The sequence below is a fragment of the Martes martes genome (assembly GCF_963455335.1).
Source record: "Martes martes genome assembly, chromosome: 8".
Taxonomy (NCBI): Eukaryota; Metazoa; Chordata; class Mammalia; order Carnivora; family Mustelidae; genus Martes; species Martes martes.
The window spans coordinates 113,385,324-113,529,502 of NC_137895.1; the positions used below are offsets into that span (position 1 = coordinate 113,385,324).

Consider the following 144,179-nt stretch of genomic DNA (forward strand, 5'->3'; position numbering starts at 1 on the left):
CTTCTATCTTTGTCAGTGCTTCCCAACCCAAAACCAACAGGACAAGGAAGACTGGGTTTGGATACAATTCCAAGGGACTGGCCTCCAGGGCATAACGCAGGACAGAGAAGGGCACAGAATGAATCTGGGTAAGTTTTGTGCACCAATTCTGTTCCATTTACCAGCGCCCTTGCTGTTAAAAAATTTCTTGGTTCTCAGCTATTTGGACATGCTATATGGCCAGGTATCTGATATATAGTTGATCTGACTTCGAGTTTTGTAGTCATAGCATCACACTTGGATCAATTCCGGAAAATGATAGGGTTCTAATTTACTTAACAGTAAAGAGGACAATATGCATTTTATTATGTATATTTTTAAAGATTTTACTTAATTTGACAGAGAGAGATACAGCAAGAGAGGGAACACAAGCAGGTGGAGTGGGAGAGGGAGAAGCAGGCTTCCACCTGAGCAGGGGGCCCATGCGGGGCTTGATCCCAGGACCCTGGGATCATGACCTGAGCTGAAGGCAGACACTTAACGAATGAGACACCCAGCTGCCCCGACAATATGCATTTTAACATTCTAGTATTTTTAACATAATTCTGGCAACACACACAAAAAGTTTCTTCCTAACTGTGGAACAGAGAAAATTCTCCAGGACTGACTCTTCAAACCAGTACTATACACAATTATGAGAGTGAATTGGCAGCACTGCAAGCAATGCAAATTTCACACACTCACCTAAAAGGATCCAAGGCCCCTGCTATCATGGAGGAGGAGGCTTCAGCCAGCATCTTTAGGAAAATGGGATTATGGTGGCTGGTTCCATCTTGTATACATCTTAAAGAAAACTCATAAACTAAAGTTTGTATTTGAGCTCAGGACTGCTAACAGCTTTATTTGAAAATAGAAGAGAGGTTATTCTCACTCTGCTCCCAGAGTTTCCCTGGTGGGGTTAACCTCCAACTGCCCACCACACACATTCTTTACCAATTCCTCTCTTCCCTATTTCCTTTCCTTACAACCAAATCAACGTCCTGCACTTTAATCCTTGCCTCAAGATCAGCTTCTGGAGGAGCCCAGACTAAGAAAGAGGTATCTTTTCTTTTTTTTTAAGATTTTATTTATTCATTCATTTATTTGAGAGAAAAAGAGAGAGAGTGCAGGTGGGGGGGAGTAGAGTGGGAGGGAGAGGGAAAGAATCCCAAGTGGACTGGTGCTGAGTGTGGAGCCTGATGCGGGGCTTGATCTAATAACGTGTGAGATCAAGACCCATGGGATTATGACCTGAGCTGAAACCAAGAGTCAGGCGCTTAACCGACTGAGCCACCAGGCACCCCAGAAAGAAGTCTATTTTCATCCCTTGCCTGTGTAAACCTGTGTAGGCCTGTCTTCCACTACTTTAGAACAAATGACTCTTTCGCAAAGAGTTGAAAAACTCCACAGAACTTCAAGTTTAGGGCACTTGGGTGGCTCAGTCGGTTAAAGCCTCTGCTTTCGGCTCAGGTCATGATCCCAGGGTTCTGGGATCAAGCCCTGCATCCGGCTCTCTGCTCAGCGGGGAGCCTGCTTCCTCCCGCCTCTCTCTCTGCCTACTTGTGATCTCTGTCTGTCAAATAAATAAATAAAATCTTAAAAAAAAAAAAAAAGAACTTCAAGTTTATCATTGCTGACCACCTACCAAATGCCAGGTTTGGGGTAGGTACTTTTATCTTATTTATTTATTTATTTTTTCTTTTATCTTATTTAATCCCCCTTGCCCAATCATATGGATTTTAGTAACTTGATTTGTGTTTTATCTACTGTACGAAATTATATAAATGTACATAAAGTTTTATCTACAAATTTACTTATTGCCAGATACTTGGTCGAACCACCAGTACAATGTTGACTAGAAGTGGTGAAAGCAGACATTTTTGCCTTATTCCCGAAGTTAGGGAAGTATCTTCGTTTTTAAATCAAGAAATATTTCTATCTTAGCCATGTTTCATGTTGAAACATTGTACTACTGCTTACTTGTGACAAATACCAAAGGTTTTTCATGAGTTATAGATGATGAGTTATTCATCATTGATTTTTATTAATTTTAGGGTCATTTCTTATATCTGAGTTGTATATAAAGCTTAAAAGAGTTCATATTTAATTTAAAGGATATAAGCAGAAGAAGTTAAAATAGGTCTGTAATTTTTGGTTGGCTGGTTACATAGTTTAAATTGTAAAGCCCATTATGAACTTTCTGGTATCAGGCAGCCTATGCAATTTTGGAAAAATTTCCAGGTGGCAATTCGCCCTTTAGTCCTAATTATTTATGTTTGCATTTGTCTTTCACAAGAGTGTAAAACACTGGTCATATAAGTTTATATGGTGAAAACTGAGATTTCATAAGAAAATATTTACAAAGCCCTTGAAATCCTTATGGAGATGGTGTTATGTAAATTTGAATGCTACTGTAGTCTGTAATTATAATTCGTTTTAAATTTCTGGGAATTAAGCCTAGAAATAAATAAAATGCTAAAACATAGGCAAAATAATTTCCAGGGCATCTGGGTGAACTGTGGAAGACAGGAGGCAGTAGATATTCCAAAGTGGGCGAGTTAACAGATACACACAGAGAGGTATGCCTTCAGGGTTTTATCGCAAATATATTTTTCTTGACCTTAATTAGGAGATGAACAGAGGGTCCACAAAATTCTAGTTTTATTACTTAAATCAGAGGATCCAAGTCATTATGATTTGTTCAAGTCAGGCTCTACTTCAAGGAAAATAAAGTACTTTTGAGACTGTACATACATTTGATATGGTGTATACCAAGTTTCAAAATAAGGGTAGAACCTGGATCTTAAATTATTTCAGAAGGAGTATTTATTGTTCAATTGGAAGCTAACGAAAATAATGGAATCTTTAAAAAGTTTATCTGATATATGTACCAGTTTACTTGATATACTTATTCTGATAAATAGGTGAAGCCTGGATATTTTTTTTTAAATTTTACTTATTTATTTTTATATTTATTTACTTATTTTATTTTTATTTTATTTATTATTATATTTATTTATTTATTTATTAGGCAGAGAGGCACGCAGAGAGAGAGAGGAGGAAGCAGGCTCCCCGCAGAGCAGAGAGCCCGATGTGGGGCTCGATCCCAGGACACTGGGATCATGACCTGAGCCGAAGGCAGAGGCTTTAACCCACTGAGCCACCCAGGCGCCCCAAAGCCTGGAAATTTTAATAACAAAATAAAGATATCAGAAAAAATTTAAATAAAATATTTTATTTAACTTTTTTTTTTGGATTTTATTTATTTACTTGACAGAGATCACAAGTAGGCAGAGGCAGGCAGAGAGAGAGGGGGAAGCAGACTCCCCGTGGAGGAGAGAGCCCGATGCGGGGCTTGATCCCAGGACCCCGAGACCATGACCTGAGCCAAAGGCAGAGGCTTTAACCTACTGAGCCACCCAGGCGCCCCTTTATTTAACTTTTTGACTAGATAAAGCACTATCATGATTTGAGCATCAAAAACGTAAGATACGAACACAATAAAGGCTCTTTCCCATGACTTCCATCCACAGATTTCTTATACCTCAACAGTTAGTTTGTCCTAGTTTAATGCATATACAAGTCAATACATTACTCTGCACCATTTTCTCATTTAACAAAAATATTTGGAGATTGCAATATTAAAACATAAAGATCTTTGCTTCTTTTGTTAGCCACATTTGAATGTATGGATTTATCCTAATTTAACTAGGGGTCCCGAGGATGGATATTGAGGTTATTCCCAATCATTTGCTATTCTCAACAATACTATAAGATATACCTTATCATTTCTCATGTGTGGAAATACATCTGTGGGATAAATCCCTAGAAGTAAATTCAGAATATGTATGCATTTGTAATTCTGATAGATACTGCAAAATTCCCTTCCTCTAGAGCCTAGCCAAAGCAGGGATGCCAGATATAATTTCATGCCTTTTCATTTAGAAATACACAATGAAAAGTGGGTTACCTATTAAAGAATTAGAAAGCAGGGCATATCTAGCAATTTACAGAGTACGTTTTCACTCAAAAACACATCCAACAGAAATGTATTGTGTTTCAGGCACTTTGGAGACACATACAGGCATACATACACACAAATCAAACGCAAACCTCTGCCTTTGTGGAGCTCACATTTGAATTCTACATTTGGGAACTCTATGCTACCTAGTTAGTAGCCAGTTAAATGTCAATATCCTGAAAATGATCTGTTGCGATCCTGAGCACAGGCGCCAGACATATGCTACTGGTGTTATTTAAAAACTAACTAGAGGCAGTGTTGCAAATGATTGCATAGCTCTCCATCAGGTCCTTTTCAAACAACACACATGGGTGAGAGCTCTTTTTATCTGACTCCATCTGCTGTTGGTAGTGATCAGTGTACTGTGGGCATTGTGGTATCATCTGAGATTATGTTGTGAAATAGGAAGTAGAGTCACAGGCAGATCAGCAAGTATATGCAAACTGTTCAGTTCTATCTCTTCCTGAAACCAAGGGTGCCCAGTTCAGGGTTGAGGAGTAGGGAAGATAAAGTTATCAGCACATTCCCATCAGGGCACAGTTTACTTTTCACAGTCATTCCTTGTTTTGGTTCTAGAAAGAGATAACGAGGGATTCTATGGCAAATAGTTTCAGAAGCATACAGGAGCAATACTCCATACGCTAAACAAAGGCATAGAAAAGAGAACATGTAGAAACTGAGGAACACAGAAAAAAAAAAAAATCAGTGCCAAGGAAAGGGTAGTAAGCGAGTGCAATGATAGAGACAGTATGGTCTTGGCTTTTTTTTTTTTTTGAATCTTTCCTTTCTAAAAGGGAAATATTTTAAACTTAAACACCATCCCCCCTTAGATTTAATTTAATAAGAAAATGGAAAACTACAGCTCTTAAAATCTTGCCAGTATCCCAGTGGGTTCTTTGCAGTCATTAAAAAATAACAAGAAGTTCAGCTTACGAGGACACCAGACACAAATGGCATCTTTAAGTATGAGATAAGAACAAAAAAAGGCCAATTCCAGAGTGCCTCCCCAACCATACCCTGCTTTTTTTTTTTTTTTTAAATCTGGTATCATTAAAATTTCATCCAGCACCCTAAGAGACACACTCAACAATTGATTACTGAATGACTGGTTTCTTAGGACCTAATACTTATGAGTTAGTTTTCCTCACAGTCATTAAATTTAGGGCTAGAAGAAGGAGGAGACTTTTTGCTCAGTCAACACACTCCGTTGACAGCTGAGGTCGAGAGAGACAAAGGCAGAAGCTAGGTGTCTTTTCCAAATTCCCAGTCCAGTACTACTGCTGCCATAGGCTCACCCCCACATGAAAAACCTTTAATGCCTCTGACTTCTGGATTCTGTGCTGCCAAACTGCAAACGCTGCGATCTGTGATGACTTTGGCCAACGACACGGTGGCCCTGGGGCTTACACACAGCAGGCCCCGTGGGCAGCTTAATGAGTGGTTATGCTGCTTTGGAGTAGCCTGATCATGGAGCGTCCGGCTCCTGGATCCCCAGAGCCTCCGTCATCCTTGAGTGTGCACAGCTGGTGAAGTAATCTGCCCTGGTAGCCCCAGCGCAGGACCGCTCCGCATGGCCCCACTACATGGACTCAGTGCCTCCAGAGTTCCATTGGTCTCCTTGAAGTGGCGTGTGGCACTTTTTCCGAGTCTCCCCGCGGGATTTCCGGGGCAGTGAACAACTGACTGACCTCGTCTGGCTGCAGCTCCCAGCAGGCCAGTGGGCCAAGAAAGGGTGCGGGCAAGGCCCACCGCCCCTCTTTCCCTGGGCTCCATTCCTGCCATCCTACCGTTGGGTCCGTTTCCCCTATGCCTTCACTTGTTTTCTCCCGAGCGTTTTCTCTCAACGTTTCCCACTTCATGTTTACAAAGTGCTTACGCCCACTTGGCGGGCAGCAACCTCTCCAGCCCGAGTCCCTAATCCAGTCCCTCCGCCCCGCCCCCCCGCCTCCCCTCCTCCCGGATCCACCCCCGCCGATTCACCCGGCGCCCGCCCGGGTCGTCACGTGACCACAGCCGAGCCCCGCCCCCTACCGTCACGTGAGCCGCCAGCCCCTCCTCGCCCCCGCGCCGGCGCGCTCCGACGTGCCCTGGAACTTACCCTCCCTCGGAGACCAGCCTGCGGGGACGGGCTGGCCGCAGCCGCCGCGGTGTGAGCGCCCTTCAGGCTCGCCTCGGCGTCCCGCAGACCCCGTGCTAATACAAAAGGGAGCTGCCTCCTGCGAGGCCGCCGTGCTCTCGGTAAGGTGGCGGGACGCGGGTCCCCGTGGACAGAGGGCAGGTTGGTGAGGTGCTGCACAAAGGCGTCCGCGGTCGGGGCTGTGCCCGCCGAGGGCGGCGGAGTTAGGGGGAGGTGTGTGCGGGAGGCGCGTCGCCGCCGAGGTGCGCGCGAGGTGCGGCCGGGAGCGTCTCGGGAGGGGTGGGGCGCAGGGCGCAGGGTGGGCGCGGGGGGAAGGGGAGCCGTTGCCAGCCCATTGACTGACGTGGGCGAGAGGGTTTAAATGGCTCGAAGTTGTGGCTCCTCTGCCCCCCGGGTTTCCTGACTTCCTGTGTGAGGGCAGCGCCCGCCCGCCCCGCCCCTAGGAAGAAGTGTGTGTGTGTGTGTGTGTGTGTGTGTGTGTGTGTGTAAAAGGCAGGCTGGTGCCGCCCTCTTTCCTCGCCTTCTGCAGCTGCGTGTGCCCGCTCTCTAACTGCTGTTGGGTGTGTAAACCTCCGCCCCCCCAGGGAGCCTACCTGAGGCCTCCCCTCGAGGACTGCTGACCTTAAACGGGTACTTTCGTCTCTGCAGTCTTTAGAAGTGCCCTGCCCCATTGAATGGACACTTGCTACTCTAGCTCTTCTGGGAGCAATCTCCTCAAAGTCCTTGAATTAAAAAACAAAACAAAACAAAACTCTTTACAAGCGTGCTGCCCTCTTCCCATTTCAGCGTAGTTGATTGTCTTCCAAGAATGGCTGTCCTTTACGTATTGTATCTTTAGTTACTGTAGACCCTCCGAGAAGAAATGCCTGCAGGGTCATTATTACAGAAAAATGCAGGGCCTTCAGTTTCGGAGGCTTGTGATGTTTTCCTTCTGACTGCAGCAGCAGTTTTCAATGCATTTGCAAAGGTTAAAGCAAAATGTTTAAAAGCATACCTTTAGGAAAGTTCGGATGTCATTCCAAGTGAAGTGTTTATGATGGGTAAAGTCAGTTAACACTCGAATTGCTCTATGGTTAGTTACGACACACAAGAGCAGCTTTTATCGAATATTTATGCACATATTCCAAAAGGGAAGGAAATGTGGAGGAAAGCTCGGCTTCTGGCTGAGATTCTGCCACACTTCCGAAGCTGAGACCTCGGAAGACTCAGTGTTACTGAAAGGTTGTTAAAAAGTATCTAGCCTCTAGCCACGACTGTTTCATCCGAAAACTTGGGAAATAGTGGCCTAGAGCGGTTATTTGTCCATATCCAGTGTTCCTTTCCTGATCTATAGGGAGGTGTGTTACAGAATGGTCACCTTTCTGAATTTTTTCTTGTCTGAGTAGACATTCGGCTGCTGGTGCTAGTAGTTTTCTCTTTTGCTCTGTTTTGAAATGCCTTGGAAACGTTTCAGAATAGGGATTGGGAAGCCCAGCACAGTGCCTTAAAGCAGGATCTGAAGAGTTAACCTTGAGCCGTGCACCCTGAAGAACCAGACAACCTGGATGCGTATATGTGACCCGTGGTTTGCATGTAGCTTTCTGCTTTGGAGGTGTTTGTTCTTGGGGAAAAACAATTAAGTGTCATGAAACAGATTGTATGTGTGTATGTGTATGCCGGGTATCTGTTGATAGGTTTCTGTTCGTACTTTATCAGCCATAAAAGTTGGAAAAGGTCTGGGACGCCTGGGTGGCTCAGTTGGTTAAGCAGCTGCCTTCGGCTCAGGTCATGATCCCAGCGTCCTGGGATCAAGTCCCACATCTGGCTCCTTGCTTGGTGGGGAGCCTGCTTCTCCCTCTGCCTCTGCCTGTGCTCGCGCTCTCTCTCCCTCTCTCTCTCTGACAAATAAATAAATAAAATCTTAAAAAAAAAAAAAAAAAAAAAAAGTTGGAAAAGGTCGATAACTCACTGATTCTTAATGTGCCATTGGTAAAGATTAATTATCGGTATATAGTCAATATGTATCTTTAGGTGTTTATTTTTTACGTACTATACCAGTTGTGAGGCACAAGTGAAAATATGTAGTATAAATGCTGTAGAAAAACAGCTTATTATTTGTAGTTAGTCATTTGGTTTTCATTTCATTTAGAAAGTTTCTGTTTGGTGCTTTTTAAAAATAGGTGGATAGACCGTGGGCTTTGCAAATTTACGTACTTGTAGTTGTGCAGTTGACATTCCTGAGAATAATAAGGTAATAAAAATTTGAAGTTGACTGAGATAAAACTGAATACAGTGATGTGTAAAATCCTTATGTGGCACTACCAGTATTTTGCTTACCTGAGAAAATTGGTACTAAGAAAATGTAACTTAAGGTGAATCTGCCCAAAATGGACATTACAGTTCTTTAGTAGTGGAAGAGAAAAGTGAAATTAAACTTTTATTTTCTCTTGTATTTACATTTTTAGTTTTAACTGCAAATATGCACTGTTTTGTGGAATGAGTCAGACATGAAAAAGTATGATGGTATCACATATCATCATTGTGTTTCAAATCGTGCTTTTCATATCATCCTCTTTTGAGGAGCCCATTGGGTCACTATCTTTGTGGTTTTTCTTTTCTTCAGTTGTTAACTGGTCTAATTATGCCACATCCTTAGTTGTGGATGGCTTTGCTGTGATTCAGCCATTTCCCTATTACTTTTATTGACTTAACAAATATCATGCAGTTTCAGTTTGCAGTTGATTAGCTTTTTATTTGAACCAGACTGCCAAATGCTGACGTGTCTAAGTATCCCTCCCCTGTTGATAATTAGTGCTTCTCAAACTTTAATGTGCATGGGAATCACCTGAACTTCTAACAAGCCCCCAGGTGATACCCTTGTTGCTCTACTGCCCAGACCACAAACTACTGCAGTCCGATAGAAATATAATGCCAGTGACCTGTGTAACCTTATTTTATTTTTATTTTTATTTAAGTAATCTCTACACCGAACATGGGTCTTGAACTCAACCCAGAGATCAAGAATTGTGTGTTCCTCCAACTGAGCCAGCCAGGTGCCCCTCACTTGGGTAATTTTCAAGCTTTTTAGTACTCACATGGTAAAAAAGTAAAAATGGGGGGGAAAAACCCAAGTGAAATAAGTTTTCTTTATCATCTCATCATGTAATCAACATGATTCTTTTATTCAGACTAAGTCTTCAAATCCTTGGTGTATTTTACATATACAGGACATTTCAGTTTAGATTAGACATACTTAATATGCTCAGTAGCCACATTTGGCTAGTGGCTACTGTATTGAGCATCACTTCTGGAGTCTAGAATGTAGAACAGAGCTATTCTCCATGTATTTTTAGATTGGCCACATCAACATCCTTTGGGAACTTGTTAGAAATGCAAATTTTTGGGCCCCACCTAATAGTGCTCTTATTAGGAATGTCTGGGTTTCAGTAACTTGTGTTTTAAAAACTATAGATTATGACTACAGAATGTGTATGTGCTATTCTGGATGGGATCCTAGAACAGAAGAAGTCCATTAGGGGAAAACTAAGGAAGACTGAATAGAGCATGGATGCTACTGTATATGATAATGTTCATATATATCACTGAATATGATAAATGTACCATACTAACATAAGATGTTAATGGTAGGAGAAATTGTGTATAGGATATATGGGAACTCTCTGTACTATTTTTGCATAATTCTCTAAGTCTAGAACTCATCTAAAAAAATTTTTTTTAAAGAGAAGCTCTCCAGATGGTTCTGCTCACTAGAAGTTTCAGAAGCCCTGATCTAGATCACTGATACTACCTACACTATTGTACTTTGGATGGGTAGGATGGCTGCTAAGTTTGGTTTGGTAGCGTAGAAATAATAGTATTTTGTAAGAAGATCTAAAATCTGTAAAGCATTATACCAGGTGCTTTACACATATTTACTCATTTGATTCTCTCAGTATGTGGTATCTGCTGTTAATAAGCTCCATTTCACAAATGGAAGAAAACAAGGCTCAGAGAGGTTTAACTTGTTTTAGATCACATAGCTAGGAAGAGGCAGAGGCATGTGCATTTGAGGAGGAACTATTTTTTTTAAGCCATTAGTTAATTTGTCACTATTTTTCTACTCACAACTTTTTTTTTTTAAAGATTTATTTATTTTAGAGGGGGCAAGAACAAGCACGCATGCAGTGGGGAGGGGCAGAGGGAGAGAGTCTGAAGCAGACTCTGCACTGAGTGTGAAGCCCATCGTGGGGCTCGATCTCACAACCCTGAAATCATGACCCGAGCTGAAACCAAGAGTTGGACGCTAAATGACTTTGCCACTGAGGTGCCCCTGAAACTTTTCCTTTTTTGAGTTAAGCAGTGATTAGTGTGGATACTCTGTGTCATGCTTTATAGTTTACAGAATACTTTTTCTCTTTTCCATTTTCATGAGAATCTTTGGAGATTTATATTGTTTGTTTTACAGGTAAGTTAAGGGGCTCAGCATCTGAGCGCCAAGAAATGGCAAATCCTAGATTTAAATTTCAGGTCCCTAACCCTGAGTTTTGTACTCTTTTGCTACAGAAGAATTTAGATTACATTTTGCAGTTCGAGTGGTATCTTTAAAATACCAATATTTTGCTACATATTACTGATTTGTTAAAAAAATCAGTTTTATTGAGTTATAATATGTGTATACTAACATAGAGTAATACTCAATAATAGAAAGGAGTGAACTACAGCTACATACAGCAACATGGATGACTCTCAAAAGTGTTGTTCTAAGTGAAACAAGCCAGATGTAGAAGGCTCATATGGTATGGTATTTGTGGGTACCTTCCTATCACCACATTACTTCCTTTAGTAAGCAGTGATTAATGTGATGCTCTGTGTCATGCTTTATAGTTTACTAAGTACTTTTTCACATTTTCTCTATCTGTTCTCACAAGGGTCTCTCTTAAAATTTTTTTTTAGTATAATTGACATGCAATGTTCTGTTAGTTTCAGGTGTACAACATAGCATTTCAGCATTCTCTCTCTCTCTTTTTTTTTTTTTTTTAAAGATTTTATTTATTTATTTGACAGAGAGCACACAAGCAGGGGGAATGGGAGAGGGAGAAGCAGGCTCCCCACTGAGCAGGGAGCCCAGTATGAGACTCGATCCCAGGACACCGGGATCATGACCTGTGCTGAAGGCAGACACTCAACCAACTGAGCCACCCAGGCGCCCATCAACATTCTCTATTCCTTATGCTTTGCTCACCACAAGTGTAGCTACCATCTGTCACCATACACACTATTGCGATATCATTGGTTATATTCCTTATACTGTGCCTTTTATTCCCATGACCTATTCATTCCATAACTGGAAGCTTTTATCTTCCAGTCCCCTTGACCTTACATTTTGCCCATCCCCCTCTGCCCCCCCTCCAACACTTTCCCAGGATCTCTTAAGGCTTGTATTCTTTCCTGTTTTACAGATGGATGTACGATTAGTTTAGGCATTCATTAGCTGTTAAGCCTTTGAGTTGATTCCAGTTTCTAGCACTTATGAATAAAACTGTTGTGAATGTTCATATAAGGCCTTTGCGTGGACTTACGCTTTTATTTTTCTTGAGTAAATACCTAGAGGTATTGAAAAGCAGTGGCTAGATCGTAAGGTAAATGCATGCTTAATAACTTTATAAGAAACTGCCAAAATGTTTTCCAAAGTGGCTTTAACATTCTGCATTCCCACAAGCAGTGAATGAGAATTCCAGTTGCTGGTATCCTTACCACATGAAATATCCTTTATATGTATTTAAAGCCATTCTAGTGTGTGTGTGGGAGTGATAGTTGGTGCTTTGAATTTATATCATTAGGGTTTTTTAAAAACAGTATTATTGAGGTATAATTGCTGTGTAATAAGCTGCATATATTTTAAATGTGTAATTTGAACATATCAAACTCCCACCTTGCCCTCCAAATATCCTTGAGCTTAAGGGTAATTCATCACCTTGTTTTCTGGTCAATATTGATTTGCTTTCCAGCACTATAGATTTGCTTGCATTTTGTAGAATTGTGTATAGATGGAACCATATAGTATACACTTTCTTGTCTGGATTTTTTTTTTTTTTCTACTCAGGAAAATTATTGTGAGATTTTTCCAGTTTGTTGTGTGTATTAGTAGTTAATTCCTCTTTGTTCCTGAGTGATATCCCATTGTGTGGATATACTACAATTAGTTTATCCATTCACCTCTTGATGGTCATTTGGATTGTTTCCAATTTGGGGTTATTAGAAATAAAGCTGCTGTGAACATTCACCTACATGTCTTTGCGTGGATACATGCTTTCGTTTCTCTTGGATAAATACCTAGGGGTAGATTCCCTGGGTCCTATGGTAGATATATATTTAAAATTTTAAGAACCTGCCAAACTTTTTCCAAAGTGGTTTTACCATTTTATATGTCCACTAGCAGTGTGTGAGAGTTTTGATTGCTCCACATTCTAGAAAACACTGGTGTATTGTCAGTCTTAAATATTAGTTATTCTAGTGGATGTGTAGTGTTATTTCTTTGTGACTTCAGTTTGCATTGCTCTAATAACTAAAGATATTGGGCATCCTCTAATGGTCTTACTTACCATCTGTAGATCTTTGGATGTTTTTATCTTTTGCCCATTTTTTATTGAGTTGTGTTACTGACTTGTACAGTTCTCTGTATATTTAAATATGAGTCCTTTGTTGAAGATAAATTTGTGTCTATATTTTTGAGGGATGTGGGTCTTTAGTTTTTCTTAGAATGTCTGTAGTTTTAGTATGAGGATAATGGTGACCAGATAGAATGAATTGGGATGTTTTTCTTTTGTTCCAATTTTCTTCAAAAGCTTTGTGTAACATAGGTATTATCTTCCTTAGATTTTTGGTAAAACTCTAGTGAAGCCATCTGGGCCAGGACTTTGTGGGAAAATTATTTATTATTTATTTTTAAAGATTTTGTTTATTAGAGAACATGAGAGTGCATGCTTGAGAGCACACAGCAGGGGAAGCAACAGAGGGAGAGGGAGCAGGGAGCTTGACTCCAAGTCGGGCTTGATCCCAGGACCTAGGAACCATGACCTGAGCCGAAGGCTGATGCCTAGCCAGGTGACCCACCCAGGTGCCCTGTGGGAAGATATTAAAGATTTTTAAAGACAGATCAATTTTTTTATTAGATTCAGGGCTACTTAGGTTATCAATTTCTTCTGAAGTTCTGGTAATTTGTCTTTCAGGAAATTTGTTTGGTCATCTAAGTTGTTATATTTACTGGCTTAAAGTTGTTCATAATGTTCTCTTATCTTCCTTTTGATGTCTTTAGATCTATAGTTATATCCCCTGTCTCATTCCTGATATTGGTAATTTGTGTCTTTTTCCCTTCTATTCTGGATCAGTTTGACTAGAGGGTTATCAGTATTATTGATCTTTAAGAACCAGCTTCTGATTTCATCTAACATTTTTCTCTCTTTTTTTTATTGATTTCTTCTCTGCTCTTTATCATGTCTTTTCTTCTGCTTATTTGGGGTTTAATTTGCTCTTCATCTAGTTTCTTAGAGTGAAAGTGTACATCAATGATTTGAGACCTTTCTTCTTTTCTAATATGGGTATTTAGTGCTATGAATTTTCTATGAGCACTACTTTAGCTGCATCCCGTAAGTTTTGAGATGTCATGTTTCCATTTACATTTCAGTTCCGTTTTCCTGTTTGATTTCTTCCTTTCCTTGTGAGATATTTAGAAGTATGTTGTTTAGATTCCAACAAATTTGTGGGTTTTAAGCTATGTTTTGTTAATTTATAACTTAATTCAGTTGTTAGAGAATAAACCTTGGTATGATTTCAGTCCTTTTAAATTTATCGAGATTTGTCTCATGGCCCAGAATACAGTATGCAGAAAATGTATGTTTGTAGGAGACTACTGAACTGGCTGTCCCATTTTTAGCACTTCCATTAGCTCTGTATGAGTGTTCCAGTTGTTGGTATCAGCACTTTGTATTGTCTTGTTTTATAAAAATAACTTTATTGTGGTAGGTATGTGATATCTTGTTTTGATTTAACTTGCATTATTGGATTTTCAGTGTTTTGTAAAATAATTTAAATTTTAGTACAAATTAAGGATCATGGTGTGTTTTCTTTTCCAGGAGAGGACAGAAAACTCTGAGGCGTTGATAGTAGCAGTAGTATGTCATCGTTTGTGTGCTACATAAGTGCTACTTTTCGGTTTTCTAAAAGTTTGAATGTTTGCCTTTTAAAATTTACTTTGAAAGAGGGTCTGTAAAACCTATGTGAGGATTTAGTGACTTTTGTGGTTTTTGGGTAGACAGGTATAAAGTGATTTAAATTGTAGTCTGTAGTGACTATTTTGGTAATATATAGACAATAGTATTGTATGTATATACCACATATTGATTAGGCATTTACCTACGGCCATTTGGTTTGCTTCCACCTTTTGGCTGTTGTGATTAGTGCGGCTGTTAACATGGATGTACATACATCTTTTCAAGTTCCTGCTTTCTGTTCTTTTGGATGTGTGCCCAAAGTGGAATTGCTGGGTGTTTTGAAAAACCACTGTACTGTTTACCCCTGTGACTGTACCATTTTCCATTCCTACCAGTAATGTACAAGAATGGCAATTTCTGGGGCACCTAGGTGGCTCAGTCAGTTAAGCATCTGCCTTTGGCTCAGGTCATGATCCCGGGGTCCTGGGATTGAGCCCCGCATTGGACTCCTTGCTCACCAGGGAGTCTGCTTCTTCCTCTCCTTCTGTGCTCTCTCTCTCTCTCTCTCTCACTAATAAATAAAATAATTTTTTTTTAAAAGGGCAATTTCTCCACATCCTCATCAACACTTATTTCGGGTTTTTTTTTAGTTGTTGTTTTGTTTTGTTTGTTCTTTACAGTAGCCATCCTGATTGGTATGAAGTGGTGTCATTGAAGTTTTGATTTGCATTTCTCTAATGATAGTGACATTGAGCATCTCTCCTTGTGTTTATTGGCCATTTGTGTATCATCTTTGGGAAAATATCTATTCAAGTCCTTTGCCTATAGTGGCTCTTATCACATTGTTAATTTGGAATAGGTTGGCATCATTTAAGCATTAAAAAGAATAGATTTTTTTCCTTTTTTTAAATTTTAAGTTACTGATGTCTGACTAGAACTTTGCAATGGCCAGATGTTAAGTCACTGCAATTGTATTTGCCTCTGTTTTGTAGATTATATCTTTTTTTAAAGCAAAGGATTTGGTAAACATTTGAAAGTAATTGAATATAAATAGTCATTTCAAAGATTTTCTTTAAGAGGGTAATGTGTATAGTTTTGGAGGAATATCTGAATGGGTTGTGAAAAAAATGAACTTTTTCTTCTAGAGTAAGTTATTAGAGGGCTAGAAATCCTATTAAGCTTTATCAAGACCAAGGTTATGATTTTCTGATTAATGTATGACAGCTTTCGTAATGGTATGGTCTGAGATCATGAGTGTGGGTGCTTCCCCAAAGGACAATCAAGGTGTTCTTACTAAAAAGGTGGGCAGGTGAGATGCCACAGAGGCAAGATCAAATTTATGTGAACTGTAAAAAAAGTTAATTTCTTTCTCCCACCCCCCAAAGATTTTATTTATTTGGTAGGGAAAGAGAGAGCACAATCGGGGGGGAGCAGCAAGCAGAGAGAGAGGCAGGGTCCCCCTGAGCAGAGAGCCCCACATGGGGCTTGATCCCAGTTATGATCTGAGCTGAACGCAGATGCTTAACTGACTGAGCCACACACGTGCCCCTCTTTGTTTTTTATTTTCAATTAAAAATGATTATTTTTGAAAGTACTTAGAAAGAAATTTAAAAAATGGGACTCAGCTGTTGAGGGTATAGAAGAATCCATTGGTTGGAGTGCATTTAGAAGAGAGTAAAAAAAAAAAAAAACCAACTGAAAAATATGGAAGCAGAATTGATCATCAAAGAAGGGTGGTTTTAAAGGTTAGCATGGAGCCATTACCAATATAGATGCTTATGAAGTAGAAGAATCTGAAGGGAGAGGAAGTTAACTTACCGGCTCAAGAAAACCTTTTTGTTCCTTAGACTTTTTACTAGTTCTGTTTGTTTTTACCTTATAGGCTATCTTCCTGGTATCCTGCACCACCACATTAAAACTCTTAGTATGTGCAAATGGATCTGAACGGAATAAATTCCATTTTAATCTTTAGTCCTTTTTGGTCTGAAAGGGCTTGATCAGGGTGCTATACTCAAGTACTGTGTATGTGAAATTTTTAATACAGTAGGCCCCTAACTTTCTGCTGTCATATATCAGCTAGATCAGTATTTACTCTCCACATAGAGATTATTTTAGAATGATTTTGAAAATATAACAACCATTGATAATAGAGAATCCTACTACCTGTTAAATAATTGTAATTCATGTTTTGATGAGAAAACCAGGCATGGATTCTCCATAAATGCAATGTGATAAAGTAACTAAAGAAGCATGAGTTTATTTAAATTATTCAAACTTATGTCAGCGTAATGTAAGGTATTTTAATATGAATATAAAATATGCATGGTATCACTTTTAATTTGGGTTTAAATCGAGTCCTTAAAATCCAGAGGGGAAGGGTCAGTGTGGCACTATAAGATGCTGTGGGCTCATCTTGTGTATTTTCTGCCACAGTACTTGGATCAGCCATTTCTCCAAGAGCCTTGGTTCCTTGGAGAATGATATTAGAAACTGTATCTGGGTGCTAGGTATATTATTGCTGCTAGGCTGTCGTTTTTGCTGACAGAAAGGATATATGCATGTGTATACTAAGCAATATATAGAGGTTTATCTGTAATATTCCTGTTTTTTTGTTGTTTATTATGTTCAGTTATACATCATCAGTTTTTGGTGTAGTGTTCAGTGATTCATTAGTTATTTATAACACCCAGTGCTCATCACAACACGTGACCTCCTTAATACCCATCATCCTGTTACCCTTTCCCCCCACCCCTCTGTAATATTTCTTTATGAAATAACCTTTATGTAACTATCTGTAGTAAGCTAAAAATGAGTTCATATTGATGTCTCCAAATCTAATCCATGGATCATTCTAATCTTTTCTGCAGGATTATAAATTCCCACTCAGTCATCGAGAAACCTGGCTCCCATCATCCGAGTTCCATTTAATTAATTATTTGATTTTAGTGTACATATATGGCAGTATCAGAGTTTTTGACTTATACCCCATGGGAAATGTTTTTATCAGCTTAGAATAGAGTACTTGTATAGTTCTTTTGCCTATATTCTTATAGACCTCACTTATTTCCAAGCATCCTTCTCCAGAGGTTGTTCCATGTATTTGTCATATTGTTAGACTGTCTCGTCTCACCTGCTTTCTTGGGAAATCCTGTGATTCCCCCAACCTCCTGAATGAATGATTTTTTAAAATTTGCATACATGGAAGTTCATGCTTTGTGTTATAAAGATTAATGGGTTTTCAAAGTGTGCAGTGTCATATATCCACCATTGCAGGATCATACAAGATAGTTTTATTGATCTAAAAAATCTCCTGTGCTTCACTTACGGAATGCTCTTTCCCACACTCCCATTCTGGCAATCACTCTTTCTATGGTTTTGACTTCCCCAGAATGTGATACACTTGAAGTCATTCAGTGCATAGCATTTTCAGACTGGCCTCTTTCACTTTGCAAAATATATCTAAGATTAATTTGTATCTTTTCTTAGTTTGATACCTTATTTTTTATCACTGAATAATATTCCATTGTATGGATGTCTCACAGTTTATTTTTTCTCCTATTGAAGGACATCTTGGTTGCTTCCAGTTTTTGGCAGTTATAAATAAAACAACTGTCAACATTTGCATGCAGGGCCTTTTGTGAACATAAGTTTTCAACTTATTTGGGTAAATACCTTGGAGGGTGATCGCTAGGTCAGATGGGAAGACCATGTTTACCTTTGTAAGAAGTTGCCCAACTGTCTTCAAAGTGGCTGAACCATTTTGCATTCCTATGGGCTATGAATGGAAATTCTGTTGTTCTACATCCTCACTTGCACTTGGTGTTGTCAGTTTTTTGGATGTAGCCATAATAATAGGTGTATGCTGTGTGTCTTGTTTTAATTTGTAATTCCCTAATGACATAATGTTGAGCACTTTTTCATGTGCTTATTTGCCATCTATGTTTTCTTTCATGGTATCTTTTCATATCCTTTTTCCATTCCATTCAGAACCTATTCCATATTGAGTTCTTTTTGTTGACTTTTAAGAGTTCTTTGTTTATTTGGTATACAAATCCTTAGCCAGATAAGTGCTTTGGAAGTATTTTCTCCTTGCATGTGGTTGATATTTTCATTCTCTTAGCAGTGTCTTCCACAAAGCAGAAGTTTTAAATTTTAATAAAGTTCTAATTTTTTAAAAAGATTTTTTATTTATTCATTTGAGACAGAGACAGAGAGAGAGAGAGCTTCAGCAGGGAGAGAGGGAGAAGCAGACTCCCTGCTGAGCCAGGAGCCTTATTCAGGATTCCGTCCCAGGACCCTGGGATCATGACCTGAGCTGAAGGCAGATGCTTAACCATTTGAGCAACCCAGGCTTCCCTATTTTTTTTTTTTTTAATGGATTGTGTATTTGGTGGTTTATCTTGAAACTCATTGTCAAACCCAAGGTCATATTTCTTCTCCTTTGAATAAGAATATTTTCTCCATTCTTGTAACAACTCAAAAAAAAGTTATGTCCACCCTCATTTCTGACTAAGACTTCATGGCACAAATTGCCTTAAAATACCCCATGCAAAAATCACTTTTAGTAGAATATACTTGCTTCCCCAAATGCTTCTTTTGTTGTTTCCTCATTTTTGTTTCAGATTTAAATCTTGGTTTTGAATTTCCTTCACTAGTTTATGTTTGTGTTCTGTCCTGCTTTCTAGTTACCCAATTATTTCCTGTATCCCTCTGCTGTCCCCATTTTTGCTATTTCCTTATGTCTAGAATAGTTGATAATATCAGTCACTGTATTTTTCTTCTGTTCTTTAGACCTAAATAAATGTCTTATATTCTGTACAATTTTATTCTTAGAAAAAAGGGATCATGCATTATGAAAAACTAAGTGCTCACTAGTGGCCTATGATTTCTTGTTGTACAAGTATACGGTTTACAAAATTATTTAGTATAATTTCTTATTCTGAAACTTAATACTGGATTTGTCCTTAACTATTTGTTGTGCTCATTAAGTTTAATTGATTTCTTTAGTAGAGGCCTGTTTAGGGATTCTTCATTTTAAACAAGTGCTTTTTTTTTTTTTTTTAAAGATTTCATTATTTATTTATTTATTTGACAGACAGAGATCACAAGTAGGCAGAGAGGCAGGCAGAGAGAAAGGGGGGAGCCGGCTCCCTGCCAAGCAGAGAGCCCGATGCGGGGCTCGATTCCAGGACCCTAGGATCATAACCTGAGCTGAAGGCAGAGGCTTTAACCCACTGAGCCACTCAGGCGCCCCTTAAACAAGTACTTTTAAAACTTCTTGGAGACCTTCATGTCAAGAATAATGGCTTAAATTGTATTTTTAAGTTGGTTAATATTTATATGTGAGGCTATATTAATATTTTGTTGCTTATAGCACTAGAATTGTTAAATTGGTTGTACATCTGTGTATTAGGCTTAATGTATAGACTCATTCCCCAAAAATCGTAAACTTATTAATTACAGATGCATTTACTATATGTCTCTTAAGATTGTGTTTACTTTTTTACTTTTTGGATATACCTAGTAAAGATATCATGCTGAGAGATGTACTTGATTAAAACAGATGTCCTGGGGGAGGAAGATAACATGTGCTGAGCTATGTAATTTGTGGTAGGAAAGAAAAGAAGAAAAAATGGCAGAAAAAGGAGGAGGCCATTAGATTTTAAAATAGCCTGGTAGGAAGTTCTGAATCAGATGTGGGGGAAGAGAAGTAAAAGATGTAAGCAGTTGTGTGTGTGTTTATCTCTGTATATATCTGTTCTTGTTGAAACATGAGGAAGAAGACGACTGGTAGGAGGCATCGAAAGCCTTCATGGCTATTTATGAAACTGCCAAGTAAACCAGTGGTTGGTACTGGGCAGTAGGTATGAGGAAACTTTATATGTATTGGTGGTCGGGTAATTAGTTGTAAGTGACCTCGTTATGAATGTGGATAAAGGAGTGTGGTGATGAGTATAGAACATATTTCAACTGGAGGAGAGTTGCCTTCAGAGCATTATAGTTGGATCAGTAAGGAATCTAACCAAAATACTTGAGAGGGTAAGATATCAGGATAAACAGTGTTAACTTAGTCTAAAGCGAAGACTAGTTTCCACAAGTTTGGAAAATAGAGAAAGAAACAAACAAATGAAAAGTTAAAAAGGTAAATTTTTTTTAAATATAGCTTATATTTTTAAATAAAATTAGGCAACATAACTTAGACATTTGCAGATGATTTTCACTTAGATCTGAGTTTCTAGAGCTACCCCACAATTTTAATTTTCTTTGAACCCATAGCTTATAATAAGGATTTTTTCTTGTTTTATGTAACTTTTCCCAGATCTTGGGTTGTGATACATAATTCTTGCTGTGTGACTTTTTAGAAGTTTATAATTTTAATAGTGTCTCCTAGGGGCTTTCCAGTTTCATTCCCCATCTCACCACCCCAGTATTATAACTAGAAAACGATCTCGGCTCCAGTTCTCCTATTCTTATCCCGTTGTGTCCACTCTTGCTCATATTGCTTGCCTTGATAACCAGCTGCCTTTTCTGTACAGGAGTTTTTGTCTACGTCTCCATTTTCCTTGTCCTTCCAGTCTCATTTTCTTTAAAGCTGTAGATTACCTGTCTCCTGTTGAACATAGTGAATTGACTTATCTTTCTCCCTAACTCCTCCTTCATACTTAGCTTTTTAGTCACTGGGCAAGGTGTAGTCATAAAGCCTGGCAGTGAAAGGGGCTGAACCCGGACTGGCTTTTAACCTGTCATTGCTCCCCACTGCCTAGCTTCTCTGCTCCTAGTGTGACTTACGGTCTTCTTGTTATTCTTCATACTTTCCTTTTCTCCATTCATGTGGGTAAATATCTGACTAATTATAGTACATCTGAGCTCAGAGATGTTGCTTAAGTTATTTTATTACTTCCTGGAAAGAAAAAGAAAAAAAAAATCACCTGAGGATAAGTACTTCAGTGTGGAATTTTGAAAAGTTGTAGCGAAAAACTTTTATTTAGGTAAAAGCACATAGTGCACATAAGCACATCATGACTGACGTCCTGGAAACGAAAGTAAAGGCTGAACATTTGGAAGGTTAGAATCTGTATTTACTGCTATGGGAGAGACCATGCAGACTTGGCGGGCCCCGGGTGGGACAGAGGACAGAGATAGAAAGTAGCTTTTGGATATGGTACGATTTAGGTACCTTGTAGAACTCTAGGTGGATTTGGTTTCTGTGGTTCATTGATCTCTTTTATTTTTTATTTTATTTATTTATTTAAGGATTTTATTTATTTATTTGACAGAGATCACAAGTAGACAAAGAGGCAGGCAGAGAGAGAAAGGGAAGCAGGCTCCCCACTGGGCAGAGAGCCCAATGTGGGGCTCGATCCCAGGACCCTGAGATCATGACCTGAGCCGAATGCAGAGGCTTTAACCCACTGAGCCACCCAGACGCCCCCACTGGTCTCTTTTAATGTAGAAGAATCTTCCTCCCTTTTTCATTTTTTATGAAATTGAATTTTTTGGAGAGTTCAGGTCTATTATCTAATAGGATGTCTTACACTTTGGAATTGTTTTCTAATAATTAGCTTAGCTTTAAAATGTTTTTGACAAGAGTACAACTTAGGTGACACTGTGTACATCACATAAGGAAGCATATATCATCCAGGTTGTCCCACTGTTGGTATAATTAAGTTTGTCACTTGGTTAAGCTCATGACTGCTGCATTTCTCTTATTTGGGGCATATTTCTCTATTTATAATTAGTAAGTAGTCTGTGGGGAAATATGTTAGGACTCCCAGTAGCTTTTAGTATTTGTTTTCAGTCTATCTGCTCAGTACCATAAACTTGAAAACGTGTTCTGTCACTTTAACAATTTTACAAAAGCTGTTTCTCATATTACTAGAAAATTTAAAAGATATTTGTTAGAATAAAAAATAAAGGGCAGAAATGAAGTTGAAATTACGTGGAAGTGAAGTAGAAGGGGGTAGTGTTGAAGCATACCTTTTTTTGGGGTACGGTTTGGAGGATGGCACGCAACACAATTGTGATCTATGACATTGGAGCTATTATAAAAGTGTGAGCAATCCATTATAGCTATTCTAAAGCAAGAGCAACATTACATTATTAGCCTTTTTAAAGCAATCCTGCTTGAAATTAATGAACTTTATTTTTTTTTATAGGTTTAAGTGTAATACTGGATATTTATTTCTTTTAAGGTAAGTTTTTTCTTTTTCTTTCCTTCTTTCTTTCTTTCTTTCTTTTTTTTTTTTTGAAACATTACTATATTATTTGTTATCCAGGTAGTTTGTCTAGAAAGTAAATTTCTGTTACTGAAATTGGATCGGTAATTTATTTGTCATCTGGGCTTATGGGCTTTGTCTATTACAGAGAAGAAAATTGTCTTGAGGGGAATGATTGTTAACTGCACATATAGCACTCCGTAATATGATGCCCAACAGTTGGCTGCTGAAGATTGGTAGGTTGTCACGGCACCTTAGGTGTACACAGTTCTGGTATATCTCAGTATTCAGAATTGCTTAGGTTTCCCTTGGGAGCCTTGAGCTCTGGGTTGAATATTAGTTTCTAACAAAGTGCCACACACTGGGTGGCTTAAAACAATAGAAACTTATCCTCTCCCAGTTCTGGAGGCTGGATGTCCAAAATAAAGACATTGGCAGGGCTCTGCTCCCTTTATGAAGGTTTTAGGAAGCAGTCTTTCTTTGCCTCTTCCTAGCTTTGCCAACCTAGCGGTTGGCAGTCCTTAAAGCTGCTTCACTCTAGTTTCTGCCTCTGCCCGTCATGTAGCCTTCTTTCCTCTGTGTGTCTTCTCTCCTTGCTTCCAATCCCCCTCTCTTTATAAAAACACCAGTCATTGGATTTTGGTCCCACCCTAATCATGTATGACCTCACTTAAATTGATTACATCTGCAAAGATCCTATTTCCAAATAAGGTCACATTCACAGGTCCTGAGGTTAGGACTTGAACATACTTTTTTGGGAAACACAATTCAGCACAACACATTCATGGTTGGGACTTGACTTGAGTTGTAGCAATATCGAGATGCTGTGATCACTTGGAGGCTTGAGTACTCTCTCTGAGGTACTGAACTATTTTGGAATTGATACAGAAATAAAAATGAATCCCTGGATTTCTCAAGCCAGTTTAGGGCTGTATCTATTTCAGACTTTGGCAGAGGGGGTGAGAATTTTTAACATACCCAGATATAAAGACTCGTTATTTCTTTGCATTTGTGGGATTCAGTCTGACAAGAATTGTGGCCCTCCTGAGGTAGACATAAGAGGGAAACAAAGTAAGCTAGGAGTTTCTTTTCTTTGTGTGCATACTTTGCCCAACTATAACAATACTGTCCTTTTTATCTGTTTATGTCAGGAAAGGAAACTTGTATAATTGGCTAACTTCTTTTAAGCTCTTTAGTACTCTTGATCATTTTAGAAAATAAGGGGTACAGGGTTATTGAAATTCAGCTCCACTTTCAAAAAAGTTCTTAGGTAAGTGAACCTAGCCCAGCGCCTGGCCCTTGGTAAGTGCCTGAGACCTATTTAGTGAGCCTTTCTAAGAAAGTGAAGGAGGTTTGAAGTAGTCATGAAAAGAAGGAAAGTTTTCACTTCTCATTTTTGAATTTTTTTCTCTCTGGCTGGTTAGGGTATTTACTATTCCAGTAATTGATTTGGTTTTGTTCATAAATGACTAGAGAATGTAGATTACAGTTAGAATTAGTGTTTTTAATATAGGACAATACATATGATACTAGACACATGTTTAGTTTCTGGGGTTTGAGATTTGAAGGTAATATTCTTTAAGGGCCTATATTATATTATGCTTATGAATAAATCTTAAAAAATCTAGGCTATGTTAACGTTTTCTTCATTCTTTTCCTCCACTTAAATAAAAATAGCTCTATTAATACAACAAGCTGTAAAGCCATAATGTGGCATACCATCCTGTTTGAGAGGTGAACATTGTTGAATAAAAATGGCTGACAGAAGTGGGAAGATTATTCCAGGACAAGTGTATATTGAAGTGGAATATGATTATGAATATGAAGCTAAGGACAGAAAGATTGTGATAAAACAAGGGGAACGATACATCTTGGTGAAGAAGACCAATGATGACTGGTGGCAAGTCAAACCCGATGAGAATTCCAAGGCGTTTTATGTGCCAGCCCAGTATGTTAAGGAGGTCACCCGCAAAGCTCTCATGCCGCCTGTTAAACAGGCAGTTGGACTGCCAAATAATTCTATGAAAATGATACAGAGTCTCCATCTTCAGAGGTCAACAGAAAATGTGAACAAATTGCCTGAGCTTTCAAGTTTTGGAAAGCCATCATCGTCTGTTCAAGGAACAGGTCTTATTCGTGATGCAAATCAGAATTTTGGACCGAACTATAATCCAGGTCAGACTGTGACCCTAAGCTTGGACCTGACCCATAATAACGGAAAGTTTAACAGTGACTCACATTCTCCTAAAGTTTCTGGCCAGAATAGGACGCGCTTATTTGGTCACTTTCCCGGTCCAGAGTTCTTGGATGTAGAGAAAACTAGCTTCTCCCAGGAGCAGTCTTGTGATTCAGCAGGAGAAGGCTCTGAAAGAGTACATCAGGATTCTGAGTCTGGCGATGAACTTAGCAGCAGCTCCACTGAACAGATAAGGGTAAGATGAAAAGTAGAATGATGCAACACTTATACCATCATAACAAAAAAAACTACAGATTTTAATCAAAATCTTTGTAGGAGTTAGGAATTGTTTGTTTTGCTTTGTTTTTAGACTACACGGGTTCTGTCCTGATTTAACGAGATGGAGAATAGTATAACAAATTGTCAAGTTCATAAAGGTTGACTTTATGGTTTCCATACTTTTTATGCCTTTATGGGGCTTTATGTGTGGAAAAGGTTTTTTCTTTTTTCTATTGAATTTGCTTAACTTACCCAGTGATGATATTTCTTTTACTAGACAAAATTTGTTTTCTAACTGTACTCATTTTGACTTGTTTCCGTTAAGTTTTCAGGTAATAATGGGCATTCGAGGAAAGATACCCCGGGAATGTTAGCTACTTGTTTTTTGAATCTGGTTTATTGACCTTGAATATTTAAATAAATATAGAGCTCACAAATCTCTACCTTCATTCTTGCACTTTGTGTCCTAAGTGGCTAAGTGTTCTTTCCTGGAACAGTAGCCTGAAAAAAATTTTGTATCCACGATTTGATTTTTTTTTTTTTTTTTTTTTGCTTACCTAACTTTATTTTGAGATTAGTTTTTACCAGTTTGTCAAGTCAAGTGAAATAATTTTAAAAGTAAATGCAGGAAATTGAACTTGAATGTATTTGGGTAAGTCTAATTTTAAGTGAAATTGAAAATTGATAAATTTCTGGCCTAAAGCTCTGTTGTGAGATTTCATCACCCAGTTGAGTCAGTATTTGTGAGGCTGCTCTTAGATGTGGTCTAATTGTGATAGAACCAGTTTGTTTTTCCTGTAGCTTTTAAATTTTCTTGTGACATTTTGAATGAAAGTAAGGAAAAGGAAAGATTCTTAAGAGAAACTTCTGATGTTTAAGATCAAGGAGCACCTAGGTGGCTCAGTGGGTTAAAGCCTCTGCATTCGGCTCAGGTCATGATCCCAGAGTCCTGGGATCGAGCCCCACATCGGGCTCTCTGCTCCGCGGGGAGCCTGCTTACCTCTTTCTCCGCCTGCCTCTCTGCCTACTTGTGATCTCTGTCTGTCAAATAAATAAATAAAATCTTTAAAAAAAAAAAAAAGATCAAGGCAATTACATGAGGTAGCACTACCAGTTCACCATCATGTGTCTTGCAGGCTTCTATTTCTGTATAGTCTTTCTGTGATACTTTGACATCGGATATGTAATGTTTCTTGGATTTTTTTCTGTTCATGCTCCTTATTGAACTAGCGGGACCTGGGAAGGACATGTTTTCCATTGCCGATAACCATCACTGTTACTGTGCACTTCAGGTTATGTTTAATTTTTAGGTATGCTAGCAGTCCTGGATTCTCTTCATTGTAAATTCACTGCGTGGAAGTTCGTAGCTCCTAACCTCTCCTGAGCCCCTAACACTGGAAATCCTTTTAGATCTCTCTAGCCGGTCCTTTTCCTAACTCTTCACTGCAAGTGTTTTAAAACTTTTTCATTTTTTTCAGTTCTCTCTCAGTCACCTGTTTTTCCCTACTCTCTTATCTCAGATAACCTTACCTTCTACTCACAGCCTAAATAAAAGCTTTGGGACAGAAAATCTTTGGTTTGGGGGAGGAAGTATTGCACAGCAGTTGATAGTGCTGGCTTTAGATTTGGATGTGGTTCCATACCACTTAACCAGCTGCGCCGTAACCGCGGCAAAGTACTTAACCTCCGTGTGGCTCAGTTTCCTCCTCTTAAGATGGGGATCCCAAGGTTGTTGAGGATTATGTGGGCCACTGTAGCTAATATACTTCGAGCTATGCCTTGTGCATAAGTACATTATATATCTGTTGCTCCTTGATACATTACTGTTAAGTCTGGTGGCTTAAAACAGTAAACACATTCTCAGTTTCTGTGCTCAGTAACTCAGAAGCAGGTTAATTGAGTGGTTTTAAAGGCTTCGGGCTCATGAGGGTATGGTCTTACGAAGGCTTGGCTGGGGCTGGAGAAGCTGCTTCTGGTTCCATCTGGTTCACAGGGAGCTAGCTGTGCCTCCTCACAGGTGCTGGAATGATGTAGACCAGCTTTCCCTCAGAGGGAGCAGTCCAAGATGGGACAAGGCATTGTCTTTTAAAAGCCAGAGTCTTGAAAGTCGCACACTATCGTTTCCTTTTGGTTATAGTTTTAGCCGTATTCCGTATGGGAGGAGACAACATAGGGATACGAATGTCAGGAGAGGAGGATCACTGGGGGCCATCTTGGGGCTGGCTAGCATAGTAAGTATTCAGTACTGACTTACAAAGAGAGCTGTCGTCTTCGTTTCTAATGTTATTTCCCCCATCAAATCTGTAAGTACACCTGTATCAGCAGTCCCCTTCCCCACTCGTACAGTGTAAGCATTGCCTCTCATCCAAGGGCAGTGTCTTCAGATATGCATTCTCCCGCTTTTTCACAAACCATTTGCTAAAGATTATGCAACATTGTGCTCATATGGCTTTAGACTGATTCTTTTTGTTGGTGATTTTTTTTTCTTTCAACACTTTTTTAAGTATTTTACCCACTCTTTTTGTTTGCGTGGTTTCTCATGAAAAATATGCTGTACTTCTTTCTTACTCTTTACTTCAATAGTTCAGGTGTCTTTTCCTGTGGCTTCTTTAAGCTTTTCTCTGCATCTTTGTTGTTTTGCAGTTTGTGTATGATATGCTTTTCTGTAGGTTTTGAAAATGTTTATTTTGTTTTCATTTTGGGACCTTTTTTTGACATATCTTTGTGCTGTTGATTCTTTCCCAGCATATTTAGTGATCATCCTATCAAAGACATTTTCTATTTTTGTTATAGTGTTTTAATTTCTAGAATTTCTTTTTGATTCTGTCTTAGCTTTTCCATCTGCCTGCCTACATTGTTTTTGAATGTTGTCTTTCTTTCATAGTTCTTAACACGTAATTATTTAAATTCCCTGATAATTCTAACATCAGTGCTTTCTTTATCTCTTTCTTTATGTCTTACTTTACTTTCTTTATGTCTTCAAATGTTTTCTTGCCTTTTGCCATATCTTCGGATTTTTTTGTCGAAGTCGGACATGTGTTATTGGGTAAAGGGAACTAAAGTGAATAGACTACTAGTGTGAGGTGTTAGACTAATCTGGCAGAAAATTGAATTGTGTTTGTTTGCTGTGATTTTAGGTACCAGAGGCTTTAAATTCCTCAAGTATCCATGTTTGGGGGCTTTTCTAAGAGTTTCTCATTAATGTGTGGTTCCCCACTAGGTCTCCTTGTTCTGTCCCTATCTGGGTTGAAGTACCTCATTACTTGGTCCACATAGCTTCCACTAACACCATTTAGAGGATGGCTTCCTTGCCACTTGGCAGTAGTGAAAGTTCTGACTTTCCCAGTGTGTGTGTGTTGGGGGTGGAAGGTGTCTTGTTACTGTCTGGCAATGACTGTCCTTTTCTCTTTGCCTTTTATGACACCACTCTCATGGGGGTTTTGGGGTGCCTTGTAACAGCCTGGCAAGTGTGTAAATCTAGGTTACCTGTTTGCCATTGCTGGAGATATGTGGTAGGACTGTTGGTTTTTTTTTTTCTATAGCATTTGGCTGTTGTAGAGAGGTTATGTAAAAAAGTTTTCAGTCTTGCTCAGTCTTCCCCTTTTCTGGTCCTTTTGCTAGACAGAGCAGGAATTTGTTGGGACTTTTTGGTCTGTGTCTGTTAGTGTTTCTGGTTTTTGCTGACTTCCCCCTTTAAATCTGGGATATATGAAGCCAAAATTAAATATGGGAAACTCAACCACCATGTTGTTGTTCATTGGGTCCTGAGGTCACTAGTTGGTCTACCTTCTCTTTACCTTTCAGAGTCTTCGTGTGTGTATGTGTGTTTGTGTGTATGTTTTAATTATTTAATAATAATAATTCTTGATCACTTTCACCTATTTCACCCATCCCCCTACCCTTTCCCCTCTGGAACAACCAGTTTGTTCTCTGTATTTATGAGTCTGTTTCTGGTTTATTTGTTCATTTGTTTGTTTTGGTTTTCAAATTCCACATATAAGTGAAGTTACATGGTATTTGTCTTTCTCTGCTTGGTTTATTTCACCTATCGTTACAACCTCTAGGTTCATCCATATTGTCATAAATGGCAAGTCTCTTTCTTATGGCTGAGTAATAGTCCAGTGTGTGTGTGTACCACATCTTTATCCTTTCATCTACTGATGGACAGATGTTTTCTGTTTGCTTTGTATTATGTCCAGTGTTTTTATTTGTAGTTAGTTTGAGGAATAGGGAATGTACGTATATTCCTTTTATCCAGAATTGGAAGTGATAAGTTTTCAGTGGTACTTTTTAAGTATTAATTTTCTTGACCTTTTAACAGTGTTTGTCTGGTCATCTATGGGATATCCTCTCATCGTAAGCTTTCATCACATCCTGTGCTCCTCCATTGTTGTGCTCACCACATTTATAATTATTTTCTTCCTTCTTGCTAGTCAGTCTGTAATCTCCAAGCCATGCTAGTTATCATGCCTTTGTCTGTCTCTGCATATCGAGTACTTACTATAGTACCTGGCATATAGTAGATAGGCTAAAGGCTTCTGGAATGATGACCAGTGTTTAGCAACAAATACTTCAAGTTAAAGGGGAAAGGGAAACCTAGGTTAATGTCCTGGTAAAGACGCATATTTCTTTTTGAAAAACAGTAACCTAGAAGTGCTGTGATCCTTGCCTACAGGCATATCAAAGAATATTAGGGAGATGGAGTTGGAGGTAAAAAGTTCTAATTCAATGCAGAGATTCGAAAATTTGAGTCAAAAATTATAAAATTGAGTTTGGCCCTTCACTCCCAGTAAAATGGATACATAATTTTATTGTCTTCCTTAGAGCAACAGATTTTTAGGTCATTTCAAAGTTCATACTAATGGTTGCAAAGAATATGAAACTTTGAAAATCAGTATGTTAGTTCAGAGCTCTAAACCTTTAAACAGCCTTAAAAAAGGGACACCTGGTGGCTCAGTTAAGCAGCTGACTTCAGCTCAGGTCATGATCTCAGGATCCTGGCATCAAGCCCTGTATCAGTCTGTGCACAGCAGGGAGTCTGCTTTTCTCTCTCCCTCTGCCCCCTCCCCGCTCATGCACTTAATCTCTCTCTCAAATAAACAGAAAATCTTAAAAAAAAAAAAAAGCCTTAAATACTACACACTTTGCTGCTGATGCTCTGTTTGCTTCTCATGATCTCACTAATGCTACTTTAATACATATTTTACCAGGCTTGAGTATCGAGTTTCTCAGTTCCATATGATTATTAGAAAGTATTATCTAAAACTGGAGAGTAGAAATGGTATGGTAGATCTTTGTCTATAAGCCTGACAAAATGCCAGACAGAGAAAGGTCAGTTAGAGGACTGACAACCTGACATAAATTTAGGAAGGCCAAACAACTTTAATGCCTAGAATCATTATTTTAAAATATGATACGAATATTTATGATGGCCATAAATCTAGAAATGTTTAAATTAAGTTCTAGATTTTTAGGTGGTAGATACATTTGTAGAAAGAATATCTTCATTGATAGTGATAAACTGATGCATTTCTGGCATTTGGAACCTAATCTTAAATTAATCTGGAAAATTTTATATATGGAATAGTTCATCAGCATTTCAAGGTATTTCTCTTCTATACTGGATTCATGAAATCAATGCCCTAATTTGTTACAGATTTACACTTTGTTCCTAATTGAAAAGCATTTAAATATTTATTTTTAGTCTTCCCTTAATCCGAAATTGTGTCGACTGCTAGTATAGATGTTTATTACATTTAAAAATACAAACTAAACTATACATACATACATACATATATATTTACAAAGTAAAAATCATACTGTATGTGCAATTTCACTGTAGGGAACATTTAAAAAATTATGCCTTATACAACCAGAATATCTATTATACTAAGAAGAATGCTTGAGGGATGTAATTTTTCAGGCTAATTGGATTTCTGGCTAATACAGGATTAGGTATAAAAGGTTTCAGTGTTTGTTAGAGATTTACCTAAATCTGTTTCCACATAGATGGTGCTGAATCTAAAAACAGATATAAATTAGCTTTGTGTAGCAACAACTAATAATGTCCCCTGTCATCCAAATCCTTGCTCAGTGTATCTTTTTGTTAAGTCCTCCCCTAGCCACACTGCTGGAACGAGTGGAGTCATTATTTAGCCACATTTAGGCAAAATGTTGAAGTTTTAAAACTATTCAGTGTCCTTAACTTTCCTTTGTACTTTCCTCCCTGAATGACATCTGGGAAGCTCCATCTTCTGTTTCCCAAGATTATCTTCTCATCACATCTTTATCCTTAATCAAAACAGGAAAGAATAATAGTTTTAAAATTTGGTTTTATTTGATTGACTACTTGATGAAAAATACCAACCCTTTTCTCAAGAAATGCACATTTGCACCAAATTTTGTTAAAATTTCAAGGTATCCAGAAATCTGGATTCTTCCGATCCCCCCCCCACCCCATTTTTAGTTTTTTAGAGCACGAACAAGAGTGGAGAGGCAGAGGGAGAGAGAGGATCTTAAGCAGGCTCCATACCCAGCCTGGAGCCCTGTGTGGGGCTCAGTCTCAAAATGTCACAATCATGACCTGAGCCAAAACCAAGAGCTGGACACTTAACTGGCTGAGTCACCCAGGTGCCCCCAGAAACCTACATTCTTGAAGTGAAAGTTTTCGGCAGAGTTATTAGGAGTAAAGATTGATAAATCTTCTTTAGGGAAATTTAGGCATGAATGTCTAGGTGGATGGAAATTTGGTAGAGGAACTAGATCAGCTTGAAATTATATTTGGGTTAATCCCAAAGGCAAAATTGAGTGAGGTCTTTTAGGATAACTGGTAAGTAAACCTAGAACCTAGTAAAGGTTCTTTCTGGAACTAAGAGCTGGCTTTATTTTAGTATTGACCTGTTTATCAGGACGCTTCCTCTTCAGTTGTTTTTGGTTGTGATCTTTTTGAGGATCTAGTGAAAGCCATGAACTGTCTAACCAAGAAGGAACCTACATTCCATCAGTGCCTACAGTTGCATTGGGCTCACTGTCCATGTAAAACTCCTTTTATGTCCACCTTCCTTTTACCTCTTACCTTCTAAACTTTACCTGTCCTTCTCCTTTATGATTCCTAATGCATTTGGCCTTATTTTATTTTACTTTCACTTACTTTTTTTTCTACTTTAATCCCGGTGATTAATCAGAACTTAGCTGTAAGTGCCAGAAACCAACTGTGTGGTGGTGAGGCAAAAGGGAATTTATTGGCTCATGTAACCAGACTACAGGAAGGGTTTATTCATTGGAGCTAGGGTCTGGTTTACTGTCAGGATTCCTTTTATTGCTTTTGTCTCTTGTCTCTGATTATGTCTCCATGATTTTGTTATACTTCCCAACAGACTTCGTCCACATGGCTATAGATGAGTTGCTAGTAATTACTAGGCGCACGTCCTTCGTTTTTGTATTAGGGTATTTTATTTTCTTTTCTTAGTTCTAATTCAGAAAATCTCAGAGAAGGAATTGGGCTTAGCTTGTGACATGCTTATACTTACGGCCAGGGGCATGATTGGGCCGTACCCAAACTGCATATTTGGAATTTATTTTAGAGAAACTGTTCCCCCAGAGAAATTGTAGGTATGCTGTTCCCAGAATAAGGGAGAGATGTCAGGGAGACAAAATAGTACTTACCAACCATATCCTCTGTTTTCGAGATTGATTCTTGAGGTCTTCCCACATTATACCTCCCTGTACCGAGTCATTCATTGACACCAGCTGCTCTGAAGGCCAGAGAGGGAGCTGGCAAGGTTGGAATTGCCAGACTGATTCTAGTTCAGCAAAGAAAGTTTTGAAGATCCAGATTTCAAGTAGAGAGGATTCTTTGTGCTATAAAATTAGAACAGCAAAGTAATATTCCCTTTTGTGCATATCTTGGCCTTTTCAGAATGTAGTCTTTAAAGCCAAAGATTGTGTTCTATTTCTGCCAGTAAACTTTTGGCAGCAAATAATTTAGTAAATAATCTGTATAGTGAAGACAGTACTGACTTAAAAGAAAACACCACCTTAATATGATATGCCTGTAGATGACGAGAGGTGAACTTGAGATGAAGAACTGAATTTTGTATGTCAGCTTGGCTGGACCATGGTGCCCAGATATTTGGTCAAATATTATTCTGAATGTTTCTGTGAAGGTGTCTTTTGGATGTGATTAACATGTAAGTGTGGATGTGATTAACATGTAAGTCGATGGACTTTCAGTGAAGCAGATTACTCTCTCCATAATGTGGATGTGTCTCATTAGAAAGACTAATAGAGTACAGAATAGACCTTCCCCTCAGCGAGAAGGAATTCTGCCTGCAGACTGCCTTTGAACCTAAACTGCTACTCTTCCCTTGGTCTCCAGCCTTCCAGCCTACTCCACAGATTTTGGATTTGCCAAGCCTCCACAATTGCATGAGCCAGTTCCTTAAAATAATTTACTTTCTCTTTCTCTCTCTATATATACACATACATCCTGTCGGATCTGTTTCTCTGGAGAACCCTGACGACTACACAGGATGTGTAACTGTCTACTCCAGTCTTTATCATCACAGATGCAAAAGGAAGACCTGAAGTTCATATGTAAAATCCTTTGCCAGGGGTTCCTGGATGGCTCAGTTGGTTAAGTGTCTGCCTTCGGCTCAGGTTATGATGCCAGGGTTCTGGGATCCAAGCCCTGCATTGAGCTCCCTGCTCAGCAGGAGCCTGCTTCTCCCTCTCCCTCTGCCTGCTGCTCCTTCTGCTTGTGCTCTCTCTCTGTCAAATAAATAAATAAAATCTTAAAAAAAAAAAATCCTTTGCAGGGACATCTCGACCTAGCTTGATTAAGTCTTGTGCTCATCTCTGGGCCAATTACTCTGTTAGGTAGGTTGAGTACTCCGATTTGTCAGAACTGCATTTTTTTCCAGTCCCTTCACAAAGAAGGTGTGAGGTGAGCAGGGTAATGTAATTGACAGTCCTGTCAGAATCACATCATTTGGGGGAGGGCAGATAACCAAAGAAAGGAGTGGGGGGGTAGTGCTAGTATGTGAAAAGGAGAATGCTAGACAGTAAGAAACAATGTTCATATAGCACAGTTATTGCTATACCTTGGATATATCTATCCTTTGGAATATGGAGTTAATATATTTATGTTTCAGAATTTTTGGATACTCAGGTCAGTTGCACACAAATTTTTTCACATCTGTAGATAAATTCTGATAGACTTTAAATGCATGAATATTCTAGTCTATGATTTAAAAAAGTCAGACATTATGTTTAAAGTCACTGTCAGTTAACTTGGGGTATTGGAAATTTCTCTGTCTCTTGACATATGTGTGTATGTGTATACATACACGCATATAATGGTAGTAGGATCGTAGTAGAGTAGTAATAGAAAATACGGTTGAAAAAAATAACATAATAGAGTCATTAAAAAATGTGTACATTATAAATATTCTATGTTTTCACCCTGTTTTCTTCCTAGGAAAGAATTTGCTAATCTAGGTGACATATCAACAAAAACAACAGATGTGGAAACATTTTTGCATTTTTCTTCAGAAAAATCTCATCTGTATGCATAGACTATCTTTAGCAATTGCTTCAGTAAATGCCAGACAGATGGTTTAGACTCAGAATGACTAACAAATAATTTTATCACCATAATTACTTTGAAGTGTGGTATAGTAACACATAAGCTCAGATTTCTGGAAAATCATGAATGTAACTTGGTACATTAAGGAAGGAGGTGCAGAATAGGCTTCAGAATCAGAGAAATTTTTGTCTTAGGGCCTTTCTACAAGATATTTGACTGCTGAAGCCCTCTTTCTGGAACCTGTCATTGAATACTGCTTTATTTGCCTGCTTTTCTGACTCATAGCAGTGTAAAATTGGATAACTTGAACGTGGTTGGAAAGTGGGTAACAACTTGATTTCCGATGAGAGATACAAAAATAAAAACTAGAGGGGACTCATGAAAATAACCACAATTGGAGAGGAAGGTGAAGGGCAACTAGCCGTTGCTGAGCATTTCAATGTGTCAGGCACCAGAAGAGATGCTCACATATGCGGTTGCTTCACCCGGGCTGTATAAGGTAGATAGAGATGATTTTCTTATTACACTGAAGAAACAATTCCATATTCTTAGTTTGCAAAGTCAGGGGAGTACTTGTATCTTTTTAAAAATACTTAAATATGACAAAATAAAAAACTTGACATTCTTGAGTTAGGAATTGAACCAGTCGCTTTCCACAGAACACCAGTTTTACCTGAGGGAGTGATTGAGAAACTAGGGCATTTGTTAGATATTTTCTCAGATATGAACAAAGTAAGCCCATCGCTTTAAGTAAAACAGTGTTTGTTGCAATGATACAATTCAAGCTTTAAAGTACAAATTAGAATTTTAAAAATTTGTAGCTACCACCTTGAGCTTATACTTCTTAGTCTTAAGACTTTTCTGATGAAATATTGGTAATATTGAGTATTTTGTTTTGTTCTTTGTCTTTGATATTGCCTAATGAAATGTTTTAATATTTGGAAGAGAAGAAACTACCACTTGTTGAGTTTTGGTAGAATGTCAGAACAATGTCCACAATTATCTGGAAGGGCTATTAAAATACTTCTCCCTTTTCTATCTGCATATCTTCATAAGACCATTTTCCCTTTATGTAGTTCAAAACAACATATTACAAAAGACTTAATGTAGAAGTAGATTTGTGAGTCTGGACAAAGATTTGTAAATGTTAAACAATGTCATCTTTCTCATTGATCTTTTTGGGGATACTATTATTAGTTTTCATTAATAGAGAATTGGTGTTTTGGTGAAAGTGTACATCTGGCTGTGTAAAAATGGCATTTGATTGAGGCATTGCAGGATTCTTCCCCTTGTAATGTACTCCTTTGTGTAGTAGGTAAATGGTATGTGTTAGGGGTTTAGTGGTTGATGATGATAGAAAATTTTTTTTTTAAAGATTTATTTATTTGAGAGAGTGAGAGAAGAGATGGAGAGAGAGCGCGCACAAGATGGGAGGAGCAGGCTGTCCGCTGAGTAGGGAGCCTGATGTAGGACTCTGGGATCATGACCTGCGCCGAAGGCGGTCGCTCAACCAGCTGAGCCACCCAGGTGCCCACAATGATAAAAGTTTTTGATAAAATATTTTAAAAGTTGGCTATATACTTTTTGGCTAAACTCTTTTTCAGTTAGACAACTGATTAGGTGAATGATTTGTTAATGTCTGTGTTGGTTAAATCAGAAAGCATATATTCAGTGGTCTTTTAACAATACATAAAATTAATTTTTTTGTTGTAAACCCATATAAACTGTAATGAATTACAGTAATACTAAAGTGTTGGGAATTTCTTGCCTTAGAAGTAGTTTATACTTGAATCAAAAATTGTGCATAAAGTCACATTCCCACAAGGAAAGCACAATAAGAAAATAGTCAGTTTCAAGATCTGAAAACCTTGAATATGCAAAAATAGGAATGACAAAAAGTGAAAGACTTATGTCTCTAGTAAGGATGGAAAAGAGGAAGGAATCAGACAGCTTTAAATATCTTTTGTGCTGAAGTTAGAAAATGGAAAACTCACCAAAAAAAAAAAAAAGTCTGCCTTCTATATTGGTTCTTTCTTAAGCATAATATGCAATTTTTTTTAGTGTGTTTTAATCCGTGCTCCAGCATTAGTTACAGTATTTGAAAGATTATTGTACCTTTCTGTAAAGAAACCAAGACTTTTGTAGTCTTCATAATTATTACTATTAGTTGTCTTTATAGTAGTATGTTAGTTTCTAGTGTCTCTCCAGGACATACTCAGTGTAATTTTTTTGGGGAAAAAAAATTGTGCTATTAGATATCATTTGCCTAATTAACCTACAATGAAAATGCTGAAAAATTCTGGGTAATAGTTTTATTTACTGTAGGCTGTGATTACTATAATTTTTTCAATGTGGATATTCAACTTTCTGTCTGATTTAAAAAAAAGAAATCTAAACAAAAACCTTGTCTCCCTTTCTCTCTAAGTTTGGAACACTTACTTCTCCTACTCCACGAATTTGTGTGTTTATTATTTCTGACATTCATTTAAAGTCCTATAGATGTAGACTGAGTCTTATTTTGGAGACTCTATCCTCACAATTCTACCTAATCATTTTTTGCCTCTTAGAGCCCAGAGTACACATCTGGCCTTCTTAGTTTTTGTATCTAGTAACTTTTCCATAGATGAAGACCATAGGTGACATTAGTTAAAATCTCGTAAGTACCTGTGAATGGTTCACAATGGGGAGTTGTTTTGCCTCCCCTTCTCTGTGAGAAATTAACGGAGTGGGAAGGTATCCAATCCCTTACTTTGGGAGAGTAGACAGAGGTACAGTGCTGCAGTCAATACAGAAATGTATTTGAGGAGCACCTGGGTGGCTCAGTCTTTAAGTGTCTGCCTTCGGCTCAAGTCATGATCCAGGGTCCTGGGATTAAGCCCCACATTGGGCTCCCTGCTCATCAGGAAGCCTGCTTCTCCCTCTTCCACTCTCCCTGCTTGTGTTCCCTCTCTCACTGTGTCCCTCTTCATCAAATACATAAATAAAATCTTAAAAAAAAAAAGAAATGTATTTGAAACTTATTCTGATAAAATGGTGGGTGTGTCATGACCATTATTTTATAATTTCCAAAGTACTGCAGAACCATGAAAATAAATCTTCAGAATTGTCTTTTCCTGCTTAAAACTACCTCATGTGCCATACTTAAAGGCACTCAATAAGTTGGATGAATCTGTATATTGAGTAAAGTAGTAATCTGTTTCCTAGTGGGATACACTTTTGCATTGTTAATTCTACTTTTATTGTACATAGGAAAATTAGTTGGACAGTTGAAAAAATTTTTGAGCTTGTATTTTTGATGGTGTCATGGATGTAGCAGCCATACTTTATGAACCAAAAATCAGAACCAGAATTTGTTCCATACTTGTTGTGACCAAGTGTGGGAAGTGGAGAATGTACTTCTAGGGACAGTGGAAGGCACTGAAATCTGAACTGAGCTGTATGGTTGCCATGCTTATAGACAGGAGAGTATTATTTAATTATTTAAAATTTTTATTGATTACTTATGTTATGCTAGGCGTGTTTTCGAAAGTATGGAACAGTATTGAAATTCAGAGCTTTCATTAAAAGATAGGCAAACTGGAATTAAAGTCGAATAACTTAGCACTTAATTTTTCATTATTTTAAAATTTTTTTTAAGCACTTAGTATTTCTTGATGATGTTTCTCTGTTTGTAGTTTCAGGGAGAGACAATGTTCCAGTTACTAAATTTTAAAATATTTTACACTGTGGTAGTGAAAGTGTTTATTAAACACAGCTCCAAGAAATGATTTGTTTTACTTCTTCTCAGTAGCAACAATACAGGTACTGAGTAACAGCCCAGACTTTGAAATCAAATAGACCTAGTTTTGATCTGAGTTCAGCAACTTCCTCATGAGGAGGAATAACTAAACTCCTGGGTGTTGAGAAGATTAACAGATAAGTCAAGTCAAGTGCTGTGAATAGAATTCATGCTTAATAAATATTAATTGCTATGTATTAGTTTTGTTCCTGCTTAAGGAAAATTTTATGGAAAAAAAAGACAGTTGGAAGCTTTGTGGATTTCTGTTTGAGAAGCTCAAATAGAAAGTTCAAAAGAGCTTTTCTGAGGCAAGCAAAAATTCTTAAATTTATAGTTTAGAATTGATTTGGAGTTTGTACTTACGTATTTTGTATACTGTATTGGGCCTCTTGGAATGTATCAGTGGGCCCGGGGCATGCATTCTTGTTTTTCCACCTATGTGGACAATGTTACTACTTTAGGCATGTTTTTATTTTATTTTTTTTTAACATAATACTGCTTACTACACTTATATTTGATAATCTTTTGTCAATTTTAATATTCTTTTAGAAAACTGATATGATACAGTTTTTTGAGGAACTTACAACGTAAAGTCTGGGAAGTACACTCAACTGCTCTGAGTCTTGCTTCCTATTCCTGGGCTGGCACACTTCTCAAGGACAGCAATTTGTCTGTTACTTTTTTCTATCCTATCAGTTAGGGATGTGTCGAACATTTCTTGAATAAGTAAGTGAATGAAAGAGAGCATAAAAGGCTACTAGTGAAATCAAAAGACCTGGACATTGTAGAATAGGACTTCCCAGTTTAATTTCCCAATTAATATATACATTGTCAAACAGAAATGTTCTTTTATTCTCTGGCACAAGTCCTTTTCTTGATTTTCCAATTTAGTCTTTAATGTACTTCAGAGAAGACTTGAATTTTGGTATGGTTTACTTTCTGTAGCTTATAACTTTCTATCGCTTAACCATTTCTAAAAATTCAGTATTACACATATAACTTTAATAAACTTTTTACATATTAATGAAGTATAGAGGCAGCGTAGTGTAAGAGAGGCAGGGAGCATGGATTCTGGAGCCCGGTTGCTTGGGTTGGGAGACCACTTTCTAGTTGTCGGACTCTAGATGAGTACCTGAACTTTTCTGGCAGTATTTCCTCATCTGTATAGTGGGAATGATAGTACCTATGTCATAGGGTTTTTATGAGGGTTAAGTGGATTAATATCAGTACTTAGACTAGTGTCTGGTCCACAAAATATACTATATAAGTGGTTTCTATTATGTGTAGATGAATCTTGGTTAGTTTGATCTCAGGCGTACAGACTGTAGTATGTATTTTTTGACATTTTAAAAGAGATTTATGTGTTTGAGAGAGAGAGGTAGTGAGAGCACAAGTGGGGAAGAGAGGGAGAAGCAGGCTTCCCTCTGAGCAGGGAGCCCGATGCGGGGCTCAATCCCAGGACCCTGGGATCATGACCTGAGCTGTAGGCAGACGCTTAACTGACTGAGCCACCCAGGCACCCCTGTTTTGTTACATTTTAATTAAAAACAGAAGAAAAGTAAAATCGCTAAAGCCTATTTTAATATTTACTTAGGAAATATAATGTACTTATCAAGCAAATGTATGTCTATAAAAGTCATAGAAATACCACTATAGGGGGCACCTGGGTGGCTCAGTGGGTTAAGCCTCTGCCTTCGGCTCAGGTCATGATCCCAGGGTCCTGGGATCGAGCCCCACATCGGGCTCTCTGCTCAGCAGGGAGCCTGCTTCTCCCTTCCTATCTGCCTGCCTCTCTGCCTACTTGTGATTTCTCTCTCTGTCAAATAAAAAATTAAATAATTTAAAAAAAAAAAAAAAAAAAAAAAGAAATACCACTATATGTCTGAGTGAAGTAGTAAAGGTGCAGCTTAATTACTAGAGATAACTTGACGTAGATGTTTATAGGTATCTCTATTTGATTATTTTACGTGAAGAGATTTGAGGCTATGTTTTTTTAGGTAGGCATTTTTCTGAGACTGTAACAAGGCAGGGTATTTGAAAACAGAACCTGTAGTATCTTCCCTGTGTTTCAGAGAAGTTTAAACTCATCAAATTAAATAGTAGTTTTTTAATACCCATTGTCAGCTATGGCCTTTAAGAGAACTGTTTTGTTTGTTTGTTTTCATAGATATTTGTTAAATATCTTAATCACTTCTTTTTTGGAAAAGAAGGGAAAACATCAGTGGGGAAGAATAAAATATAGCAAAAATCATGACTTTAGATTTACTGGAACTCACTAAAGAAATGTTTATTGAGCACCAACTGTGTACTTTGTATTGTTCAAGTTTCTGGGTATATAATGGGGATATGATGATGAGCAAAGGATCATGTCTTATAATAGAATGATACCTTATGAAAGAGAATACCAGATACTATTGTGGAATAGTAGAGTATTGCTTCCCTATGATCTCCGATAAGAAATTTAAATTTGACTGGATATTACCTGACCTTTAGGAGTTGTTCAAAGTACCAACAGAGAACAGAATAGCCAGCAACCTTGTAGAAGCATGTGGGAGCCATTACTGTAAACATAAAGGAACTATGTAGGATATTCCAGTATGAGTCTCGTACTGTAAGTGGTGATGATACTAGTTATGGTACTTATCTGATGTAAAAACTGCCAACTTACGCTTTGCAGGGATGTTCAGTTCAGGTGTTTTAGGTGTTCCCCACCTCCCTCCCCACACCTTTCTTTCAAAAGTTTAGAGGTCACCGCATCTTGAGTCCCTCTCTCTCTCCATATATATATATATATATATATATATATATATATATATATATATATATACACACACACACACACACACACACACAAAATATCATTTAATATAATTTTAGTAAATAAGCTAGGAAAAAACCCTGCTAACCTATAGTGTCAGTCTATTAATCTGTATTAACTTTTTCTTTTTTTTTTTTTTTAAACTAGAACATGTGAGCATGTTAGGTGATTTATTGAAATGCAGGTAATAAGTAGGATAAGGCAATGTATAGGATGACCTGTGAGGTCAGAGGGAAAATATGTGGGGAAGAATAAGTTAAATAAGTTAAAAAAAATTTTTTTTTTTAGATTTATTAAGGTACATAAGCAGGGGGAGTGGGAGAGGGAGAAGCAGGCTCCCCACTGAACAGGGAGCCTGATGCAGGGCTCAATCCCAGGACCCTGGGATCATGACCTGAGCCGAAGGCAGAGCTTAACATACTGAGTAACCCTGGTGGCCCAAATAAGTTAATTTTTAAAGCTAGAGATTCTGCATTTAATTTGTGTGTCTGTTTGAAGTTGGCAAGCTACTAATAAAGTTGTGTGTGTGTGTGTGTGTGTGTGTGTGTGTGTGTGTATGTATGTGTGTATGTATGTATGTATAAATATACACATAGGGGGAGGGGCAGGGGGAGAGGGAGACGCAAACTCCCGGCTGAGCAGAGAGCCAGACATGGGGCTCAGACATGGGGCTCAGTCCTGGGTCTCCATGATCATGACTGGAGCTGAAGGCAGGCACTTAACCAACTGAGCCACTCAGGTATCCCTGAAGTTTTATTTTAAAATAAAATTCTTTTAAAGGCAGTCTCTAAAGGTCTTTGTGATACCTAAGTCTGTAGGTAGGAGAACTGTTCTTGTCTTTTAAATAGGTATTAAAACTTATGTGTGAATTAAGAAAATTGTTTGAAACTCAGTGTTAATGTAAGAGCTGAAGATTGCATTTTCTGCTACTCCTTTCTGAAATTTATAGGAGAATGTCAGTGCTGAATGGATGTAAATTTTGTAATTTATTTGAGGTAATTACTTTGGAAGAACACAGTGAAATACATAATACATCTAATTCTTATGTACTTGATTTTAGTAAAATCTAGCTGAATATGGGGAGGGCATCTTCATAGGAGTTGCCGACTTCTTCTATAAAGAACCAGATAGTAAATATTTTAGGTTTTGTGAGCTTATGTGGTTTCTGTTAAGTATCCAACTCTCATTGTAGCATAAAAGCAGCCATCAACCATATGGAAACTGTATGGCTATGATTCAGTAAAACTTCATTTACAAAAATGTGTTGCAAGCTGGATTTGGACTATAGATTGCTTATCTCTATATCAAATATAGGGGAGTGCTGTACAATTTTTTTCTGTTTTTATTTTTTTGGCTCACTAATAAGTGTGAAATACAATAAAATGCTCATAAAAATTGCAGAAACATTGTCCTACAGATAATATCTGAAACAACTTTTGCTCTGATTGCTCAAGAACTTTATCAGCTGGTTTAAGACTGTCCAGATTTTTGTATTAAAGGACGCTTAGGGGTTTCATTTTGAAATTATAGAAGTGGAAGATGTTTGAAGGTTAAAAATTTTAAGTGAAGTGTTCACAACTTCATTTAAGACATCAACAGTGGTTCTACTGGAGTAGTAGATTTCTGAAGTTTTGTTTTGTGGTATTTTTTTCTTTTAAATCCTATTTTCTGTTTTCAGAAAAATTCCTTTTTTGTTAGAAGATAGTTTTCTTTTTGCCTTTTGTAACTATATTTCATAATTTAAAAAAGAGTCTAATACTTTGTTCAGCTTAGTGCATCCCTTTTCTAGCCAGCAAAGTATGGTAAAATTTCAAAGTTTTATTACTTAGTTTGGTAAGTAATATGTTAGTAACATATTAGTGAGTAATATGTGTAGTAAGTAAGATGTTTAGTAAAACATCTCTCTCAGGTATGCCAGATTTTCCTTCACTTGATTTGTCATGCTTATTATTGAAAGGCGTTGGGGCGCCTGGGTGGCTCAGTTGGTTAAGCGTCTGCCTTCAGCTCAGGTCATGATCCTAGTCATCTCCCTCTACTGCTTCCCCTGCTAGTACTGTCTCTTTCTCAAGTAAACAAATAAAATCTTAAAAAAAAGTTACTAAGCACCCGTGTCATGTCAGTGGTATTGTTAAACATTCCAGTAATGTAACATATTCCTAAAGATTAGATTATTTGTTTTTATAGAAAGACCATCTATTTCATATTTCAAGTAATTTTTTTTCTTCATTGACAGTTCTGTTACTGTAATTAAATGAGTTAAAGAAAAATTTGTTATCAGTTATAACAAGTAACTAACTTTTCTTTAGGTATAATCAAGTGGGAAGGAATGTGATCTTTTTAACTTTCAGCTACAGATTTAATGATTGAAGTGGGAATTAATAAATCTTAATGTTTCTCTAGTAACTAAATATACATAGAAAAATATGGATGCTTTTATAGTAGTCACTTCCTGTGCTGTATCACTGTTGTTACGCAGTAGTTTCATGTTAGTGCATTCACTGAAAGAAACCAGACTTGTTCCTTCCTATGGTTAGCACTTTGTTCTGTTAAAAGGAGCAAAGCATCTTTATGCCACGTTCAGTGTGTCTCATCCTGAAGAGCAACAGTATCCTAAACAGACACAGTAAACAAGAAGTTAGTAAATCTTAATTTAGATCCTATCATGGATTTTCTCATTTGTTTTTATACACAGAGACTTCTGAACCCTGAATGAAAACCTTTTTATTTCTTCTTGAATGTTCAGATACCTAATGAAAAGGTGCAAGCATGTATAAATAACCGATTTGGAATCAGAGGAGACCAACAGGATTAGGACAGGATAGGGTAATTCTGAGTCTTTAGATGAGGGTCAGTTGTTAATTTGACTTAGGGGAACGTATCATTTATATTTATTTATTTAAAAACATATTTTTAAAATATTTATTTATTTGAAAGAGAGAGCACAAGCGGGGGGCAGGGGAGCAGATGGAGAGAGAGAGGGAGAAGCAGACTCGCTGCTTAGCAGAGAGCTTGATGTGGGACTTGTTGCCAGAATCCTGAGATCGTGACCTGAGCTGAACGCACACACTAACTGACTGAGGCACCCAGGCGCCCCATATTTATTGTATTTAAGAGCCTTTTAAAAAGATTTCTAAACTGTAGTTGAACTAGTTTTGAAGAGCCCTAAGAGGAGACTGAGGATTTGGGAAATAAACCACAGTTTTCGATAGCATTAACTCTGTAGAATTCGAGTGTACTTAATAGATGAATTTTATTTCATGTACTTTGAAATATAAGTAGAATGTTTTGTATTTTTTTCTTTGGCAGTAAGGATATATGAGGAGGTCTAGAGAAACAAAATTACTTTTAAACTTAGGTGCTGATTTTTTCCCCCTCTTTTGGATTAATAGTCTTCCATGTATATGTAAGATGTCAAGATGTGGAAAATGTGTAAGATATCAGGGTTATTTTTTTTGAATGACCTTTAGAGTTAATGGTAAATTTTATTTGAGGTGTTTGAAGAGAAAAGGGCTCTTATTAGGTTTCTCAAGAGAAAAAGAACCAGTAGGGTATCTATAGATAACACTTTTTAAGAGACTTATAGGACTTGTCTCATGCAATCATGGAGGCTGAAAAGTCCCAAATCTGCTGTCCACAGTATCCGTGGGATACTATTCAGCCTTAAAAAGGAAATTCTGACAAATGCCACAGTGTAGATGAAATCTTGAGAACAATACATAAAATGAAATAAACCACTCACAAAAAGGCAAATATTGTTTGATCTCACTTACATGAAGTACCTAGCATGGTCAGGTTCATTATAGACAGAAAATGGAAGTGTTGGTTCCCGGGGGCTGAGGAGTGAGGGAATGGAGAGTTACTGTATGATGTGTACAGAGTTTTAGTTTTATGAGATGAAAAAAGTTCTGGAAATGGATGGTGCTGATGGTTGCAGAGAGAGTGATTACGCAGTGTTTAGACAGGCCTCAGTTTGTGAAACTTGAGGATGAACTCATTCGGACAGGTGTTAGACTTTTTTTTTTTTTTTTTTTAAGATTTTATTTATTTATTTGACAGAGATCACAAGTAGGCAGAGAGGCAGGCGGGGGAGGGGGAGGCAGGCTCCCTGCTGAGCAGAGAGCCAGATGCGGGGCTCGATCCCAGGACCGTGGGACCGTGACCTGAGCCGAAGGCAGAGGCTTTAACCCACTGAGCCACCCAGGCGCCCCAGGTGTTAGACTTTTGATCACTGTTGTTACAGTCTCCTTCTACCTCATGCATTTTACCTTTCTTTTCTCTACCCTGTCCTGTTTTATCCTTTCACAACTTGGTGAACTTGCTTTAATTGGGAACCATATTCTCATTGTGGCTTATGAGGCTTTTAGTTCTAAGCACCGTGACTACATTTCTGATTTAGAGTGAACCCAGAGTATTCATGACCGTGAACTAGCCCTTCCTCCTTGCCTGCTCTAGAGTTTCTAGGTAAATTCAAAGTTTTAGATATTGACCTCCATGGGTATCATCAGTGTGTTCTTGCCTTTATAGCTTAGGCTGTAGAATTTCATTTCAGAATTGTTACATAGGTTTAAAACTAATGGTCTTTTTCTCTTCTACAATTTTTTTTTTTTAAATCTCACTTCAGAATAAATAAGAGAATACAAGTAAGCAAACCAGCCATAATTTCATGAAACAAGTTATAAGAACTTATATATAGTCTTTTGATTTTTTTCATGTATATATATGGGCGAATGTACACACATATTTTTATATTAGGTTCATCTGTATATGTCTAAATACCTTTTCTGAATATCTTTTAAGGAATTCAGGGCTTAAATATTTCTTTGTTAGTATAAAGTGGCCATTAAAGTGATGGAAAATCATCTATTTTTTATTTGCTTTGTATAGGTATAAGGTTTTGAGTACCCCTTTAAGGATATCATACTTTAAACTCTATAAATTATACACTGAGTTTGGAATTTATTTGATTATTCAAGCAACTGTATTACAGTGTTGTCATGCGGGCTTTTTTACAAATTGGTACATGTGGTAAGTTAGAAACCCATTTATTTGGTTCTGTTCATTTGAGTGACAGTTTATATTTTCCTTAGATAGTTTTTCAGAATATTTTACTTCGGAATCATATTTCCCAAAAAACATAGAAGAATGGATTTTTTTCAGAAAATGACAGAAAGGATGGTATATCAGCCAATTAAATGTGTACCGTGTACTCGGTTAATTTTTTTTTTTTGAAATTTATTCTATTTTTGGCTGTAACCAGAAACCTCAATGTCTAAGCTTAGACTTCTGCGTGTACTATGTGCTTTCAGCAAGTAAACACAGATTCATTCTTTTCATTCGTGATTGTGCCATAAACTTGTTAGTCTCTAGAACTTTCAGAAGCCATAGGGTATTATTTAGTCATCCTCTGAATGCTGATCATACAGTTAGCATTCAAGTCCCTAGAGAGAGAGATTTGTGATAATGAATGGCAGTGGACCGGGCCATTGCATGTTGCTTCATCAGTATAAAATTGTAGCTAAGTCTTGCTCTTTCAGCATAATGTCCTATTGGAGAATTTTGTTTGCTTAACTGACCAAGGACAAGCATATCTTGTTGAATACTTTTAGTACATGTTTAACAATGAGGTTTCATCAGTAAATTATTAGTTCCTATCAGCTGTTGCATTTATCTTTTTTCAAAAATTTTCTATGGATTGAGAAAGTAGTTACTGGGAAAATTTTTCAGAATTTGAGTCAGGGCTTGAGAAGAGATCTTCAATTTATTCGTTTCTAGACTTTGAAAATACAGTGTGTTTAAGACATGATCTTGCTCTAAACTCTTGGGCTTTGAGTTTCTTTGGAAAGACTGAAAAATAACAACTTAACATAATGTAGTATGAGGAGAACTATGGTGAACACAAAATGCTATAGATTGATACCGTCCAGTATAGCAGCTGGTTGCCATGTGTGGTTATCGAGCACTTGAACACGTGGCTGATAGACTGAAGAACTGAATTTATTTTAGCTTCAGTTATGGTAAGTTAAATTTAAAAACTGATATAGAATAATTTGAGTATGTGAATTTGCTTTTTCAGTTGTAAATTTTATGAAATCTAAATACAGATCAAGTACTTCGATGAAAATTTTAGGATTTGAATTGAAATACACTATAAAGTATACACTGGATTTTAAAGACTTGTAATTTTATATTGATTATATAGTAAAGTGCTAATATTTTAGATGTATTGAGTTAAGTGAATATATTATTAGAATTCAATTCACCTCCTTCTTTTTACCTTTTTAATGTGGCTACCAGAAACTTCTTTTTTAAGTAGGCCCCATGCCTAGCATGAAGCCCAGTGTCGGGCTTGAACTTACAACCTTGAGATCAAGACCTGAGCTGAGATCAGGAGTCAGATGCTTAACTGACGGAGCCACCCAGGTGCCCCACTAGAAAATTTTACATGTCATACCTGGCTCACATTATATTTGTGTCAGTGCTGCTCTAGATACATGGGAATTCTACATTGAGGAATAGAGGAGTGTCTTAAAGAGAAGGTGACATTCAAAGAGAAGGTGAACCACCTGTTTATGGTTGTTCAGGCTGAGGATATAAGGAATTTGAGGAGTGTGCGAAGGATCCACATTAGTAGGTCTTTCAAAATACATGTCCATCATTTAGGGGAGAGAGGTGGATGTTGGAGGGCTCAAATTCATGGCCTAATAAAACAGGAGTAAGGAATTAATTTCAATATATGTATGCCATGATAGCGTCTTAGTTTATTTGAAAGTAATTTTCATCCAGGGATGTGTTGAGTGTTTACCATGTGCAGGTGCTATACTAGGCACTGTAGATGAAGAGATAAATGAGGCAAACATTTCTACCTTAAAGATAGTCAAGTTCTAGAAGAAAAGCCAGATAAGTAAATCTGAGATTACAGTACAGTGTAGTAAGTACCCCAGTAAGCTACAGCATCGTGAGGCTATAGAAAGAGGTGCATGTGAGGGCACAACAGAAAATTACTGGAGGACGTGGGTGTGGGCTTAATCTTTAAGGGGAAGTTTGTCTTTTGTTCTTTCTTTGGCAAGTCTTTGTACCTATGATGAACTTCCTAATTGTGCACACCCTTGTGACTATGTATGTATAGGTCCCTTTTACCTGGGTCTTTTCACTGTGGTGTCTGTCAGCTCTTACCTGTACACCCTCTAGGTACAGACTGTCTTTACCTACTAGTAACTTTAGTTTACAGCATGGCATGATTGCACTGTTGTCAGCTGGCATCTGATTTTGCAGGTTGGTAGCACAGAAATGACTTGATCAGTATGTTTGTTTATGGCTTCCTAGAAATAAGCATTTATTACCTCACAGCTTTCCTACTTGGGGCCTGCCTTCTTCTTGTCTATCAGGGGAGAGGCAGAAATGGTGGCAGATCTCTGATGGTGTAAAGGGGTTGTTCAGTTGTTGGTCAAGGTGATCAAAGAGGAGGGGAAGAGGACAGAAATAAGATGAAAGATGAGGGGCTAAAAAAGTTTTAGTATATGAATATAAGGTATCAAACCCAATAGGAGTTGAGCAACCTCAAGTGCAATAAATAGAAAAACTACAGAAAAGGGTTTTTTGTTGTTGTTGTTGTTGTTCTTTTTTTACCATGAAAATAATATTTATTAAAGCTTTTCACAGTGCTGGCTTTCCTTAGCCACCAGTTATGTTTCATTATGGGAAGGCCGCTTTTTATTTCTTTGTGTTATGTCAGCTAAAACAGATTTGAATGTACTTGAAGTGCCCTTCACCACTTCCATTGGACTTCCTTGGCTTCCTCCTGCTTCTGTTTACAGATCCAGTTAAACCTCTGCTGTGAACCTTTCCTCCACATCACATCTCACTGTCTTCTTGTTTACTGCCACTTTTTTGTGCCCCTAGAGCATCCTGTACACGCAGCTCTCTGTAGCACGTAGTTATGCCATTGGAATCGTTTTATTATCTGTCTCTCTCTTTTGGGTTGCTGGCCCTTAAGGACAGGAACTGTCTTACTTACATCTCCCACACAGCTCGAAATTAGTTTTCATATGTTAGCTAAGTAAGTAAAATCAGAGAAAATGTCCCTGTGCTCTGCAGACCCTGAAATCTCAGTGTGGTCATGCTTTATGATGCAAACATTAGAATTTATATTTTATATTATATTTATATTGTAAATTTATATTTATATTATATTTATATATAATTTATAAATTATTATAAATATAAATATAAATTATTATAAATATAAATATAAATTATGTAAATTTATATTTATATTATATTTATATTGTAAAATTACCAAACAAGGTGTTTGTTTTTTAATGTGTTTTTGTTCCTGAAATTTGGTCTTAAGCAAAAAGATTTCTTTTGAAAAGTCATATTTTCCAGTTAAAATTGATACATGATTTTCACTTGTGAAACTAAAACAAATTTTAGTGTTGTTAACTGAATATTGGCTTGTTGGTTATTATTTTGTCCTCTATTCTATTAACTGGCCCAGTGTTATAATTAGCAATTATGGTAAGGCAGAGTTTAAGAAGGTAAATTACGAAAGGCACATAAATGTCTTCTTTCCACATGAATTAAAATAGAGTTAAAAAATAATTTAAATTTTGTTTTGGAGTCTGATATTTGGTAATTGCTTTGTTTACCCATAAACTAAATCAAAGATATGATTATAGGCTGCAGGGACTTAACGTGATTATTCAGTAACATAAACATAAACATATTTATATAAATATAATTCATCATTGTTACTGTTTTTTTTAATGGTTATTATAAAGGTAGGTACCTGGGTATTAATACTGAGTAGCATATGCTATTTAAGAAACAATAGGTATAACTCCTTAGTTAATATGTATTCTGCCATTCTCTGAAGTTTATTTTAGAAGCAGTTCTTGAAATAATGTTAAAGAAAAAAGGGGACAAATCTCAGTGTTTTTGGTATTAAAGTAGGGATTCGGGGAGCGTCTAAGTTTAGAGTTATTTTCTTTCTTTTTAATTATTATTTTTTATTATGTTAGTCACCATATGGTACGTCATTAGTTTTTAATGTAGTGTTCCAAGATTCATTGTTTACATAGAACACCCAGTGCTCCATGCAATACGTGCCCTCCTTAATTCCCATCACCAGGCCAACCCAACCCATCCCCCCCATGCCCCTCCCCTCTAAGACCCTCAGTTTGTTTCTTGGAGTCCACAGTCTCGTGGTTCATCTTCCTCCTCTGATTTCCCCCCCCTTGATTTTTCCCTTCCTTCTCCTGATGTCCTCCAAAAATTAAAAAAATAAATAAAGTTACCTTCTTATATATATGGTTCCCCAATTTTTTCTTTCTGTGGATAGTGGGAGGACTATTTTAGTCTTTATATAGATAAAGTGGAACAGGCCAGGGCTTTTTTAAAATATAAAATTGGGTCATGTGGAGAGGTACTAGTCCCAATTCAGTTGTTAATTAATGACAGATATGGCCCATAAAATTAACTTTGTTTCTGTGCTCTCCTTTTAAAAATTTTTTTTGTCTGAAAAAACACTTATTCTTGTCTACAGTTCATGAACAAGGTGCTTTGTTCAGTTTAAGTGCACATTACTTAAGTCTTAAAAATTTTCCAAAACTAATTTTTATGTGATTCATATGTTGAAAGTGGCTGTTATTATTTTATTTCTTTTAGTTATCTGCAGACTGAGAAACAATTGTGGTATGAATAGAATTGTCTTTAAGTACTTTGATTTTTGTAAAAGAAGTTTATTGGACCACAGGGACTAGTTTGCCCTGAGTGCATTCAAGATGTAATGTTATCAGTGTGTTCCAAATAATAGTGTACATAAGGATCCCATAGAATACTTAAAAATACAGATTCTTGACTATCAACCTTCACCATTTTCCACCCCCCAGTGGCTCTGGGATATGACTCAAGAATTATAAGTTTAAAGAAAAACATTCCTGAGTCTGATACAGATGATCCACCTGTTAAGAAAGACTAGTCGTAACAACATTACATGTTAATACTCTTATTGTCACTTTTATGAGTCTCCTGGACTGAGCAAGTGCCCTGGATTCTTATCTTCATCAAACTCTAAAGGTAGTAATTCTCACTGTAAAATTGGAAAAAATAAAATTGGGAAATAAAGCACATAGAAAAAAAATTATGCATAACCCCATTATCCAAAGACTGATAATGTTTTAGTTGGTTTTTCTCCATACTTCTAAATTTTTAGTTGGAGTTTATTTGGAAGTTAGAAGCAGTCTTATATTAAGCTCATAATTTTTTATAATGTTATTAAAAATCATCACCATTTTTATTGTCACTCAAAAATTATATAAATTGCCTCATATATCATTGTTTACTTAGCCATTCCTCTGTTTTTGGATGTTTAGGTGGTTTCTTTTTTTACTTAATTTTAAAAAATTAACATATCATATATTATTGGTTTCAGAGGTACGGGTCTGTGATTCATCAGCTTTATACAATACCCAGTACTCATTACATCACATGCCCTTCTTAATGTCTGTCCCCTAGTTACCCTGCCCCTTCATCCCTCTCCCCTACAGCAACCTTCAGTTTGTTTCCTATGATTAAGAATGTCTTATGGTTTGTGTCCCTAGCAGGTTTCGTCTTGTTTTTTTTTTTTCTCTTCCCCGATGATCCTCTGTTTTGTTTCTCAAATTCCACATATCAGTGAGATCATATGTAACTGTCTTTCTCTGATTGACTTATTTCCCTTAGCATAATACCCTCTAGTTCCATCTACATCATTGCAAATGGCAAGATTTCATTTTTGATGGCTGCATAATATTCGTTCGTGTGTGTGTGTGTGTGTGTGTGTGTGTGTGTGTGTGTGTATCACATCTTCTTCATTCATTCATGTGTTGGTGGACATCTCGGCTCTCTCCATAGTTTGGCTATCGTGGACATTGCTGCTATAAACGTTGGGGTGCTCATGCCCCTTCAGATCACTACATTTGCATCTTTGGGGTAAATACCCAGTAGTGCAATTGCTGGGTTGTCAGGTAGCTCTATTTTCAACTTTTTGAGGAAACTCCATACTGTTTTCCAAAGTGGCTGCACCAGCTTGCATTCCGCCAACAGTGTAGAAGGGTTCCCCTTTCTCTGCATCCTTGCCAACACCTGTTGTTTCTTGACGTGTTAATTTTAGCCATTCTGTCTGGTGTGAGGCAGTATCTCATTGTGGTTTTGACTTGTATTTCCCTGATGCGGAGTGATGCTGAGCACTTTTTCATGTGTCTGTTGGCCATGGGCTCTTGGTTTTTGGGAGATTTTTGATGACTGCTTCAGTTTCCTTACTGGTTATGGGTCTCTTCAGGTTTTCTGTATTTTCCTGGTTCAGTTCTGGTAGTTTATATGTCTCTAGGAATGCATCTATTTCTTCCAGATTATCTAATTTGCTGGCATATAGTTGCTTATAATATGTTCTTATAATTGTTGGTATTTCTTTGGTGTTGGTTGTGATCTTTCCTCTTTCATTCATGATTTTATTAAATTTGGGTCCTTTCTCTTTTCTTTTTGATAATCTGGTCAGGGGTTTATCAGTCTTATTAATTTCTTTCAAAGAACCAGCTCCTAGTTTTGTTGATCTGTTCTAGTGTTCTTTTGGTTTGTATTTCATTGATTTCTGCTCTGATCTTTATTTCTCTTCCCCTGCTGGGTTTAGGCTTTATTTGCTTAGACAGACTTTCTTAATATTTCTACTTCTTTGCTGAATTACTTAATGCAGTGCTGGATTTGATTGCTAATGTTTTACTTCATATATTTTCATTTATATTTATAAGTGAGGTTGGTTTATAATTTTCTTTCATTTAATTCTTCTCCAGTTTTGTTTTAGAATTATGCTAGCCTCATAAACTGTCTTGAAACATTTCAGTTTTTTAAATTAGAAAAACTGTTTGAACTGTTTAAATAATAGGAATTGGTTGTTTCTTAAAGATTTAATATAATTTTCCATAAACAGCTTTTAGAAAATGGCTGTTTCTTGGTGTCTTTATTTCTCTAAATCTAGTAAAGTATCAGGAGCAAAGTAAGAACTTCTTTTAACACTTGTTGAATAAATATTCTCTAGATAAGGTTCTGGGAAATGATTTGCTATATAGAATTGTTTGTTACATTAAAAGACTTCATTATAGTAAGAGAAACATTGTTACCTTGGCTAATTCACCAGGATATGGAATTAGTCTGGAAGAGAAATACTACTTGGAAATCTGTCTTCCTAGATAGATTTTCTTCATAGAAAGGTGCTCTTTGGTGGTAGTCTAATTTCAAAGCTAACATTTTAAGGAAAACAGTCTCATTTGTATCATTGAATACAGTAGTTGGGTAATTACCATGTATAAAAAGACTGAATGTGATCATTTTACATATGTATTCATGTTTGGAGTTATTTTTGCTGTGTTCTCTTTTAAATCCTATTCTGTGCTTTATATCCATTATTATTTTACAGACAAAATAATATCTTAGAAGTTAAAGTACTTTAATTTTATTAAGACTGATTCAGTGTATCCATCCGCATTTCCTTTTTTAAATTCCGTATTTTTAAGCATTCATAAAACTCTTGGGTACATTATAGAAGTAATTAAATTTCTGAATATAACCCTAGGATTTATATAGTAAAGCAGCCCAGGGTCAGTTATGTCCCCAGAGGACGTTTGGCAACATCTGGATACTTTTTTTAAAATTTATTTATTTGTTAGAGAGAGCGAGCGAGCACAGGCAGACAGAGTGGTAGGCAGAGGCAGAGGGAGAAGCAGGCTCCCCGCTGAGCAAGGAGCCCGATGTGGGACTTGATCCCAGGACGCTGGGATCATGACCTGAGCCAACATTTGGATACTTTTTAATAGACACAATGGAAATGCCACTAACATCTAGTGGATAGAGATGCTAGTAAACATTCTAAAACACACAAGATAGCCCCCCGCAGTGAAGAATTTTCTGACCCAAAATGTTATTGGTGCGAAGGTTGAGAATGCAAAATGTATGAAGAATATTCTGCTCTTGACTGACATCTAGTGAGACATATAAAAATAATAAGTAAAGCTGTAGATTGAGATTAAGCATTTATAAATCAGTTACTGCTGATTCTTATTTTTCCACTGTTAGGAAATTCACAAATAAGGAACCTAGGAGGAGATTATATGATTTATTGGTATGGAGAAATTCTAGCTGAGAAAGAATGGAATGTAGTAAATTCTTAGCTGAAATGTTTTATCTCCTTTATCTTTCACTTTTACATTCCTGATTTAATATTTGATAGTTTTCTATCAAAATCTTTCTTTTGATAGTTTTCTGAATAAATGTTGAATTACGCATGTGTAAGACTTTTTGTATTTTAAAAAAATTGCCTAAAATCATAGACTTTCAGAGACAGAGAAGACCTGTGTGGTTTAATCTGACTCCCTCATTTATGGAGATGCGAAAATTCAATTTCAGGAAGGATGAGGTGATCTAATCCAATGTCATACAACTTGTTAGTGCCAGATCTTGAACTGGAACTCACAGTTCCTGACTTCTAGTGGACTATTCTTTCAGTGTGAGGGAAAATTATTAAGTATACTTTGGATTGTGTTTGAAGCTTTTATGTTTTCTTCAACCAAATCATGAGTTTTAATACTGTGAAATTGTTTTTTCTTTAGAGGGAATATATACACCTGTATATAAGTTTTAAAATAAGCTTTTGTGTATTTTCTGTGTCTCATGTTTCATTTAATTTTTATTTGTAAGTGTTATGCCAGTTTAAGCATGAATATTTCACATTTTTCACAGGCAACAACACCTCCAAATCAAGGACGTCCAGATTCTCCTGTCTATGCTAATCTACAAGAACTGAAAATATCCCAGTCTGCTCTCCCCCCGCTTCCTGGGAGCCCAGCAATTCAGATTAATGGAGAATGGGAAACTCATAAAGATAGTTCAGGGCGTTGTTATTACTATAACAGAGGAACTCAGGAAAGAACCTGGAAACCACCTCGTTGGACTCGGGATACAAGCATAAGCAAGGGAGAGTTCCAGAGTCCAGGAGACCAAGAGGTATGAATAATTAAGGAATCAACCAGTGGCTTACCAAACTTTCTCTCTTTTCATTATTCAAGGCCAAGGAAGTGAGGAGGTTTGTTTCTTGGTATTGAAATGGTAGAACACTTGAAATCTCTGAGCTATTAAATGTTCTTTCCCAGTTTCATTATATTAATGCGAATTCTGATGGCTAATTCTGATGTCTAACTAATAGACAGTAGCTAACCTTATAATATGTTTACTAGTTCCTGAATTAAGTAATTTAAAATTCCTTAGTACCAGTGGCTTCCCTCACGTTATAGAAGATACTAATACACTTACTGTTATTGCCAAATCAGGGAAGTTTTTTAGAAAAAGGAAAGAAAATATATGATGTGACTTAGTCACATAAATAAAAACAAAGTTATGAACTAGTTAAAATAGACACTTTTCTGTATTGGTTTGCTGTGACTACTGAGATGCTTTTCAGTGTTTCAGTCAGAGGTGCAAGATCACTTTTTATTTATATGTAAGGAAAATAAGTATAATGTAATTCCTTTGCAATAAATGGGCCATCTTGTAAAATGTGACTGTTCAGTCTAAAATCATTACTTTCTGTATCTAGTGTTCATACTACTACTCCCCTCCCCCACCCCTCCCCAACCTTTGTTTCACCTTCACCTGCACCTCTTGGAGGGTGGTGCAGTGAACTTGGCCAGCTATATTTTGAGAGACAGTCATGTCAGAGGTCTGGAGAGATTCCTTGGGACCATTTGGACATGCAGGAGAGGCTTGGGTAGAATGACAGAATGGAATTAAATCCTGCTGTTTGATAGAGGGAGGCCCCTATGCCTGCATAGGGACACACTGCTCTTACAGAAAGCATGTGGAATAAAAACAACTCCAGTTAGGTAGGAGCTGGAAAAATCAGGTGGCGCATCCTGTATTTAGCAGAATCGAAAAGCTTTTTGTAGTTAATGACTCCTCTTGTCCTATTTTTCAGTTGGTTATTTATAGCTTTGGTTTGGTGATAACTTGTACTTTTAGTGTTCAAGAATGAGATTGAGAGTAGTGAGAGAAATTTGTTCTCGTGTTACTATAATAAGAAAAATGTTGAGAAAGTTACTTGAATTGTAGATCTAGAAAGATACCAAGTTACATTGTCCTGTATGTGAATAATAAAGTAAAAATCTAATAATTTGGAAGAATTAGGGAAAGAGTTCAATTATAGAATAATTTAAGGAAATTTAAAGTACACACAGCAACTTTAAGCATGCTTTTTAGCTTTCCATATTAATAAATGGATGAGAGTGATTTGTATATCAGAATCTCTGCTTACTTGGCCTCTGCACAAATTGTTTAAAAAATAGATAATTACAAAGTGGCTAGAGCACATTTTCTTTTCTTTTTTTTTTTTTTTTAAGATTTTATTTATTTATTTGACAGATGGAGATCACAAGTAGGCAGAGAAGCAGGCAGAGAGAGAGGCGGAAGCAGGCTCCCTGCTGAGCAGAGAGCCCGATGTGGGGCTCGATCCCAGGACTCTGGGATCATGACCTGAGGCGAAGGCAGAGGCTTTAACCCACTGAGCCACCCAGGTGCCCCTAGAGCACATTTTCTGATAATTTCTTGAGAAAGGTTGCATATAGGATGTGGTACTGAGACTTCATATGTGAAAAATGTTTATATTCTCTGCTTACATTTAATTGGTAGCTTGCTGAGTGTAGAGTTCTAGGTTGGAAATATCTTTTTCCTCACAGTTGGAGGGCATTTTGAACTTCCGTGTATGGCGATATGGATCAGCTGCTTGCCAGGAGTCTCCAGTGTCAAGACCATTAGGTCTTTCTTTCAGACTACTCAGTCTTCACTCTTCACAGAAGTCTTAAAATCTGCCAGGAAGGTCAGGGCTGCCAGGCTCTTGGTAGTCAGTATTAGTTTTGCTTATAGTCCCTCATTCTCCTTGTGTCTGATTGGTACCTTTGTACCAGTTGTGCCTCTTGTCTTCCAAATCAGAATCTTACTGTTTTTCTCTCATAAGAGGTAATTAATTCCTGTACTTCAACTGGGAAAAGGGAAGGGTGCACACCTAGCAAGCAGGCCTGAAGGGAAGGGATTCTGGCAGTTTAGTCCTCATTGCAGTACCCCTGCCCTCATCCCTAGTTCCAGGAGGACCTAATACTGTCACTTCTTGAGCCATTTGAAGATTCTGCTCTGTAAAGTGGTTGGATTTCACTTCCCTCTCCAACTCCACAGCCTCCTTCCACCATTTTAGAACCTGCTTTCTGTGTAGATGAGTTAGTCTTTTGTTCATCTGCTTCTCAGCTTCCAGAGTTTTGTGATTGCTCACGTCTTGCGTTCTCCCTGTTCTTGGTAGTATAAGTCTTTTAAAACATATTTTGGTACTTTTAGTGGGGTTCATAAGTGTTAACTCTTCCATCTAATTCAGAGCTTATTATTTTAGTGGTTATTCTAGAGCAATGGTTCTCAGCTGGGTAGTTTTGCCTCCTGGGGGACATTAAACAATGGAGACATTTTTTTGTTGTTACAACTCAGGGAGGGCTACTGGCATCTCGTGGGTAGAAGCCAGAGATGCTGTTAAACATCCTGTGATACACAAGATAGCTCCCACAACAAAGACTCATCTCGCCCTAAATGTCAGTAGTGCTGCTTTTGCAAACCCTGCCTTACAGTTGTTAACATGCATACTCACCAGAGCCTAGTCAGTGTCCTCTCACTCTTTAGAGCCAAGTGAGAACTCTATGTGCCATTTGCTGTTGTTGTATTTTATTACTGTTTTTAGTCCCCTTATTGTTGTACATGGCGATTCTTAAATTCATCCTGCTATTTGGCACTTTTCCCCCCCTCACACTCCTTTATGCAAATCAGATTATTTTGGACAACTTTTATCTTGGATAACTACTGTCTTAAGCACATACTTTTAAATTTTCTTAGTGAGGATTTGTTAGTGATAGAATCTTAGTTTAAAATTTAGTGATGATGTTAGTGATAGAATCTTAGTTTTTGTCTAGAAATTTTTTTCCCTCATTTTTGAAGAATATCTTTACTTGATATACAGTTCTTTTTTTAAGGATTTTAAAAAATTTATTTATTTGACAGAGCACAAACAAGGAGAGGGAGAAGTAGATTCCCTGATGAGCAAGGAGCCCAACCCAGGACCCTGGGATCTTGACCTGAGCTGAAGGCAGTCAGTCAACCAGCTAAGCCACCTAGGCGCCCCTTGATATACAGTTACAAGTTGACTGCTTACTTGTTTGTTTTTTCCTGGCTCACTGAAGATTTTATTCTCCTGTTTCCAGGCTTCTATTGTTGATGTTGGAAATTCAGCTGTCAGTTTGATTTTCATTCCTTGAAGAGCAGCTTGTCCCTTCTGGCTGGCAGCTTTTAAGATCGCTTATCTGTAATTTTCCTATAATATGATTAGGTGAAGGTATCTTCTTTATTTCCTGCCCAGGGTTTTGTTGGGGTTCTTTTTTTCCTTTTCTTTTCTTTTTTTTTTTTTTTTAAGATTTTATTTATTTGAGAGAGGGAGTGAGAGAGCACAAGCAGGGGGAGGGGCCGAAGGACAGGGAGAAGCAGGATTCCCGTTGAGCAAGGAGCCCAACCAAGGACCACTCCCCACCGCCCCCATCATGATCTGAGCTAAAGGCAGACTCTTAAGCGGTTGAGCCACCAGGTGCCCCTTTTGTTGGGATTCTTGAACTTGAGGAGTCCTATCTTTGATTAGTTCTAGAAAATTCCTACTTGTCTATATATAGCCTCTGTCCCATTTTCTGTTTCCTCTCATTCTGGAACTTTGATTAGATGAATATTTAATCTGCTTCCATTGGTCATGTCTTTACTTGTGAATTTTATCTCTATTTCTCTTTGTGGTTCATTTTCAATGATTTTTGGTGTAGTTCTTCATTATTTTTCATCTTTATTATTAAGCCAGTCCTTAAATTTTAAAAACATCTTAGTTTTTATTTATTTGGGAGAGCTTCTCCATCTTATTACTTTGAAAAGTTTTAAACCTAAAAAACAGTATCATGAACATCCACATACTAGGTAGCCTTCATCTAGATTTTTCTGTTTTAACATTTTGCCACATTTGCTTCTTCTCTTCCTCCTTCTACTTCCTAGTAATTTCTTTTCTAAACCATTTGGATTAAGACAACATAATATTTTATTGTCTAAGTATAAAGACGTTTTCCAGCAAAACTGTTGTCAGTATTTGATGAAAAGTTATCATGCCCAAGAAGTTTAATATTGATATGTTATTTAATACACAGTTAATATTCAGTGTTTCTCACTTGTCAAGTAATGTCCCTTATAGTTTTTTCCTGCAGTGAAAGACCCAGTGAAGGATGCTGTATTTCATATCTTTCTTTAGTCTTATTTTGTATTTAATTTAATTTAATTAATTTATTTTTAAAGATTTTATTTATTAGAGAGCGCATAAGTGGGGGAGAGGATGAGCTGTTTTGGGCAGAGGGAGAGAAGCAGACTCCCTGCTGAGCAGGAAGCCTGATGTGGGACTCAGTCCCAGGACCCTGAGATCGTGACCTGAGCCACTCGGGCGCCCGTCTTTTTTTTTTTTATAATTCTAGTACATAAGGTCTTTAAGAATTGGATTATTCTACTTTTCTGCTGACTCTTAATCATGGTGTTTTGTTTCACATTGTGTCCACATGTGTTTTATTTATTTATTTATTTATTTATTTATTTATTTATTTATTTTTAAAGGTTTTATTTATTTGTCAGAGAGAGGGAGAGAGCGTGCACAGGCAGGGGGAACAGCAGGCAGAGGGAAAAGCAGGCTTCGCAATGAACCAGTGTGGAACTTGATCCCAACATCGTGGGATCATGACCTGAGCTGAAGGCAGACACTTAACTGACTGAGCCACCCAGGTGTTCCCGTATGTGCATTTTAATATGTGACTATATATAGTGCTTAGAAATTTTTATGTATAGTAAGTCTTTAATGCTGGGGTTGAAAGCTTTTTCTGTCAGAGAGGATTTGCTTTTGTTTCTGCTAGGAAGCTAGTATCCTGTAAACATTTGAAACTGAATTTTCAGCTTTAGTTCTTTAGGCCATCTAAGTAGTAGTAATTTGGATTGCGTGAAACCCGGTTTGTGGTTGGAGATTCTCCCATTTCCCCCCACTTATCTGGGAAGATTCCTGTTATTTCCATTGTGTGGAATAAAAGGACAAGACTTATTTCTGGCTCACTGATAATCTGAGGGTATACTACTTTGGGGTGTCAGTTCTTTATCAGGGGAATCCTGTTACACTCCCTCCTGTTGGTGGTCTCAATTCCTGTTCCCCGATACTTCATGCCTTGAAAACTAATGTTCTAGTTTGAGGTTTGACACATGCCTTCAAAGAGAAGGCTGGTCATTACATTCTACTTAGTTTTTGACCTCTGAGTATTTCTTAGCCTTAGGCTTCTTGATGATTCTTAAAAATTTTATGTAATATTTTAAATTGTTTTAATCCAGGTGGTCATTTCAGTTACCTACATATCATTCTCCTGTAAATGGAACATCTTTGTAGCCCACTCTATAAGGCTATATTTGCTGCAAAATATATACCCCAAAGTTATTGAGCCAAGTACCCTGCCGAATGGAGTTAGGAGTATAGCATAGATAACATTTAGAGAATGCTTACCAGAAATAATCTTTATTTTATTTAATTGCCACTAAATAGCCCTTTTCTAGTAGTAAATATCAAGATTTTAGAGGTACTTCTGCCTTTTAAAAAAAAAAAGATTTATTTATTTATTTATTTGTCAGAGAGACAGAGAGAAAATAAACATAGGCAGGCAGAGGTAGAGAAAGAAGCAGGCATCCAAAAGAATGAGGAACCTGATGTGGGATCCCAGGACCATGGGATCATGACCCAAGCTGAAGACAGATGCCCAACTGACTGAGCCAGCCAAGCATCGCAGTACCTCTGGTTCTATAAAATAATAAAACATGTGAGATACCAGAGGTTTCTTTTCATGCAAAAAAGGAACATCTTACTGCACAAAAATTGGGAAATTATGGGAGTATTTCATTAGCTAGAAAGTTGTACTTATGAAAAAATTGATTTAGTGACTTTTTTTCTTAAATTAGTTTTACTATTATACAGGTATAATTGACATACAACATTGTTAGTTTCAGGTGTACAATATAATGATTCTGTATTTGTGTATATTGTGAAATGATTACCACATTAAGTCTAGTAAAGAATTTTTTTGTCATGTGAGAAGTTTTAAGATCCACCCTTTTAGCAACTTTCACATATGTAATACAGTATTATTAATTGTGTTTTCCATGCAGTACTTTATATCCTCATGACTTATTTATTTTATAACTGGAAATTTGTGATTTTTGGCCCCTTCACCAATGGATGAACCTGCCTTCTCCCCCCACCTCTGGCAACCAGTCCATTCTCTGTATCTATTAGCTTCTTCTGTTTTGTTTTGAGGATTCCACATAAGTGGGATCATATGGTATTTGTCTTTCTCTGACTTATTTCACTTAGCATAATGGCCGTAATGTCCATCTATGTTGTTGCAAATGGTAAAATTTCGTTCTTTTTAATGGCTGAATAATATTCCATTGTATAGATTTCTTTTCTCTGTTTCTAAAAGATTTTATTGTACTTTACTTAAGTAGTCTTAATTTAAAAATAAATCCTGATTTTTAAAATAGGTTTTCCATTTTTAACATTACTGTTACAAAATGTATATAGGTCACTTTATGCAGGGTTTCTGTAAAGTTGTCTACGTCAGTTTTTGTGAACATGTTACTATTAGTATGTTTCTGTCTTTTTTTTTTTTTTTACAACATTGAGAATCTACATAGTTAAGAGTTTTAGACTAAAATTATGATGATAGAAGATATAGTTTGAGTCAGATTTAATTGCAGGAAGTATTTTACCTAAAAGTGATCCTGGAGGGGTCATTTACAAGAGCGCTAATCTCATAAATATTCGTGAATGAATGAAGTTTAAGTGCAGTAAGCAAATTGCTACTCACTCACATTATGGTGCCTGTTGTTTGAAAAAGCAGAAATTAACTTTTGTCAATCTTATTTGCTTCTCTAGTATATCTGGATTTTATCATGCTTTTAAAAGTAAAGCATACCTAAATACTTCTTAAATACTTCCATACTGAATTTTTCACCTCTCTGACGTCTGAATTTTTTCAATATTATTTTTTCTGTTTTGAAGTTTAGTTTCCAACTATCTTTAATACACATGTGATTGAGGAAATAAATTAGACAAATAAAAGCAATAAATGAGAACGTAAAATACAGTATTACAAGACTAGTGCCCCCCTCAGTTCCACACATTAAAAAAATAATAATTCTCTTTATTGAGCACTATTATTTGCTGGGCATGAGAATTTTCAGGAAACTCAGTCTGAGGAAGTACTGTCATCCTGTATTTTGCTTACACATGGATGTGTATATGCATACACACTCCTGTCAATTTTTAATGTGATTTCAGTTCAGAAGCAGAATTAAATAATAGAAGGTAGCATTTTATCTCTCAGTCTGAAAACATTGTTTTCAATTTTATTATGGTGAATTTTTCCAGGGTTACATCATTGTGATAAAACAACTGTTACTAATTTCCCCTTACCACGTAACATTGTACCATTTGAAAGACTAACAATTTGTTTTGAGAATTAAATTTTCAGATATAGTCAAGATATCTTAGTGTGCTTATAGCTATTACAGTTTATTGTTTAGATTTGCAGCTAATGCATATGTGTGTATATATATATTCAAAGAAGAAAAATCCTTATGTTTCTGACTATTTATAGCTTCTTTCATCAGAAGAAAACTACCACAGCATTTGTTACAGCCAGTCAGATAGTCAGTGTGGTTCTCCTCCAAGGGGTTGGTCAGAAGAGTTGGATGAACGTGGGCATACCTTATATACCAGTGACTATACTAATGAAAAGGTACATTTTTTTTTCTCATCTAGTTTTTTTGGGTGGAATCCTTACATAAAATAGTCGTGTACTGAAGTTTTAGTAGTATTTAAAAAACGCATGAAAATATTCTTTATTGTAATTCTGAAATCATGCCAGTTGACAACATGAAAACTCATTATATAACTACTGATTCATGGTTTTAAATTGCTTACAATTACAGTGATTTTTGTGATGTCAAAACCACCTAAGGCAACTTCTTAAGAGTAGACCTGTTGGGTGTCATTCTGTTACGACTTCTTCAGTAAACATATTTCTTTATATTTTTCTCAAGGAATAGTTTTTTTTAGGAATAGTTTTCTCAGCATGTGTCACTATGATACACCACCTCACTTTCTATACTCCTTTTTCTTTTATAATCAAGTTACATAAAAAAAAAAAACCATGAATCTAGTACTTTATGATTAGTTTGGGAATGCATATTGAAATTTTATGTATTAACATCTGGTATCATCAGAGAAGCTAACTGATTGGTTGTGCTTGCTTTAATTACTTCACACTTGAACATAAGGACACATTAGTTTTCATGTATTTCACAATTAAGATCATATGTTAAATTAGCAGTACTTAGTCTTTTGCCCCTCATAGTCCCTATATTATATCATATGAAGTTTTATTATTAGTGTTTAAATGATATTGAATGAGGAATGTGTTGGCTGCAGGAGGTAATTCCTAAGGGTTTGCATGAAGTTTTGCTTACATTGTTTAGTAGTTTTATATTTGAAGATTTAAAAAAATACTCTCTTTTGTTCATTTCCCAACCCTGTTCTCAAGTGAGTGTGACTCTGTGTCCAGTATATATGTATATCTGTGTGTCTTTATGTTATATTTTCTTGTGTTAAGTGGTGCTTCACATTGGAACTAGCTTGACACTGGAAGAGAGAGGAAATAAATTCACATTTAATATTGAGTTTATTTACTTTTACCAAACTTAAAATACAAATCTGTTAGTATAAGTTTGTAAATTTTTTTTTGCGGTGTTCTTGAGGATGTAGAATAAAGTTCATAAGAAAAAGATCTAATATCTCCAGTTGTATAAGCTTAAACTCACTTTTACTTAAAAAAAACCACTTTTTTGTTTTTTTATATTTGTTGTTGTTGTTGTTTTACACCTGTTTTGTTTTTATAGTGGCTCAAGCATGTTGATGATCAAGGTAGACAGTATTACTACAGTGCAGATGGATCTCGTTCGGAATGGGAATTGCCAAAGGTAATAAACCTTAACATTGAATTTATATTTTAAAATAGTAGATATAGTATCTGAAAATGGTCTCAACAGATTTACTTTAAAATTTTTATTCAACTTTTAAATAGCAGAACTTTTTTTCGGAATTTATTGAGAATCCTTTGGCTAAAATATTCTAACATGTGTATGATCTTTGCTATATAATACTGGTAATTCCTATTCAGAAGTTCTTATCGTTGAAATCAGTTTTTCCATCATAATAAGAATTTCCTTCAGTGCCAATAAGGCCATCTTATATCTAGTCATCTTGCATATATTGAATTTTTGAGGTTGTTCTTAACATTTAATCTTTTTTTTTTTTTAAGAGAAAAAAGTGACTCAGTATTCCAATTTATTCTTATATGTAAATATGTGTTGTAATTGTGTCAGTCATTAGCAGGACGTGCTGATAAAATCTTCTAGGGTCTCACTGGGTCTTTTTTCAGATGAGCACATCAGGGCTTAGTTGATCTTAAGGCAGTGGGCTTCAGAGTGGTCATGTGCTTGTCACACTATTAGTATTGAGATAATTTTAAATGATATCTGAGCAAAAGTTTAAATTTTAATTGGTAGTTAATTTTGATGTTTTAGAAAATGACAGTGTTAGCAGACATATCTGTAATGTTAGATAGACTTTAATTTTTAAAGAAATTTGTCTTTTTGCCAAAGTAAACCAATTTAAAGAAAAGTACTGTTACTATAAAGATACATGGATATAGAAAAAAATCACTAGATGTTAATAATGTGAAGGTTGGAAAACACTGTCTAGTAAAGTAGTAATAATTGTGGTTTCTTCTTATGTGAATGTTATCTGACCTCTATTTTATGAAATTATAAGGTTTGATACTAGTGTAATAAGCTATACAGTGAGTACTTGATTATTAAGAACACCTTTGTGACCTGTATTGAGCTAGTAGCATAAGAACTCCATTATAAGTCTGACAGCTTTTAAAATGCCAAGATATCAAGGAACAATGTAGGTTGCTATTATGCAAACTTGGCTCAGGGTTCGGGGGTAGGGTTGAGGATAAAGGAAATAATAATTCTTTTTGTTAATTTAGCTATCAGGTGCAGCCCCAGAATTTTCTTGTGTTAAAAAAGCCTTGTCAGATCTTCAAATAAGCATTTGTATTTACGTATTTTACACGTATTTTAGCATGTATCTTACACAAGTACTTTTTCTTTTGCCTAGCTCAGCAGAAGAAACTATTTTTAATCATTTTTAATACTTTCAAAATGAGAAGTTCTATTAAAATTTACATATAGATAATAGGATTGTTTTTTGAAAATAATGCTGTTTGCAACATAACATTAGTGTTAATGATAATAACTTCTATATTTGATTTTCAAAACTCAACATACAAAGAATTACGAAGATATCACATTGGGGGCTTTCTTTTTTTAAGGCTTAATTATTTTAGAACAGTTAAAGGTTTACAATAAAAGTGAGAGGGTATAGAGATTTCTCATATATCCCTGGTTCCTACACATGCACAACCTCCCTATCAACATCACTCCCCAGAATGGTATATTCTTTACTAAGGATGAACCTACATTGACAAATCATAATCACCTGAAGTCCATAGTCTACCTTAGGGTTCATTCTTGGTGTTGATATATTCTGTGGATTTGGACAAAAGTATACTGACATGTCTTTCATTATAATATACAAAGTATTTTCAGTGCCCTAAAAATCCTTTGTTCACTACCTCCCCCAGCCCCTGGCAACTACTGATCTTTCTTTTGTCTCCATGGTTTTGTCACGTTGGGTTTGTTTGTTTTTTTTTTTAAGATTTTATTTATTTATTTGATAGAGAGCACAAGCAGGGGAGTGGCAGGCAGAGGGAAAGGGAGAAACAGGCCCCCACTGAACAGAGAGCCTGATGTGGACTTGATCCCAGGATCCTGGGATCATGACCTGAGCTGAAGGCATATGCTTGACTGATTGAGCCACCCAGGTACCCTGTCACGTGGTTTTCATTTAAAATTAACCATAGATAATATGTATTTAAATATATGTATATCTCTAAATATATATATATCTAAAATAATATCAAGAATGAGTAAAGATCCAAATAAAAATATATTAAAAATGCCATAAAGTGCTCCTCACATATTTTATGGATGGAAGTTTTCTATTATCACTCTTAAAAATTATGAAATATAGTTCAGTAAAACATTCATGGGTTTTTTCCATTTTCGTCATTAATTAGTACTTTTGGAATCTGATTCTGCAGATAAAACCATATTTACCTTTTAAACTTTGAAGTTGTACCAACCCCTTGGAATCCTATAGTATTTTATAAACCAGAGAATAGCAGTTGAATGATACTGTAGTAACAGTTACGGCTTTTTTGTCTGTGAGGTGTTTGTTTTGCTTTGTTTCATTGTGGTTTTTTTTTTGGGGGGGTGGTGATTGTTTTACAAAGAATTAGATATGAAATGGCCTAAATTTCCCTAATTTAATTGTCTTTTAATAAAATGTTTTAGTGGGAAATAATATTACAAGTTTAATATGATTATTATCAACTTTTAGGAGAAAAGATACATGTAATAAGATTAACAATATTTTTATTTGTAAATGTACTGGGAAGAAATTATAGAATACATCGGCTCTTATTTTTCAAAACTGGTACCATTTACAAATATAATCCTATTTAGTGATTAAATTGGAAAGAAAAATCTTATGGGTAGTGAGAGCCAAAATACGTAATACCTATGTGCTGGGAAAGGAATATATTTTTGGTATATAACTGTTCAGTATTGAAAACTATGTGACATTGACGGATCTATTGGGCTTATAAAATATGAGATCTGATTTCGACTTAAAGATACCAAAGGAGGGACTCCTGGGTGGCTCAGTCGGTTAAGCCACTGCCTTCAGTTCAGGTCATGATCCCGGGGTCCTGGGATCGAGTCCCGCATCAGGCTCCTTGCTCGGCAGGGAGCCTGCTTCTCTCTCCACCTCTGCCTGCTACTGTGCCTGCTTGTGCGTGCGTGCGCTCTCTCTCTCTGACAGATAATTAATTAAAATCTTAAAAAAAAAAAAAAGATACCAGAGGATATATCTGCTGAAGGTTTAGTTCACTTAAAATGATTTAGATTATAGAACAATATTTTATTAATATAGTAATTACATAATTTAAACATACTAAATTTTTCTAACACTTGACAAATTCCATTTGTAGCTCATGTCAGTTCCTCACCATTTGAGTTATAGAGGAATCTTTTGTTGTATTGCATCTTCCTTCATAGTAGTTTCTGATTGCCTGGAGTGATGAGATGGAACATAAGACTTCTTTTGAGTCATTTGTCCCAGGTCGGGGTCCACTGAAAGAAGAGGCTTCCCAGATGACCCTATATAAGGAGTAATTTGGAACCTATACTTAACTCATAGCTAAATATTCTATTTGTTTTTGTATTAACTCCTATACTTTCCCTGGTCAGAATACTTACAGGTTCAACATTAAAGTACCTACTTGTGGAGATGTCCTGGGTGAAAGAAAGAAGAAGGAAGGGACTGAGTCATATCAGAACCTTTCAGGGTAGTTCCACAACAGTGGAAATGGGTGCTGATTGTGATCATTGTTGAGCCATTTAGTGGTATTATCTCATTTTCTGCCACGATTTGCCACTTAGGATAAAGGCAGAATGGGTAGTTTTTTGAATTTCTAATTAAATTGAATGTGGGGAGAAGGTTGGATTTCAGTATAGTGAGAATGAGGAAATAAGCCAAAATGTTTTAGAACCTCTACTTAGTAAGTCCAAAATAAGTCTGTCAGATGGTTTTGTAAATCCCAGTGCAGATATTAGAAACTTAGTGATTGTTTTTGAGTACATCTTTGGTGGTCAGCATTGTATAGATATTATCATGAATGCAAATGCACAGGGCTTGGTCTTTATCCTCAAGGAATTGCTATAAATCTGGAAAGAAGAAGCATGCACATATATGACAGCTAAATGAGACAAAATATGTACACATATACATTTATGCATACCTGGCTCTAGATTGGGTATAGGTGAAGGGAACCATAAAACTAGACTAGAGGAAGGACTGGGGTGGGGTGGGGGGGGAATAAGGATGAATGAAAAGAGAACAAAACAAAATATCTCCCACTCAAAATGAGTCTGGTATTCAAAATTCCAAGTAAAAATATGAAGAACCCAATGCTAATATAAACATGAAAAAATCTAAGAATCAGAACATTATACTCCAGTTGAAATTAATTTTGTTAATAACTTAATACAGACTTTAAATAATGTTGTAGATGTCTGGAGTTAAATGAAGGCTTTCATTTAGAAAGAACAAGAAGGGCAACCCTCTCTGGTCCTCTCCCTCTTTGGGAGCATTGTGCTATCACTCAGTAAACTTTGCTTTGCTGTGCACCAAAGAAAATAAATAAATAAAATGAAAAATAAAAAGAACAAGAAATTATGAAAAATAAAAATGAATGATATCTGAATATGTGAATATGATAAAAAATAGAAATATTTCAGGTGAGAAAGCTAAAAATGAATGATATCTGAATATGTGAATATGATAAAAAATAGAAATATTTCAGGTGAGAAAGCTAGTCATTGGAATTAAAAAGTACAGCCAGTAGTGTATACTATAGACAGAAGGGCAGAAAGATAACAAATACTAAAGCATAGTTAAAAGAAATGGAAGATGGGTGGGAAGTTTCCTGTATTCGTAAACTAGGAATTCCAGAAGAGAAGAATGGAGGAAAGATGGGGAAATAATATCTAAAAATATAATTTCTAGGAATTTTCTAAAATTGAAGGAAGGCATGAGTGTATAACTGGAAAATATGCCTTAAATACTGACCAGGATAGGCGTCTGGGTGGCTCAGTGCATTAAAGCCTCTGCCTTCAGCTCCGGTCATGATCCCAGGGTCCTGGGATTGAGCCCTGCTTCGGGCTCTCTGCTCAATAGGGAGCCTGCTTCCTCCTCTCTCCCTGCCTGCCTTTCTGCCTACTTGTGATCTCTGTCAAATAAATAAATAACAACAACAAAAAAAACTTAAATACTGACCAGGATAAATAAAAATAAATTTATATGTTGACAAATTTTCCTGGATGTGCAGAACTTCAATATAAGGAGATAATTATAAGAGCTATCAAAGGGGTAAAAGACCAGATTTCCTGCAGTGGTAGATTGCATCATTGAGTCCATTCTTTAGGCATTCCTGTATCAGTGTTCTTTGATGTTTACCTTTGTAGAGGCCTTCCACTGTGTGTGGGGGTATATTCTGCTACCTGAGTTCAGTCATAATGACTTGCTTTCCCTGATGATTTGTTAGTAAATGTATCACAAGGTATAGTATTGAAATGGGCATGTGCACCAAAGAATATAATTAAAAATTAAAAATTTAATTAAAAATTTAAAAATGAACAGAGCCTCAGAGATCTTTGGGAAAATACAGAAGATCTAACATTCATTTCATTAGAATTCTTAGAAGAAGAGAAGAAGGAGTGTGAGGTTGAAAAATATTTGCAGAAAACAGTGTTTGAAAACATCCCACATTTGGCAAAAGACCAATAGAAATCAAGAAGTTGAGCAACACCTAAAAAACAGGATAGACCTAAAGAAATCCGCATCTTGACACATAGTAGTCAGATTTCTGAGAAGTAAAGACTTCCCCTTTTCTTCCCCCCTAAATAATCTTGAAAGCAGCTATCTTGAAAGTACCTATAGGGTAATAATGATTTGAATGGCAGTGGATGTCTTACCAGAAATAATGAAGCCAGAAGGAAGTGGTATAACATTTTTCAAATGCTGAAAGAAAAAACTCTAAACCCATAATTGTACATCCAACAAAAATGTCCTTCAGGAATGAAAGTAAATAAAGACCTTCTCAAATGAAAGTAAACTAAGAAATTTATTACCAGCATCATATTTTCAAAGAATTGTTATAGGAAGTCCTTCACACAGAAGAGAAATGATAAGAAAACATTAGGAATGAAGAAAGTCCAATGGAAAGGGTGAATATCTGAGGAGACTTGTCTTGAGTTTTAAAAATGACGTTTGGGGCACCTGGGTGGCTCAGTGGGTTAAAGCCTCTGCCTTCGGCTCGGGTCATGATCCTAGGGTCCTGGGATCGAGCCCCACATCGGGCTCTCTGCTCGGCGGGGAGCCTGCTTCCCCCTCTCTCTCTGTCTGCCTCTCTGCCTACTTGTGATCTCTGTCTGTCAAATAAATAAATTAAAAAAAAAATAAAAATGATGTTTGACATTCAAAACAAAAATTGAAACATTTCTGAAATACTCACTGTAGGTAGAGATGATACTTAAAACAGCTGTATACCATAAAGGGGAGAGTGAAGTGATGTAATTGTTGGTAAGATTTCTGCATTTTACTTGAAATAGTGAAATATTGATACTCGTAGCCTGTGATAAATTAAGCATGTGAATTTAATCCCTAGAGCAGGTACTAACAAGCCAACAAAAGACTCAAGAAACCATAGATAAATTAAGATATAATAGTAAAAACTTTTCAAATAGCCTGCAGGAAGGCAGGAAAGGAGAAACTCAAATGAATAATAGGTTAGAAAACAAATGAAATGGCAGACTTGAATCCTAACATATATAAGTACAGTAAATATAAATGGTCTAAACACACCTGTTAAAATTTTTTCAGAAACAATAAAAAACCATGACCCAACAATTTGCTTCCATAAGAAAATCACTTCAAATGTAATGTGATATTATATCATGGTAAAGGTTATTTGTCAAATCTACAGTAAATTTCATACTTAATTGTGGGATCATAGGAGCTTTCTCATTAGAATTAGGAACTAGATTTGAATTTTTAAAAATCACTGCTTCTGTTCAATAAAGTAAAAAAAAGTTGAGAGGAAAGGTACTGTTGTTTTAATTATTAGAAAAATCAAGAGAATCTACAAACTCAAAGCTGTTGAGTTGCTGGATATAAAATCACCATAAAAACTACCCATTTCTTGGGGTGCGTGGGTGGCTCAGTCTTTTAAGTGTCTAATTTCAGCTCAGATCATGATCCCGAGGTCCTGGGATCAAGCCCCATGTTGGGCTCCCTGCTCAGTGGGGAGTTTGCTTCTCTCTCTGCCTCTCTGCTTGGCTTTGCTCTCTTTCTCCCTCACTCAGTCTTTCTCTCAAATAAATAAAATGTTAAAAAAAAAAAACAAAAACTACCCATCTCTCTAGTAAAAAGTCAGATTTGGGCTGTGACAGAAATAAAGATCCCCTTTTCATTACCAGGAGTAGCAACAGGAAGAGGTATAACTAAGAATATGCCTGTTAAAGGTTTGTATGATTTTTTTTTCAAAGATTTTATTTATTAGCAAGAGAGAGTGAGCTCATGTCTGTGGGCATGAGTGGGGTAAGGGGCAGGAGAGAGAGAAGCAGACTCCCCCCCTGAGTAAGGAGCCCGAAATCATGACCTGAACTGAAGGCCAGTACTTAACTGACTGAGCCACCCAGGTGCCCTGGTTTGTAAGATCTTAAGAAAATTTCAGAGCAGAATTGAAGGATGTAAAACCTGAATAATGGTGCAATATACCATTATGATCTTGGATTGGGAGGCTCAGTGTTATAACAGTGTCTGCATTAATCTATAAATTTACTGCATTTCCACTTACTTTCTCCCTCTCCATGTTTTTGGGAACTGATGCTAAATCTTATTTACAAACAAAGGTCTATGAAGAACCAAAGTATTCCTGAAAATGGGAGGTGGGATGTGTGCGGGGTGGGGTTCTTGCTATGGTGATTAAGATGCGGTAGTAAGAGCAGGCATACAGAGAAATAAACCAGTTGAGAAATAAACCAGAATAGAAAGCTCACATGTAGCATTACATATCAGTGGGTTAAGCATGGAGTCTGGAATTTGCAATAAATGTTGCTAAGATTATTTGTTGTTCACGTGAAAAAAAATGAAGTGTAGCTGTTGACCTCACTTCACACTTAATGATTAATTCCAGGTAGATGAGAGATATAAATGTAATAAGCAGACTTTAATATTTATATATAAAAAATATCTTTGACTTCAGAGTGGGAAGGATTTCTTAAAACTATAATAAGGAAAAACTATAAAAGGAAAGATTGACAGATGTGATTACATCAAATTTAAAAAAAACACTTTCTAATATAAAAAGTACCATCACAAAGGGGAAAAGCTACAGACTAGGAAAAGGTATATTTAACTCTTGTAGCTTACAAAAGGCTTTGAAGTCAAAATACATTAAGAACTTCCTGGTCCTTTCTGTAAGAGTAAAAGAAAGCCCAGTTGAAATTGTGTAAAATACATGACTAAGCAATAACCAGAAGAGGAAATACATGAAATAAGTATGTGAGAAGATGTACAAATTTACAGGTAATCAGAAAATGTAAATTAAAACAACGAGTTAACATTTGACTTCTCACATTATTTTTTAATGTCTGTGTGTACTTAAGATTTTATATACACGAATGCATATAAATTCAATAGTACCAACTAGGGTTGTGCAAACCAGTCTGTTCTGGTAGAAATGTAAATTAGTACTACCACCTTAGACATGTCCATTTATAGCAAAGTTATTAAATTACATCTATTTATAATGTAATATATATAGCAATGAAAATATGAGTTAGAACTGCATACTCACCAGCATGGAATATGTTTTTTAATTAACTTATTGAATGCAAGAAGCAAGTTGAAAAATGATGCATGTGGTAGGACTCCATTTATATAACTTTTAAAACTCCACGAGTATGTATATTTATAGATAAATAAGTATGTATCAAAGTGTGATGACAATGATGACCACTGAGTTGTATGGTGCTGCTGGGGAAAGAGGGAAAGGAATGGAATCTGGAATATGTTTTCAGAGGGGATCTAAGATGTCTATGTTTTCTTTCTTTCTTTTTTTTTTTTGAAGATTTTATTATTTGTTTGACAGCGAGAGATCACAAGTAGGCAGAGAGACAGGCAGAGAGAGGGAGGGGGAAGCAGGCTCCCTGCTGAGCAGAGAGCCTGATGCGGGGCTTGATCCCAGGACCCTGGGGTCCCAACCTGAGCTGAAGGCATAGGCTTTAACCCACTGAGCCACCCAGGCGCCCCTCTTTTTTTTTCTTTTTTCTTTTTTTTTTTAAGTTACCTAAAGCTATTGTTTTATATTAGATATGTTAAAACTTTTTGGTGGGTTTTCATTATAGTCCTTATTCTTTTGTATGTTTTCATCTAAAATTCTTTAAAAAAGGTTTTTTTAAAGGGATTGGAAAAGTTTGGTTTCTTTGCGGGGGGATTAGAAAAGTTTTAAACTTAGCCATCTTGTTAACTAGACTATATTTTATATCTGACATTTTATTTATGTTTTGTTTTTGTGAACATACTGTTGCCTGATAAAACCACCGGCACATTTATAGTTGTGATTATTGCCCAGTTTAGTTTCACATTATTTTTGTTGCCTCATTGAAAGGATTTCTAAACAATTGAAGTAGTTACAAAGCTCATAAGCTAAGGTAGTTGTATCTGTTAAAGTTCATGCACATGCTTTTACACAATTATACATTTTAATTATTGCTAATGATGATTCTGTTGAAAGTATAGCTCTGTTTAGGTCTCTTTTCTTAGAGATTTCTGGCAGAGAATTTTTTTGGGGATAGCCTTTAAGTTTCATCTCTGTTCATCCTAGAAATGATCCCTCTGTGAACTTTTGTGACAGATTTTTAGATTGCTGTTTGTTAAGCAGCAGTGATTTAAAAGCAATTGCCATATGTGATTGCCTTGCTTTGGCAAATTTTAATGTGAAGAATGAAGTAACAGATTTGGGAGATAGTTGGGGTGTGTGTGTAGGCTCATCTTGGGGAGTAAAGAAATGGCATATTGTGGAGAAAGATGTTGGAAGATCTTTTTAACATTAAAAACATTTTTATAATTTTACTGAAAGTACAATGAATCATTAGATTTTTTTTAAAGATTTTATTTATTTATTTGACAGAGGTCACAAGTAGGCAGAGAGGCAGGCGGAGAGAGAGGGGGGAAGCAGGCTCCCTGCTGAACAGAGAGCCTGATGTGGGGCTCGATCCCAGGACCCTGGGATCATGACTGGAGCTGAAGGCAGAGGCTTTAACCCACTGAGCCACCCAGGTGCCCCAGGAATCATTAAAATTTTAAGATTTACTGGGTGTTTTAGGAGTGGGAGAGGTAGATAGGTATTAGGTATCCTTTGCTTTCAGAAGAATAGAGCCTTTAATTTTCTTTTGTCGTTAATATTATTTTATTTATAATTTATTAAAATTGACTGTATAGAACAGCGTAACTGTTAAACCTCACATTTCTGAAATGTTTGTGCTTGGTGATCTACTTGAATTTCAAATGTATGATTTAATACCTTATTGATAATGTGTTCTTAATTTTATATGTTATTTTCGGGGGCAGTTATCTATTCTTTGTTCACAACTGATATATTCAGGATTGGTTTTTCAAACTAGTACTGTCTCTGCCTTCGGTCATGGTTATGTTTTACAACTTCAGAGAAACAAGTAATAGTGTGTTTGGCCTATAAATGAAAGCAAAACCAAAAACAAACAAACAACCCTTTAAATAAGTGAAGATACTGTTGTATATATAATCATCATTTTTAAAACCTAAACCAAAAATTGAACTCACATGGATTTTCAAGGTAGAAGGAACCTTAAAAAAAGTTTGTCCAATGACCTCATTTTATAAATTATGGTAATTAATATTCTATTGAGAACCTACTATTAGGACAGTATTGGCATTTTTATACTGCTTAATATTAATATGTTATTAATACATTATGTTATACATTTTATTAATACATTATTATTAATACATCTGTGAATGAAAGGATATTTCTGTTATGTCTATTTTACAGTTGATGAAACTGAGGCATAGGGAGACTAAATATTTTGCCAAAGTTATGTTAACTTGGTTCTTCAAACACCAAAATCTTTGATCATCTCAGTTGGGCCACAGTGTAGTCAAAGATGAGAATACCAAGGCTAGAAAAATTCCTGTGATGAGCTTTGCAGAACATCGTATGGCATGTTTAGATTCCACTTTTGTTTCTGTTATTTATAAGGTGTAATTTTTTTTTTTTTTTAAGTATAATGCTTCATCCCAGCAGCAAAGAGAAATAATTAAAAGTAGGAGCCTGGACAGGCGGCTGCAAGAACCAATTGTATTAACAAAGTGGAGACATAGCACCATTGTGTTGGACACCAATGACAAGGTAGGACTTTTTGAGAAAATCTTTTAAGAATATTGGAAGTTCTTTTTATTCTTTATACTTTCATTTTTTCCTTAGCTGCATCCCATACTTTGGTAACTATTGTTTTATTGTGTGTAGCATTAGTTTGTCCTGGAATGGGTTTTGGTTTTGTAGCTCATTGAGTTTTGCACAGTGGACTGAGTCATCTGTGGTTTGATAATGTATATGTTTGAGCCTAGCTGGTGATAGATATTTTTGATAATCCTGTTTTAAAGTCCTGTATCTGTTGTTGTTTGTCTTTGGCCTCTGGGAGGTTTTAATAATAAAGACATTTAATTAATTTCTTCATCCCGTGGGAGAATTGGAATCCCAATCCTCTGTTTCCCTAATTGTTCTCTGCACAAAGGACTTCTTTTATGAATCTGAGAAGTAATGTTCTCTGTTTCAAATAAGGGATAGATTTTGATGCAAACATCAGAATGGAACACGCATAAAGTTTTTACCTTCTTTGTGAGTTTTTTCTTTATGTTGTAGCTTCATTTTGGGGATGGAGTAGGAAATTTGTATGAATTTGTAGAACGTTAGCCATACTAATATGTAAAAATTTGAGGGCAGTGGCAACACTCTAAAAAGTATATTTTAAAAACGTATCTGTCACTGGGGACTCTTTGTTTTACCATCAGACTTCTCTCCTGGCATAATGAGCAGGTTTCTTGAATTTTCAGGTGTTAGTGAAAACAGAATGAACTTTCTTAGGGCATATTTCTCGGTGTTTGGGTACTTTCAGTTATAAATTCATTTGTAAATTATCTCAATCAGTCAAAACAAGTTTGTTTTGTTTTTTAGTGACTGTAATGTTGGTTTTTGTGAAATTAAATGGAAGACTTTTTGTGCAGCTGTAGAAACAGTCTACGCATATAAGATAGACTAATAGAACAACAACGAAAGTAGTAGACCAGTTTGTAATTTATATTTTGTAAGGATATTTTGTGATTTGAATGTAGAGGGCATATCAAAAGAAATTCTGGAATCTCACATTGAAGAAAACTTGAAAATATTTTAGCATTAAGAATAACATGAGTATCTAAGATTCCTAGAGATTTTAACAGAAAATTCATTTAACTCCAAGAACCAAATTACAATTCAGTACACGCAGAAGGTTTGTAAATGTCCTATATAATGTTCTAATGCAAAAGCCATTCCAAGTCCACTGCCTCTTCATTTTGGAACAAAAAGGATGATTATTTTGCTGATGTAGACTTAAAATTTCTTTTTTAAAATCTTTTTTGAGATTTATTTTCAGTCTGTTATTAGAATAAGTTGCCTGAAGTTCTCATGACTTTTTTTTTCTTTAAATCTGAGTCTTTCAGAGTTATGAGAGCATGATTTTCTTGAGACCAGAGATTTACTTATTTTTGGTAGAAATATCTTTTTTTCCTTTTTTTTTTTTTTAAACCTGAGCCTTAACCTTAATGGAATCCTAGGTGATTACTTCACCAAGCAAGCTTTTCTGTTTATCACCACCACCTACTATATATGTTTTTAAGATTTGAGGTATGAAAGAGGGACTGTACCTGAACAAACTAGCTGACTAATGTATGATGAAGGTTAAAGGGTGTGTGACTTGAAATCTAATAAGCCTAATACTATGTAACAAATACTGTTCTGATTATCTAAGTCCTAATTCAGTTGTCAGACTACACTGGAGGAGTAGATGTGTGTGTGTGTGTGTGTATGTGTGTGTGTGTAGATGTGTGGGTGCATCTGTTTCTGCCTAGGTATTGTTTTTACTAAAATCTGCTAGTTGTAGGCATTTAAGGTATATATCCATATACATTTATAAATATACATAAATATATGTGTAAAATCTTTGTTTATAGTAATTATAATTATCGTACATACATTATTCTCTATTTGCTGTGGTTTTTATTTCTGTAGGACTGATGATCCCATGAAAAATAAATTGTGATTACCATTCACTTACTTTCTACTTTGTGGGTCATCAGATCTTTCTTTCATCTTTTTTCCAAACGTTTACTATTAGGCACTTTTAGAATTCAAGAAATTGAAAAGTGAAACATCTGAAGTGGTCAGAAAAAAAATACTTACATGAGGGTATACTAGATTTGGATATTGTGTGTAATTTTTTTGGTAAAGATATAATTTGATATGATTTTAATGTTTTCTTCATTAGTAGTATAGGCCTTGGATGTTTGATTTTTAGGGTTTTCTCTTCAAGGATTTCCCAGTAAACTTGCACTACTATCTAGTTTTTGTGTTTACAAGTTTTATATGGTATAAACCTGAAGACTTTTTTTTCCAAGTGAATGGATGTGTTAATGGCTTTGTATATTGTGATATAATATGAATATCCAGATTTGTTAACAGTACCATGTCCAGTTTCATAAGTATGGTAAAGTAGATTGATAAAGATGTGGAGATGAATATGCAAAGACATTATTTGGTTTTATAAGAAAATTAATAATAGGTGTTGGCATATGATTATTCTAATTCTCTTTTCATGAGATTATGCAAAGCATTTAGGGGAATGGAAAAGATTTGGCTGTTGGTACCAAAAATATGTTTTTTTCAGTCTTGTCCTCTATAAAGAATCTTACAAACATCTGAGGTAGAAATCACATAGTGTGTTTTAATATTGACAAAGTAGAATTGCTTTTAAAAAACACATTATTGATTTGCTCCTATTAATATATTTTTGTAGGCTTAGGCGTTAAAACATTTTTTTTTCTGGTGATTTATTAATCTTTAAAGTTTCTTCTTTGCATTTGAAAAAAATCTCACTTTTTTCTAATAATTGGAAAGTTAGCTGTAAATTACTTTAAATATTAATAGCAATTTAATTAAGTGTCTTACGTAGTCACTGACTTAAATGAAGTGCTCATTCTGGCAGTTGCCTGTCATTCCTGTGACTGTTGGCTTACCTAGTCCCTGGTGTTCATACTATACTACACCAAGAGCCCAGTTCGTATGGTGACTATTACATTTTTATCCCTGAATGTTTAGATTTTACCCATTTAAATGTTGTCAGTTCAGTCGATAAAACATCATGGTTTTTAAGGCAACGTGCCTTATTTTTGTTGAGTAATTCTGTATGCAGTATTTAAATTAAACTGTAATGAGTGTAAAATATGCCATATTTCATAAACCTTCAGACAACTGTAGTTTGCAAATCTGTACCATAATAGTTTCAGAGCTGAATATAGAAAGGAAATAATTAGGGAAAAAATTTTTGGAGCTTCCCTTATTAAGCTCTCCCACTGTGAATAGAGGGAGAATATAATGATATAAAATAGAGTAACATTTTTCATTACTTATTTCTTGTAGGAATCTCCAACTGCCTCAAAACCCTGCTTTCCTGAAAATGAGTCTTCTCCCTCTTCACCAAAGCACCAAGATACAGTTAGTATGATAGCCTATAGTATAATACAGTCCAGTTATTTCAGTTTCAATAAGTTAATTTTCTCTAAATGTAATGTTTAAATATTTCTTGGGCCTCTATTAACTTTCATTGGTTTTCCAGATAATAATAACAATTATGATAGGTTTAAATTAAAAATTTAATCAATTGTAGAGACTTAAAAGCCCCTTTTTATGCAAAATAAGGTATCTCTGTGATTAATTTATATACCATATTTGTAAGTGACATTCATTTTTGGTTTTTAAAAATAAACATAAAATCCCTGAAAAATGCTATCATATTATACTTGAATTTTTTTTTCCTCAGGCCCGCGGTCCAAAGGTAAGCAGTTTCCCTCCTTCTTAACGACCACAGGCACCACTATTGTTCTGTACTTTAAAATACAGTACCCAGTCCATGCCAGGTGAATATTAGAGATCTGTAGCTCAGCTGTAAGTTTGCCCTAAACTGAAAATCTCCAGTTGACTTCTCTTCAGAAACCTGGTTTAACTTGGGTGAAAATTTACTTGATTGGTGTTTTTGTAGTCCCTCGCATCTTTCCTATAGTTGGCTGATTCTGCTATACCCCCTCAGTGGCTTTCCTTTTCTTTCAGAGTGAAGGCCAGAATTTTTAATGAGGACTATAAGACTGAGCATGCGCTGGCTCTCGACTGCCTCTCCAGCCTCACCTCGCACTTCTTGTGTCCTCTTCTTGCCTCCCTGCTTGTTTTCCTCCAGCCACACTGTATCTCTTTCCTCAAAAGAGCCTACTTTTCAGCTCAAGGTCCTGGCACATGTCATTCCTCTGCCCATTGAACCATTTCTCTCCCACATCTTTGCCTGTTAACTTCTGTTCGTTCATTAGAGTTGGGTGTAGACTTTGCTTCCCCAGAGAATTTTATTCGAATCTTCTAGATTTGGTCAGTTTTCTCTGTAATGCTCTTTGTAGCATATAATTTTATGTTACTTGATTATATTAAATAGAATAACACTTTTCATTTTTTATTTCTTGTGGAAACCTCAAACCCTCTATTTGTGTCAGTCTTCCCTATTAGACAAAGAAAAGCTTCGTTAGAGCAGGAATAATCTCCATAACTACTGTGTACCATATATTAGCTGTTCAGTAAATACTGAGTGAATAAATGAAACTTTTAAAGCTTTTTAAAAGACAAACTTTTATTGTTACTTCCTTATTTTATAAAACTGTAATAGAGTTATTTATGGGATACTTCTGATTTTTTTAGAGGCAAAGGTTTTCACAGAAGTCATTTTATTTTTCTCTCTGTCCTTTCCTTAACAGAATCAGATCTTTTATGGTTCGTATCACATGTTTTACACATTTCCTTCTGACATTGCTCAGGTGGTTCCCCCTGCCTACAATTGTCCTTGGTTTTTCTACACTTAAAGTCAGAAAAAAATTTTTTTTAAAGATTTCATTAATATTTGACACAGAGCACAAGCAGGAGGGAGCAGTAGGGAGAGGGAGACGAAGAGGGAGAAGCAGGCTCCCAATTAAGCAGAGAGCCTAATGCAGGGCCCTATCCAGGACCCTGGGATGAGGACCTGAGCTGAAGGCAGACATTTAACTGACAGAGGCACTGAGGTACCCCAAAGTTAGAAAAGATTTTAAGACTGATTCTTTAAGAGGCCTTGCCAGACTAACCTTAGCATAATAATGATCTCTTCTTCTTTTCCTGAAATTTTTTTTTAAAGATTTTATTTGTTTATTTAAAGATCACAAGTAGACAGAGAGGCAGGCAGAGTGGGAGGGGGAAGCAGGCTCCCTGCTGAGCAGAGACCCAGACGCAGGGCTCAATCCCAGGACCCCGAGATCATGACCGGAGCCGAAGGCAGAGGCTTAACCCACTGAGCCACCCAGGCGCCCCCTTTTCCTACGTTTCTAAGTCACTTATCAGATAGTGTAAATGTTACCTCATTGGACTCCTTTTAGGGCCACCTAGGTGCCCCTAAAGGTCACTCCTAAGGTTTTAAACTCCTACTAAAGGAAAGATAGTGACTCTTCTTCTCTTTTTTGTCTTTTGCATTATTTAACACTGTTTTGGGTACATAAACATTAAACATAAAAGTGAACATGATTTTGGTGGTGCTGTCAACAATTATTGTATCACTCTAAGGTGGTGTTACTGCAATACACTATCAGTGCATCTAGAAAAAAGAAGAAATCCTCTCCAACATATTTTAAATACAGGTAATACGCAATTGCTAAGGAAACCTTTTATAAACTATTTAAATTTTGGTAAAAAGAATCTCTAGGTTAGCCTAGAAACATGAATTTGCAAATGTTCCACATGGAGTTCAAAGGACAATTTGCAAATTATTTCCCAAACCATTTACCCCTTTTCTCAAATTTGACAGTAACTAGACCATCCTGGATTCACGATACCCCCTGCTGGCCACCACCGGGAACTGCCTAACCAGTATCTGATTCTTTTGTCTTAGAGTGAAAAGATGAAACAGCTTTTGTTCATTCTACCTGAGTCCATTCTTTTTTCACATAAGCATACAACTCTGCTTTCCCACTGCAGAGGGCACCTCTTCCCTGCTGTCTTGCCCCTCTGTGTTGAGGCTTTTTCCCTCCTTGACTTTCCCCTCTCTTGGCCCTCTGCTCCCTTTTCTCAACTTGTACTGTGTTTCCCCAAGTCTCACCTGTTTTTCTCACTCTTACCCAGTTAATACAAGGAGATATCTTTTTCCCTCATTGTGCATTAAAATCCTAAGCCTTCGTGGTAAGAAAAAGGAAGCTACAAATTTAGGAATAAAAATAATTATCTGATGCCTTCTTGAAATCTCTGCAAATTGCCCATCTGCCTCTTCAGTCTTTTCTGTTTTGTTTTTATGAAAATCTTTATTGAAATGTAATTCATATACTGTATGATTTACCCACCTAAGTACAGTTAAATGGTTGTTGGTGTATTCAGATACGTGCAGCCATCATCACGGTCAATTTTAGAATACTTTCATTGCCTCATGAAGAAGCCACATTCTATTTGGTATCACCTGTCTAACCTCCATATCTCACCAAGCCCTGAACAACTGGGAATCTACTTTCTGTCTCACTAGATTTGCCTGTTCTAGACATTTCGTAAGAATAGAATCCTATAATATGTGGTCTTTTTTGACAGACTTTTTCATTTAGCATGATGTTTTCATGTAATCTATTCTAATCAAGCCAGATTTAAAATTTCATCCCTTAACATAAATTTTAAACATGTTCATTTTTTTAGTTTCATTTGCAGTATTCAGATGCATTATTGTTATTTTTCATGACCCCTTCAAATCCTTCTTTGAAATACCCAGCATATACTTTTTAAAAAGCTCATTGTTCTATTTATGTACAGTATGAGCACACTGTGAGTTAAATAGAATTTTGTGGACTGATCTGAGAACCTGGTCTCCGTTTGTTCCAGCGTGTCTGTGACAGATGTGCATTTTATTTTATCTTTTTAAAGTTTTTATTTTAAGTTCCAGTTAACGTACAGTGTAATATTAGTTTCAGGTGTGCAATATAGTGATTCAACACTGCCATACATCACTGGTGCTCATTACAAGTGCCCTCCTTCATCCCCATCACCTGGTTCACCCATCTCCCCACCTATCTCTCTTCTGCTAACCATCAGTTCTCTACAGTTGAGTCTGTTTCTTTGTTTGCCTTTCTCTTTTCCCCTTTGTTTTATTTTGTTAAACTTCACATATGAGTGAAATCATATGGTATTTGTCTTCCTCTGACTTATTTTGCTTAGTATCATACTCTCTAGCTCCATCCATGTCCTTGGAAATGGCAAGATTTCATTCTTTTTTTTATGGCTGAGTAATACTCACGATAAATGTGCATTTTGAAGTTTCTAGTCATTGAATACTGAATAAAATTTTAGAATATATAATTTGGAAACTTGAGTTTTTGACCCTGTATTCCCCAATTATGGTATTAAAATGCATTGGAGGGAAAAAAAACGCATTGGAGAAAATGTTTTAACACTTTCTTTAGCAAAAGTATCATGGAAATATTTGCTGATTTTTTTCATTGAATAGTACCATTCTAAAGCCTTTTTAAAAAATGTGATTTAAACATCTAATTTTTTAAAAGACTAATTCTTTAAAGTATATTATTTTTAATTATTTTTTTTAGAGAGGAGAGAGAGAGAAAGAGAAAGAAGAGGTGGGTAGAGAGAGAGGGAAAGGGAGACAGAAACTCTTAAGCAGGCTCCATGCTCAGCCCAGAGCCTGACACAGGGCTGAATCTCATGACTCTGAGATCATAGTCTGAACCTAATTCAAGAGCCACATGCTTAACTGACTGAGCCACCTAGGTGCCCCTAAAATATATGTTTTTTCTTGAGGTGAAATTCATATAATGGAAAATTAGCTATTAACCATTTTAAAGTATACATTCAAATGACATATAGTATATTTACAGGGTGTGCAGCGATCACTTCTACCTGGCTTCAGGACATTTTCATTATCTGAGAGGACAACCCATACCCATTAAGCATTCACCCCACGTTTCCCTATCACCTTTTCTTCTCCCCTGGCAGCCACTAGTTTGTCTTCTCTCCCTGTCAGCCACGAGTTTGTCTTCTCTCCCTGTCAACTTACCTGTTCTGGAAGTTTTCTGGAAGTTTCTTCACCTGGTTCTTCTTCAAATGATATCACCATGCAAAGTTTCTTACTCTTTATTAAAAAAAAAAAACTGATTGCATGATTAACTGAAGATAAGAATTTTGATTGCGTTGATGTTGGTATATAATAATTGTTAGCCAAATTGGAAAAATTCCTGTTTTACTAAATGTATGCAACATTGATTAGAAATTCTGGAATCTGCAGAGGCACCTGGGTGGCTCAGTTGGTTAAGTAGCCGACTCTTGATCTCAGCTCAGGTCTTGATCTCTCAGGGTCATGAGTCCAAGCCTCACATTGAAAAAAAAAGTTCTGGAGCCTGCAAAGTTATTAATGAGCCTGTAGAAGTTTTCTCAGATTACTTAATAGAACTAACATCTTACTGTTTTCTTACCCTGTTAGGATAGGGTAATCTAAGTACAGTCATTTTGATTAAAATTTGACCATATTTTGCTAGTCCTTATTAAAACGTTTCTGCTAATTTTCAGTATGAAGTTTCCTTTGGAGTAGCAAATGTATTTAGACTAAGAAATATTCATGTGTAAATATGGGCATTTTTGGTAAGATTTAACAAGATATTTGTATGGAGTTTTTTTAGTAAGCAACACAAAAACATTGGTTGATTTTGAATCGTATTAAGTAGCGAAAGTACACCAAATAGTATGTTCAAAATCTGTCTGAATTTTTCCCCAAATCTCTCACCTGTATAGCCAAACCTCTATTATTCATCTGCCTATTCAGCACTTTTTGTATCAAATTCAGAAACTTCAGTGTTTAAAAGTTAAAGCTTTATTTTCTCCATCACTGACTGGCATTCTTTTGTATTCCTTTCTTGGAATAGCACTGCTAATAGGTTGGTTAATTACTTTAACAGCTATGTATCGTATTGAACATCAACTACATGCTGTAGATACTGGGCATACATCAATGAACACAGCAGATGTGGTCCCAGTGTATAGCCCTATGAAATAGATAGTAAATAAAAGATACCTAATTTTACTTTGCATTAAGTACAATGAAGGAACCAAATTGGGGGCAGTGGTAAATAATGGGAGGGATAGAGGAGCTCCTACTTAAGAGAGGTCTGGGAAAGCTTCTCTAAAAAAGTCTCATTAAAACTGAGATACCACCATCTGTCTAGTTGTTCAAGCTTGGGAGTTTTCCTCAAAGCTTCCCTCTTACTCTCCTACCCAGTCCCAGTTAATTCTGTCTTCTGGATCTCTCAAATTTGGCTCCTCATCACTTGCTTTTGGGTACTGCCCTAGCTCAGGCCTTCACCATCTCCTGTGGTAATTACTAGAATGTATTTTGGTTGGTTCCCAGTCTTTCCACCCTCTTTCTTAGTTCATTCTTTACACTGCCTCATTTGCTACTTCATCTCACCCATTACTTTGAGGGGACTTAAAGACCCTCAGATATGATCGGCTCACTTTCACTTCTGTACCTTTATACTTTGTTGTTTTCGTCTCCTACTGTCATCATCTAGCTAACCCCAATTCCTTAGCTCAGGAGTCTCCAGGAAGCCGCCTTCTTCACTCCCTCTGTCTCTCGGGTTAAGTTAAATACACCTTTCTCATAACACTTATTACCATGTTGTATGCTAAGTATTTTTGTGTTTGTACATTTTGAATGTGGCAAATTTTGTCCTTATTTTATGTTCAAATTAGAGTGCTTAGTAGTTAGAGCAGTAGTATTGGGATCTTGATCCCTGTGAGAATTTCATGAGCGTTCTGGACCCTTGAACAATGTATATACTATCCACGCACAATTTTGTACCAGTTTCAGTCCATCCATTGACTCAAGTAAGAATCCCTGATTTAGAATGTCTCTCTCATCCTTAAGCTTATCTGTTACTACTGCTATCCCTTCCATTTTCTTCTGTATTCCCTTCATGCCTCAGTTCTTTTGTCCTGTTCAATTCTAGCTTTGGCATTTTCTGTAGGCTTGATTCCCACTCCTCTGCTCTTTTAATTCCCGTGTTCCTTAGCTCACATAAGCAGCGCCATCCTCTCAGATTAATGTTGTACTTAGTTCCTGTATCTTTGAAGGTTTTTTTTTTCTTCCTGCTTCTGATAGTAAATTGGGAATGTTTTTACTTAATATCTTGTACATACTTACAACTGTGTGATTGATGTTTTTGTTAAGAGGCACAGCTCTTAGAAGCATCAGACTTAGATATCTAAGGAAATCTAACCTATGCTTCATGAACAAATTACAATAAAACTTCATACGACTATTTCCCAAGTTTCCAGTATACCACAAATGAATTAACACTAATACTTTATCAGCTTTGTCTATAGATGAGAATTTTTATCAGGCTAGGCAAAATTTTCAAACACTATTTTTAAACCTTATTGAGAAAATACTCCAAATTATGTTTATCTCCCATACAAGAAAGATTTATTTTTTTCTAATGGAAGTACATTGAGAAAATAGCTGAGGTATGGATTAAATAAAAATAAATTCTGAACTTTTTCTATGTTGCTGCGTGTATGTGTGTTTGTGTGTTTCAGTTGAAGTAAAATTGCTCTGTCATGTACACACAGTGCTTACTAATATTGGTGATTGCTGTAGATGCTGACTCATTTTGATTACATTCAGTTGCATGTCAGAAGCTAAAACAATGAGAAAGTGTTTCCTTTCTTCTACCTGGAGGAATTTTAAGATGACCGTTAACCTCATCAAAGTGGCTCATGCCTTTATGGAGTTTGATGATAAAGCTGTGTCACAGTGTTTGATATCAGCAAAGTAGTATATCTGGTTTATGCAGAGCCCCAGTGTACCATCTGATAATACATTTAATGAAGCATTATTGAATTTTTTAATGCTACCTTAAGGCCAGTTCTATGCATAATAATATTTACTTTTGAGTAACTTACTAATGTAGTTACTGCATTTGTTCTATCTAGTTATTTCTACATTTGACAAAGCAGGTTAGTATCGTAAAGAATTTTGAGACGTATTGCTGTAAAATAACAGCAAAGTAGATAATTGCTTTTTATGGTATTTGTCATTATGGTATTATATTACGTTCTTTGAGCAGGAAGTCATAAATCATTTTTCTGCTGCTGATTAGTGGTATTCATGTGGAAATTTGAGTTGATAGCAGAGTACCTTATAGCTGCCAGGACTTGAGAAGAGGAAAGATCTAATTGTAAAATTACTGAAAATAACTATGCAGAAGTATTAGGAAATTGTATTCCTAATATACTTTAGAACTAATCATATTACATAGTGACTAATGTTTTTTTCCAAGCTAATTTTTAGAGTACCAGATCATTTTGATTCCATCATATATAAGAATTTGGACCTCATTGTCTATATGAATGATATATAAACGGTATTACTCTGTTCCATAGGGTCAAGAAAAATATGGATTATTAAATGTAACAAAAATTACTGAAAATGGGAAAAAGGTTCGGTAAGTACGAAAATCATTAAGGTTCTGACATGTTTTATTTGGTTGAAATAAATAAAAGCTATGAGTATGTTATATATTATGAATATGTTATATTCTAGTAGAAATGATTAAAAGTTTCATAAAAAGTCAAGTAATTTTCAAATTTCAAATTTTCTATAATGTATGTAGTATTGTCAAAATGTATGAAAGTCTTCCTTTGTCTTGACATATTTTTTAAGGTAATATTAAATGCAGGGGGGATAAAGCAGAGGATTCTGAGCAAGCATTAGCTTTATTTGAAAAAATTTTTTCAGGGGTGCTTGTGTGGCTCAGTCGGTTGGGCGTCTACCTTTGGCTCAGGTTGTGATCCGTGTCCTGGGGCCGAACCCACATCAGGCTGTTTGCTCAGTGGGGAGCTTGCTTTTCCCTCTCTCTCTGCCCCTCCCCCTGCTTATCCTCACACTCTGCCTCTCAAATAAGTGAAATATTTAAAATAAAAAATAAATAAGTAATTTGTTTCAGTAAGCATTAAGTGTACACAGTAGAACAATAAAATATACAAAATATTTAGCCAAAAATCAGTCACCTAACCATGATTTCCATTATCCAGAGACAACTAGTTAAGTGAATGAGACGTAGTGTTTTCCTTGAGATAGACGATATATATATTTCTATATGTATGGTTAATTTTTTTAATATATATTTTAAAGATTTTATTTATTTGAGAGAAAGAGTGCGAGCGTGCACATTGGAGGGAAGGATAGATGGGGAGGGAGAGAGAATCTTGAGTGGATTCTGAGCTGAGTGCCAATCCCAACACAGAGCTAGCTCTCACAACCTTGAGGTTATGACCTGAGCTGAAAGCAAGGATCCAGTGCTCAAATAGCTGAGCCAAGCAGGCACCCCTGCATAGATTAATTTTTTTAAACACAGTCTTTGAAGAGTTTTATTTTGGAGATGGTTCTATTTTGTTGCATGTGGAGCCTCCATATTGTTTCTCACTGCTCCGTGGTTATATACCGTGTAGCTGTGTCCCAGTTATTTAGCCATATGGTAGGTAAATATGCCTGTCTGTTGCTAGACATTTAGAATGTTTACATTCTTTTGCTGTTGCAAATAGTATTATACTTAGATCTTACATAGTTCATTTGCAAGTATATAAATATCCCTGTTGAATAGATTTTACAAAAGTGGAATTGCTAAGCTATCTGCAGTAGTCATTTTGATAGTGTTCTAAATTATGCTCTAAGGCATTGAATCAGTTCATACTACCAGAAGCAGTGGATTTCTCCACACCTTTGCCAGTTCAATATGTTGTCCGCTTTTGTTATCTTTGCTAATAGAGATTAGAGAATGATATTTTTAATTTGTATTACTTTGCAGTGTGGTAGAGTATCCCAAGACATTTGTGTATCTTTTTTTGTTGGTGAATTGTCAGTTCATCCCCTTTATCTGTTTGTCTGTTGTGTTGTTGGCTTTTTTGGTTAATGTGTGGTATCTCCTGATGAATTAAGGAAATTAACTGTATAGGGTGTCTGGGTGGCTCAGTGGGTTAAGCCTCTACCCTTCTGCTCAGGCTCCTGGGATCAGCCCCATATCAGGGTCTCTCCTCAGCAGGGAACCTGCTCCCCCCCTCCCCCGCTGCCCCGCCCTGCTTCTCTGCCTACGCGTGATCTCTCTCTGTCAAATAAATAAATAAAATAAAATAAAATAAAAAGGAAATTGTAAGCAAGTTGCATTTTCCCCAGTTTTTAAAAACTGCCAAAATGTTATGATTCTATAGTCAGCAGAGATCAGCCTGTTGTGTAAAGAAGAGTTTGAAATTTACATATAGTTAAGTTTTTAAGATTTTCTTTAACTGAACTGTCTTTTTCACATTTTAGTACTTGGAAATTTTTCTTATAAGTACTCTGGAAAACCTTTACAAATACTGCAGTTATTTGTTCCTTAAATTGTTCCATGGGTGAAGTCACTTGTGAATGGCATCTGTTTTTCCTCTTTCTCCCTTTTGGGCATGTGTAGTGCAGATAGTTCTTTGGCCACTTTCTCTGTTTTCATTGTTGTCGTTTTTCCTGTGGTAATTAGTCCTTTAGATTTTCTACTTCATTTGGAAAACTTTTGGTGATTTATGTTTTCCTAAGAATATCATCCATTTCATCATCTTTAAATTTATTTCTGTAGAGTTGAGCAAACCAGTTTTTTAATTCCCTATTAGTGGTTCTCAAACATTTTGATCTGAGGACCCCATTAAAAAACTCTTTAAAATTATTGATTAATTTTTATAAAATGCGAAGAACTTAAAAAAATTTTTTTTTAAATAATTTTTATACTTTTATAAACATATAATGTATTATTAGCCCTAGGGATACAGGTCTGTGAATCGCCAGGTTTACACACTTCACAGCACTCACCATAGCACATACCCTCCCCAATGTCCATAACCCCATCACCCTCTCTCTACCCCCCTCCCCCCCGGCAACCCTCAGTTTGTTTTGTGAGATTAAGAGTCTCTTATGGTTTGTCTCCCTCCTGATCCCATCTTGTTTCATTTATGATTATTGCAAAGAACTTTTGTGTATATAGTTTATAGCTGTAGATTTGAGAAGTTAAAACTGAGAAATTTCAAGTTTTTTAATTCTTAAAACTGATAACCCATTATATGTTAACGCAAGTAACATTTTTATGAAGAAAAACCCCTGTATTTCCAATACAGAAATTTTCCATGAGAGGTGTGGCATTGTTTCACATTTTTGCTAATCTTTAATATTTGGCTTAATGGAAAACAGCTGGAGCCTCATCTCTGCTGGCAGTCAGTTTCTGTGACACATTATTTTGGCTGAAGTGTATATGAAGAGAATTCCCCCTTTCATATATAAAGTTGGAAAAGGGAGGAATGTTTTAATACTCTTCTTAGATAAGTGCGTGTATTTTTCTGTTACACCAAAATGCCACAAGTTAAGACTGAGAAAAACTGTTAGTGAACTTTTCATACTTAGTTACCTCAAAATCCATTGCTCTGGGGCGCCTGGGTGGCTGAGTCAGTTAAATGTCTACCTTCGGCACCTGGAATCCCAGGATTGAGCCCCACATTGGGCTCCCTGCTTAGCGGAGAGTCTGCTTCTCCCTCTGCCCCACACCCTGCTCTTGTGCTCTCATGCTCTCTCTCTCAAATAAGTACATAAAATCTTTAAAAAAAAAATCCACTGGTCTGTGGTGCATTTTACTATCTTTACCTGTACATAATTTTGTAGCATCTTGGAGATCATTTGGAAAACACTGGTTCACTAAGTTTGCTGATTTTTCAAATGTTGACATATTTTACAATATCAAAGAATCACAAATCAGTAACATCATCAGAAGAGTCATTAGATATTGGAAAATTGTCAACCTCACAGTGGCAGATATGCCAAGTTTTCCAAAATTCTGTTTTCTCTTTGAAAGCTTCAATTTTTTATCAACAAATACTATCATTTAAATGACAGACTCACTTCATTTATTTTTGAAATAATGTCTACCTGCCAAATACACAAGTCTGAATAACCATAGTGTGGCCGTCAGTCATTTTTATTTTTTTCCAGGAAAAAATGTGAATAATTCTGCTTGCAACTCAGGTACATAAGAACTTCAGTCTTTGAGGCAGCTGTTGTTAATTCAGTATTCAAATATCTAATATTTTTAGATACATTGACTAGTTCTACAGTTTTCTTAATTTTGAAAATTAAATTCAAAAAGTTTATTTAAAGTGGAAATATACTTATTTTAGCATTTTTCAGAGGAGGGAGTTAGTAGATATTCTCTATAGAAATAGAAGATTGAGTATAAAATAAACTTACACATAAAAATAAATCCCTTCAAAATATCTTAAGATCCACACAAAACAAAATAATAAGAGGAAGATGTAACAAAATGATAACACAAGGCCCAAGCATATATCAATGTCAGTAAATGTAAATGGACTCTCTTCCTCTGTTGAAATATAAAGATGTTCATATTGAAGCACAAAACAAAACCCACCTAAATATTATATATAAAAAAGACATCAGAAAAATGATTCAGGGGCACCTGGGTGGCTCAGTCGTTAAGTATCTATGCCTTCGGCTCAGGTCATGATCCCAGGATCCTGGGATCCAGCCCCACATCAGGCTCCCTGCTCAGTGGGAAGCCTGCTTCTTCCTCTCCCACTCCCCCTGCTTGTGTTCCCTCTCTCACTGTCTCTCTCTGTCAAATAAATAAATAAAATCTTAAAAAAAAAAAAAAAGAAAAATGATTCAGAAAAGTTAAAAAAACAGGCATGTCAAAACCATGAATAAATCTACAGTAAAGATCTAATCATTAGGAATAGCCATTCACCAAATAAGTAGCATTAACAACCATAAGCAAAATCAACAGGAAATAAAAGGAAAAATACTCAATAGTAGTAAACTTTATTTCACTTTTAATGCATGAAGTTCAAGTATACATAGAAAATAACAAAGTAGGTCTAATTGATAGTTACTAAATTCTACATTCTGAAAGGAGAGCTCCTTTTGAGTGCCCATAGAGTTTTCACAAAACTGTCAGTATGTTTGGCAGTAAGGTATGCATTTATATATTTGACATTCATTTTAGCCTTCCAACAATTGAATTCCCTTATAAGGTAAATATTGGTTGTTTCTAGAATGTGGATTGAAGGAGAAAAAATAGGGCCTTCCTTTTTATACATTTTTATATTTAGAGTTTTGATATATATATATATACACATACATACATATATATATACACACACACATATATATAATAACTTAGACAATTAAACCCCTCAGCTTATTAACCTCATGATCAGTGAGTATGTAATTTATTGTATCTAGTATCTCCCACTTACATAGTGTAACCTTATCAGGGGAAGGGCGATAACCAAGAAATATAAAAAAAAATAAATAAAAATCAATTTGTGTATGTCATTATAAACAAATATATAAACATATATAAATATAAAATATAAAACAAAAAATACAAAATTATAAAAGAAATGTCATCTTAGTGACCTCTGATCAATGAGTATGTAATTTATTATACCTACTATCTACTTAGGTGCCTAGTATCTCCCACTTACCTCATATAGCCTTATTAGGGGAAGAGAGATAACCAAGAAATATAAAATAATCTGTATCTATAAAGAATTAGGTGAAAAAAAAATAAAGAATTAGGTGAGGTGGACACATCTGCCTCATTTTTAATCATGAATAATTCTTGCCAAGTACAGAGTTCAATTCATGTTCCTTCAAAGTAGTTTGGCACCTTTGATCACAGGTGTGCTGGATTACCACGTGAACATAATTAGGTATATAGTTATTCTAATAAGGTGTCTCTATTAGCTTCATTTGTTTGGGGGCCTTTATGGTCTGTTTGGGACCATAAAATGAATGTAATTACATTAGCACTATATCCTCAATAAAAACAATTAGAATGTCAATAATGAATGTAAATTGTGGACAACATTGATAACTAGATTGTAATATTTTAAATTTGGTTGGAAAAACTGAATAGCAAAGCTCTCAAAGTTGGTTCTCTTTATAATTACAGAAAGAACTGGTTGTCTTCTTGGGCTGTGTTGCAAGGTTCATCTTTACTCTTTACCAAAACTCAAGGAAGCAGCACAAGTTGGGTAAGTATTTCTTCTCTCTGAAGACTTTACACATTTAAACTATGTGGATGGTATCGTACCTGAATTTCACAAAGTATTTCAGAGTCCTAGCTAGCTACAGCTGGTATGCAAATGAAAGTAAATGAAGTTTTTAAAAAGATGCACTTTGACTTGAAACAAAAGAGGAAGGCTGGTTAGAAGTTTGATTAGTTGTATTATTAAAATCAACAGTCTATTTTATCCATTGAACTGAAAGATAGGGTTACTACTTGGACATTATAGAACAAAATAGATCTCTTGAATAAGCTCCAGGGTATTACAGGTTTCCCCTGCTGTCTGAAAGCAGGGTGCTCTTCTGAAACCTTTGTGAAGCAAAGAAGCAGTTATCATTAATCTATATGGGAAAATTTTTGAGCATTCCCAGACCGCTCCCCCTCCCCCGCCCCCAAGAAGAAAACCTCTTTTAGGCTTTTCTGATACCTTAGGATATATCTTGCTAACCGATGCACCAAAGGAGCTAAAAGACAGTTACAACTGTGGTGCTGACATGCTGAATGTGGTTTCCTGAAAAGGAGCTTGGTGGACCACTTTCGCTGTTCAGGGTGCATGCTGGCTCCATAATTGCTCGCAGCACAGCAAATGCTGAACACTGTTTCCACTTTTCACCTTTTTTAATGAAAGTGAAAATACTCATCAGATTTGTTTTGGTTAGCAAAAGCAATAATGTCAGTGTTTTGTAGAAGCAAAGTTGTGTGATGTGAACTTTCGAAAAGCAGGGGATACCTATAAAGCTTTCTTGTGCTTGCGACTTGGCTAATTCAGCTATTTAGTTAGAAAATAAGCAAAGAAATATGTCAAGCCCCACCTTGAATTGTGATCTGATCTTTGGATACCCGTCGGTGATTCCAGTGTCCGTATTTGTAGATAATGTCAGCCCACTTTTAGAAGAATAAGTAAATGTCCCATTACTCATGGGATTTTGAAGGTTTTTGTGTATCTGAATGTTTACTATTATTACTCTTTGGTTAATTTGTAAAACAAATACTAAAAACTATAATTTGTGACATGTGACAGCTAACACTTTTTGAATGCTTCATGTATCAGGTACTGTTCTAAGGGCAGAAGATTAGGTATATATTACCCTCTTAAGTCTGATATAGCTACTGTTTATCATCCCCTGTTCCCCTTTTGTAGTTGAGAGAATGAGGTATAAAGGAGTTAAGTTAAGGAGCTTGCTGAATTTTGTATAGCTAGTTCTAAGTGGCAGATCTAGGTAGCATTTTGTCTCCAGAGTCCATGCTCTGGATATTTAAAAAAAAATTTTGGTAATTGAGTTTGAAAGGTCAGTGCTTAAATAAAATTTAAAATGAAATCAATCTAATGTCTTTAACTTGCTTTATATCCTACCTTAACCAATATTTTCTTGCATTTACTGAGTTGCTTTAAAATTAACAGGACCTATGGACCTTACATTTGATGAAAAAAATCTATTTATAAAATTCAAGCAAATTCTACTCATCTGCATTTATAATGCAACCATTTAACATTCTTCTGAACCAGGAATGCCACAGAGCATGTTAGTCCACAAATACTTGGATGTGGCAGCCCCCAAATTCTCTGGATTGGGCACTAAAATGAACACTCTAGAATGATTCTTCTGTTTTACTTTACCTTTGATTTGCTTCATTGTTTAGCCAGTACAGTGGAACTGACCTGTAATATGCTTTCCATATTTAAAGATTGAAATTTTGGTTTCACTTATCTTAAAGTAAATTGATAATTATGTGTTTCTCCTTATTTCCCCCTGAGGTAAAGCATATGCTACTTTCATTTGTGTTAATGCATTCCTACAGGGTTATGTAATTATTTCTTCCTACTTGTGGCTCAACTTCTGTTTAAAATTGAGTGCAGGAAATGAATGAAAGAAGAAGAATGGAGAACAGTTAGAGATTAATAAATTTAAAAAAGTACCCAAAGAAAGTTGGATAATGGGCATTGATTTGATAATTTCTGATACTTAAGGATTGGAGGTTGTGGTATGTACAGATAAAGTAGAGCATTATGATAAGAGGCATCATTTAGGTAGGCAGGTTTGTATGCTTTTAAAAGAAAATGGAAACTTCTTTTTAAATGTGAAGATGTTGATTGTTAGTAGAGGCTGGTTGCATTTTGTTTAAGGTTTTCACTCTTGAGGGTTTTATATAATTGAGAACTCATAATTAAATCTGATCCTGACAAAGGGTGTGAGGTATGTCTGTTCATCAGCCAGAGTTGTGTCACTTTGTTGCCATGTGGCAGTAGGGAAGCAGAGTTTAAAATTCACTGAGCTAGCCAATTTGGAAATTGTAGAATTCTTAATGCGTTTTTAATTTTGGAGATTCATTCAGTATTTGAATTTTTGCCTTTAAATGAAATTTTATTAATATATTGTGAATCATACAATATATTATCATTTCAGATTAGTATAAATAAAATATAGTCATACTGTATTTATAGTCTCAATAAAAACTAAACAAATATGGGAGGTGACAGAATGCTTGGTTATGCAGTCAATTCTTAATTTTTGTTTTATGACATATTTAAAGATCAGACTTTCTTGCTTTTTCTTTCCATATGAAACATGAAGGGAATGAAAACTAATTTAAATGGTCTAAGTAAAAGCAAGTAAGATTATTCAAATAAAAAGTATATGAATGTATCTAATGTATTTTGGCATTATACAACATTCATAAATATTAAAAATTGGTAAAATATGTGAGATACTTCTTAATTAACTCTGTAATTATGATTATCAAAAAGGATTTGGAAGAAGATCATGGTTTTGTTTCTTTGCTCAGTCACACCTGGGGATGAGATTTAGGCTGGTATCAAAGCCAAAAAACCAGAAATCACCTATAAGTGAAAATTGTCCTTGAATATCTCTTAGGAGGGTGTTAGTTAGAAGTTGATCTGTAGCAAAGCCATTTTTTACCTTTGAGGTTGGAAGATTGCTTTTCCTCTAGTTGAGTTTGGTTTATGTTGTTGTTGTTATTATCATTATTATTATTAGTTTGAGTTTGGTATATGTTAAGGGGACATGTTGCGGAAGTTTGGTTCTTTAAAAATTATTTTTCATACGTAGTACAAAACCTACACCTTGGTCCACTTGAAAAAAGAGCGGGTTCAAATCTTTGTTCACTCCAGAGCATATATTCATATATTCATTGAAGACTGAGCAAAATCATCCACACTATTTGAAGTTGTTTTTAAATAATTCATGATTTGTATTTTAGGTTTGGTCCCATGGGTAGGTAATATTGGGTAAACAAAATGTACATATGCAGCGTGCAACTCGAGCATGTTAAGATACCTTTTACATAGATTCTGTATCATCCCATGAGCCGGTCTTTCTCCTTTAGGCTGGTTACATTCCAGTTGTTTTCTGTATAATATTATCTACTAGATTGTGGTATCAATAGCATAAATTATACTTGCTTTTTTTCTTACTTCATTTCACCAGTTTGTTCAACAGACATAAAAGCCTGTTTTGTTCTAGGCATTGTGTTAAGTTTGGAAGTTTAGAAGTAAGTAACATGGTCTCTGTCTTCATGGCTTACACTGGAATGGGGAAGACTGACAAGTGCATGGTGACAATAGGACATGACATATATTGTGCTCCCTTTCAGATATCATTCATCATATACCTTGAGTATTACAAAAATCACCTCACAAATATCACTAGTTATTCAAATTTACTTATACGTACTTCAAAATTTCTAAAATTTGTCTCCTTTTTGGGTCAGATAATTCTTTCTTCTGGAGGCTCTCCTATAAATGGTATGGTATTTAGCGGGAGACAGAAGCATCCCCACCTCCAGTTGTGACAACTGCAAACGTCTCCAGACATCGTCAGATGGCCTCTAGAGGACAAAATTGCCCGTGGTTGAGAACCACTGTCCTGGAGAAAGGAGAAGGCAAATTGGATGGTAGGGCCACTCCCCAGAGAGAACTTAGAAAGGGGTACCAGAGGACATTGCCCGGTGGGTCACGAGGAGGAAGCTCAGGGTTTTCTGAGCAAGGTGGCAGTGGGCCCGATCTGATTCTCCCTATTACCCCTCATGTCTTCTGTTGTGATTATAGGCTAAGGCAAGTCTGTTTAATGTAATTTCTAAAAAACATTCACCTTAAAAATCAAATATGAATTTATGTAGTAAGAGTCAGAAGATGTTCTGAGATATAAATGCGAGGGCCTTTATAAAAATATTTGGAAGTTAAGCTTTGTGTTGTGTCTGCTTGTAGAATTGTATTTGTGTCCCATTTGGTTCTGTATGCTTTTCTCTTGTGTGTCATTTTGCCATTGTGCATTATTATGACATCATCATTTTCTTCCCTTTCTCCATCAAGTCATTCTGCCAACAGGGCTCAGTCTCTGAGCTCTTGCTTTCGCTGCTTTCTTCTTGGAAAAATTCTGTCAGTCGACGGCCTGCATATGTAAAATCTGCTCCTGTTTCAGCTGTCACTGTATGTGTTCTTGTTGCATGCCCCTTGCCACAATAATTCCATTTTCTTTGCCTTGAATACGTTGGAGGGTGTATGATAGAGTGGGACTAGAGTTTGAAAAAGGATGAATAACAAACACAAAATTTTGCCAACCGTATTGAATGCATTTTTTACCAGCATTCCGTGCCCTGTCATTGTACTTGTATTTGGTTGCTCTGTCCTACTTGGTTAGTTGTTTGTATCTTAGCTTATAGCTAACCATTGACAGAGCATGTGATGGCAACAAGTTCAGTTCAGTTAAATGTGCACATTTGAGTTTTATAACTTTTGAGATATGTCATTTTTACTTAGAAACTTACCTTTGCCCACTGTAGCTTTATGGTTAATTAAATGTCTTTTGAATGACAAAAGTACTTATGGCCAAGACTTTGTAGAATAGTTAAAATTTTTGTGATTGTTATTATGATTCCACTAATGAAAATTTAATATAATATCCTAAACTTTGTTTTGACTTCACTAATAAATTCAATATAATATCCTAAATGTTGTTTTGTTACAAGTACATTATTTAAGACCATGTTGCTAGCCGAAAAAATGAAGTAAAAGGGAACAGATGAAGTCGAACCATTTATTAAATGCGAAGCTACTGAGTAGTTACTGACATTATAAATAGTGCATAAGATTTCACCAGGTTGATGGGTAAGATCCATTTCCAATGACAAACATAATTTTACTTGAAGATACTTTAAGAAATGAAATTTCCTATAACAAATCTTTGACCTTAAGGTTACAATTCATTAACCCTTTAAGATTTTAAAATCTCTAAACCTTTCAGTCAATAGGAATGCTATTTTCTATTCTTAGTTAAGAGACTAAACAAAAATTTAACTTAATGATGGCACGATATATAGAGTAAGTCTATATTTAACATGATTTTCTGCTACTTGCTAATCTTTTCCTTATCTGGTTAACAAAATGTAATAGCTTGTTAAGTGCTTTTTCTTTTCAGACCGCCATGTCAGCTCTCTTCCTATTCTTTTCACAGTTCCTTATTAAATTGGTGAGGCTTTATTAGCATCTGGCTTTAGTTATAATTTCTAATAAAGGCTGAATAAAAGAATATGGATCTTAGAGTTTTCTGTTTTTACAAGTTACTGTTAGTTATTGACAACATATATAGTCGGTAAGGAAATACTCTTGAAAGCACAGAATCAGGTTTAGAGAATGTTTATTAGGTGGAAAAGCACTTGATATCTGCAGATATCCAGATTAATTTTTGTTTTGTGGCATAATCCATAAATATGACAAATCCAGATATTATTTATACATATGTAAGAATATTGCCTTGCCTTTGTGAACACGTCCTTTTACCTAGTCATATATAGTCTAGGATCAATTCCAAGAAATAAAATTGCTAAAACCAAACAATGCATGTGTTTGTAAATTTGCAAATACAGTATTACCCATTTTCCCTCTCTAGGCTCTATTCCAGTTTATACTCCACTTGCATATGAAGGCCCCATACTGTATGAAAAAGCATAGATTTTTTTTATTATTATGTTCAATTAGCCATTATATAGTACATCGTTGAAAACAGAGTTTTTCATCTAACTTCTGGAATTTTTTTTTTTCTATACTGGTGGGTGAAAAAAGTTTGTGTGGCTTTATTTTATGTTTTTCTTATTAAGATGGAAGTTGAGCCATTTTATTTCCGTTTCTATGAACAATATATTCATGTCTCACAGAGATTTCAATTTTAAAGTAGGAATTGTTATTTTATAATAAAGACAGAAATTTGGGGTAATCACCTGTTTGGTTTATTGTTAATAATTGGTCTTAAATCTTTTCGATATGCACATGTATATGAACATCACAAAGGTTTTTCCTTTTTTCTAAAATGAAGTTTGGGAGTAATCAGTCCAAGCCAGAGTTCACAGTGGACCTAAAGGGGGCGACAGTGGAGATGGCTTCGAAGGATAAATCCAGCAAAAAGAATGTATTTGAGGTAATACGTTTGTTTTCTAAGTATGACTCACATTCTTAACCATACTAATTGGATATTCTTCTTTTTGAATTCTTTTGAGTTGTATTTCAGTGTGACTGATTAAGGGAAAGGTGGTCATTAAGCCAGTTTGGTATCATAATTTAAGAAGAAGCTGGCATGAAGAGCTTGGCTTCATTTGCATGTCATTGGATCTCAGACTATAGATGAAGAGCCTTTGTTCCATAATCTTGCCTTTCCCTACCAACAATAACAAGGGTATGGTTTCATTTGGATCTTCTGGGTGGCTCAGTCAGTTGCCCTCATCTTAGGTCATGATCCCAGAGTCCTGGGATTGAGCCCCACATCAGGCTCCTTACTCAATGGGGAGCCTGCCTCTCGCTCTCTCTGTTTCCCCTTATTGTGCTCACTCTCTCTCTGACAAGTAGATAAATAAAATCTTAAAGTGGTGGGGGTGGTGGTTTCCTTTACCCGCCAAATCTAATATTGGAAAATAAATTGAGACCTTTCCATTTTGTCATTAACACCCCCCCCCACCACCACCACCACCGTAGGGGCACCTGGGTGGCTCAGTCTGTGAAGGGGCTATCTTTGAGTCAGGTAATGATTTCAGGGTCCTGTGATCAAGTCCTGTGTCTGGCTCCCTGCTCAGTGGGGGAGTGGGCTCTTTTCTCTGCTCTCCCCTCTGCTTGTGCTCCCTCGTGCCCTCTCTGTTGTCTGTCTCAAATAAATAAAAATAAATAAATAAATAAATAATACAGTCCCCTCCTCCTCCCTGTAATACAGGATTCTGTATCAGTTGTTTATTGCAGCATATCAGACTACCTCAGGGTTTAGTAGCTTAGGAAAAGAACCGTTCTGTTTATTCGGTTTGGCCTGTGCTGAGCTGAGTGATTCTGATCTCAACGTGGGACCATTCATGAGGCTTTAGTCATTCAGTGGCACACCCGGATCTGCATGGTCTAGTTCACGTGTTTGGTATCGGTGCCAGCAGTTTGCTAGGCCTCCTTCTTTATAAGATCTCTCCCTCAAAGATTTTGCCCCAGACTTCTTCACAAGGCAGTGCCAGGCTTCCAAGAGGATGAGAGTGGAAGCTACCACACTTCCCGAGGCTTAGATTTAGAAAGTCATGCATCATTGTATTCCGTTGGCTAAAGCAGTCAGAAGGTCAGCTGAGTATTCAGGTTTGTGGGGAAATAGAGCCCTCCTGTTGATGGGGGCGCTGTAAAGGCACAGTGCAGAAGGGTGTGTATATGGAGATGGGAGGAATTATTCAGACTGTCCTTGCAAACAGTCTTCCAGAACCCAGCCTTCCTTTATAACCTCATGTGTCCATCCTTTCCTGTCTTGTTCATGAGTTGCTGGTTTCCAAGTGAAAGCCTAGGTTTTCCTGCTGTGTTTTTTATTCTTTATTAGTACTGACCCACGGCAGTCTCTGCTTGTCAAGTGTTACCTATCTTCCAAGACCCATCAGAAATGCTACCACAACACCGGTGCTGCCTTTTTATTTATGCTTTTAAAATAGCATTTAATTTAGTGTACCTTACATTACCATCATCTCTAAATAACTCGTCCCACTAGATGATTATTTTTTTTTTAAGCAGAGAGACTGTATTTTTCTTTATCTTTAAGGAAGAACCTCTAACCGAGATTATCTTATGTGCAGTGAATATTTAGTATTGGTTGACTGGCTTGACTCACTCTCTTGAAAGAAGTACAAGAAAGGAAGTCAGTGTTTCCTGAATTAGCCTTGCAGTTTCAATACGTGATTTCAGAATGAAAACAAATCCATGGTCAAATAAATGTAGGTAGTGGTAAAGATGTTTTTCTTTCCTTAAAAAATCAGAGCACCCTGGAATATCAAAGCCCTGAGACATTTTGAAGGGGAGAATCTTGTTTAGCTTTCTTTAATCTAGTATTTCCCAAATAAATATCATATAGCTGTTTTTTTCTCCCCCCCCCTTTTTTTTGTGGAATACCTTTTTTAAACATTACTTTAGAAACTATGTTTGAGGCATGTGTCTCAGAATGTTGTTTGGGAAACATTGCCATATGTTCCACAAGGAAGAAAAATAAACAGTTACCAGCCAGAAAATAGGAGGAATGCTTTCTCTTAATACCTCAAAATTTTTCCTCAATTCAGTGTAAGAAACTTTGATCCAAAGAGATTATACATAAATTAGTTTCTGCCCTCATATAGAATAATACATAGTATCCCTACATGAGTTAGCTCATGATTTGACACAATTTAGTACTTTCTGCCCAAAAGTGATATAACATTTATTGCCTGGGCCTTCTTTTTGTATTAGGCTGTTACGTTTATTTGCCTATTAAGTAGGAAATAATGAAAGTTTTAACACTATCATATATTTTTTCTATATTTAATTTTAACTGGAGAGAGAAAAACACTCCTCAGATTTACGTAAAGATATCACAGATTTTATTTCTTTACAGATGAATTTTGTTTCAGTTCTAATGGAAAATGCACAGCTTTGATACTTGAACTAATTTTTTAATGATACAGTATGCTAGATTTCAGCAAGGTTTATGGCATTTGTGTGTTGGAATTTGGGACCCTTAAATTATTAGATTTTCATTGAGAATTTTTTGGAGGAAAACTTCATGCTTTATAAAATAACTCTTCTGGGATTATTTTATATTAAAAGGTATTCCATTGCTGTGCATTAATCTTTCATCACTCAATATAATACGGCATCTTGTCTTCTACCGGTGGTTTTGTGGACTTTGGCTTGAATATATTCATTTATTTAGGGGCTCCTGGCTGGCTCAGTCAGTGGAACATGCAACTCTTGATCTCAGGATTGTGAGTTCAAACCCCACGTTGGGTGTAGAGATTACTTAAAAATAAAATCTTAAAAATACATATTTTTTCATTTATTTGGTTGAAAGCACTAAGCATCCTCTTTTTTTTTTCTCTTTCTCTCTAAAGCTGAAGACCCGTCAAGGAACAGAACTGCTAATTCAGTCTGATAATGACACTGTTATTAATGATTGGTTTAAAGTTCTTAGTAGTACTATAAGTAATCAGGTATGTATTTTGACTTATGTAAATTTTTTTTACTTCAGAGCTGTTTTTCTTTTCTGCATTCTAATTGGTTATTGAATATCTGGTTTCCAGTTTATATGTGATAAACACTTCTTTAATTTGTATTTTGACAAGAGGTGGGAAAGGCAATGGTGGCTTAGCAATTCCTTGGGGCTGGTGAATGATTTAATATTCTCAGTTATATAATACTTGCTAGTAGTGGATTTTAAATAATTTTCCCATGAGGCATTGGTCTAAAAAGAAGTAATTCAAGAAGCGGGACAAACCGTTCCTAGTACGTAGTATTTATTCAATGACTAATGAGTTGGGAACAGTACTATTTGGTGGAGACAGGTCCTAAGTAAAGGTATGAGATGAATGAAGCTGTAGATTCTTTATGAGCACATTTTCTTTCCTTGTGACAGCTCTTTAGCTACCCCTGGAGGTGTTCTAGTTCTGCCCTGTCCCCCAGCCAGGGAGGTGTTCAGTACCCTCATGTTCCTGGTAAATTAACCTCTTATATGTGTGTGTATAATGTGTATATATTTGTATATGTCGTAGATACATAATATAATATGTTATATAATATATGTAGTGTATATGTATAACAACCAAAAAGAACCTCCAACTTATATTCTGCTGTTAGTAAGAGCAGGAAGAAACAGATAGGGGCTATACTTTTTGAGACTATTTTCTTGTCCCTCACTATAGAGGGACATGACTCCTGACTAAGGATCAAATGTCAGTGACGAAAAGGAAAATGAATACTTATGGGAGTGTGTTATGATTTTCAACTAAACAGATTGAAGAAAAGTTGGGAATCACAGGCTTTACTGGAGAGTGAGAGGTCTTTCAGAGACTATAGGTGAAATCTCAGGATGAGGTTTGTGATCTTACTGAAGTATTCTACCTCTGTGGGTTTCGTGTTTTCACTTATAAAATAGAAACATTGGGTTTGATTTTTTTCCAAGTATCCTTTTAAACTCCAAAATTCTTACAGGGTACTCAGTTCAAAACAACCAGATTTGGAATCTTGAGTATCAACTCTTCCTCCTCTTTTAACTCTTCTAGCCCATTATTTACCCATCTATGTAAATATGCTTTTGCAGTTTGTAATATTGTGTATTTCTGAATCTTGTCTCTTCCTTTCCATTTATTCCTGAAACCATCATCAGGACTTTTTATGTTAGACAAGAGTCACTTCCTAAACAGTTTTTATTTCATCCCCCACCAGTCCATTCTTAATAGCATTGCTATATGAAACTTCCTAATGTTAACTTTATAATCCTCTCCTGCTCAGCAAAGCTTCTGTGACTCTCATTAAAACTCAGCAACCTGAGCCCGATCTATCTTTTCAAATGTACCTTCTATTCTACCTAATATGGGCTTTCCACTGTAGTCACTGTAATCTGTTCCCAACCCCTTGAAAGCAAGTATGGCTGCATTCATTTAACACATGTGGGAGTGCTTTGCCCTGGAGATAGAGCAGCATGCAACCAGGTGCTACACCTTTCTGCGTGGAGTTTACAGCCAAAGGCAGAAGATGACTGGAGACAGAGAACTGAGCAGTTAATACAGTGAAATGTGATGAGGTTTATGATGGTGAGGGCTATACGACTTACTACTTAGGTAGGGGCTAACTAGTGTTAGGGGTCTAGGAAGGCTTTGCAGAGAAAGTGTTTTTTGTTTCGTTTTGTTTTGTTTTTAATTGAAGCCCACAGGATCAGAGAATAAGCCCACATGAAAAGAGAGTAACATATTACTATGAAATTTAAAACATTTACTGTTTACAGAGTAGCAAAAGATACTGTAGAAATATGCACAATAAATACAGAAAGATGCATGAGACTTCCGCAGGGAAGATTGCAAAACTTTATTGAGAAACACTAAAGAAAATCTAATTATATGAGAAGTGTATCATGGATTAAATGATTCAATAGTATAAAGATAAAATATTCTTCCAAATGATTTATAAATTTATAGACTTGAGATTTTTTAATCTCTTTCAAAATCCTAGTAGGTTTTCTGGTGGAGCTTGGCAAGCTTATTCTAAAATTCATACCAGAATATAAAGGGTAAAAATATCCAGGACACACTTGAAGAACCTGTAAGGACTTGCTCTGTGAGATGTCAAGACTTCTATAGCTGTATTAATTAATACAACATACTCTCCATATCAGGGTAGATCTACAGACCTGTGGAATACAATAAAGAGCCTAGAAACCAGCATTCCTTTGGACACTTCATGCCAGATGTAGCACTGTAGAAAAGTAAGGAAGAATAAATTTTGAATGGTGCTGGGTCAACTGGATATCCAGGAAGAAATTAGAACCTTTCTTAACACTATACACAAAAATACGTTCTGAGTGGAGCAAAGACATCAGTGTGAAAGGCAAAGCAATAATTTTAGCTTTGAGAACTCACTTCAATTTTTTAACCTGCAGAAGAGACTTTGGTTAGGCTGTACACGAGTTCTAGGATTTCTTTCAGTGCCTAACACCCATGAATCTGTGAGTGCGATTACTAGCTATTGATACAAAATGTAATTTGAAAAGATTGTTAGTGTGAAAAATTAATGTGCCATTGGCTAGTTAGCCTTGTACTGTTAGCACAGAATGTAGCTTCATCATGTCCTCTCACCATAGCTTGTAGGTCAGAACCTTTTAACTCTTGTTACTGTCATTTTTAAGCATTTGATCTACATGAGGGAAGATAGCCTCATCATCAGTATATAAACCCATTATCCTGTGAATAATCAGCATTTTTTTCTTTTTTGGAATTCAGAATTAATTCTCCCTATTTAGGGGGAAAAAGAATATTTTTAAAGATTTACCAAGTATCTAAATCATATCATATTTACTATGTACTGATTGGGTCCCTAAAATCAGTCGGGAGGATCAGTTACTGATTATATTGAGAATTGTGCTATTACATCTAAAATAATCTCAAAAGTAATATGTGGTTGGGAAACCTCTAATCAATAGACAGAAACTGATGAAGCAGTCGAAGAGGAGATACCAGATTCTCCAGGAATAGAAAAGCATGATAAAGAGAAGGACCATAAGGATCCTAAGAAACTTCGTTGTAAGTTATTCTTTACCTGTTTTGTTAGTTGTTTGAGCATCTTCTCTTACTTTTTGAGTATTTTAAATATATAAAGGCTGAGTGGAATCTCCAGTGTTACCAGGAAATCCTAAGGTCAGGTATTTGTAGTCTTAGTGTTTTAGGAGTACTCTCTTCCTTGTTAACTCCTTGTTAATTTTCAGCCTCATCGTGTGTACCCATACAGCATCTTACTGATCTTAAGATGTTGTGGTCCTTTAAGAGAAAAAACAGTGTATTAGAATGCACTTCTATTGAGGTATCCAGGAAGCTGAACTATATTGGTTTAAAAATATCTAGATCTTAAACAGTAATTATATAGAATCTTGTACTTTAAGACGTCAAAAGTCATGGGACATGTACCATACTTCACACAAGACACCGGGCAACCATCTCTGGGCTAGGATGTGACTGTGCAGGAGCAGCTGCATGCATTCATGTCCCCAGATCATTCATATATATGTATGTATGTGTACATATGTATGTGTGTGTGTAAAGTCAGCAAATGAGAATAGCATTTTCTGATGCAGGCCCCTTGTGAATTACATTGTTTAAATAGGAAATTAGCTGTGGCTCTAAACTTGTTAAAAATATTTTAACAAGTCCACATTTAACTGAGAATTTTTGACCTTGGATTGACTTTTGGATTAACTGAATGATTAGAAAATCATTTCTACATTTGTTCTTCCAAATTCTAATGAAGGTTAGGCCTATTAACAGACATTGTCATTGACATATAACAGTGTAAGCACATGAAAATTTGATTATTTTAATGCTTTACTAATATATTCTTTATGCTCTCAACTTTCCTCAAATATAGTTCTTTCCAAGAACTATATTTACTTTTACTTTTGGGTATTTTTTTTTGGAACCAAAAAAGAAATCAGAGTTATGGAAATGTAGGAAATTTTTCAGATGGTCCCATTCTTAGTTTGGAGATAATTATGATGAGGTGTGTTTAATTTAAAGTACAAATAATAGTGATGGATATTACATATATCTAGACTCCTAGTCCCGTAAGGATACTTCAGGATAGACTTTTTTTATGTTTTATGGACATTTTTTTTCCTCATCATTTTACCTTCTAAAACTGGTGGAGAGTCAAAGGAGATAAGTAGTATCATTTATGAAATAATGATTATAAATTAGAATAACCCATGTCTTAGCACATAAACCAAAGAAGGTACAGTTCGTGTTCAGTGTTTAGTGATAATGGCTTATCACTTTGAAATTAGGTCTTTGTTAACTTGATTCTTGACATCCTACTCTTAAACTATATTAAAGTTAGAGTAAGTTTATAACTGATTTTAACATATGAAATTAATATTTTTGAGTGCTAGGTGGAACAATTTTCATCAGTTAAGTTTTTATTTTATGAAATGCTTAATATCCATTTGTCTTAAGCCACAAAAGTGTCTAGCATAGATTCTTCAGAACAGAAAAAAACCAAGAAAAACTTGAAGAAGTTTCTTACACGGCGTCCCACTTTGCAAGCTGTTCGTGAAAAAGGTTACATTAAAGGTAGGTAGAAGTGATGTTTATAGTAATGAACTTTGGCTAAAATAAGAAGTTAGACGTTTTAAATTAAAAACTGACATTTCTAACAGTAAAAATGTTTTCTTTCCTTGAAGTTACCAGGTTCATTGGTTTAAAATACATTTGAATGATTAAAATTGATTTTTCAGTGCACACAGAAAGTTTAACTAGGAAATGAACAGACGTAAATACCAAAGTAAGTTTTTAGAGACTCTTACCAGAGAAACTACAGGGGTGAGATGGATGGATAGAAGACATGACAATAAAGACTTCCAGTTTTGAGGGGCACCTGGTGGCTCAGTCAGTTAAACGTCTGCCTTTGGCTCAGGTCATGATCCCTGGGTCCTGAGATCAAGCCCCACGTTGGGCTCCCTGCTTAGTGGGGAGCCTGCTTCTCCATCTCCCTCTGCCCTTCCCTGGCTTACGCTCTCTCCCTCCCTTCCCCCCTCCCTCTCTCGCTCTCGCTCTCTCTCTCTCTCTCTCTCTCTCGCTCTCTCGCTCTCTCTCACTCTCTCAAATAAATAAGTAGAATCTTTAAAAAGATTTTTAGTTTTGAGATGCACAGATCAGAAGAAATTTTGAGTGAAAATCACTAACATAGTAGAAGGAAAAAAATAATGAACAATTTTATCTTGATTGTTTGCCTTCAGTTCTCATTCCAGATGATTCTAAAATTAGTATAAGGTGTTTTTTCCTAATTATTTTTATATTTATTATTTCATTTATAAGCAACAATAGCAATAATGCACTAACAGGATCTTAATAGCAGAGTCTTCTTTAAAATCACATATACTTGTATATACCTTTAGTTCTTACAAGCACTTTTAATTTCAATGATGAAATTTTCTAATAAAAGACTCAGTGACATTAATTAGTAAATGAAGATATAGATAAGGGTAATATAATATATATATATCCTCGAAGTTTCCAAAAAAGACCATCACTGGAACATCTGTTTGCAAAGCATCTAAATTAAAATACGCCAATAGGTTTCATTAAAAAGATATTTAAAACTTCTAGGTAGAGTTTAGCTAATTAAGTGATTCAGATTAACAGCCTTAAGAGTTAGAGGTAAATAGGGACGTCCAGATAACACATAAGAATTTAGTATATTAAGTTTCAAACTTTAAAAAGAAGAAAAAAAAAGCCTGACAAATCAGTGAATAGAAATTGCTATTAATTTTTTACCAGGCCTTTTGTTGAGAAATATGAACTGTTGCTGCTTTATGGTGTTGTTCAGGACTTCAAATACTTTGTTTTCCTGAACAGTTAGCACTAATGTGGCATTTCAGAAGTGTTGGGTTGAAAGACTAATAAAACAGCCTTTGAAATATACTTTGTGAAATCAAGGGTTGGCACACGACGGGTATGCACCGCGCTTGTTTTAATAGTTTAAAAAATATTTAGGTGTTTACTAAGTACTAGGTGTGAGCCTGTGTGCCATGAATACCTGTTGGTTTGAGAATTACAAGGTCCCTGCCCTCATGAAACTTCCATAAAAACAAGAGACCAGATAATTATGACTACTATGAACAGTCTACCATGGGAAATAGGGAGTGACCGTAATTGGGTTACCTTAGGCTGATCATAAGGTTTTTCTAAGATGACAATTTGGCTGAGGGTGGGAGTGATAAAAGGAGCTAAGTTTGGGGGAGAGGATGGATCTCTGCAAAAGGTATAGAAAACTAAAAGGCTTTCAGGTGAAAATGGGGTGTTCGTGGAGTTGAGTAAAGCAGGAAAATTGTTTGAAGTGGAATTGGAACGGGTAGACAGCTCACATAAGGCATGAGTCATAGCAGACTATGTCAGGGTGCATTGTATGTCTTCTGTAGCACCGTGAATAGTGATTGCCATTTTGCAAACTCAATTTTAGCAGGGTGGTTGATTTTAAAAAATAAAATCTCTTTTCAGATCAGGTATTTGGAGCCAATCTTGCTAATCTTTGTCAGAGAGAAAATGGCACAGTGCCAAAATTTGTGAAGTTATGCATTGAACATGTTGAAGCGTATGGTAAGGAAATGAATTTTTTTTTTTTAATGTTAAGCACACTAACCCATTGTTTTGCCATCAAAATCCTTAGGATTTTTATGATTTTGAGTGATGGAACAGTCATAGATGTTAAGAAAGGCATCGTTTGCAAAACTTCCATGTTTTAATGATTACATATATCTGTTTTAAATTAAGACCTTTTCAGGCACCTGTTGAAACTCAGCACTTCCATCTGATTAAGTGTATGGTATTCTTTGAAGCCATTTGGGGTTGGCCTTTTGCTTAAAATGAAGAAGGTGGTGATTATGAAACTGAGTTTATTAGAAAGTGATTTGACGGTGTAGAAAAGAGGCGATTGTGTTTACTTACCAAGAGAAAGTTGCTTCTCTTTATAATAAAAATGAGATGACATTTTAAAACTTGTTAAGTCAACTATAAAATGTCTAAAGAGACAAACCTTCTTTGCCATTTCCTGTTAAATAAGACAAATCAATTTATATTTTGGTTGATCTTAACCTAATATTTATACTAGAAAATAACTATCATGATGGTAATCACATTAACTTGTACATCATCAAAAACATCTTGTAAAATTAAAACATTTGCATAATTTGTAATTTCTGTCAATTTCAGATCTTGTCTTTGACTTTCTTGTCAACATGACAGTGGAGATACTGTGCCTTTATTTGCATTTCTGTGAATAGCAAATCAGATAATGTGCTTTCTTAAATGTGTATAGCATTATCATTTAATGAATATTTGGATTTTTTAGGCTTACTTGGGTGAATTCCACATGATTCTATTCCACATATTAAAAAAAACGAATAAACTACATCAAATTAACAGTTTTTATTTTAATTCATTAAGTTTATTTATTACAAGCACTTAATAGGACAACCATTTTTAAAAGAGTGCTTTAATATGTACATTTACATTATGAAATGTGCCAAAAAATGGACGGAATGGTTTTATCTTTGTTTCCTTTACTTTCTGAACTATCCCCAGGTTTAGAAGTTTATCTTAAATTGTTAGTATTTCAAGTTTAATGAGGTGATTTTTTTTTTTGAGATGATCCACAGTCTACATGGTAAACAAAGTAGAATTGTTCTGTTTGTTAAATAGAATTCAGAGTGTATCTCCACCCCCTCTCCCTCTGCCAAGCATCTATAAAAAAGCCAGTTAGAGGAAAAGCGTATTTGCCCATTTGATTTTAGGCTTATGTTAATGAATAAGGATTCTGAAACATGCAAGCATCTTTAGAAAAGGCAAAGACCAACTTTAAACACAAAAATACTGTAATTTTCTCTTAGGTTTGGATATTGATGGGATATACAGAGTAAGTGGCAACCTTGCTGTGATCCAGAAACTGAGATTTGCTGTCAATCATGGTAAGATCATACTCCCTGTTGTTACGTGCAAAAAAAAAAGCACTCTTAACTTTTAGAATTGGTTTAAAGTTATTCAAAAAAATTTCCTGTTGTTTTTCAGATGAGAAATTGGACTTGAATGATAGTAAATGGGAAGACATTCATGTTATTACTGGAGCACTCAAAATGTTTTTTCGAGAATTACCAGAACCTCTTTTTACATTTAACCATTTTAATGATTTTGTTAATGCAATTAGTAAGTATGTCAATACACTCAGTGTTTATTCTACGTGTTGAAAGTCCTCTGTACCGATTAAGCCACTACATTGTATGATCCTTCCTTTTAAATTATTTCAAAGGATTGTTTTACTTCAGAAGTTTTAAATGTGGCCACCAGATGTCACTGTGTATTACCAAATGTTGGGTTCTAAACTATGTCACTGTTTTCAATTTCATGCATAATCTCTCATTATCTCTCTCTCTCTTTTTTTTTTTTTTTTTTAAAGAACAAGACCCAAGACAGCGAGTCACTGCTGTTAAGGACCTCATCAGACAGTTGCCAAAGCCAAATCAAGATACAATGCAGATTCTTTTTAGACATCTCAAAAGGTAAGAGGTTCACCACAGAAAAGAAATAGTAATTAGGGAGAAAAAAAGAAAAAGGTAAGAGAAGTGCACAGTTATGAGGTGTGGTATAGTAGTCATGAGGCCAGGGTCCCTCAGACACTGGTTCACATCCCAGCTGTGCTACTTGCTGTCTTTGTAGCTTGAGAAAGAGAACTCCTTTGGGCCTTGTTCTTCATAGGTAAAATGGTCTGGTATGAAAAATAAAGTAAATATTATATGCGAGGTATTTACATAATGCCTAGCGTGTAAGGGTTCAGAAATTGTTGTTTAACTTAACCTGAAAACAAGATTTTGGTTATTAAATGAGGACTATTAAATTACCTTAGAAAAAAAGCCATCATGGCTTTCAGGTGACTACATAGCCATTTTAATAACTGATTTTTGCCTTCTGACAGAACACTAGAATAGTAAGTTATGCCAGTGAAGGAGATTAAAAATCAAACAAATATAGAATTAGTAAAATGAAAATTTAATCTCTGTATACTAATGAAAAATTTCCCCATCATCCTAGTGGAGTAATTATTGTTACCCGAATTGTAGTTCATACTTAAGTCTGTGTCTTACTTTAAACACTAAGCTGAAATATTACATGTACAAAGTTTGTTAGAGTCGATATAATTATACCTTTCAGCTGTGTTTATCCAAAAGAAGCCTTCATATGATGTTTGGACTGAATTCTACTTGCTTTTAAGTAGCTTGAATGTATCTTAGGAAGATGAGTACTATTTCTCATTTCTAAGTGCAAACTGTTGATGTTTATAATACAATTTGAAGAATTTTTCCTTTTGTATGTTTTATATTCTCTTTAACAATTTATTTTTCCCCCCTTAGAGTTATAGAAAATGGAGAAAAAAACCGAATGACTTATCAGAGTATAGCAATTGTTTTTGGTCCCACTCTGTTAAAGCCAGAGAAAGAGACTGGTAATATAGCAGTTCATACTGTCTACCAAAATCAGATTGTAGAATTAATTCTGCTGGAAATAAATTCCATCTTCGGGCGTTGATTCTTACAGAAGACAACCTGTGGAATAGAAGCTGGATTCCATCAGATTTCAAGCCCTTAGACATGATGTATTTTATTTTTGGACCAAGCAGTGACTCTTTGATTTTGCACTTTTTTGAGGGATCAGAAGGGAATAGGAGTCAAGATGTGTATTAGGCCCTCATATTTGCTGCTTTGTTGCAAGTTGGTATAACTGTGTGTAATTTTGAATTAATTTTATCCTGAATGTTTGCATTTCATACTCTGAATTTCAGTAAAAATCAAAACTTGCAATTCTAACCAGTCATACACACTGGATAATTTGGTAAGAAAACTTACATGTTTTTTTTTTCCTCAAACTGGATAATGTAGAATTTCTTTTCATCATTCGTTAGATTCATCACTTGATAGAATAGTACTCACTATCCGTTATTTTGAAGACGCTCTTGGGCATTCTAAACAAAATGAAGTATATCCTTTTTGAAGCCTGTGTATTTCTTTTTCAGAGGTTCTGCATGCAGTGGCAGTCTTAAGTACTACAGTTCATCATAACCCAGATGTAATTCCTTGGCGAAGGCTTGCCACCTTCACTGTGTTGCACACTATCCGTATTGGATGTGTGTCTTAGTTGCTTGTTTGGGCAGCACACTAATATTACTTAACACACTGTGATATACTGGAATTTAATTTAGCATAAGTCAGTTCAGGGTATTTTGGGGCTGTCTGTGCTACCCTGATTTGTAGCTAACAATCCTAATTATATCTAGTGCCATACTGAGTTCTTGGTATGACCCTGTGGAAACAGACATTATTTGATGTAAATATAAGCTAAAGATTTAATGTCCTTTAGCTTACGTATATAATTTTGTTGTATAGTCTCAGAGTACATCCTAACCTGACATTTCTAATCATGATATTGGTAATCTTTTCCGTGAATATTAGGTTCCTCCAGAAATAGGCTGTTATTTGAGAAACTTAACTGTGTGCACTTTTAGATTTTAATTACATTTACAGGCAAATCACTGTAATGCAAATGGTACTGGAAAAATACTGAATAGACTTGCTAAATGGTAAATGCACTACAAGAGGAACCTTTTAGATAATTTAATATGTACAGAATACATTAGAAAAAAATTTATTACAAAATTCTAACTGCAGTATGAATAGTGGAAACCCATATGTAAATTAGATGGATGTCAAATGGAAAATGACATTGCTAAATTTGAGAATTTCTTTTTACATTACTAATGTAGATTGATTTGTATAATAAAACAGGGTTTGGAAGGTTTTGTTACAGAGAGCATGGTCTGTTGAAGATATTTTAAGATGTATTTTTCTAGATTAACTGATGTATATGAAATGTCTAATCTGAATAAAAACTATAAGAGGTTTAGAGATTTTCCATTGGAAATGTGCATTTTGGTTTTTAATTTTTTTCTTGTTTTTGCATTTACTGGCATACTCTTATACCTCATTTTAAAAAAATCAACTGAATCCAAGATTTCTTGTGGAAAATATATTTTCTTCATTTTTTCACACTTTTTCTACTCCCTGCCATGCCAATACCTCCTCCACTCTCCCCCCTCCAATTTTTATTTCTTCATCAATATTTGAAAGTGAATGATTTGTGACCAAGACTCCTTTTCTTAGAATTGCATTTGTAATTAACAGGTTGCCTTCCTTGGGAACAAATAATTTTTGTAAAATCTGCCTAAAAATCTCTTGTGAGTTTTGTGGTAAAAATATTGTTTGTTGTTGTGGTCTTGTTGAATTGGTAACAAACCAAGCTACTTGATAGCTATGGAAAGCAGATTGTTTTGGGCAGGGAGAAAAAGCCCCAAAATGAGAACGTTTATATTTGCCTAACGATGTCCTGAACAATACAATATGCTTTAGAACTGGCCTATATAGTGATTGTATGCCAGCAAAACCATTAGACTCAAACCAGTGATGCTCTTTCTCTTGGTAGCTGTGGACATAACAAAGATTAAAATTGTCCTGTGTTTCTTGTTTCAAAGTACATATGTATGTATGTGGAGTCTTAAATGTTTTATTAGTCTGCAGCTAATTAGTTTATTGTAATATTGTATGTACAGTGAGATCAATGTCTTGTGTTTTCATCCTTTGTGAATTAAAAATTCTCACTTGTTTTTTTTTTTGTAATAACAAAACCAGTAATATTTTCCTGTCTTGACAACTTGATTTTTAGTAGACAATATATTAAAGGCTGAAATAAATTGTCAGTGGAGTTTCATTTACTAATAGACCTTCCTTCAGAATGTCATTTTAGAAAAATAGTTGGAAATTAAAGGAAATAGTATATTCAAATATGTAATTACATTTAATTAGAAGAAAAATACTTATTTAAATTTTACAACTGTAAGGAATTTTACCTTTACTCTGGAAAAATGACATTACTTTTTAGTTAGAAGCAAATCTGCAGTTTTTTTTTCTTATGGGAAAAGCACAAATGGAATAATCCAGCTGAACTGGGCTTAGGCAGATGGGTATGTACATGTACATGTGGTTGTGTATGTAAATGTGTGCATGTGTGCGTGCGTGTGAGTCACTGCTTAACGTACCGATGAAAACTGAAGAGCAGTCATGATGGCAGATACCTGGAGACCTTCAGGTTGGTTCAGCTCCATCCAGGCTGCTCTTTCAGCCTGTGATACTAGATGTTAAGACAGCAGTGAGAGGAAAAAGAGTTATTCTGTAATTTTGCTAAGAGATTCTTTTCCAGCTCATGGGAGAGACCCTCTAATTAAATATTTAAAGTAAACACGTGGTTTCCCATGACACTAATTTCTCCAACATCTTTAAGCAACACAGAGGAGTCTGCAACATGCCATTTTAGTAATGAGGAAAATAAAAATAGTCAAATGGGCATCATGTTCTCACTGGCCTAATAAAAGCCAAATGCTCAAAGATCGCATCTATATAGAGAATTGAAAATGGGTAGAAAATAAGATTTTATGGAGTTTGCTTGTCTCTCTGAACTCTAGCCATCAGCTCTAATGATCCTCTTTTATAGGAAGCACATTTCCAGTACAAGACTAGAGACGTTGTTTAATAGGGACTGTAGCCTGTATGTTACATTCCTGGATGTGGGGCACAGTTCTGTTTTTGTTTTTTTTTAAATAGTATTTGAATAAGTAATACAGTTCTTTTAAATGAAACTTCAATTTTAAACTAAAAAACCAACAACAAAAAACCCCCCAAAAACCAGAAAGCGAAGGGGGCCGCAAAACAAAATCAACAGCCTTATAATGTGAATTAGAATCTACTGGAAATTCACAAGTTGCAGACCCAGGCCAAGCAGAGTCAGACTCAGTATTCTAGAGAAGGGGGAGGCACAGAATGCCTAATGAGACATTCTGTAACTACTAAAGACAAGGGACGTCTCCTGAAGAATCTCAATTAGTCTTCTCAACTGCAGTTTTGTGGGCCAGTGGTGGCTGTAAATATATTCAGCTGGATTGAGTTTTTACAAATTAGCCTTATGTGAATATGGCACTTAAATGAACTCTTTCATTTCCTTCATTGCTTCCCTTCTCCCACAGGAAAAAAAGGAAAGGAAAAAAAAAGCACTTTCATGGTACTCTCATAAACAGAGCACTTGTGGAACGAGGTAACTGTTTAACAAACCACTACAAAATGTATTTAGAATCTAAAGTTTGATTTCTTTTTTTTCTCCCCCCTCATCAATCCACCCCCAGCTTTGTTTTACTTCCTCTGTTTTCAGAAAAACCGTTTCTGGTAAAGATTTTAAAATTATTAATGCTGGTTGCTACATCACGTAGTTCTATTAGTAGTGTCTCACGCGGCAAGTAGCATTGAAACTTGTAACGTCGTGCATCTTGTAATGATAAAATTCCTGGTGACATCAGCAACAAAAGAGGCTGCGGAAGCTCTTATCAACAGGGCCTTTGCAGAGGTAGACCTCAAACTCTGAGCTCATGGTGGAGTGACCAGTGAGCATTCGGCATAACATTCAAGGCCTCCTTTCTCCTCCTGGGCATTTTGAGAGATTGTTTATATTTAGGGAAGAGAAATGGGACTCTTAGACACTCAAGTAAAACTGAGTCTCATTGATTGATAAAGCAGGACAGAACCAATAGGGACCCGCACATTCACAGCCTTACTTAATGGAAGCAGAAAATGTTAAGCCTAAAACTGAAGGGAAGAAATATCTTGATTAGTTACATTATGTCTCTTTAAAGTTTGTGATCGGTTTAAGTAAAGCATATCCCGGCATGTTCAAATAATACCATTTGAGGAAGAAACTAGCAACTTCTCTACATATTGGGAGCATCTGTTTTCAAGCTAAGTTAATTTTTATTTGTATGGCATATTGAAACTTACAAAATACAAAGTTCTTTCAAAAAATATGTGCTCTAAAACATTATATTTCATAATTCTCCCTCATGCTTATCTCAAGTACATGACACCAGAAGAGTTTAAAATCAAAGAACATTTTTATAAAGGTCTGCCAAACTTCGAATATTTGTCCCATAATATGCTCTCATGAAGGGGTCTGGAAGGGTGGTAAATGTGATTTGACTTCTATTACAGCTCCATTAAAATGCTTGCAATTTGGTAAAAATCCGTTTGAAACTGCAGTTTAAGAAAAGCTTGAGGTGACAGTGTTCTCTGGGAAGTGTAGGAATGCTATACTGAGATAATATTCCTGAAGTTATGTCACAGTATTCTTATTGAGATTTTAGGAATTTTCACCTTGGGAAAGATTTTCTGAAATCATATTTTAGAAACTGAATAACTGATGAAAGAAATGGTTCTAATTAGAGCATTCCCTTGAGATCCAAGTTCCTTCACCTTGTATTTACCTTTTTTTTTTTTTTTAACATTTATTTGAGACAGCACAAGTGGCGGGGGGTGGGGGGGTAGTGACAGGCTGAGAGAGAAGCAGGCTCCCCGCTGAGCAAGGAGCCAGTCCGATGGGGGACTTCATCCCAGAACCCTGGGACCATGACCTGAGCCAAAGGCAGATGCTTAGCCAACTGAGCCACTCAAGTATCCCTACTTTTGATTTTTAATAGTGCCCTTTATGGGGTATGGAGATCTTGAAGAGCCTACGTACAAAATTTCTCTTTAAATGAGAGTGACATCTAGCCATGGATACAGGGAAATTGTTGATAGTCTGAAAGTAAGTAGATCTGCACATGATTTCACCAGATGCTTACTCATGCATGGACAGTGACATGGTACATAGATTCCATAGACTAGATGGTAATTAGCATTTTTCATTTTTGTCTTTATCAAAATGTTTAAGGGTACCAGGCCAGATTCTCTTAAAGATGGTACTTTTATGCATAGTTGACATATATAGTGCTCTGGTTGAAGAATATGCTACTGTTGTATTTTCAACCTGTTGTGAAGGGTTTCTGTTAATAAGTATCTTAATATTTCTAGGTAGTGAGTTTAATAGTTGGTTACTTATTTTCATTAACCCAGCCCATTAACAGAATGCTTCCGTTCAGACTTAAGCAAATCAGAGGGTGAAGAAGCTTTGCCATTCTAGTAAAATTAACTTACAAAACCTTCCTCCTATCTGTTTATTAAGAAGTACATTGGAATATGAAATGCTTCTTTCTGTGTTTTCTGCCTTTCTATTCTCGTCCCTCCCCTCCTCTGTCTCAGTAGTTGCTGTTTGCTTTAGATGATCAGATGAGTAGCTACTCACAGAGGCTGTTTTGAGATTTATTTGAGGCTCTTGTGTCCAAAGTGTTCAGGTTTCCTGGAGGGGAGTTAGACTTAAAGAGGAATCAAAGGCCTCTAGGGAAGCCAACGCAGCTGTGTCAAGGAGGAAACTAAACCTTTTATAAGGAGCGATCTCAGTGTCTCTGGATGACCTAGTTCTGCGAGGTTCCCGGAATTCAACCCATTATGTTAGATGACCAGATCTGATGTAACATTCCTGACATCCAGCTGCATCTTATGACTGCCCTCTCTGATCATGTCCTTGTCTCCTGACTTGTTATATTAGCCAAATTGATTGTCTGAGCATTGCCAAAACAGTGACAACCTTCTTTACCCATCTTCTGACTCTAAACGACTGTAGTGTATTCAGTTCACATGAATGGTTCTACAAAGCCAGCAGCAGACAATATGCAATTGCTGTTTTAAACGGAAACAACTGAAGTTGGGAAGAGAGTTAATACAACAATCTGCTAAGAGCCCATTTATCCATTCAACAGATTCAGTGTATTTTTTTAAGGTGTTTAAGCGCAGTGTTAACCTCTGGGGATAAAATGGTAAACAAAACCAATGGAATCCCTGCTTTTATGTTTATAGTTTTGAGATTGGTAATCTGACAACTGGTATATATTTAATTCTGACATATACCTGTTTTGAGTAGGTGCCTTCAAAATGACCAATCTCAAGTAGTTTTATTAGAGTGCCTTCCAAATTGGCTATTTGTGTTGTGGTCATGCCAGTCTGTTGAGATTGAGCTAAGATTATTGCTACATAATTGGGTAGCATGTTAAGAGTGACATAATTCTTGAGTACTTGTTGAGGTGAAGTAAGGTGAGTTTGTCAAATATAAGAAATGTTGAAGGCTTTGATGAAGCATAGTTTGAATTGGTGAGGCCTGGTTTTAAACAAACGGATTATCTTGGCATGAAACAATAAGATGTGAAGTGGAACATTCTAAATGAATGTGTTAGGAAAAGCATGGATTTAATGACAACAGTGGTTCCACAAAAAATCCACACCCTACTTCTGTATAAAATTAAATAATACATGGAGAGGATTCTGGGAAGATGGAGCAACAGCATAGTTTTTCAGTTCACACATTAAAACAACAACATAATCACATTGATGGTAAAACTAACTAATGAGGTATCTTCACAACCCTCCAGATACTGGTGGGTGGGATTAAAGCACCAACACCTCCAAGATCTGCAATGATATCGGTGTCTCAGAGGGAGGAACAAGAAAGAAGCAACACGGTACCATCTCTTAGGACTGAGAACAGGAAAACCACAATATAACCATCAGGACTTAAGGGGCTAAAACATTCTAGACCCTGGGAATTCTCAAAACCAACTTGCCCGAGCTTTCTTCCAGGACAAGTCACATTGAAGAAAAGTTGCTGAGAGTAGGCTCAAAATTGAGCAGGATAGGGACGATAGACCAAAAAGATTGTCTAGTTCCAAGTGTGGAAAGAAAGTAGAGCTAGGAAATCCCAGGAATCAAGTTGTCATGTTTTTTTTTTTTTTTTTTTTTTTTTTTTTTTTTAACACAAAGCAAAACAACACAAGAATGAATCTGCTAACAAAGCTTTTCTGAATCCTATTTCGAAAGTTCAAGAAAATTAATTTTATGCAAAAATGAGCAAAATAATAGTATCAAGGCCAAATCTCAAAGAAAATTATAAGAAAAAAGAATAAAGAGCAGAATAACATCTGTGTGGAAAATGGAAGCATGCCAGAAAACATGCCCGCAAAAGAAAACTATAACCTATTATTGCAAAAAAGAACTCGAAGTTTTTAAGAAATGACATGAAAGAACAACAAACAGAATTAAAAGAAATAGCTTGACAACTCAGAAAAGGATTAGAAATAGAAGGAAATATTTCAGAGTTGTAAATAGAAACATTAGAGCATATAAAGAAAACAATACCCTAAAAGGAACAGAAGGTATAAAAAAAATTTTTTTTTGTTTTTAAAAAAATTTTTTCTTACAAAATTTTCCTTAAAGACTTAAGGAAAGGTTTTTTTAAAGATTAAAAAGTGTCATTGAAGATAGGCAAAGAAGATCAAACATGGAATTAACTAAAATCAAGACAAGTAAAAGACAAAAATTTCAAGAACCCTGAAATTAGGAAAGAATTGAAATCCCATTTTGGAAAAGCACAGCAAATAATTAATATTGACCTAAAATAACCAATACCAAGACATAAACTAGTGAAGTTATTAGACTGTAACAAAAAGCAAATCTTTTGGGTATCTGTTTAAAAAGTGTAGGTGATTTTTATTGGATTATCAGAATTTTCAAAAGTAACACATCATACCAGATGAAAATGGAGAAATATATTGATTCAATTCAAGTGAAATAGATTGAATAGGAAAGGCAAGTTGTGTGATACCTAAATAAGGCATTTATTTGTAAGGGAATATGTGAATCTAAGAATTAGAAGCATGATGAAAAGTATTTAAGAGAAAAGGATATATGCAGCACTTTAGTATAATTTACGTGATGCCACTTATTTAGAAAATTTGATGTCTGCTTAATATAGATTATATTAGCACACCAAGAAATAATCCATTGAATTAGGGCCTTCAACTGTCCTGATGTCTGCTAAAAGTGCCTTTAAAGCTATATTCAGATTAAGATGTACAAGGCCTGCATCTCCAGTAAACAAAATAGTCTTTAAATAGGAAAGTATTAAATAAATAAGAGTTATTATTGCAGAACAAAGAAAAGCCATGAAAAGTTTTAAATGACTCTATCCCCAGGACCAGGCCAGCTATATCCCAGTATGCTTCTGGTTCTTGAAGAAGTTGCAGATGGAGTCCAAGAACATATGTCAGTGATGTTTGATAGATAATAGAGAAAATATTCATAAGTCTCAAAGTGGACAATTTTTTCTGAAGTTATAAAATGGTTGATGAAAGGAATGCTGTAATGCAATCTTGAATTCAGCAAAGACTTTGGTGAAATTGTACACTGTGTCCTGGGGATAAAGAGATAAAAATGTTATCTTCCGTTATTTTTAGGGAAATATCCAGCCATTGCATTGTGAGAGTACTAATGAAGCTTGGTGATAGACAACCAGAATGCTTTTGAGTGACCTAAGACTTTGTCTTAATACCATGTTGTTAAAAATTTTCTGTTAATGACTTAATGCATTAAAACCTGCAGATAATACAGAACTGAGAATATTAAGCAACGTGGCTGACATAATATGCAAAACTATATTAATACACTTATGCTTTGGCTGCTGTGACAGATTAACTTGTATCAGATGAACCTTCCAGCTGAGAACAACTAGAAAAGCTGGATAACCTTTTTAAATATTACTGGAGTATAATTTACATACAATAAGACACACCCACTTTAAGTGTACAGTTTGATTAGTTTTGGCAAATGCATATACCTGTGTAAACCACTACCACAGTTTTCTTCACTCCCAGAAATTGCATGTGCCCCCAAGCAAACACTGATGGGCTTTCTATAACTATAGATGAGATTTGACTTTTCCTGAGTCATGTAAATGTAACCATACTACATTCACTCTTTTCTATTCATCTTCTTTGATTCAGCAGAATGTTTTGTGATTCACCCAGAACCTATGATGTGTGTGCCACAGTCTTTTTATTAATGAGTAGTGTTCCGTTATGTGTCTAAACCACAATTTGTTTATACATTCATCTCTTGGAATTTATTTTCCGTGGAGAGGGAAATTATTTGGAAGGAGACATAAGAAGTGATAAAATGTGCCATATTTTTGTAGGGGCGTGGGTTATGTATTTGTCAAAGTTCCTCAAACTATTAAGGTCTTTGAATTTCCCTGTATGCAAATTAAGCCACAATAAGAAAAGAGAGCAAGATTTGCGACGACATGGATGGAACTAGAGGGTATTATGCTTAGCAAAATAAGTCAATCAGAGAAAGACAACTATCATATGATCTCCCTGATATGAGGAAGTGGAGAGGCAATGTGGGGGTTTGAGGGGTATGAAAAGAATAAATGAAACAAGAGGGGATAAGGAGGGAGACAAACCATAAGAGACTCTTAATCTCACAAAACAAAACAGGGTTGCTGGGGGGAGGGGGGTCGGGAGAGAGTGGTGGGGTTATGGACATTGGGGAAGTTATGTGCTATGGTGAGTGCTGTGAAGTGTGTAAACCTGACAATTCACAGACCTGTACCCCTAGGGCTAATACATTATATGTTTATTAAAAAAATGAAAAGAGGGCAAGAATGTGTTTACAATTTTAAAAGTAATTTAGTCTCTTTGCTGGACTATAGAATCATCCAGAATATCCACTTCACAGTTTTTCAGAAACAATGTTTGGCATTCAACTTAAAAATAGAGAATAAAGCAGTAATTGATGAAAATCAATAGAAAAAATAGATAATAGAAGCAGTTACATGTGAGTTCCAAATACTGCCATTGTCCTTCTTTACAAAAGCTGTGATTAGCAAGTTCAAGACATTAAATGAAAAGATACAGCATTTCAGACCCCCCCCAGTCCCATATATTGGACTTGTGTCCAGAACCCCCTTAATAATAATATTGTTCACAGAGGAGGAAAAGAAAAACAACTTTCAGAAGAATGAAAATGGAGAGAATTTGTCACTAGTATTTTCTTGATAAAGAAGATGATAACTGATTCCAATAGCAGAACAAAAAAAAATCCCAAATGAAACCATGGAGACTAAGGAAGAAATAAAATGTGTAAAAAGTTAAGTATGTAGGTATGATTTGTAGGGCTTGCATGCATGCATGTGTGTACGTGTGTGTACTCACATGGCTAAAATATATTACAATAATAATACAAATGATGAGAGTCAAATAGAGCCAGATATTCTGAGGTATTGACATTGTTTAGGAAGTGGTGAAAGTACTAATTTATATTGGATTTAATAAATCAGGAGACTTGCTGTAATCTCTGATCTCTTTTGTAACCAAAAGAGTAGTAAAAGAATATACAGCTAATAAGCTATAGTAAAGGAAGTGAAATACTGGAAACCACAAGATTCAAAAAAAGGGGGCAAGAGAAATGGTAATGTAGGATAGGTAGGAAAAATAGAAAACTAAACATGATAAATTGAAACAATAATACAGAAAATGTAAACAGATTAAATGCTTTACTTAAAAGTTTATTATACTGGACCAAACAAAACCAAAACTTACAAATATACTATTTATAGGAGTTGTGCAAATATACAAAAAAGTTTAAAAGAATGGAAAAGATATACCATGTAAACATTAACAAAATGAAGCTGTTGGAGTTATAATTAGACCTAAGGCAAAAAAGCATTACCAGAGATAAAGATATTCATATTGATAAAAGAGCCAGTGTACCAGAAAGATCTAAAAAGGCTGAATTTCATCCAGTTACTTACATAGCTTCAAACTATGGAAAGCTAGAACTGAAAGAAATAGACCTAGTCACAACCATTGTGGGAAACTTTAATACACCTCCCTTAATAATTGATGTAACAGCAAGCATATTAGAAAAGTAAACAACACCATTCATTTGCCCTGTGTAGAACACTGCACCCACAACGCTAAAGTGCATGTTCATTTGAAGTGCACATGGTACATTTACCAATATTGACCGTAGGTTGGGCAGTAAAGAAAAATTCAACTTTCAGTGGACTCGTATAGAGTGCTCTCTGACTAGTGTGGAGTTGCGCAAGAGATCGGCGTCAAAGGGAACTATAAAAGTCACATGTGCTTGGAAATTAAGCCATATACCTTTTTTTTTGACATTTAAAGAATTATTTTTATTAACATATAACGTATTATTTGCCCCAGGGGTACAGGTCTGTGAATCGTCAGACTTACACATTTCATAGCACTCACCATAGCACATACCCTTCCCAATGTCCATAACCCAACCACCCTCTCCACACCCCTCTCCCTGCAGCAACCCTCAGTTTGTTTTGTGAGATTAAGAGTCCCTTATAGTTTGTCTCCCTCCCGATCCCATCTTGTTTCATTTTTTCCTTCCTTACCTCCCCACAACCCCCCTCCCTGGCTCTCAAATTCCTCATATCAGAGGGATCATATGATAATTGTCTTTCTCTGATTGACTTATTTCACTCAGCATAATACCCTCTAGTTCCATTCACGTCATTGCAAATGGCAAGATTTCATTTCTTTTGATGACTGCATAGTATTCCATTGTATATATATACCACGTCATCTTTATCCATTCCTCTGTTGATGGACATCTAGGTTCTTTCCATAGTTTGGCGATTGTGGACATTGCTGCTATAAACATTCGGGTACACGTGCCCCTTCAGATCACTGCATTTGTATCTTTAGGCTAAATACCCAGTAGTGTGATTGCTGGGTCATAGGGTAGCTCTATTTTCAACTTTTTGAGGAACCTCCATGCTGTTTTCTAGAGGTTAAGCCATACACTTTTAAATAACCCAGAGGTCCAAGAAGAAATCACAACATAAATTTAAAAATATTATAACTGAATGATACTAAAAATACGATGGTTCACCTCCTATAAATAAGCAAAAGATAGCAAATTAAACCCACAGAAGTAGGAGGACAGAAGTCATAACATTAAAAGAAAAAAAATAGTGTACAAGAATAAGGATTAGAAAAACCAAAAAGTCATTTGGAAAAGAAAAAACTAATAAAACTGATGAACGAGAAAGTAAACAGCCCGTATCAAGCACAAAAATGGAGGTGGGTACCATCACAAATTCTAGAGATATCTAAAAAATAATAGGGATTTTATGAAGGGGCGCCTAAGTGGCTTAGTCGGTTAAGCATCTGATTCTTGGTTTCATCTCAGGTCATGATCTGAGGGTAGTGAGATGGAGCCCGTCATCAGGCTCCAAGTTGGGTGGAGAGCTGCTGGAGATCCTCCTCCTCCTTCTGCCCCACCCCCACTTGTGTGCACATGTGCACTCTCTCTCTCAAAAATAAGTACAAATAAATAAAATTTTTAAAATATCAAAAAAAGGATCTTATGGAAACATGACAATAAGAGTGAAAATTTATAAAACATGGGCAAATTCCAGCCGAAAAAAAAAACTTCCCAAGACTGACACAAAAGAAATAGAAAGGAGAGACTCTCATAGACAAAGGGCTAATCTCCCCAATATTTAAAGAGCACTTAGAAATTCATAAGTGGAAGACCAGCAAGCCGGTAGAAGCATAAACGAAGGAAGAGCGTAGCAATCATGAAGGTAATAAGTGATTCATTATTAGTGGGTGCTAAACTAGGGAGTGAGAGAGACATGAGAAACGAGATACACACCACGCTCTTCTCTCAGTCATTCCCACCGTAAATGCTTCGGTTTCTGCAGACTGGAGTCCTTTCTAAAGCTCTATTATTATTACTACTGCGCTGCTTTTCTTACATATCAACCCTCAATTTACTCTTCTTTTGGTAGAAGGAGCCAGACTGACCTTACCAAACCTTAGTAACTGTTTTACCCACACTCTGCTTTTGGTGTTCTTGTTAATTCCTTCCACTCCCAAGAAGATGCTATCTTCAAAGTCGTCTTGGATTCTCAACTGCTTTGGTAATTGGTTAAAGGGGACACAAGAGTAAAATTAGGAATATTTATTTATTTATTTATTTATTTTTAAGATTTTTAAAAATTAATTTGTCAGCACAAGCTCAGGGAGCGGCAGGCAGAGGGAAAAGCACCCAGCTGAGCAAGGAACCCAATGCAGAACTCGATCCCAGGACCCTGTGATCATGACCTGAGCCAAAGGCAGACGCTTAACCAAATGAGCCACCCAGGTGTCCCAGGAACATTCAAAAAACACTCGAAATGTAAGGAATCTAAATTTCTTTTTTCCAAACAGTATTTTACTCTTCTTTTCAAAACAGATCTTTAGGAAGAAGAATGTCCCCATATGACAGAGATATTGGTATCTGAGGCTAATTTCAAACGACTTACCTATTTTTGAAAAGTCAATTTCTGGAAAGTTTGATAGGCAGTGAGATCTGTTAAGACCCTCGTCTCAGTCACTTTTGGATGAGTTTATACCTAAGCTTAAGGCATCAGAGCATGTGTGATATTTATCGATCTAGTCTGTATTGATATAAGATTTCAAGATCTCTGTCCTATGTTGCTTTGGGTTGGGATAAACAACCCAGAACTGTCAACTCATTTTGAAAATGACTACATTTTGCATGACACTCAAAAAGGAAGGGGAAAAACATCTTTCACTTAGTGAATATGGAACTCATTTGTCCAGAGACTGCCCTGTCTCCCTTCATTTCACCTGAGCAGAGAGATCAGTCTGCATAGTTTTCTGCTTGTCACACTGGTCATCAATAAAAGGCACATGGTCTCTTTCTCCAAGTAGCTGAGTCTGCTTGAAACTTTAATAGTACTATTTTATGAGCCGAACTGCTTCAAGTTTTTTCTTTTAGAGAATGGTTATATTTTATTGAGAATAATTGTGCTGCCAGGTAATGGAAAATAAACATTAAACACTGATACTATCATCCCCTTGACTTGTCTAATTTTCCAAGTTCATAATGCATTGTGGCTAGACTGATGAAATCAAACCGTTAATGGTAAATTACCTGTCAGACTGATTTGTCTGCTCTGTTCATTATCTTTGGTGAAAATACGTCTGAGATGGTGCGTGCGTGTGTGTGCATGTGTGTGTGTGTGTGTGTGTGTGTGTGTTGTTTTAATTTCCTTGAGGTTAGAGTAGGAGCTAGAAATGCCTCTTTGCAGAAAGTAAACTTAGTGTGCATGTTTAAAATAAAATAGCTATCTACTCATAACCTAGTTTAGATGTTCAAAATATAATCATCGAGCTCTTACTGTTTTGGATTTTTCTTGTTTGTATTAATTAATCTCAGGGTCTTAGAAAACAACAGTGGAAACCCTTCCAGTTGTCACTCTTCATCTTTACTACCCAGAGGGATATTAAGGGCATACTTGTACACACCACTATGTGAGGCACTGCACAGAGTGGGTTTTCCCGCTCCTTCTGTGACTGAAGTTGAAGGCAACTTTGCCATAACTACATGAAGGTCTTCCAAAAAAACAAAATGGAAACTGTAAACTCATTCCAAAGTAGACTGGAGTGTAATTCTCTTCAAAGACTTAGGAGACGGTACTTTTGGATCTGGATCCAAGTGGCAAAAATTTAAAGCTGTTTTTTGTCTTAAGGTTGAAAGATCATTTTTAAAAACCTTTCATTAGATGAGAAAGAACTTTCTTTAGTGTCAGCCTCTCCTCCCATGATCTTTTGGAACTCAAGGACTACTTGAACTGTGTGTGTGTGTGTGAGCGGAGGGCAAGGGGAAAGCCTTTGGGACCAGGCAGATGTTGGGCGAGATGAGGCAAGGGGTACCATCACCAAAGGGACAGGAACACCTCTGTGAGGTGGCAGGAGGCAGAACTGGGGGTCCCCGGCAGACCCAGGCTCTTTATACTGGGGAGTGCTGTGCGTGTGTTCTAGTGAATTTGGGAAGGACATGAATAATGGGAGAGGACCCCGGATGTCCACTCCTTGATTCCTAGCCAGCCAGCCAGCCAACTCCAGGGTGGACGTTGCTGCCTCAGAGCCATGCTGGGCCATGCGGGGCTCTGGGAGGCCGCGGAGGCATGGGGGTTAAGAGTGTGCAGGCACTGGGCTCAGAGATACCTGAGTTCAGACCCCAAATTTCTCAGTTGGAGTTGAAGCACATTTCTTGGACCTCTGAGGACTTCAGTTTCTTCGTTTGTAGAATAAAGACCTTAGTATCATCTTCGCAGTTTTTAAAATAAGGATTAAATGAGATAACATATTTGGAGCATTTTGTTTAGTGACTGGTTTATAGTAAGGACCCAAGAAGTGCTAGTCATGTAGCATACTCTGATACTGCTCCAGCTGCAATCCTCTAATGACATTCCTTACGTTGTTCATGTGTTGTTTTCTTTGGACCTTACCTGGGAGGTGGTGGCTAGGTCTCATTATTCCATTATATAAGAGGAGAAACTAAATTTTAGAAAGATCAGTGCCAGGCCAAGGGCACAAGGCAAGTGGCAAAGTTGGGACAACTCTGCGTTCCGAGCTCCTGCAATTCAGCCATTCAAAAATAATTTTGAGTATTTCATATGTGCTAAATGCTAGAATTTATGATGAATATTACCAGATAGATTTCTTGCTACCAATGTGTTTATAGTCTTGTGAGGGACAGAGATATTAATCAAATAATCCCACTAATAAATGTCTAATTCAAAACCGATTTAAGCAAGGAAGGAAGTTTTAAAAAGGTATATTTATAAAGGGGTCTGACTTAGACTTGGGGACAGAGCTAGCTTCCCCGAGGAAATGTCCGTGGAGCCAAGGTCAAAAGGATGAGCAGAGGTTAGCTGATCACAGGGAAAATGCAGAGCCCCCGGAGAAGGGCCAGGGGCAGGGGAGCGTGGGAGCCTCCAGGAAATGGGAGGAAGCCAAGTGCAGCTGGAGGGCAGAGAAGGCGGCGAGGAGGCAGAGACTGGGTAGGCGGTAACGGTGGCTGCTTACACTTACCGACTCTGTGCCTGCCAAGCAGGCTGGGCGCATCTGGGACCCCCTTCTACCATAGTCGGACCATGAATTTCCCAGGCTGCGAATCCATCCGAGGGCCGTGGCCAGGCACAGGTTGTTCCTTTGGTTGTCTTCCTTGCCTTGCTTGCTAGCTGCAGAGCCCTCTTGCCTGTGACCCCCGAGCTGTGTGTGCATGTGGGGCGGGCAGGGTGGGTTTGGGCCCCTGTGGAGGCTTCCATGTGGGAAGGGTGTCCTGTTGGGTTCCCTGTCTTGGTGGAGTCCCAGACCTTGGTTTCCATTTCCTTGCCCCCAATGTCTGTTAAAGCAAAACCCGTTTCGTTTGCCCTTTTTAGCAACAGCCCCTCCGAGTAAAAGCCCTGAGATCCTCTGATGTTCTGCTACCTCTCTAGTTTCCCATTTTCCCTTAGAGGCCAGCCCGCTGGTTACCATCTGGTCAGCTTAGTGATGCTTTTAAGGAGTTTGCTTCTATTTTATCCAGTATTTTTTCCGCCCAGTGGGCAGCTTGGTCTGCAAATCCAGTGTGCTGTTGAAGGAATCAGAAGTCCACTTATCACTGGCTTTTTCTCTCTCAGCCCGTGGAAGCCTTACGTAATCTGAGGGTGAGATGGGTTCTTGCCCCCCCGAGGAGTTAAGTAACTGAAGAACTTTTTGTGATTATGGAAAAACAGACACAACATAAAATTTACCATTTTAACCATTTTAATTGTATAATTCAGTGGCATTAAGCACATTTACCACGTTGGGCAGCCATCACGAGAACTTTTTCATCATTCCAAACAGAAATTTTATGCCCATTAAGCCACGCCTCCCGTTGCCCCCACCCCTAGCCCTTATTAACCTCTAATCTACTGTCTCTATGAATGTAACTCTTCTCGGCGCCTCATTGAAGTGGAATCATACAATATCTATCCTTTTGTGTCTGGCTTATTTCGCTTAGTACGATGTTTCCGAGGTTCGTCCATGTTCGTTTGTAGCTTGTCAGAACTTTCCATTTTATGGCTGAATAATACTAAGCATGTATATACGCGTTTTGTTTGTCCCTCCCTCTGTTGATGGACAGAGGACTCATTTCCACCTGTAGGCCCTTGTGAATGATGCCACCGTGCACACTAAGGTACAGGGGTCCAATCCGAGCCCCTGCTTTCAGCTCTTTGGAGCACATACCCAGGAGTGGCTGGGTGATATGACACAGCTGTGTTTAACTTTTGGAGGAACCATTAATGTATTTTTTCAAGTCACTTTTTAATGACATAAACTTTATGCCCTGGAGCCCTCCCAGCATAGGTCCTCAAACCTGAGCTTCTCGAAGACAGCGTCCTATCCGTGAGCTCCTAAAACTCCCATGCCGGGCGGGTGACCACACAGATCAGTATTTCTGTGCATCTCACGGGGCTGTCCGTGTCTGTGTCCAGCACCGTGCCTGGCATGCTGAATGGATTCCCTTCGATGAGTGTTTTTACCCTCTGCCCTTCCGAGGGTTGTGGCCTTGGAACACAGCCTGTGAGATTCAGTTCCTCCTTCATCTGGACTGAGTGTTGAAGCAGCCTGGCCCCAAGGCTCGGAGCTCAGCCACACCCTGTGGACACAGGAGCCTCGGCTCTGCCCTGGTTTCTAAGGCTGAGGATTGGAAGTTTGCGGGCGGGTCCACCTGGAGCAGAAACCCCACAGCCGGGGCGTGATCCTGGTGGGTGCCAGTCACTGGCCAAGGCTGGGAGCTCGCGCTGGCCCGAGTGCTTTTCCTTACTCCGATGAGCACCAGTGGGCTTGGACAGTCTTTCCAGAGGCTAGATCTGGAAACAATTGAGCGCTTTTCTCTTTTGTTCCCATTAGGTTTTTCTTCCTTTTTAACAACTGTGGTGGAATTGTGGTGGAATAATATAAACTTAATCATTTTAGCCATCTTTAATTGTACGGTTCAGTGCCATTAGGACATTCACAGGGTTGTGCAACTTTCCCATTCGTTTTGGAAAGATCGCAAGAGAGATTTTGCCTTTCTAAATGCCAAAAAATAGTTTTCCCTTAGGAAAGTGGAATGCTCCCCAGTGTATGTGATTTTTCATGACTGTGCACAGCATTACAAACGGAATAGGTACACACCACAAGGCAGACCCTGGGCTTTTGAAGAGAGCCGGGGAGCCATGGCTTTCCTCCTTCCTCTACTTTCCCTTCTCTCCTCACTTCCCTCTTCCCTTTGTTTCCATAGTGTTGGAAGTCAATACCACTGAGGTGGTTCACCTCCTCCCTAAGGCACCAGCATCTTGGATGGTGTCTGCAGGAACGGTGCTGCTCTGTGAATAATAGTGATTAATTCCTGCCTTTGTCTGCAGCAGGTGACGGGGGTGGGGGGCTGGGAGCCAAAGCAGACTGAGGAGCTGGAGCTGAAGGCTTTCTGTAGGCACTTATTTATTTATTTTACCAAACAACACATTTTTAAGCAATTAGCCCTATTAGGTTTTATCTCGGGGCCATCGTCTCAGAGCAGGTGCCATTTCGGAAATGTTGCCGCCACAAAGCGGAGACCCGACCTGCTCCGCTTGTTGTACTGAGCCCTGGGCTGGCCAGCAAGGGGCCTGGGCTCTGCTCTCAGCTCCATCATCAACCTTGGGCCTGTCTGTGACTTCTCTGGGACAAGTGTCCTCTTCTGCAAAGTGACAGAGATGGTGGGCTCAACTCCTTGCCGTGGCGGGACCACCTTTCTTCCACCATTCCAGGAGGAATGTCACCCCCATGCTCTGCACAGTCTTGGAATCAGAATGGATAACACTGGGAGGACCGGACCGAGCCAATCTGGTGCCCCGTTTTGCAGACATGTTGATTGTGGCTGTCCCAGGAGAAGTGCCTTTCAGCCGAGGCAGACCCCGGGGCACACTCGGGTCCCCTCCAGACTGCAGGCCTGTTTGCTCCAGGTGGGGCAGCCTTGGGCTCAAGTCGGCAGCCCCAGGGCCCGAGATTCTCCTAGGGGCCCTGGACTGGGAGATCAGGGGATCCCTGGGGTTCTTGCACCACCCCTGGTGCTCAAAGCCTGGCTTTCAGAGTTGTAGGATAGCCACAGACCTCCCCTCTCTTCCTTTCTTTTTTTTTCCTTTTTACCCAGGCAGTGGGCCTGTTCAGACCCCCCAGGCTTGCAGGAGCCTTCCCAGAGATGTGGGCCTGCTGTTGATTTACGGCGACGGGGCTCCTCCGTGTGCGCCTGGCTGCATAACTTAACAGGATCTGTCACCTCCAATAGCCGGCCACACAGCTGCGCGCAGGGGCCGAGGGCTTCTCTGCCTTTGTTTGGTCTCCGCGCTCATGTCATCCAGCAGCCATGGGGCCCTCGCTCCTCCCGGCACCTTGATTAGTCCTGGCTGTCTCCGCCTGGCCAAGTGCTTCGGTCGGCTCGCAAATATACAGTGTCTCGCACACAGTTTACGATAGCGACAGTGAGCAAAGGTCGTCCATAAACAGTGAGTCGTGGGTGGTAGCATTAGCTCTTAAAAATCATAATCAGCTCTCCTGGTGGCCTCTTAAATGTGTGTGGGGCTTTTCTTCTCATCCATAAAATAGGCTACTTTAGACAGAGGCCCTGGGGTTGGCAAGTGCACAGAGCACATGTTTGGCCTTCGGTGCCTCCAATGAGAGGACGACCCCCAATTTGGGTGGGTGAGAATCTGTGTGCCCCTCAAACACACGTGCATACATTTTCAGTCACACACGAACACTCATGCATTCTCCCCCATGCACGCACACATGCGCGCGTACACAACACACACACACACACACACACACACACACACACTGTCCCTGGCTGGCATCCGAAGTCCCATACCGCAATGGGCTGAGCGTCAGGGCCTGGGCAGCTGGTGCGTGGGCCGCGGACATGCACAAATGGCTCCCCTTTCCCTCCAGGATGGCTCCCTGTCTACTTTTCAACCTCTGGCCATCTCCTTCCCTACCCCGTCTTGGAGAACATCTGGTATCCCTTGATAAGGCCTCGTCCAGGGACACTTGTGTTGGAAACCCTGCTGGGCTTGTGGAGTGAAATCCCACTGAGTTGGTCAGTGGCAGGTGTCTCTGAGGGCTGCCAGCTGCTGGTCACCGAGTGCCACACTTGTCTGTCCTGTGCTTGGAGGCCATGGAGTGGGCCTTGAGACAGGAGCTGAAGTCCCCTGCTGGCGGGTCTGAACATAGGTAGGGCTGCCCGGAGGAAGGAAGGTGGGGTTCCCAGACAGATGCACCTGGGCTCGCCAGGTCCTGGCTGTGAGACCTTGTATAAATTATGATTTAACCTCTGAGCCTCAGCTTCCTTATCTATAAAAAATGAAGATGAAAGAACCTACTCTCTAGGGGCTCTAATAGGATTAAAAGAAAGTGTGTGTAAGGGCCCATTGTTTTACTGGGGCTTGATACAAGGCAGCTCTAATAAGTACTATTATTATTTTATTGTCTCTTTGGCCCAAGGCTTTGGTCCTGGGAAGAGGAAACAGCAGTGGGCCACATAGGCTGACAGGCCCAGGACTGATTTCAGCAGCAGGGCCAGGAACAGCTTTGGGGCTGGGCTTCTGGCACCTTCCTTAACTCTTCCCGGGCTCTTTGTGCTCCCCGTTGGCACTGGTGTGTCTTGGTCTGGGACCCAGCACTCCGCTGTGATGAGCACAGAAGACAGGTGAGAGTCTGACTGGCGGTGGCCACGGGTGGGCGCTCCGTCTTGGGTCACCTCAGATATCTGCCCTGGTCTCCCATCAGGCCTAGAAGACCCGCAAAATAGGCCTAGAGAGGCCAGGCACACTAACCAGCCGTTTGGTGTCAGCCTTAGCAAGACCCCAGACCAAGCCCCTGCCTTCAGAGGAGGGAAGACTGGAGGTGAGGGACCTTGGCAATGGGAGCGCAGAGCAGAACCTGTAGGAACATGGAGTCTGGGACACCACTGCCTTGGGCCAAAGGCTTCATGTTGCCCAGATGCTGGATACTCCATTCTGGTTCAGCAGGTCAAGAGCAAGTCTCTCCTCTTGACATGAGGACACCAGCTCACATTGTCTGACATGTGAGGACGAGCCATGAAGTCTCCTGAGGTTCCTTGGAAGAGCCATGTTACAATGACCCAGGTCATTCCTTAAGGCCGTGCCGACAGAAAGTCCGCCCCAGGACCAAGCTGGGAGCGGGGAAACGGGCCTGCTGGCTCACACTTCCTCCTCCTGCTCCGTCTGCCCCAGCACCTGGTGCCCGTCTCATTCTCAGGCTGCCCGTGGCTCACCTGGGCTGCTCCCATAAAGCTGAGCCCTGACTCTGGCCCCTCACTACCCATCCCCCAACCGCAGGAACTTATCTCGGCTGGAGGGTTCGTGCTGACCGTCAGGCGTGTTCGCTCACTCTTTTCCAGGGTGATGTGTGCCTTCCCACCCACTTCACCCAGAAGGGTGCAGCTTGGTACAGGTGCAGAAGACAAACATGTTGATTTGCTTCTGGCCATGTACGTGAATAACTGTCATATGCGTGCATATCCACTTCTATGAGATTAAATTATCCTATATATCCTCTTTTTGAAACCTTTACCGTTCAGTATATGGTGACTATTTGCTCATGTCTTTATATATTATCTGCCAACACATAATTTTTAATAACTACAAAGTAGTCCCTTATTGTCCCCAAGGCAGGATGCAAGCAAGACAATCCGCTGGGGGAAGAAAATACTGCAACTTCCTTTCACTGCTGCTTTTATCCAAACCTAAGAAAGAACCCCCCGGGCACCAGCAGGTCCTGGGAGGTGGGCCACAGCACCTCCCACCCCCAGCATCGTTTGCTTTGAGTAAATTGCAGTTTACTGCAGGTTGTGAGTCTAGGTCAAGGTGATTTTTCCAGATTATATTCTTCGAACTAATAACCTTCATAAATGAACAGGTGGCCTAAAAATCTTCCTTCAAAGCAAATGTAGACCATGAGACGAGAATGAGAAATTAGCAGAGTGGTTCTTCTTCAACTTCCAGCATGAGCTCATCATAATTCTTACTAGATGTAAAAGAAAAAGAAAAAAACAATATCATCAGATCTGAAAAGTCAGCCCAAAGTGTATTAAGATCTTGAGAAGATTATGTGAATGATGGATATATAGTGATTTCATTCATGATGGCCTTAACTGTATATTATATACAGAGATAGTAGCTAATGAGATTATCACCACAGGCAAGATGTGAAAACACAGACGTTGAGAATATAAGGGTAAGTCACAACATCTCCCCAATGTTTAAAGTCACAATATTTTGGGACACCTGGCTAGCTCAGTCTGTTAATTCGGTGCCTTCGGCTCAGGTCATGATCCCAGTGTCCTAGGATCGAGTCCTGCATTGGCTTCCTTACTCAGTGGGGAGCCTGCTTCTCTCTCTGCCTCCTCTGCCTGGCACTCTGCCTGCTTGCACTCTCTCTCTTTCTCTGACAAATAAAGAAATAAAACCTTTAAAAAATAAAGTCATACAATATTTTGGTACTGAAACACTTTTGCTGAACTACTATTAATAAATGTTTAGAAGCTTAAAAGCCACATACCATGGCAAAACTGGCCAGAATAACCCACGAACGAAGATGTAGGGATGAACTGAAATGTAGTATTTTGTCAGAAAATATGCTGGAAGGTGCAAAGAAAGCAACTGCTGGATGTTTGAAGAAACAAGTGTGAGGGGCGCCTGGGTGGCTCAGTGGGTTAAAGCCTCTGCCTTTGGCTCAGGTCATGATCCCAGGGTTCTGGGATCGAGTCCCACATCGAGCTCTCTGCTCAGCGGGGAGCCTGCTTCCTCCTCTCTCTGCCTGCTTCTTTGTCTACTTTTGATCTCTGTCAAATAAATAAAATCTTAAAAAAAAAAAAAGAAACAAGTGTGAGAATACGAAATGTGATGTGGGTGTGTTGCCCCCAGAGTTGGAGGAAAGTCCATATGTTTCCAACATGATTTAGTTGTGGCGGTTGCCAAGTTCTGCTTCAAAAACAAAACATGAATTATGTTTCTGTAAGCCACCATAAGAAGAATAATTGAAGGACATGTATTCTCAATATTAAATGAGGTCTTCAGTGATGGTTAAAACAACAAAAATAATGCAGATAGGGCACCTGCTTTGACTTCAACAGGATTCTTTTTTTATTAAGGTTTTATTTGTTTATTTATTTGCTTGTTTATTTATTTATCTATCTTGGGGGGGTGGGGTAGAGGGAAAGGAAGAGAGAATCTCAAGCAGACTCCACGCTAAGCACAGAGCCGGGTGCAGACCTCAATCCCATGACCTTGAGATCATGACCTGAGCTGAAATCGAGAGTTAGCCGCTTAACTGACCGAACCACCCAGGCGCCCCAACAACAAGATTCTTGAGCATCATTGCACAGATAATGGTCTAGCATGGTGGGGAATAGAATAGCACTGTCCCTGGATCCTGGATGTCACAGTTCAAAATCCAGTGCTGCTGCCTGTTAACTGTGTGACCTTGCGCAAGTTACCTAACCTCTCTGTGTCTCAGTTTCCTCCTCTGTAAAATAGGGATAAAAACTGTATCTACATGACAGGGAGTTGCAAAAAGCAAATGAAGTCAAAAGCAAATGAAGCAAAGGAAGTATGTAGGGTGCTTAAACTATGCCTGACACGTCGGAAGTGCTCAACAAACATCAGCTGATAATTTATACCACACTTGAAATTTACCTACAAACTATTGCAGCAAAGAATTTGAAGCTGGAAGTTCTACACCGAGTATCAGTGATGTGGTTCAGTTAATAAATGAAACTTTTAATATATAATAGAATCTTTATAATATTTTATATAGTAGTTCATGATTATATAAGTATATATCATTTGTATATATATACTGTTTATATAATATCAAATACTTATCATATGTTATAATATTAAGAACATAGAGAATGAGTAAAAAATCTTTTTTTTTAAAAGATATTATTCATTTATTTGAGAGAGAACGTGAGAGAGAGAACATGACCAGGGGGAGGGGCAGTGGGAGAAGCAGACTCCCCACTGAGCGGGGAGCCTAATGCAGGATGAGCAAAAAAATCTCTTGTGCACACAACTGTTAGATGCATACTGTGTAGCAAATTACTTAAGAGTTAATAAATATAAAAATGAGTTAGAAATTTTTACAGCTTCCCATTCCTGTTATTTAACTTTTAAAATATATAAATAATTACATGGAATTTGTCTCGTCAAATTAAGGTGATATTTTATTATTTTATTATTTTTTTGAATTGTATTTTTTAAAGATTTTATTTATTTATTTGACAGACAGAGATCACAAGTAGGCAGAGAGGCAGGCAGAGAGAGAGGAAGGGAAGCAGGCTCCCTGCTGAGCAGAGAGCCCGATTTGGGGCTCGATCCCAGGACCCTGGGATCATGACCTGAGCCAAAGGCAGAGTCTTTAACCCACTGAGCCACCCAGGCACCCCTAAGGTGGTATTTTAAAAAAATGAATAAAACATAAAGCTTTTTGAAAGAAATGGAGCATTTTGATTTCCAATGTTTATATGACTCTTTTGCTGGAAAAAAGTGCAGTTATATGTAAAAATTCTCCTATACCCACTTTAAAATGCAGAAACCAAATTTATTGACTTGTTTAAAGATCTTCCAGTGAAATTTTTAGTGTTTTGGATACAATTCATTTAAAGTGTAAGAAATGTGGGACGCCTGGGTGGCTCAGTTGGTTGAGCCACTGCCTTCGGCTCGGGTCATGATCCCAGGGTCCTGGGATCGAGTCCCACATCGGGCTCCTTGCTCAGCGGAGAGCCTGCTTCTCTCGCTGCCTCTGCCTGCCTCTCTGCCTGCTTGTGTGTACTCTCTCTCTGACAAATAAATAAATAAAATCTTTAAAAAAAAATAAAATAAAGTGTAAGAAATGTAAGACCTATGGATTGATATGATAGCAGTAGAAAATTTGCTTAGCCTAATTTCAATAAAAATCTCTCTATATTTAGCATATGAGGATGAAAAATTAACTTCTTAATTAAGAAATGTGCCCAATTATGCCTTTCTTCTATTTGTATCTGTGTCTTTATAAAAGATTGTTTCCAATTATGGTGACTCTTGTAACCAAGTATAAAAATATATTGACCTTTCAATTGTTATATCACCGAGAGTTAAGATACGATTTTAAGAAATAATGGCCCATGTCCAATACCATGTTGCTCCAAGCCAAAATATTTCTGTAGTATTAATGAGAAAAATAAAAAAATGTGGAATATTGGTTAAAATTTCCATGTTGTATGTTTTGTAGGGCACATACCACTTTCAGTTCAGTAGTACCTATGTATAACTTATTATAAACAAATACGTTTTCACTTGGCAGGATGTGAACTCAAAAATTCTGTCTGATAAGAGTACGTAAGTTTGACTCAAAGTACAAGAGACAACCCCCTATTGTTGGGCACTTAAATTATTTCTAATGTTTTCCTTTTGTCACTTCCTGCTTATTTTCTGGGGTAGATTCCTAGAACTGGAAGTGCTGAATCAAAGACGATGTTCATTTTAAGGGAATATTTTTATATTTATGTATTACAAATTGAAAAGCGGGAGCAAGTAAATCTGTAATAATTGATGTGTCCGCTGTCATCGATGAGAATGTTTATCCCCCATCCTTGGGTTTGTTGGAATCTGGTTTCATGCCAGTAGGAGGGGTGGGCTGTGGTCTGTCTCAGGGCAGTCATGGAGCCCAGGGGCTCTGGGGAAGACAGTTTTGGGGCAGGGAGCCCAAGTGACCACAGACAATGGCCATCAAGGGCCCCCTCTGCTTCCAGCCTGTTCTCGCTGGATGATGAACTCCCTGGGGTCATCAGCCAGGTGGGATGCAGGATGGTGTGGGAACATGGTTGTCCCAACTCAGAGGTGGGGATAGGAGGTCAGTGAGTGAGGCTCTGTTTCTGGAAACTGTCTGTGGGATGATGATTGTTTATGTGCTACGGTGTCTAAGGATCAAAAGCGGGTGGAAAGAAGCCTCCTCCACTCTCAGGCCATGTGGAAAGCATTTCTCTCCTGCTGGAAGCCTTGCATGAGAATAAAAGCAAACCTTGCAGAATGCTTTCAAGGCCTTGTGTCTTCTTGTTACTGGTCTCTCAGCGTTTTGCAGAGTGGGACTTCCCGCTGGAATCAGAAAAGCCAGATTTTCCCAGCAGGCTGGGCTCACAGCAAAATGGTGGCATTTTGTTCTGTTTCCTGGTCCCACTAAGCCAGCATGTTGTTCCATATGAAGCTTTTCTCTCTGTCCGGAGGCTCAGACAGAGTCCCTTCTAGCTGAAGGTGTTAACCTCACAGATGGCATTAGTGTGTTGGTCTTAGATTCCGTTCTCGAGGCACAGTTTGGGAGTGGGAAACAAGACTTGGTCAGATGAGGCTTTTTGGTTCTGCCTCTTACCACACTGGCACCCGACAGCCCCACCTTTGTGCCGGGGGGTCCTTGGGAGCCAGAGGACCAGCCTTGCACTGGGGTTGGGAAGGCTCTGCTTCTATCTTTCTCTGGCCCCACAGGGAACCCTAACCTGGGGTCTCAGCAGTCCCATTCCCTCTTCTTTCTTCCTGGGTCCTCCTCACTGTACCCAGAGCTGGAAGGGGATTGGGGGGGTGGGAAGTTTGTGGGCCCACGGAGGGGTGAATGCAGCTGTGGGGTCTGAAGAGATGGTAATTGAACTTGCCCTCCAGGAGCAAAAGACTTGGGTAGATGGTGTCCCCCTCCTTCATGTCATTTGTGTAGGTATCCAGGCAGCCAAAGACACTGGAAGGCTTATTGAGGGAATCTTCCAGAATACGTAGGAGGTGGCTTTTGAGGCCAGAATAACTTCTCTTCTGGGCCTCTTGATCCATCTTCTCCTTGTCCTCTGAGACCTTACCCTGTCTGTCTCCAATTTGCCCAAACTCTCTCTCTGTCTCTCTCCATGCATGTATGTATACACACACACAGAGGTTCCTTCTGTCCACCCGTTCCTGCCAATCAGCCAGCCATTTATTTGTTTTTTCACTTGTTGATTCATTCACTCATTCCTTCAGTCCATAAACAGGAGCATATTTTGAAGCACATGGCTGCTGCTGAGAGGGGTTTGCAGGCTCTGACCCACTGTTCATACAGGCTCGCAGGTCGGCAGGACTTTGGACAGAATCTAGTTCAGATTCTGAACTAGAATGTCTAGAAACCAATTTTTGATCACTTGTCCAGAGGTTCATTCCAAAGAAGCCATAAGAGTTGGATTTGTAAACCTAATGGCCCAAACCCAGTTGTACCCCAAGCTAGACTGGGTGGGATAACTAGTACCAGTGTTCCCTCCTGGGGCAAATTCAAGTCCAGAATGGGAATGTGGACTCAAGATAAGTGAATGCATTGCTTTTCTCCATGCCAAGAAGATTCCTCTCTAGATAATGCTACGCTCCATTAGCCACAGAGCAGCCAGAGTGGTGTTTACAAATGTAAACCAGATCATGCTTCTCCCCTGCTTAAAACCCTGCAATTGTTTTTCATCGGGCTTAAAATAAAATTCCAGCTCCTTACATAGGAGCACAAAGTTCTGCAAGCTCTGGCCCCGCCTCCCCTTCCAACTCCATCCCCTGCCACCCTACCTCTGAGCACTTGGCCCCTGCCATCCGCCCTACTTTCTGTTCCCTCGGGATCCAGCTGAATGTCTCACATTGTCCCTGCACTGGGAACCTCTGCCAGCAGCTCCCACTGTAGCTTGGAGCCGATTTGCTCTAGGGGCAAGGGCTTTCCTTGTCTGTCTTGTTCGCCAGGATACCCCCAGTGCCCTCACGGAGTAGGTCTCAAAGTGTTTGTTAAATGAATGAGTCGTACCAACTACCGACTGGGTAGGCTCTGCTTTGAATATGGTGAAAAAGATTTTTGAACCTTGCTCTGTAGGGTGGGAAAAGATGTATTTTAGCCCTTTATCTTCTCTTCTTTCCTCCTCCTCCCCTTCCTCCCCCTCCCCCTCCTCCTCTTCTCCCTCCTCCTTTCCCTTCCTCCTTTGGTTAGACATCACCACAAACTTCCAATTTCTGTGCAGATGGTTAACCAGTTTGGCTGTTTGTCTCTTTCAGAACAGTGTGGGAGAAATTAGGAAAAGTTGGGTTTTAGGAGTTAAACTAGAAGAAAACTACAGGAAAACTAAGGGGAGCCTGAAAGCTGTTTTGAATGGGTACACATGGTGGGGGAGGCAGGTGGCTGCATCCTGGGGCAGAAGGTGGGCAGAGACAGCCGGGCAAGGATAGACCAGAGGAATGCTTCTGAGATTCTTCCCGAGCCTCACAAAAGCTTTATTGTTTGATGAGTTTGTAGGGGAGCTCAGTAAATGCCTGCTGCTGAGGTTATAGCAGGTGGTCGAAGATGTAGGTACAGGGAATGAGGTGAGGTGGGTTTGGTAAAATGAGGAAGTCGATCCTTGGAAGACTGCAAGACTTCACAGGTCCCAAATCCAACTGATTGGGTGTTGCGGGTTTGGGATATTTGGGGAATAAGAGAATCCAGCCATTAGCCACTATACTGCTGACCTAATGCTTCATCACTCTGCCTTTAAAGATTTGGAAAGCTTGTCAAATCATCTGCAAGTCTTGCAGAGTCAAAGCCTATGTGTTGCAGAATCACTGGAATGCTTCATTCAGAGTTTAGATTGTGGCCAAGTTAAAGGCAGCTGCTTTTTTCAAGGCATCAACCTTGGCTAGTATCAGAAAACTCAGCTTGGTCCTTGACCCCAGTTTTTGAGGGCTGGATTTGTACGTTGCCAATTATTATTGGACAGTATGAGAGGATGAAAAAGAGGAGGAAGGCACAGAAAACCGGAGTCCCCGGGGGGAAAGCAAATGATCTGAGATGTCCAGCATGGTGGGGCAGAAAAGACATAGTATTTGTGCTCTGAAAGCTGGGCTGCCTTGGACAAGAACCCTAACCTCTCTGGGCCTCAGACTTGTTATCTGTAAAGCAAGGGGTTGCTGAAGGAGATTGTTTACCTCCCCTTCCGGCTCTGATACCTGAGACTTCAATCAATCCTCATCCCAGAGCCAGTCTGCATCTCCTTGGGTTGGATGGGAAATTCATCTCCCTTGCAGATTAAACACCTATTGATTTTGTCCCCCTCTGGCAAAGGGGAATGAGACAGCTCTTTCTTCCTCTGCAGACAGAAGGAAAGAGAAAAACAAAGTCAAACCAGACTCCCATTCGATGATTTTCTGTTCAGGCCTGAATGCTAAACAGCCCTGGCTGCGAGAGGGTGACTCAGCTTCCGCAGCTCCTGGAAATTTGGAATTGGAAGGGTCCCGACAGACTATGCAGTCCTCTCTAAATTGAGCAAACAGAGATACCCAGATGGGAAGGGACACAGAAGTAGTTAGGGATGGAACCCAAACTCGAACCTACGCAGGTGTGCATACAGGATGAGCGCAATCTAATGGCGCTTAGCTCCAGACACCCTTCCAAGGCCGGCTATTGGGGCCAGTTCGGGCTCTCGTATTGGTCCTTTATGTAAATACGATTAGATAATCCTGCCGGCGTTTTGCCTCTCTGATTGGAGTTTACGTTAATCTCAATTAAGCCATCAGCCTAGCTTTCCCGTACAGAGCACGGTTTAGGGAAGAAAGTGTCTCTCCACCCTTTGTAAGGAGACGCGTGCGGTGATTGGTGGGTTCGGGGAGCGCCGCAGCCGGCCACCAATAGGAAGCGCGAGGAGGCGGGGAGTCCGGGGTGGGGCGGAGCCGCGGAACCGCGGGTAGACTGGCTGGGGGCGGCTCGAGGGCCCGCGCGGTCGCCGTGGTTACCGCACCCCGGCTGCGGCTGATCAGTAAACACTAATTATGCCCGCCACCCAGGTGCCGGGGCGGCGTGTCGGAGACTGAAAAACACCTCAGTCCCACTCTGGGACTTTGGTACGGTTTTTAACTGTACGGCCCCTGTCCTCGAATCTGTCCGAGCGCATTAGCATTACGTGCAAGGTTTCCCGACAGGACTTTGAAGGATGTTGCCCGGAGAGAAGCTGCTCTCCCGGGCAGAGAAGAGCTTCCCCCGGAGGCCTCGATGGACCAGCCCCACAGTGCCCGCCTGGACCTGATGCAAGCGCTTGGGTGGTCCTTCATGGAGCAGAAACATCGTTTCCTGTGTGACCACCCGTCATGGCCCAGGTGGACGGCCACGGAGACACACGCGCCACCTCCCCCAGAAATCTGCCCCAGGCCAGGGGTGCTGGGGAGTGGCTTCCTTCCGGGGACGCACATAGAGCCCCGTCGGGATACCCAGACTCTTCTGCCCCAGCAAGCCGTCCCCCGTCCCCATTGTCCTGCCCACAAACGCGTGCAAGGACGGCCAGGGCCACTCCGCGGCCACGCCCAGTCTCACGGACGCGGGCCTGCGCGCACTGTCCTGCTCCAGCGGCCTCCCACCCCCATAGCACCCCCTAGCGGGGACGACGTTCCCCGTGGTAGGCGGGCCGACTGACCCAAGGAACCCAAACCCAAGCTCCCTCCTTCCCCCCCGCACCTCCCCCACCGTCCCCCCGCCCAGCGCCCGGAGCTGCGGCTGCGGTGAGCTTGTTTGATCACCTGCTTCCCTATTTCTTCTGCATTTATGACCCTGCTGACCCGCGGGGCGAGGGCAGCAGGGCTAGCCGGTCAGGATACTGTCATCTCTAAAGGTCAAGGTAATGCCCATTTCCCAAGATCATTCACAGACTTCACAATCCTTGTTCTCAGGACAAAACGTGGCAGTCAGCACTAAATGTGACTTTCCCTCAGCTGAAAGAACAAAAAGCTGACGATAAAAACGAACTCTTTTTATTAGAATGTAGAGGTCAGTCTTAAGTGAACACAATTCTTCATGAAATGAGTTGTCTACATCCCTTGCATTCCAGGCTTGTCTCCCTCATCATTTTAAATAATTTCCTTTTTTTTCTGTTAGTTACCAAGACACAGACCACCTAATGAATTGCACCACGTAGATAATGGACCCATTTGGGGCACCTGGGTAGCTCAGATTGTTAAGTGTCTGCATTGGGCTCAGGTCATGATCTCAGGGTCCTGGGGTGGAGACCCATGCCATGTTCTCTGCTCCGCTGGGAGCCTGCTTCTCCCTCTCCCTCTGTCTGCCACTCCCCCTGCTTGTACTCTCTCTCTCTCTGTGTCAAATAAATAAATAAATAAAATATTTTTTAAAAAGATCCATTTGAAATACATCAATTTGTTATCTTAAATTTTGTGAGAGGTTAGAGTAGGTTCAAGGATGAAGGGGCTGGAGGGACAGGAAGGTACACCTGTGGGGTCCCTTTTTTTCAGATAAAGTGCCTGAGCCTTTCAGTACACTGAACCTACTCTCATTCCTACCTGTGAAAACAATGTGCTTTATCCTTATTTCCAAGCTCGAAAACCCAAGATGACTCCTGATTTTGACCTAATTGTACTGAAAACAACCTCTGCCCTCTATAGTCTGAGGCCTGGAGCTACAGGTCTCATGAAACCAGCCTGACTGCAGAAGTTGTTCCCACTTCCCAGCTTTGCTCTTTCCAGAACACCTTCCTTTCATCTCTCTAACTCCACCTGCAAATTCCCCATCTCCATTTCGTCCCACAGTTCAGGCCTTCAGTGCTTTTGCCTCTTTGTTAAGTATCAGAATAAGGGTCTTTCAAATGGGAGGGTTAGTCCAGTCTTGGGTAAGAGGCCGCTGGTTTCCACAGGGTCTGGTTCTAGCCTTCAGGTGGTCCTTGGTTTGTGGAGCAGCGTGGGAAGGTTTGAGGAAGAAGGATTCATCTGTAGTCAGCAAAGAGGAATGCAGGTGAGCTAGGAAAGTTGAGGTCAGTATCTGTGGCAGCTGAGACCTGTTTGGAATTTGTCCCAAGCTCCATAATAACCCTAGACAAGACACTAAAATAATTTGGAGAGCTGTGTTTTTCCCTGTCAATTTATGACTGGCCCTGTCTGGCCAAGAAAAAGGAGGTGGAGGAAGCACGCCAGGAGCCATTTGCCAGACAACTCGGCAAATAAGGCCGAGTCTGAAACTGAGGCAGGCCAGAAATTGCAATTAGCGTGGAAATGAAGATCTTTTCAGAAAAGAAAATGGCCCCAGAGCTTGTTCTCTATTGTCTCACCCATCCTCTGGCGCCCACCCAGACAGCCCTGAGACAGCCCCTTGGCTCGAAGACTTGTGAA

The 144,179-nt window shown here is 37.5% G+C and overlaps 1 protein-coding gene across 3 annotated transcripts; it reads left to right on the plus strand.

Moving 5' to 3' along the window:
• The first annotated feature begins 6,094 nt into the window (after positions 1 to 6,094).
• On the plus strand, positions 6,095 to 115,384 carry ARHGAP12 (Rho GTPase activating protein 12). 3 transcript variants are annotated; one of them, XM_080811559.1, is made up of 20 exons: positions 6,095 to 6,277; positions 22,522 to 22,557; positions 24,259 to 25,013; positions 54,989 to 55,252; positions 63,034 to 63,174; positions 64,334 to 64,414; positions 75,514 to 75,639; positions 78,964 to 79,038; positions 87,031 to 87,092; positions 92,634 to 92,715; positions 97,078 to 97,194; positions 99,077 to 99,178; positions 102,126 to 102,224; positions 105,206 to 105,305; positions 106,728 to 106,844; positions 108,771 to 108,869; positions 110,159 to 110,236; positions 110,337 to 110,471; positions 110,722 to 110,824; positions 111,674 to 115,384. In XM_080811559.1, exons 3-20 carry the CDS (start codon positions 24,336 to 24,338, stop codon positions 111,846 to 111,848), a joined length of 2,634 nt encoding a protein of 877 aa, XP_080667685.1. In that variant the 5' UTR covers positions 6,095 to 6,277; positions 22,522 to 22,557; positions 24,259 to 24,335; the 3' UTR covers positions 111,849 to 115,384. The 3 variants fall into 3 exon arrangements, with proteins under 3 accessions (XP_080667685.1, XP_080667683.1, XP_080667684.1); XM_080811557.1 differs by lacking the exon at positions 97,078 to 97,194; XM_080811558.1 differs by lacking the exons at positions 63,034 to 63,174; positions 97,078 to 97,194.
• The last annotated feature ends 28,795 nt before the right edge of the window (positions 115,385 to 144,179 follow it).

Coding starts and splice junctions, on each gene's coding strand:
- ARHGAP12 (XM_080811559.1), top strand. CDS start 24,336: ATGGCTGACAGAAGTGGGAAGATTATTCCAGGACAAGTGTATATTGAA. Junction 55,253..63,033: donor AGAGTCCAGGAGACCAAGAG/GTATGAATAATT, acceptor GACTATTTATAG/CTTCTTTCATCAGAAGAAAA. Junction 64,415..75,513: donor CGGAATGGGAATTGCCAAAG/GTAATAAACCTT, acceptor TTTTTTTTTAAG/TATAATGCTTCATCCCAGCA.